This window comes from Scleropages formosus, chromosome 2 (assembly GCF_900964775.1).
Source record: "Scleropages formosus chromosome 2, fSclFor1.1, whole genome shotgun sequence".
Taxonomy (NCBI): Eukaryota; Metazoa; Chordata; class Actinopteri; order Osteoglossiformes; family Osteoglossidae; genus Scleropages; species Scleropages formosus.
In genome coordinates, this window is record NC_041807.1 from 3,541,396 (window position 1) to 3,685,574 (window position 144,179).

At 41.1% G+C, this 144,179-nt stretch overlaps 1 protein-coding gene across 1 annotated transcript; it reads right to left on the reverse strand.

The window, feature by feature from the left end:
* Nucleotides 1-11,839: 11,839 nt before the first annotated feature.
* On the reverse strand, nucleotides 11,840-99,370 carry epha8 (eph receptor A8). Its single transcript, XM_029248757.1, has 18 exons — nucleotides 99,074-99,370; nucleotides 69,735-69,799; nucleotides 50,077-50,740; nucleotides 26,189-26,344; nucleotides 25,490-25,870; nucleotides 23,728-23,852; nucleotides 22,348-22,510; nucleotides 19,728-19,852; nucleotides 19,604-19,632; nucleotides 19,173-19,240; nucleotides 18,832-18,957; nucleotides 18,488-18,673; nucleotides 17,890-17,951; nucleotides 16,890-17,099; nucleotides 15,312-15,461; nucleotides 14,271-14,461; nucleotides 13,644-13,799; nucleotides 11,840-13,223 (listed from the first exon to the last, which is right to left on the reverse strand). Exons 1-18 carry the CDS (start codon nucleotides 99,156-99,158, stop codon nucleotides 13,109-13,111), a joined length of 3,057 nt encoding a protein of 1,018 aa, XP_029104590.1. The 5' UTR covers nucleotides 99,159-99,370; the 3' UTR covers nucleotides 11,840-13,108.
* Between the last annotated feature and the right edge of the window lie 44,809 nt (nucleotides 99,371-144,179).

Consider the following 144,179-nt stretch of genomic DNA (forward strand, 5'->3'; position numbering starts at 1 on the left):
AGCGCATGTTTACCACCAGGCATCGTGACTAATGAAATTAGTAAAAATATGCTAAAAAAGCACCACGTTAAGGAGTGGAGATGCATTCAGGACTCAAAACACGTGGGAACCGGGAAGATCCAGCTTCCTGCATTGTCTGGCCATGCTGACTTGCGCTTAACGTATTTCAGATGTTTTGAGTAAATGCTACCCGTAAATAATGTCACGTGAATAATAATTTGTCTGAGTCAAATTTAGGGAAATAGAAATGTGTTTATATACTGAAATCATATATTTTTCATATGCTTTAGTAAATACCCATTCATAATGAGCTCAGCTGGGATGAAAGTCAATATATTGTACAAATCGTTTTGTTTGGGTCAGTTCAGACAAAATACTTCAGAAATACACAAAAGTGATGTGCATCATTTGGTCTGAACTGTTTTCATTCGCTGCATAAAAAATGTGGTTCTTTGTTGGTTCTGAAATAAATTTACTAAGTCAAAGAACAATGCAAAATTTTATGCAATTTAGATCACTTGCAAAATTTCAGCATTGACCTACTAAATGAACAGCAATTTCTTTTAGTTGAGAACAACTAGGTGTCCATTTAGAATGTTTTTCATCTCACAACTTAAAATGTAGTTAACTGGTTCACAAATTATTCTCTGAGTGAATACACACACACACACATTTTCAGAATTGCTTGTCCCATACGGGGTCACGGGGAACCGGAGCCTACCCGGGAACACAGGGGCGTAAGGCCAGAGGGGGGAGGGAACACACCCAGGACGGGACGCCAGTCCGTCGCAAGGCACCCCAAGCAGGACTTGAACCCCAGACCCACCGGACAGCAGGACTGCGGTCCAACCCACTGCGCCACCGCACCCCCTTCTGAGTGAATATTCCTCAGTAATATGTGATAGATTTGATTTTGTCATGGAAATTGAAAAAGAGACCGAGCAGATAGTGTTGCAACCTTACAGCTGTTGTGCTGTAGGTCTGAACAGAGTTGCAGCTCTTGACATATTTTCAGACTGTTCAGATCCGGTCATTCTAGTACCGTCCCAGCATCTGATTATAGATGATGACAACTGTACTGATTTATTGGAACAAGAGGATGCGGAGGACCTTCATCAGGGAGAAGGGATTCAAAACTGTAGGTGGAGATCCATACTCCCAACTGGTATCCTCAGACCTTTTCCTCCTGATTCCAGATGTAGAGTCTGAAAGAAGCTGTCACTGTAAGCAGATGGGGCTTCAATAGCAGAGTTATGGTAAAGCAATGTTAAACAATCATAACCAATGGTGGTCTGACAAGTTAATGTTGCTCATTTGCTGTTCATTAGATGTAACCATGATGGGTTGCCAGGTACAAATGAAGTGTCAAGTCAGAGTGTGTTGGAGTACCACATTGGCATTTCAGGTGATTTGGTGATTATGAATGAATGCATGAGTTTCCTTTATGTGGCTGACACCCATACCAGATTTTACAATACCTCATACTTATCTTTCTCTGTGTATCCTTATACTCTGGACCACAGACACCAAGTATCTACCAAACAAATTTCTTTAAGATATTAGACTGTATAAATAGAAATAAATTCTTCTCCTTTCCTTTGTCAGAAGGAAAGTTCTGGTTGTACAAATGCATACAATTTTTAAAAAAAAATTAATTAATTAATTTCCTCGAAACCTCTAGCATTTGAAATTTATTGCACAAAAATGTTTATTACTAATTTTTTAAAAAGCATATTTTTACTGAAACCCTCCTTTGCCTTTATTGTACATTCATAAACATGGAATTTTGAACACAAAGGTAAAATAAAATCCTAGTCTTGATTACTGTTTGGGTTTTTCGAAATAAGCATCATTTAATTATTCTGTTCTAATTAAAATGTCAAAAAGTGAACACAAGACTGTTTCATTTAGTATATCAAAGGAAATTGAGGAACATATCACAGTGTAATATAGTGATTAGAATAATTAAAATGTGCTAACAAAGATTTCTGGAGGTAATTACACATACAGCAAATGATGTTTGGCATTTTCTGATATTATTTCAACTCTGCCTTATTTCAGGTCTGTGATTGTTTATGGTATAATACTTTGAGAATACTGTCTTCTGATCTATAGAAAGTGACACGGTCTTCTGTAGATTTTATTTTACTTTGTTTTCGTTTCCAAATTTTGTGCTTTATTTAAGATTTCTGTGTTACTATAGACAGGGGGCTGCGGTGGTACAGTTAGTTTGGCTGAGTCATGCTCATCTGTGGGTCTGGGGTTCAAATCCTGCTTGGGGTGCCTTGCAACAGACTGGCATCCCATTCTGGTTGTGTCCCCTCCCCCTCCAGCCTTGCGCCCTCTGTTGCTGGGTTAGAAAATGTGTGTGTGGATTACTATGGCTTCCTATAGGATTCCTGCTTATGATCCTTTAGCCTAGATGACATCCAGCTCTATATGTAGGTGTTGCAGCTGATAGTATTTAAGAGGGATAAGATAATACTTTATTAATACCCACTGAATCTATCCAGCATAGTTGTGATTCCTAATGTAACATCCACAAGACTAACGGTGTTCTGAAGGGCATGTGATACAATGTCATTCGGTGTACTGAACCTATCAGTAACTTGTGGTGCTAGAAAGGACAAGTCCACACCAAGGTGCCTTCTGTATCAAAATGTTAGGCACTGTTAGTGTCTTGCTCCATACAACAAACTCGTCAGTTAAACTAGGGTGTCACAGTGGGATTCTCTGTACAACTATGCTTTGAGTCAATTACCACAACCTTCAAGCAGGAGGTTTTCATTTCTAACTTTGGCTGGAAATTATTTTCCCAGGCCTTTCAGCTTTTCAGCTTGTACACTCTCATATATTTGTCAGACACTGTGTATCTCATGCATAATATATGGTGCATCCACACAATACTATTAACCCTGAAATGTATTATACATGAGATGAAATATAAGTTTATGCATGATGGTAGATGTTAAATGTTTGGAAGCAAAGGTCAAATCAGCATTGTTTCATGTCTTTTGAATGACTTTCTGATCTTCCCATATTCGTTCCTTTGCTGGTTGTGGACATTTCTCATAAAGTGTTGTACATTCACTTCTTTCTTACAAGTGAAAAATGTTTATCATTCTCGTGTATTACAAAACAATTGAACACATGGTCTCAAATTATTAACTAGGGATTCAGAAATAATTTATTACAGTTAATTATTATGCCTTCAGACACACACCATTACTCCCAACCACACACACACACACACACACACACACACACACACACACACACACACACACACACACACAAAAGCCTGTTAGAATACATTTTCTCTTTAACATAAACTACAATTGCTCTCCTCACTCTTATGCATTCTTGCCTAAATACTCTTTTATTCATGGCTGATAGCTCCCAGGTATCAGGGTCAAGAAAATGAGGGCACTCAAATATGAGCACAATTTTCTCTTTGTCTGAGACAATAGATTCTCCTTTTTGGCTGCAAAAGGTCAATTCAAGTGCAACTTTCACAGTTCAAGTGTAGTGCATTTTATATAAGAAACAAACAGTGGAAATATGAATTTCTTTATTGCCTTCCTAACTTGAACATCTCCTGGTATGCAATAAAACCTCATTACTGCCTCATTACTGACTGAACTGAAAAGGGGAACATGACTTTCGCACAGTTAAGAATGATAATGTCAACATTACACACAGAACTGACATTGAAACACATTAAAATATGGTCAGTTTATTTACACTTAGGGGGTGCGGTGGCGCAGTGGGTTGGACTGCGGTCCTACTCTCCGGTGGGTCTGGGGTTCGAGTCCCGCTTGGGGTGCCTTGCGGCGGACTGGCGTCCCGTCCTGGGTGTGTCCTCTTACGCCCTGTGTTGCTGGGTAGGCTCCGGTTCCCTGTGACCCCGTAAGGGACAAGCGGTTCTGAAAGTGTGTGTGTGTGTTTACACTTACATTAATTCATTTTTCAGACTCTTTTCTCCAAATCCGCTTCACATCTCAGAACAACAGTGCATTTTACCAACAGATGCATCAATAACATTCACAATAGCATTTATGTCATGATTTTACATGGAGTACTGACAACGGAAGTGCAGAGATGAGTAATATTAGCATGATCAACCAAGGTGGGTAGGTGAAGAGGCACAGCGCGACTTCAGAGTGTCTGCCACAGAGAACACAGTCCAGGTGGGGTATAGTGGCGTGGGTCCGAATCGTGATCCAGGTCGCGGTCCAAATTTCAAGGGCTGAGTTCTGAAAATCCAGTCAAAGATCGGTGATTGTCATTCGAAGGGGTGTTATCGTTGCTTGGGAAGTGAGGATTGAGAGCCGTAAGGTCCTTGTCCAAAACGCAAGGGGCTTGATCCAGAAGGTTGTGGTCATGGTTCGAGGAACGAGATTCGAAATCCAAAAAGCCCTTATCCAAACAGCAAGGGGCTTGATGCAAATGTTGTGGTACGAAGAGCAAGGGTCTTAATCCGAAAAGCAAGGAGCGACAAGCGAAGTGCAAGGAAGAGTGTCTGGTATCAAAGAGATTCCGCAAGTGGTTGTGGTCGGAGCCTCTGTTTTTAAATTGCTTTTTAAATGCAGCACAGCTGTGTGTAATGAGGTTACATGTGGTCAGCGGTGCACTCCCTGTAGTCTTTCTGGCTATTGCCCCAAGGTCATGACAAGCAAGGCGAAGTTATTGCTTCATACATAGAGTGACAGAGACATATATAATTAATATAAAATACAAAGGCAATTGTGACAAATAATACTATGTAAATTTATGGATTAGACAGGAAAGCCAGAGAAGTGACTTTGAAAGAGATGTTTTGAGACCCTTCTTGAATATTGAGTGGGATTCAGCAGTTCTGAGTGAGAGAGAGGTCATTCTACCACATTGGAGCCAAAATTGAGAAACTTCAGGCTTTTCATTTTGGACTTGTTGCATGTGGGAACACCAAGCAGCCAGAAGTGGAGGAGCATAGCAGTCTGGTTTGGATGTATCAAGCCATCATGTTCTTCAACTGAGTACCATATGTGTTGGTGGTATGGCAGCTCATAACCAGAGTCTTGAACTTGATATGGGCAGCTACAGGCAAGCAATGGAGAGATAGATTAAATTAAAATTTTTCCCTACATTCATTCATTCATTCATTCATTCATTCGTTTCTTTTTGTTCGTTCTTATTACAAAATGTCTTGTTCCATGAACCTCCCCAGATCATAGCAGGATCTTTCTGGAAAAACGTTTGCTTGCTTCATGATCCAATCATGTAAGAAAGATCAACTAGCCAAAAAAATTAACAGTAATCTCAAGCTATATATACCTTCAGCCTTGTGCCCAGTTATTCCGGGTTGGACTCGGGACCTCCGAAACCCTGACCAGGACAAGTAATTACTGAAAACGGACAGATGGATGGATAATATGAACCATCATAACCAGGGGATTGTATACGAGGAATTTTTGCATATGAAACAAGTCATTAATATTTACATATGGCAGAGGAAAACCAGAACTGAAGTATTAAATTGAACTGTGAATCACACCTTTCTAGTGTACAAGTTATGCAGATACTACAGTTAAGGCCTTCTTTACTGCATTATATTGCCTATGTCTTCTTTTAGGGCTGAACAGACTATGAAAGTCTTTATACTCACATTTGTCTCTCTGGAGGATAGTGCGCCAATCTATATTAGTCCAGCCTACACAAGAAAGACTCTACAAAGGAAAAAGTTCAAGAAAAGGAAACAGTCCAGCTAGTGAAGGGAAATAAATGGACAGTGCCAGACTGTCTAATTGGGATGAAAGAATGAACCAGCCAAACACTACACTCACCTCCATTCTGTACCAGTATCATTTCATGAAAGTTTGAGAGTTAGCAACTGCCTATCAACTATGTCCCAAATTTTCTTGCAGTCGAGAAGCATTTGTCATGGCTTGTATAGAGAGACAAGCTCCATGACACAATGGATTGGGGAGTGAATGAGTGCTACTGCTCTGCTGGCATTGTTCCCACTGCTGTGTTGTGCATGGTCTCATCTTGACCAACAAAGGGCCTGATATCCCGATCTGCATCTAGAAACCCCCTCTTCACAAAATGTACAGTCAAAGAAAAGAAATATGAGTTCTTTTTTGAAGTTAACATTTCAGAGATATGTTATCTACAGCTTCAACTGCATTTTGTGGACCTCATGTTTAGCAGTGCTGCATCCTAAAAAAGAGAGTGATAACTAATACAGGTATATCTGTAATACAGAGAGGGGGAATAGCAGTCAGATTATGGCTGTACAGAGTTCTGATTTTGTCTTTATAATATGTCTATTGCTGATAGTCCTGTGGACCAGGTTCTTCACAGCGCAAGGTCACTCAGATATGTTTCCACTGATGTGATCTGATCTGAGAACCAATGATGGAAGGAACTGAGAGGCAAAAATGGGTTTTCTGGAAAATAAGGATTATTCTTTTTTTAAACTGTGTTTATGGCAGTTTTGGCAATTTTGGCAGTCAGGGAGGGGAAAATCAAAAAAGAGAAAAGAAAATCGACACCCCCTGTGGACGTAACAATAATCAAATATTGAAAATGGCTTTTTGAGTTATTTTCATAACTTCAGTCGTAAAATGTTATGTTATTGTCCCTAAAATAATTTTAGTAGAAGTTTCTGCATATTTCTGTTTCTGATTTCTTGTCTGTAATGTATGCAAAATGGTGATCAAAGAAACTTTGTTTTAGCAGCCTTCCTTGGTATTTAATTTTGTTTTACTTTGTACTTTGGTTGATCTGTACCATTGTTTTGCTGGAAAGAGCCCTTTGAGAAGACCGTGATATTATTCTTTCATGCTATTCCAGTTTGCACACAGCCTAGCTTTCCATATGCAGTAGGATGTAAAACAGAAGATAAAACACAAGATCAGTCTGTTTTATCAGCTATTTTCATCCTAACAAACATCATCCACAAGCCTACCAACTGCAAACCCCCTATCATGGGAAGTTCTTCCTCTGTTACATTTGTAAAGATTGATAAACCAGCGAAACATTAGCTTTTGCTTTTTTTGATATACCAATCCGGCATAAGTTCAAAAAACATGCAAAGAGATTATCAATATTCCTCCATAAACTGGCTGTTAGGCATTACCCACTACCTAAATCGCACAAATTGTAATGTGTGCCTCAGTTTTTCCTAAGAGCATTACCGTTATAGGGAGATTGTAGTTAAGCTCTGAAATGATTGTCTTCCAAATTTTCCATGTCTCCAGGCAGCCAGCTGTCTTCCAGAGTCTGAGGTTGGTTCCAAACATTTGGTCTTTTTTTTTTTTTTTTTTTGGTAAACGCATGGAGGCATCATCAAGAGAGAACAGCAATGATAATACTGTAAATTCTGAAAATGTGATTCTTCTACAGACCAAAACTGGACAAAGTCTGAGTACGCTCGCTGGAATCCTTTTTATTCTTCTTACTATTTTTAAAAAAGTTTGAGCAGCTGATATGACAGCTGCACCCAGACACTTATTGTAGGTCTGTTACAGATTCCTTTGTTTTGATTCTTCTGTTCATTTTGTCCCATACAAGTATTGCAAAGGCTGCTCAAGTGCACTCAAAACTTTGACTGGTACTGTATGTTACTGTAAAGTTCTACTGGATTGAGGCTAAAAACTGTTAAAATAGTTTCTTCTCTCTTTAAATGACTTCTAATTTTGCAAATATGTCCTTTCATAAGAATTTCTAATTCTAAAGAGTGGTAAGTAGGTTTGTCAGAAGTTTGAGTGCATCACCTTTATGCAGATTAATCTGCAAGTAAGTGCAAATGTATGCAACTGGTACTTACCACGATCAGCTGTTTACACCAGAAACTCAAAGAATGACAATGACCTACTTTACCAGCAATTACCTGTTGCATTTGATTAATACCATCAGTGGATATTCAAAAAGCAAGCCTGAATTATTCTGAAACACTGTCTGAAATTTAAACTTGCATCTGGTTGACCTATGCCACCCAGGGGAATCATGATCACCAAGGTTACTTGGTTACTAATGATAAATTAGGTAGAATTACAATGTCCTTGAACTGGAAATTATGAAGGTAGTGGATGATGTGTTCAGTACTGTTTATTCCCTTGCTAATTTTCAAACTGTTTAATTTGAGAAGAAGCCCAGGCTTCATACTTTGGCAATAGATACTCTTCTCAGTGGATCAAGAAGGAACTTTACCTAGAATGTGACCTCTATTTATTGAAATGATGATGCAATATCATCATATCGTGGGGAAGTGGTCTTTTTCAAAGAAAGTGCTTCAGAAAATAAACAGTGAACAGAAATGTGATATAAGATGAATTTAAAGTCATTCCTTCTGAAAGGAAGTCATGTTAAATAAAGATCTATGGTGAAAATCCAAGACTCGCACAGACCTAGATGTCTGCAAACAACTCTTGACTACTTTTCACTCTGCTGTCTCCTCAGCTAAAACAACCTTCTTCCACAACAAAATCGTCGGCAACTAAAAAATCACACAAACTCTTTGCCACCTTCTCATCCCTACTGTGTCCTCCACCGCCCCTTCCTTCTTCTCACACTGCTGATGACTTTGCTTTGTTTTTCAGAGACAAAGTCAACAGAATCACGGACAAATTCTAGGCTTATCTTGCCCTGTTAGAGCTGGAATTCCCTGTGAAGTCATGCTCTCCGAATTCAAGCAACTCTCAGAATCCGAAATCTCCAACCTCCTGATATCACACAGAAATCTCCCACCTCCTGATATCACACACCACCACCTGTTTGATTGATCCGATCCCATTGTTACTCTTACAGACCATCTCCCCAGAACTCTCCACCTTCATCTCTAAGAACATCAACTCCTCGTTCTCCTCTGGCTGTTTCCCATCTGCCTTCAAGACTGTCTTCATTTCACCTCTGGTAAAGAAACCCTTTCTGGATCCTAATTCAGTCCAAAACTACAGGCCAGTCTCCCTCCTTTCCTTTCTGTCTAAAACTCTAGATTGAGCAGCCTGTGGTCAACTATCTGAATTCCTCAAATGGAACCATCTCCTTAATGGATATCAATCTGGATTCAAAGTTGGTCATTCCATGGAGACAGTGCTTCTGGCAGTGTCTGATGCTCTCCAGCCAACTAGAGCAGCCTCCCTCTCCTTGGTCCTCATCCTCCTCGACCTGTCGACACTGTCAAGCACCAGATTCTACTCTCCTCTCTTATTCAGCTTGAGATCAAAGGAACAGCACTAAGATGATTTGAGTCCTACCTTTCAAACATATCCTACCATGTGGTCTTTCGGGGGTCCCAATCATCCCCCTCAGCCTCTCTCAACTGGCATCCTACAGGGCTTAGTACTGGACCCCCCCACTATTCTCAATCTACACCTCTCCCTCAGCCCTGTCATTGACTCCCATGGATTCACACATCACTGCATGCCTGTCGGACATGTCTGCATGGATGTCTGATCACCACCTACAGCTCAACCTCTCCAAAACAGAGAACCTACACCTCCCAGCTGGCCTGTCTTCCTGTCATGATCTCTCAATCAAACTGGACAACCCACTCATTTTGCCTGCCTCCTTGGCTAAAAGTCTAGGAGTGATGATTGACTCAAGTCTATTTTTCCCTCAGCACATTGAAGCCACAATCTGGACCTGCAGATACATCCTGCATAACATCCGTAGGATTCATCTTTACCTCACAAGGGACTCTGCCCAACTTATTTGTCCAGGCCATGGTGATACCCGTCTGGACTACTGTAACTCTCTCGTGCGGCCTTCCTGCTACTGCCATCAAACCTCTACAGGTGATACAGAATGCTGCTGCCCAAGTTGTGTCTGACTTGTCGAAGCGTTCCCATGTATCTCCTGTACTCGTTTCTCTGCACTGGCTTCCTATAGCTGCCCAGATCAAATTCAAGACCCTGGTTATGGCCTACAAATGCATCAATAGAACTAGTTTCAGCTATCTACAAGACTTGATCATCTGCTACACCCCAACCAGACTGCTACGCTCTTTCACATCTGCTCACTTGGTGGTCCCATGCATGAAAGGTAAAGCACGGAGGTTCTCGATTCTGGCTCTGTTGTGGTAGAACAACCTCCCCCTCATTCAGAACTGCTGAATCTTTGTCCACATCTAAAAAGGATCTTAAAAATCACTTTTTCCAGACTCACTTTGCCCATGATTCCTTAACTTCATATAAGGTATAAATATTCATGCGCTATAATTTTAAGACAGGGTGTGGTGGCACAGGGGGTTGGACCACAGTCCTGCTATCTGGTGGGTCTGGGGTTCGAGTCCCGCTTGGGGTGCCTTGTGACAGACTGGTGTCCTGCCCTGGGTAGGCTCTGGTTTCCCGTGACCCTGTATGGGACAAGTGGTTCTGAAAGTGTGTGTGTATGTATGTATGTATGTATGTATGTATATATATATATAACTTTAAGATGATGCTTGGCTCAATTGTTTATGCAACTACTCCTGTAATCTCATGTAAATGTTTATATATACACACACACACATTGGCTGAAGCTGCTCATTCCAAGCGGGGTCGCGGTGAGCCGGAGCCTAACCTGGCAACACAGGGCATAAGGCTAAAGGGGGAGGGGGCACACCCAGGACAGGACGCTAGTCCGTCACAAGGCACCCCAAGCAGGACTTGAACCCCAGACCCACCGGAGAGCAGGACCTGGCCAAGCCTGCTGCACCACTCTGCCCCCTTGTTTGTATGTATCTAAAAAAAAAAAAAACTAGGATGGTGATCAGGAATCATCAGTATTCTAATTTATGCACTGACTCAAGGTAAAATGAAAATGTTGTTGCACCATTCTAACACCCCTATGCATTTAGTTACAATTAACATTTGCTAGCCCCAGTTCAGGGTTGTGGTGGTCTGGAGCCTACACTAGAAGCACAGACTCAGTATTATTCACTGCAGACAGGATGTCAGACCATTCCAGGGCCATAGTACCAATACTCAAGATATGTTGTAATTGTCTGTAAGCTTTGTCTCCAATGTCATACATAGTGTAGAGTTACTGTACATTGTCTTTGGTCAGTAGTATTTTCACATTCATTGAAACTGCAGTGCTTTTACAAAACGCTGCATGAGTGTCATAAAATTTAAATATCAGAGAAAAACATGTTTGTTTTCTTTTTTTTTTTTCTTTCTGATTGCAGTAGACAGTTTCGGGGTTTAGCTAAAGCTACTTTTACAAGTTCTAGATCTGTGCCTTATGCAGTATTCTTGAACAATAATTTCATCAGGAATTGGTCTGTCGAAATATCCAGCTGTATGAAAGGGTAACATTGTAATATGCTTTTGATAAAAGCTCCATCTAAAAGAGAAAAGTTCAGTTTTGAAAGACAGTCTACTTGTTAGAACTATTACACTGGAGCAGTGCCTGTAAGAGGATTCTTTGTGTACTAACAGAGTCTGCTGAAGGCCTTGCATCCTGGGGTGCTCAGAAACTTTTCCCCAGGGGGTTCTGTGAGCAGCATGTCCTGGTTTACAGAAGGTGTGTGGGGGTTCATTTTTAACAAGGTGTTTGCTGCTGAGAGTAGAAGGTGGTGAAATACGTACTTCTATAAAGCTTGTACCCCGTCTGCATACATACTTCTTTTATGTAAAAACCGAGTAAAAACAACTTATAAAGTATCTTAGAGTGTTTAAAACATCAGAATGGCATAAACATTCAATATCTCCATTTTATTTGCTTCATCTGGAAATTGTTTTGTTTCTTCCAATGTTACACTTTTTCTTCAAAGCTTTTAATGACTTTTATGAATAAAGACCAAACACAAACAACAGCTGAAAGTCTATACAACCTTATAGCATCATTGATCAAATTAAATTTACGCTGAATCTAGTTTTTGTTTAATCGAGTTCAGTTCCCTTCTTTCATAAAACCCAACAATGGAATGCATTTGTCTTAATATGCAAAATATCTGTTTTTCAGCATTACCGCTGGCAGTGTTCATCATTTTATCATTTTAGCACTATAACATGTATGTTCACTGAGGTATTGCTGTTTCAGATGTACAACAGAAAAAAAAAGCTTTATTTTGTAACTGTTTTAACAGTTAAAGATCAGAACACAACTTGTCCAACACTTTGTTAAGCCTGTTTGTTGATATTGCCAGGAAAAATTTCACACAGATGAACCATTTAGTATCTTCATTGCCATTCTAAACTATTTCAGGATATTAGGTGGGTTGTGCCATTAGTAGGAATTATTAACATAGCTTAAGTAGTTTGGAGGAAAAAAAAAAAAAACTTCAGGAAATGTGCCATACTACCAGGGATCAATTATATTTAAAAAAGACATCAAATATTTTATCTGTGTTGTAGAACTTCATTAAAAATCCCAGGTGATTCTGTGAAGGAACATTCTCATGATTGCACAAGCTTTAGATATGATTTTTAATGGTATTCTAAGGAACACAATATGTATACAATTTAATTTTTACCCCATTATATTAACTACACAGGCATAACAGTGACAAATCACAACTGGTCACAATTCTTGGCTTGTGCGCTGAGCAGTTTCCAACCTGTTCGCATAACAGTCTCTCAGTTCACACATTGTTCAGGGTTTTTGTAATTCAAAGGGCAATAGAATACCTTTTATTCAGTACATCAGAAAATATTTTTTGCCTTTTGGCTTTGCCAGCTTTAATATTTAACATTCCATTATTTTTTTTCTGTAAGAACTTCTATAATGAAGATCTTTAAGATGCCAAGGACTCCATAGTAGCTGCTGATGCTTCAGAGAGTCATCTTGAGAAGGTGTCATTTGGCAATTGTTGCTGTCCCCAGAACTTCTAATGCCACGTGATTTGCTTCTCTGCCTTTTCATTGTCAATATCTATAGCTAATGTCTTTCATAAACTCTGTATAAGGATACAAATTAATATTTCATTCCAAGAGATGGTTAAGGCAGTTTTAGTTCTATTGACATAAACTGCATCAACTCCAGATTTAAAAAAAGAAAACCTCCATGTCGTTTTGAATCTTTTCTTCTCGTAACGAAGAATATTCAAAAAGTAGTCCAATAAACTCCATTTAATTCCACTTGATATATTTTCTTCTACATTTGAAAATATGAGGATTGCAATGGACCTGGCCTTTGATTATACATGCACCGAGGGCACACTTCTGTTGAGCACCTGGACTCGCATCAGCTGCACGCTGGTCATGATCTTCTTCTGGTGGCCCATCAGTGTCACCCCCAGCCTCTGTATGTCCCTATGGTGGCAGGAGACAAGTGGGTCAGGTCCATGCTGCGTGACACGGCAGCTTATATGGGCGTTGCATGTTAATTTTAGTTAGCATGTGTGCAAAATCTGACTACACCAGTGCCGGTTTATAAGTCACAGATGAATTTATAACAGTGAACAATCACAGCCCCAGTTGTTACAAATCTGTTGAAGATGTGTTATACATTAAAGGAGTGCATGTGAAAGTTTTCTAAAAGGCATTGAATTTTGACTCACAGTTAAGGAAATAACTGAAAGCTCATAAGATTCATGCACGACACTCTTATTCTCCTCTGCATTTCCACCACAGTTTAGATGTCTCAGGGCATAGTTCTTTCCTGAGCGATTAAACATGCTGTGAGCTTTCAAACGTCATGAATTATTGGCAGAACCCTGCGCGGCTACTCACTGTTGATTCATCCCCATTACGTGGCCCAGCGTCATGTATCCTCCTGCTGCAAAGTGGTCTTTGTAGCGGCCCATCTTAATGGTATCTAACCACTCGTCCACTGAACGGCAGCTGCTGAAGTCAGGAATGCTCCTGTTCATCAAAGGGCTGTTTAGCCTAAAACGAGAGTGAAAGGAGGCTTTAAAAATGCACTCCCGGCTTTAGGCAGAAAATCGATGGGAGTTAAAATGATAGAAAAAGGGAGGAGGGCTGATTGCAGAGGGGCCAGACAGGCGGGATTAATGCAGGGAGGGACGCCCGCTACCCCGATGCGCTCCAGCAAGCCCTGCCGGGGTCCAGGGACCGAAGCAAGCAATTTGTACAAGTCCAATTGTAAAAGCTTCAGCTTATTTTTAATTCTCAGCAGATCAATGTCGATATTGCGCCAAGGGCTTTTATTTAACAGAGAACACATCTGTGTTAAATGAGCTTATTGGAAAAGGTGCACATATGTCTTGGCTTGGCTGAGGCAGCCTCTTTTCTGTGTCAAGAGACCAGGATGAACTTTCTTGAGGGGTAATTTTTGTGCATCTGACCTTAAAAAAAAAAAAAAAAAAAGAGTTGGTTTTCCGAACCTCCTCAGCTCACCTGCACAGAGTATCCATTGACTTGAGGTTTTCCGGGTTACGGATCAGCTTGTCCAGGACAGTGACAATCTGGCAGAACTTGGGCCTTTCATTGCGGTCCTTCTGCCAGCAGTCCAGCATCAGTGTGTGCATAGCTCCTGGGCATCCCATGGGACATGGCAGCCTGTAGCCCTCCTCCACGGATTTTATCACCTGGAGAGAGGATACAGTACTTCAGACATGTGTCTGTGCAATCCAGCATCAAGGATACATCATTTTTAATTTGCTTTGCTTAGCAGTGATTACATCTGAATTGACTTGTACCTTATCAATTTTACACTATTGCCAGGCACTTCATTTAGCTGGATATGGACTAACAATAAAAACCTCACTAAATAAAATGGGTGAATACCTTTCGAGATTTGACTAGAAATGTAGTATATTCATGATTGAAGCTGCTATTCATTTTCCAGTATGCTGTCATGTGCAGGTTATTGTAAAATCTCTGTTCCAATGAATGCATATGATTTTCTATTATAAGGGTTGGGAACAGGATTTGTATTAGATTGACATTACCTTCACGGCATCCCAAATGTTACAGTGAAATGGGGATCTTCATTTAATGCTTAACCCTTTAAAGCACATATTAAAAATACAGTATGTGTGCAGCGGCCAGCTTTCTAAATTAAGTAGATGAAAAAGCCATGTAAGTAAAAACACTGTATTAAATTCTACATCTGGAATACATTTTAATACACAGCTTCAGAAATGTCACGTGTTTCTGTAAACCCTCCAGATATTTTCTGACATGGATCTCGATCATAATTTTTAATACCAAATTCGAAAAATCGACTTATATACAATAAAATAGCTTTAAGTTCTTAATACAGTTGTAAGAACTTTGTTTGTTATCAATAAAGAAAACTGGAAGCACATTTTTTTCATTTATAAGAGCTTAACTGTGCTGAAATAAGTGACCAGCTTATATCATTCCTCTGGAGCCTCTTGCTTGTACTATTGGCCCTGTTGCTTTACTGTGAAAGATGTTGGTAAATGTACATACATCTCTGTTGGTGAGGTTCCAGTATGGTCTCTCTCCATAAGACATGACCTCCCACATCACCACACCGTAGCTCCACACATCACTGGCTGAGGAGAACTTTCTATATGCAATAGCTTCCGGGGCGGTCCAGCGAATTGGGATCTTTCCACCCTGTGCAAAAATTTGAGAGAAGACTGAAATTACTAACCACAAATAATTGTTTTTTTCTTTAGCTAACTCTTCTTTTTAGCAAGCAGTGACTTGAAGAAACTGCATGCTGCAATATAAAATATGCATCATCACACACAAGTTAATATTTTCACAATTTGTTTTATATCTGTTTTTCTTTCTTACTGTTCATATATGATTTTTTTTGATGATTTAGTTTTTAATTAAGCCTTTTACAGGAAATTTAATATTCCTTTTTAATCGTTATGTCCTACATATCTTTTTTACTGTAAAAGTGCTTTGAAAAGATATTTTTTAAAGTGCTGCAGAAATGTAAGAAGAAAAATAAAATATAACAGTAATAATAACAATGTATTAATAATTTTCAATAAATCATTAAAGTATTGAATGACATTATTATTATTATTATTAAGGTACATGCAGCAGAACTGCCATGGATAAGGACAAGATCTTAGTAATATAATAAGTGCTTTAACATAACATATTAAAATGATGAAATTTTCATTATTTTTCACCATTTTTCAATTACAAAAAAAGGTGTTTTGGAATCCAAGAATGAGTTCATTGTATAATGCCAGGCAATCTGGTGCTACAGAAAGCACCGGTGTCTTGGAATACGTTTGGCAAGAACACATTGGTGTATTTTGTGTGTCCAGTCACTGGCGGGTTTCCCATACATTGTTCACCTATCTAAAAATATAATTAAATGAAGTTAATTGAGAGGGCAGAAACACATACGCTCAAATGAATATGTAGGTCACATAATTTCAAATTTAAATCCAATTGACAATAATGATGTATTTTCTGTAGTTTCTTGATAGATCCAATAGGTTTAATTGTGAAATTATGTTCTTCCTTTGGTGAGTTGGAGCTTGGGGGTAAAACGTAAATTTTATTAAAATAATTATTTGCTGAAAGTTGCTTTAGATGTAGATAACGATAGCTATAGATGCATACTGAAACATATTATTATTCATATTATTATTACTATTAATTCACATGAATATAATAAATGTTAGGATAGTACATCTATTCATTTAGGTGATGCTTTTCCCAAAACTATTTACTATTAAACCATTTATATTGCTGGGTAAGTTTACTGGAGTAAGCTTTGATAAGTACCTTGCTCAAGGGTACCACAGCAGTAAGTGACATTTGAACTAACATCCTTCAGATCCAGAAGCAGCAGCTCTACCCACTACATGATCACCTTTAAATACGTGCTCTCATGTAGAATGAGCACATGTATACTCTGTCACAGTGCACACAATTATTTTATCTGTCATATCACTAATTATTTTTTTTTGTAATTAATATTCTGCTAGATATTTTTACTTTGTAGATCATGAAGGCACACTTTCAGTTTCCTAAATGAGGGGTGATGTTCAAAGACTCAGCTGAGACACTCACAGTGGTGGTATAAGCTGCATCTGGGTCATCCTCCAGTATCCGCGACAGGCCAAAGTCTGACACTTTGCAGACCAGGTTACTGTTGACCAGGATATTACGGGCAGCCAGGTCTCTGTGGATATACCCTAGATCGGAAAGGTACGTCATACCAGCTGCGATCCCTCGTAGAATGCCGACCAGCTGGATGATGGTGAACTGGCCATCATGCCTCTGCGGGGGATATTACAAAGCTAAATGTTAATAAACATGTTGAAGTGGTTTCTGTCCTAGATGTCTGAATATCAGTGCCATGTCAGAAATATTGCAATTGGGTTAAAGGTCAGCAATAGTGGCAATAGGGTGATGTAAGTAGGGCATCAGCTGACAGAGGCTAGGCATAGGTCATGGCAGCAGCTTCTGTCCCTCTAGAGAATTTAATGGCCTCAGCACCTTTCTTCTGTATGCTGGATGCATGCTTTGAGTAGTTTATGCTCATCAGGTAAAGAAACTTGCAAAAGGAAGCAAATTACTGTCAACACTATTGGAGTCATTTCAACAGGGTTAACACAGAACCTGTACCAATGGTGTGTCATCTTTTGCAGTTCTTTCTAATTAACAAATTTGTTATGATATTATGAAAGATATCACTGATATACATGGGCTGTAGGAGTAGTGTGGCACTTCACAGACCCATATGGGAACAGGAATAAACAATAAAGTATTTTGTATTGCTATAACATGCATTTAAGCATCTTTATGTCTGCATATCTATTTATGTCTTACATTTAAATAATTGAATACTTTAGGGTTTTGTGTAAATGGAAAGGAAGTACAATAAGCAAATGGTTACATCCATTTAGATGCTCAGAAATGTTCATGAAAATTGTATTTAATGGCTTCAGTCAATTGCAGTCTAATCTACATTCTTATAATGCTGGACACATCACTGGGATGATTAATAGGTAATAGGTCTGTGTCGCTTGCTTGGAGAAGCAACAATGTCAGATATAAAAACACAAACCCTAAGGAAGGAATCCAAAGATCCGTTCTCCATGTACTCGGTGATGATCATCACAGGTTTACCTGCAAAACACCCACCAACAGTTTTCATTCAGGACACGCACACTGCTGACTCATACAATATGCCATTTATCTACACTTCTTCAATTTCCTTTCAAATATGGAGACTTCAATACGACATTAGTTTTGAACATATTCAGCTAACCGAACATAATGCTCAGCTCAAGTGAGTCACTGAGAATGTGTCTCTTTTTTGACTTCTGTGCTCTGCTGCAACATAAATTAATAAATAGGATCCTGCTTTCAATGGAGAACAGCTATACTTTACCACTGCACATCCAAGCCGCATTGATGTTTTTACAAGTATATGGCTGAAGGTTATGAATTGTCAAGCTATTACCTAGAGGGAGTTTCGTAATAAGAGTCCTATTAGTCTGAATTGGAAAAATGCCTCTAAACATATTCAGACTCTTAGTATTACAAAATAGTTCCAGACTGTGTTCCCTTGATGTAAATCACCACTCTTTTCTCTTCCTTCCTGTCAAGAAGTCTCTGGGGTAAACAGCAGAGCCTGAAACCCATTGATACTGAAGTCTTACTTCTGGTGACAACGCCCTCTAGTCGGATGACATTGGGGTGATCAAATTGGGCCATGATGCTGGCTTCACTAAGGAAATCCCGCCTTTGTTTCTCAGTGTAGCCTGCCTTGAGGGTCTTCAGGGCCACTGGAATGTCCCTCTTCCCTGGCAGCTTCATGCGGCCATAGCAAACCTCCCCAAACTCGCCTGGATGACAGCACATGGCAATGTTACATACAAACATAATCATCATTTATTTAGGTATTTACTTGCAAAAATACATTTGCCAGCTTTTCAAGCTTAGCATGTGGTCACAAAACAATGAAATATGTGGTGTAGCATGTCGGACCAGCCCATAAAATTACCTGAGCCAATGATCTTCTCTATTTTAATTCTTGAAGCCTCAATTTCTCTGGCAAACTCATGCACAGCTTGACATGGATCTTCATATGTATGTGGATCAATGTAAAACCTAGCTTCTGGGAATGTGACTACAAACAAGATCAATATTTGATTAGATGTTTAAAAAAATACACCATTCTATACATAGAAATATTGATCTTTCAAATTTCTGGTACAATATATTTTATATTTCAGCTAATAACAAAAGCTTGGCCATTCAACTAAAATTATTAAAGCATGAGTTAGACACAGCTTACAGACTCTTCTAGACATGAAGTGAGAATAAAAATATTGCAATACACACTATGTCCATTCTGGTAGTGCATCTTCTCTTCTTCTGAATCCTGGAAGGCCTTACTGTAACCACAGTGCCTGCACCACAAAACATAAGAGATCAAATCCTGACAGCTATTCAACACTTTAATTCAACTGACTCAATGCAACCCCCAATGGAGCACTCCCGTTCACTTTTTTCTCTTTGTTTTAATCTATATATAGTAGTCTCTTTGGTTTTTAGAATAGAAGTTAATTAACTCTGAAACTCAGCCCTAATCATCCAAGGATATATTTTACAGAGAAATTTTTGCCGCAGTAAATATGCAACATTCAGTTTGTGTTTTTCTGTTTCAGGTAGAATATCCTGTACACTGCAATGAGAAAATAAAATGACAGAATTTTCATTGTCTGACAGATACACTAAGAAAACATGTACTATTGAAAAAAGTTGTTAGTAACAACTTGGTGAAGTAACAAGGCACAAGGTACTATGTAAGGTACACAGCCACTGTAGAAATGCTCATATATCTGTCTGTATTTGTGTGCGTGCGAGCGTGTGTGGGTGTGTGTAACTGAGGACAACGAAAGGCGATGAAAAGTACTCCTCTTGCCGTTTTCTGCAGATGAGGAGAGTGAGGAAAGCCACCAGACCCGTTACCAGCGCCATGCTGATCCAGATGATTGTCATGGTGTCATAACGCAGAGGCACTGCAAATGTGACGGAATTGATGCAGTGGATACAGATGTTGTTAATAACAAGGAACGATAGCAAAGTGAGACAAAAAGGTTACTAGACAAAAGACATACGTCACCTAAAATTTAATACCTTCAAAGAAGACACCTTTATACATAACAGTCACAACTTTGCCAAATTTCATATTTGAAAATAATTTTTTCTACCTTGTTTTTATATTTTTAGTTTTCATTCATTCATTCATTCATTCATTCATTCATTCACTGTCAATTACCACTTATCCAGTCTATACTAGACTCACGCCATACTAACCAGCGTATGCCCTGGAGACAGAAATTTTGATAATTATCAAACTGTAATTTGAATTGTTAACGATTACAATATTAGAAACGACGTTCACAAGATCACTGTCTGTGTCTTTCACTCTACAGTTGACATTAATACTGTGGCATTATTACGATCTAGATTTCATCACAAGACCATGGCTTTATATATTATCATGTACAAGTATTCATATTATAAAAGAAGTCTGTGGAATTTAAATAACTGAGTTAATAGCCACCTTTATGTACTTAATGTCTTATTTCTAGGACTCCGTAAACCCACATTCAAATTCCACTCCTTTTATAGCACCCTTGAGCAAGGTACTTACTCAGAATTTATCCATTAAAATTACCCAGCTGTGTAAATGGGTAGATTATTGTATGAAGCTTTCTACTGGAAATATCTTCAGAGAAAGGAATCAGCTAAATGAATTAATAACAACAACAGTATGTGATCTGTTATTTCATTTGTGATATTTTGCAGACTGTGGGCTGTGACAGGCTGAGACTGTAATAGGAAGCAGGATGTATTTACAGTAGGTGGTTTTGTTAAGGAAACAGCACAGTGTCAACATCAACATAACTTTGCAGAGTAAAATCTAGTAAAATGACTGCTTAACTGGGCAAAATGCTATTGTCCCGAATAATAGACCCATTATGAAAAGGGTATATACAGTACTTTCATAAGCGATTCTGGAGGTTATTCATTGTCTGTCACTGCATTATTTGAATGCTGAGTGTATCTGCAGTATAAAAACCCCACATATATATATATATATACATATAAAAAGATATTGCTATAGTGACTAAAAATAAATATGGAAAACGTCAATACAATCCATAAAAGATATATATTGCTATGAAATCAATAAAAATACCCGCTCCAGCACTGATTGCGAGTATATTATGCATTATATCTAAGTACAAATACTAACACTACCACATTTTCCTCCATTTCGATATTACCCTTCGTAAAGTTCTGGCTGAGGTGTTAAATTGCTGATTTGAAAATGTGAAGTAACAGGCCTAAAAATAAGCATATGTGTCAGATATAATATCCATTCTACAAAAAAAAAAAAAAAAAAAAATGAGAGCCTAAGTGTCCTTTTCACAAATGACAGCAGGAGTGTTGTTTTTACCAGTGTGAGGAGTTATCTTCTCCCCTCTCCTCTCAAGGGGAAAGGAGACTAACAACTGCGTCAACCTGCAAAATCTCAGGAGGCTCCTCAGTGACCTCCAGGAGCTCCTGCTGTTCCTGTTCAGGGACTCTTCTTATTGGTCTTCCAAACACTGTGACTGATACTGCTGTGACGGTCATAGCACCGCTGAGCACTCAGCCGGACGAGGTCACCCTCACATTGAACACAAATCCAACAGCAGAAGCAGTGCCTCCAAGGCCACCAATCTGTCCTAGCCAGGATTTAATTGACCATAACACTTGAAATAGATTCAAGTTCATCAGAACAGTGTTTTTTCAAAAATGTAAAAGCTGAAAAGTGTTCAGACAAGCCTAATTAATACACAGAGTTAGCTTTAACAACATTTGGAGATACGGAGAGACATAGCCTTTCTCATGTGGGCATTGAGTGTGAGTTCTGGTGTTGCACCAGTATCCTCTGATTCATAATGCCAAACACAGAGATCAGTTTCAAATACATGGGTATTCCACTTGGTGTGGATTTTGGTGTTTGGTCTGACACTCCTCTGACCATTACTTCATCGTTAAATAAACTTTGATAACTTGATACTGATTATAAATATAGTATACATAATGCCTAATAACAGTGGCATGGTGGTGCAGCAGGTAGCACTGCTGCCTCACAGCACCTGGGATGTAGATTTGAATCTAGTTCCTCTGTGTGGAGTTTGCATTTTCTTTCTGTGTCTGTGAGGATTTCTTCTGAGTGCTCTGGTTTCCCCCCACAGTCCAAAGACCTGGATTTCTGATGAACTGATGGAGCCAAATTTACCCATAGCATGTGAATGTATGTCTGGTTATTCTGCTATTAACTGGCGTCCTGTCCAGGGTGTGCCCCTTCTAGCCTAGAATCCAGTGATTCCAGGACAGGCTCTGGACCACTGCAACCTTGACAAGGATAAGCAGTCACCAACAGTAAGTAAGTAATTTCTAATAATAGGTGTAACTACTGGCATATTTCCCCTCATTTGTGTGTTCTGTGCCTCACCTGCTTTGCCAGTCTGTATTTCAACGGTCTGGCTAAAGCGGCCGCAGCCAGCGGAGGTCCGAGCGCGAACCTGGAAGATGTACCGGGTGCCTGGCTTCAGACCTGACACCCTGGCACTGGTACCCTTGGACTTGAGTGTTGAGTAGCTCTGCTGCTCCTTGTCCTGTGGATGGCATGGAGGAGAACATTGGCGGTCACTCATCCTCTTTGCCTCAGGGCTGGAACGGTGGAACATCTCCAGCTGTCATACCGAATCAACAAAACCACCCGGTGTCGGTGCTGTTTATTTTGCTACTATTCTGAATCACAGAATTTTGAAAAGCTGAGGGTGTCAATAGGCTTTATCCAAACATTGTACCAGAATTTACAATGTCTCTGTCCATACAGCATTTTGTACAACAAAGAACAATGGATAAGCATAATAAAAACACTAAGTCTCGTATTTCCCTTTTAAAGGAGTGTGTTAGAGTCTCATTAAAGGGTCCAGGCATTTCTGACAGGGTGTCTAATCAGAACATAATAGCGGTGTCACAAACGATAGTATCGATGGTTTCTGGTTGTGCTGCGATGTTGATAGTATTTGTGATGACACTATCGCAAGGTTCATGTGTTTCGCCATCCTGCAGAAAATTTCTGCACCGAGTTCATGCTGTCCTCTGACTGGGCTGATAAGTTGACAGATGCATTAGAAATGACTTCGTCTATCGAGCTGCCAGGTCGGCTGTTCAAACTGGCGCCTGCCGAAGGGTGGACACACAGCCCCGGGCTGCACCTCGACTCACAGTTAGAGATTGAGATGTGAGTGTGATGGTGGCCGCGGACACTGAGAGGAGTGGCAAGCAAGAAGCACCCCCCCCCACCCCAGGGACTGAGGACCCCATTCTCCCTCCTCAGTCCACTGCACAGGTATTGTTAAACATCTGGGGATTTCAGCAGCCAGAAGACACTCGGCAAATGGAAATTAAATCTTATTCACGTTGCTTCCTCGTTGGACAGCCGCAGTTTGTTTAGTGTCTGGCACACACTTGTATTGCTCTCCCATTAGCCAGCAAAGTTCTGAGTATGACGGTAAGAGCCTTGCTCCAGCATTTTGCCAGGAGCAAGACCTGTCAGGAAATTCTTTTAGAATTTATCCTGCTAACGCCAATGTTTGGAAACCATTTTCCCGTGACTGGAACTCATCTCTTTCACAACATGATGTTTCTTTTTTTTTGCTAATAAAAATTTCATGACCTGAAACACTGCAATCAGCAGCATACCGTATTTTATTCCAGGGCCACGATACAGCCAATCACAGTTAAAAAAATTAACCTTATAACTAGGATACAGTTTGTGTCAGCGCTGTCACTTACAGTTACTGAGAGGCAGAATTTGACTTACCTTTTCGTAATATTTGATGTCGTACTCCAAGATAACACCGTTGGGCTGGTCTGGCTCATGCCATAATAAGGTGACACTGTTCTGACTGGTGTTTTCCTGCCGGATGGCAACCACCTGGGAGGGGGCTGCAGGACAGGTGAGAAACAAACAGCTCATTTTCAAGTGTTCACAGCGCTGACAGATAGAGCAGTGCTGTTACCTGCTTTACCTTTACCTAGATTGTTCTGGTTTTGAACAGCTGTCATGTGAAACCCATTTTAGTTCCCAGGATACAAAGTGTCCTGGTTTTCAACTCTTCGGTATAATCTAGTCAGTATGATATCGGATGTGGGAAATCTCTTTATGGACCCACTGAGGTCTTGTTTGTCAAATAAATGAGAAAATCACTGTTTCTTAAGATTTAAAAGGCTGTGAAAGTGTTGCCTTGCAGAGGCTGCATGTTACTCTGGAAACTGGGTACTCAGAGTTTTACCTCTAGTCTGTCAGCGTTCATTCTGCCTATTACTAAGGTGTCACTCAAGTAAGCCGTTTCCTCAGGTATGTTCATGATACATCATTATCATTATGAATCAATATCATTGTATTGTATTGCATACATTTTTGCAGTTTAAAATGTGTTCAAAGTGCTGCAAGATCACGCTTGTGAAATGTTAACATTTTGACCTTTTTTCCTTTTGTATCAAGTATTTGTAATTTGTCATTGTCCTGCTTCTGTCTCGATGTTGCAGTTACCCATTGCTGTTCACAAAATTTCAAAAATAGATAGCTAGATAGATAGATAGATAGAATATGAAAATATGTAATACATTTCCATAATAAATTTCATCCTAAAATATTAAACAATACATAATATTACCTAATATACAGGCTCTGTAGCCACAAAAAATTAAATCAATGCAACTTTCTAAATCTAGATAAAAACTGTGAATGAGAATATGATATTGAGTCCAATAAATTGAATATCTATATCTAGAATATCACTTCTGCTGCACAATGTGCACATTTTTAATAATGTCTTGCTTTGTGTATCATTTTGTATACTGCCCGCTCTGCTTTTATTTTAAAATTCACTTAGACAGGAGGAGGTTGCAGTGGCGCAGCGGGTTTGACCAGGGCCTGCTTTCAGGTGGGTCTGGAGTTTGAGTCCCACTTGGGGTGCCTTGCAACAAACTGGCGTCCCATCCTGGGTGTGTCCCCTCCCCCCTCAGCCTTACACCCTGTGTGTTGCTGGGTTAGGCTCCAGCTTGCCACAACCCTGCTTGTGTGTGTGCAGACTTAGGCATTAGTTATACTCACTCATAATAACATTTGATGATTGGAGTGATTATAATTAATTTTTATATCTTCTTTAGTTTAAACTGAATGGCTCTACACACTTTGAATTTAATGAATTCTCCTGTTGGAAGTTTCTCTACATGCGTACCTCAATAATGTCTGTGCACAGATTTTTATGGTTTGTAATAAAAAAAGCTAGTTACTACAACATTTCTCTTTTAAGACAATCTTTTTTCTTAAGAAGTGTGCACTTCTACTGTAAAAAAAAAAAAAAAATTCTTTTACCTTTAATGCCTAGTGCAAAACCACTCATATTGGTTTATATTATTGAAGATTAAATAGTTAAAATTATACAGTGTGTTTAAAATGTTCTCCAGTGGTTTCTAAATGGCATTGGTGGGGGATCCCAGCTCAAGGTAGACCTAAGGATCACTAATTTTACTCTTAGTGTTTGGGTTACTATTAGCACGGTTAGCTGCATCCCTACCTGCCTGGTTTGTTGTGATGTTGACGGCAATGTACTGCTGAGTCTCTGGGCTGAGGTGCGACACACCATTGAGCACATGGATGCGGAAGGTGTAGTTCATGTGCGCAACCAGGTTGACCACCGTCACCCAGGGCTCCTTCAGTCCTGCCTGCTGGGGTATGAAGCGTGGAGATGAGGTGCCGGCCCTCTCTGTCGAACCGCCGCTGTTTCCGGACCCCGCGCTGCAATCCTCGCACTGTCCCCAGTCATTAGCACACTTGAGGCACTCCACGTCATACACAAGGTCGCTCCGGCCACCCGAATCCAGCGGTGGGTCCCACTCCAGGCTTACTGAGGTGCCGTTCACGGAGGAGATCACACTGACAGGTGTGGATGGTGGTCCTGCCGTGTGGAAGCAACATGTCTCTCAGGCACATGAGCCACCTTCCATTGCCTCTTCATGGAAGCCATAACAAAACAGTGGCATCTCCAAACACTTCACAGTGAGGTTACTTAATGATTCTAAAGAAAATTTATTAACCCAGATTATTCGATGGCATTAGACATGCAAGGCTGCACATAAATGAATGGCATAAAGCTCCGTTCATTTCCTGTGCGAGTTTTAATAGAGCCGTTTTGCTGAGCCTAAATGCAGAATGGGCCCCTGACTAGATCATACATCATGACCTCTATCTTCCCCATATTCCATAGCCTACTTACTCGTGCAAGGAGCTGCCGGAGGGTCTGCGGGAGAACGGTAGTAGCTTGTGTCGCATGGGCAGAAGAGGGCGGCCCTGGTTTCCGAGTGACTGTGGAGGGGACACTTCCCACAGAGCTGGTCCCCCGCTGATGGCTTGTAGAAGCCCACCTCACAGGCTGTCAGCAAAACAGCACATCAAAGAGACAGTGAGCTTCTACGCCAACACCAGTCCTGTAGTAACAGTCAGCTGCTCTTCTGAGTCATCTTCTCGCAGACATTCCACATCCAAAACCATATGAGTTCATGCGATTAAAGGTTTCTTATACCGTTATGCGTCTTCAATTTAATCAGCTTTTCTTCAGGATCAATGACAATACACAAAATCAGTGGACACTAGGGTGGAGGGTGGAGACACACACACACACACACACAGTAAGCCGGAGCTATCATTAAATTTGCAGAATCCCTCAGAGACAGAGAAAGAAAAAGAAGAAAAAAAAAAACTACTTTCATTATTTATCCTAGATGGTTTATGATCTTATAAATCCTTCCCAAAGTCTAGATTTTTGGTTAAGAAAATCTAAAGTTGAAATACAGGTCCTGATAAGCACATCGAGCTTATCAAGGCATTTGTCTCCCTGCCTTTGAAGCTTTGACAGATTCATCGGAAGCCATGCAACAGCAATTCACAAACCTACAACTGGAGAGGAAAAATGACATGCCCAGTGACTGAACGATGAATACTTTGATGAAAATTACGCAAGATGACCTTTTTTGACGAAAGCCAGCTGAAATAGGAGGTAATGGAAAAAGGTGGAAAGTTTACTCGGGGCTCTACAATCGTGCTACACGTTAATTCCATTTTTATTTTTCCACATAAGCGTCTGGTTTCAGTTGTCAGCGACTGTCAGAGTACTGCTCCTGTTACCGGGGTATTTGCATTACAATGAATTTTAATGAATATTCACTTGTATTGTCTGTTGACCTTCATTTAATTTTTGGCATAAATGGACAAATATAAAGTTATCAAATAATGTAAAGTAAAAAAAGAGAATGGTAAAAACACAGATAATTATTCCCTTGCTATGGCCGTAGAAAAATTGAGAAAAATATGATGCATTCATAAGTGTGAACCGACAAAATAATAGAGTTGTGGTTGAAAAATGGCCACTGCTTATTATCGTTTTCCCACTTCCGACTATTTCTGGCATAAGACACTTTCATACCGTGTCCTCTCCTGCCACAAAGATAATGTACATAAACTACCCGTATAGTTCTGTTGCTTTACCTGGTGTCACATGAACAGGTTGTGTCTATCTTGTTATATATAACTACCAAGCGGTACATTAGTCATTACATTTCAGTGTCTGACTTCAATGTAGCTCAGAAGAGAACACAGCAGTAGTTATGCAACCGTGAAAAGTTATGAAATAGAACTCTGGTTTAAATGCATGAGCTACATTGTGATCGATAATTCATTGCTGAAAACAGAGACAGTGGACCCAAGATCACATTGGCACAGATTGTCCATTCTAGTGTTCTCACCAGGCTGCACCATGGCAAGTCTTTCAGGAAATGGAAAAAGGAGTTTTATAACAGAATTGTTTCTACAGCCAGTCGTTTATCTTCCTGCATTACCTAGCCATTAACTTAGACACACACACACACACACACACACACACGCACACACACACACACACACACACACTCTCTCTCTATCATAGACTCAGGACCCTCTTGTTCTGAGGCCAGGTTGAATCTGCTAATGAACCTGGAGAATTGTCCAAGTGATGAATGATTCCTTCTAAAAAATCATAAACGAAAATGGGGCACTCGATCACACCCAGTCTGCCAATGGCTCCGGTTTCCATCTCATGGTTGGATGCTCTTAGGTATGCATTTACGCTGTTTACAATTCTGTATAACTTAAAAGAGGTCAGCTCTCCGTGAGAATGTATGTCCCGTTGTCATGCCTTATTTTGCAGTGAAAGATGCCAGAGAGAGGCGCTGAGAAAGCAAGGACACCAAGTATGCTACTTCAAGACCTGATTTTGTGCCTATCCACATTTTAAAATAATCATATTGATTGAAAATAAAAGAATGGATAGACATCAGGTCAGCACACAAATCAGTCATTTGACTGGTAACACCTGATACAATATTAAGAAGTGCACATCATCAGAATCCAATTTAAAACTCCAGGCTTAGCTCTAGGGTAAGACTTTTTACTTCAAAATGTTTGCTTTATTGTTTTACCTTTTTGAAAGAACACAGACATGTGTGTAATAACACATCTTATTTATAGAAGAAAAATATATATATATATTTATTTATAGCAGATTTTTTAAAAAAAAAGATTCAGTTTTATGCCAGTTTTGCCCAGTTGTATATTTCTGTTGATCTTCATTGTTCTTAGCTCCCCTTGAACTCATTTTTTCATCTTTCGTTTTTCTTCTCTGACCATCTCATCTGTGTCACTGAATTCCTACTCAGGTTTTCAGAGTTCTAATGGTCTTACATCAGTGCAGTTGCAAGACATTCCACCCCTTTGCTAGCTGAATAATATCACAAAACCAGCAAATATTCCAGTAAATGCAGCATGCAAAAATAATGAAATATTTCAGCTGATATGGAAGTTATATTAACACAGGTACATTTGCAATAATTAACTAGCGTATTTTTGTAGAAGTATTTGTATATTTTCATAAATCTCAACATATCACTGATAGGATATTCAACAACCCTCAAGAAGCAATCATCTAAAGCAACCAGTTTTTACACAAATTAATTCTGTGGCAAGAGGTGATCATGAGGAAATAACTCAATCAATGAGACATATTGTTTACAAAGTCTCTGAAGTTTCTGAAGACAAGAGACACCAAAATTTTTGTCAAAAAAATTATTGTGTGCTGGACATCATGTCTTACAGAAACACCCGAGGGCTGTTTTTTCACATTTTTTTCTGCATGAGTTGACAGCTTGTTACACAAATTTTAGGGTACTAATTACATGCGCTTATAAGTGAAATTCTGGTAATATGAGTGTTCATTACGTGAAAAAAAAGTATGCATTTGAATTAATTTTTCACATAAACAAGAAAAACAACTACACTATTCAGAAGCACAGCATTATTTTTAAAAAATTAATTTCCATTAACATTGCACATAGTGGTATTACTCTCAAATGGGGATTCAGCAATGAGTGAAATAAATAAAAACTAGGACTTCTGGTAACAGCTGACAAAGAAATGTGAAGCTGCATGATGTGGGATTCTTATTTTCCAGAATAGTCTCTGCATTCCAGGATCAAAAATGGGAACACATGATGGGTTGAGTTTGGAGACATTGACTGAAATGACATTATTATCAGTCCCCGTGTAGGTGTGGAGCATAGAGTGGCAGCAGAGCATAAATGGAAGTGGCCAGACTGATGTACCTCAGTTCTTAAAAAAAGTGAAACAAAGCTCCATGGAAGGGGTTATCATAAACTGAATAACTATTGAACAAAAACATTTAAATGCCAAAAACATACACAGTCTCAAATTAACCCGCTGGGCTTTGTCTTATACAATGATTGTTAAAAAAAAAAAAAAAAACAAAAAAACATCTTATCACACAGTGAAATTCACAGATGCACAACCAAGATTTAGCAGACAGATCCAGTCTGCGTAAACATCCTATTACATCTGTACGACTGCTTCTAATTCAGCTGAGGTAGTGCATATCCGAAACACTGCTGAAGCATTGCACTGTACTGGGAATAATCATTGCAGGCAGAAATAAAAAATTCCACATCAGTGAATGAATGGATCTACAGAATCTGCATTACCAACACTACTCTGTACCAGAAAGTACACTACACCTACAAGTACAATTTGTGAAATTATAGTAATGTTATTGAAATTATAATCAAAATTTCACCTTTTAAAATGGATTTAAATTCCAATTTAAATGAATGTATATGGCTAATATTGAGCGATGTTTCCATTCTTATTCTGCAGGTGGAGAAAACAATTTCCAATAGTTGACTATGTCCTTCATTAAATATTCACTACTTCTTAATTGACTGCTTATAGGTTGTTGCCTCTTGATCCCATGAGATTCTGCTTGCCCCAGGTAATATGTCTTACTTTCAGAAGTGCCCTTGCACCAGTCAGGGATCTGGATATAGAAATTAGCAGATTAGTGTCTGAATAAAACTAATTATTATTCTTTTTTTTTTTTTTTTTTTTTTTTTTAAAGCAAAGCCATTTAATTTTCCTTGGGGTATCGCAAACAATATGAAAACAATGCAACAAAAGACACATGCAGATAGCTGTAAGAACATTACTATCTGCCTGGGATTCTGTCAAGCAAACACAATAGTGCAAAAACTGTCAGTCACACTTTGACATGGATGTAAAAGAATTTACAGAACTCATATACTGAGTAAGCTCTAATGCTCTCAATTCAATTTGTAATTTTATTTCAATGCAGAAAAGTTAGCACTTTCACTACGGGGACAAAGAGTAGAATCAGTAATATATGGAACACATGCTGCAAAAAAACACGTGCATAGTTTTAACAAGATTTCATATTAAATGTGATTTAGTCTTGGTCTTTTATCGATGTGTTCCTATGGATACTACTATCAATATGAAGTACAAGAGAAACACTTAGATATAGACGATGGAAATGATGGAAATGGCCTCTGGGACAAGCTTCTGAACAAACCTTTTGTAGAATTAGCTAATGAGACATAGTACTTGTTTCACTATATTCTTAATTACACTAATATAAAGCGATAATCATTTTTTACTAAAGTTACAGGTACTGAAGGTTTTTAAGCAGCCAATTGTGCCTGTTCAGGAGAAATTAATATTGTATGGTATTTAACTTCTTTCGGTGAGAGGCTTCTGAACAGAGTGGTTTGATACAGTAACGGTATGATAACAGCCTAATAACTGTCTCAGATCCAAAACTGAAAAAGCTTGATTTCTGCCTTTTGAGGTTTGAAAGCCAGGTGTACTGAGAATGGTACTGATACGCTGAGATTTCAAATCACATGTGAACTAATTTCTCAGCCTCCAGCTATTTGTGTTTCACGTCAAAGAAGTGCTTTACTAACAACTTCTGAGCATCACAAAACTACTGCAGTGCATGTGGCATTTACCTCAGACGATAACAGCATGATGCCTGCATAAAACAAATAAAAACCCAGGGTGGGACGATAGAATGTCCATGCAGTTGAAGCTGTGTCATGATAGGGGTCAAAAATGGCTGTCTTCTTCTCCAAAAACGTTTAAGTAGCTAATCAAGCCAAGCCAATCAATTCTCAGAAGTGCAAAGCACACTTCTACATCAACTTACAAGCACATTAAGGAGTGGAAGTCTATTCATAACTTGGACTTGTTTGTAAATCTACCCACTACATCACAGTCTATGAATGCTGAATAATACATCTTAATCCTTTGATTTGTGCACTGTTTAAATTCTGTCAGATAAATGAGATTATCAGATAAATTAATAATGAATTAAAAATTCAGTGTAAAACAGTGGAGGGGCATGGTGGCACAGTGGGTTTGGCTGGGGCCTGCTATGTGGTGGGTCTGGGGGTCGAGTTCTGCTTGGGGTGCCTTGTGGTAGACTGGTGTCCTGTGCGGGGTGTTTCCACTCCCCATTCGGCCTTGCACCCTGTGTTGCCGAGCTAGGCTACGGCTCGCCATGACGACCACCCTCCAGGACAAGCAGTTGTAGACATTGTGTGTGTCCACACCCATATATCGTGAGAAATCTGGAGCTATCTTGCTGTGCTACTATGCCACCTGACATCGGAATGTTAATACATAAATTAATGGATAAAAATAAAGGTTGTGGACAAAATAACTGAGACATCTAACAATGTATTATTATCAAGGACATAATAAGTATTGCCACCCTTTTCCTTCAGAACAATTTCAGTCATTCTTGGAATGCTGTCATTGAAGTCCTAAACTGTATGTAGTGGGATATTACACCATTCTTCGAGGAGAAAAGACTGCGGTCTTTTGTGGGATGAAGAACATGGAAGTAGTGTTCCAGAAGTTCCCAAAAAGGTTCAATGGTGCTTAGAGCTGGTGACTGCAGAAGCTATGGAAGGCTGATAATTTATTTTGCAGTGTGTATGGGGGGCATTATCATTCTGGAATATGGGAAAATCAGAAGGACATCGTGTCATAGTGGGACATAGGACACAGTGTCATAGGGTGCAGCTTGTCCTGTAAAATGGCCTTTTATTCTTTGAGTGTTACACTGCCATGCAGAGCAATCATTGGACCTAATGACTGCCAGGGGATGGCTGCCCATGCCATTACAAATCCCACACCATGTTTAACAACTGGAAACAGTCACTGTGGGTTAAAGGCATCCTTTGGCTTTGTACAGATGTAAACCTCTCCAAATGTAGAAATAATGTGAAAAATGCCTCGTTAGCTAATATTTCTTTTTTCCACTAGTCAGAGATCAAGGTTTTGGGGTCCTCAGACCAGGTTATGTGTCTTAGCACTGGGTTTCAATACAAGCTGTTTTGAAATAGAGGCCCTGAAATAAGTTCCATCTTTGCGAATTTTATAGTGCACGGTTTTTGTTGGCAATGGGTCATAGAGGTGTTAATTCAATTCTGAAATTTTTGAAGCTGTACTATTGTGGCATTTAGCAACTATCTGTATGGATAAGCTTCAAATTGAAACCACTGTTCCTCTTCGCCGATGCAGTTTGGTCAAACACAAAATAACTAAACTAAATAGACTAAATAAACTAAATAATTAATCTTTATGCTATCTTTATTATTAAAATTTTTCTCATTGACACGTTACAGAATTTTTGCAGCTTTTGTGATCGATTTTACTGCAATTTGGACACTGACTATTTGGCCTCTTTGCAACTTCGTTAGTTGCCTTTCGCTTTGAAAACTCACATATTGTACCAACTCACGTTACTGGGAGTTTGAGTGGGAAAATTGGTTTATTGTAAATGGTTGAATTGTGGGTGAAATGGGATTGTATTCAAATGCTGTGGGGAATATAAGGGGGTGAGTGAAAGCCAGAGGGGCACTAAGCAGGCTGGAAAGGCTGGCTTGCTTCAGGTGCAGGTCCTTGAGGGAAAGGGGTCCTCAGACCGAGACTGAGATTAATATTTCCTTGTAGTCATGCCTATACCTCTCGCTGTGTGCCGGTGTTCCAATAAATGTCTTTAACGAATGCTGTCTGTGCATCCTTCTTCGGCCCATCCGAATTCGGAGCGCAGCACATGACAGTATCAAAGTATCAACTGTCAGAACTCTTCAATAGCTGTCACATAATGCCAATAGACAATCAACATAATATGACTCAACTTAATAACTGTAATTGTGATTTTGCTCGTTCAGAGTAAAACTCCTTTTTCATGTGTTTTCATAGTCTTTATCACCCCTTACATTAATATTCTACTGGAGTGTGCATCAGATTTTCCATTCATTTTCACTGTAATAATTAAACATTAAGTAAATTAAAGAACACAGTTCCATATTCTAATAGAGGAAACTCATAGTGCAACTTTTTACATGCATAATAAATAATATTAACCATATTGATCAAACATAAAAGAGCTCTGTAATGAACTACGGACAAACACCTTCACAGCTCTTGTTGTTGCGAGTTCATGATCATAGATTCAAGGATGGGTAAAAAACAAAAGCTAAGTTTTTTTTTTTTTTTTTTTTCAGTATGTGGGCAGATACTGTAGCATGTAGTAGTGAACTCTTTGTGGAAGGACACAGCCCTAATAGTGCTAAAGAAGTTTGCACAGTAGAAAAGCTCTCTGGTAGCTGGCTGGAACAGCAACAGTCTATTAGTCAGGCCAGTACTTTTTTGTCATTTTACTGCTCTCTTGCTACTAAACTAATAAAGCAGTTTAATCTACCTGAATGCATCCTTGGGGGCCACATTTTAATTAGGCTATTAAACATCTCCTTCTATCACTAATCGGCAAAGGGGGAGTGGGCCGTCTTCCTAATTAGTCTATCAAAAGCACAGGCTTGTTGGGAGAAAAGTGACATGGCCACTTAAATTAAAGACCGCTGAGGGCATTTACTCCCAGAATATATGAGTGTCTGTCCAAATGCACACATTCCTTTTCAGGAAAAAGACTAATTGCATCCTGGAACTGGATTCTTTTTTTTCTCCCTTACAATAAGTATTTGCTTTTCAGACTGCATCTTTGAGGTCCACAATTTCATGTCGGTACCTTTTTGTGTGGCTGCATATTCACAGAAGGAAAATACATTTCTGTCTGGAACATTGATGTATTACACACATTTTATAATGCACCTGGATGCACTTCGTCTGTGATGTTACCTGGGGTCATGGGGTGTTTTCTATCGTTCAACATTATACACCCTGTCCTAGGCAACCCAGCCAGAGCTGATCACACCCCAGCCTGCATTCAGGTAGTAATACTTTGAACCCACTGCTCATCTCTCCTGATCCACTGTGGTCCAGATGCCCTCTCCACAGCCTAAGTACTTTGATGCATTTCCTTTTTTGGTCACCTGTGAAACCCTATGCACCAAAGGCCCTATGGAGTAATTTTCCTGCAAAGCCTCTGCAACCTACTACATTGGGCACACACTTTGCCCTTCAGCCATCTCAGTGGTACTACTCCACCAGTTCCATACACTCCTCATAGTACACTCTCATACACTATGGGGAACCTGAACAGCATGTCTTTGGACTGTGGGAGGAAACCAGAGCACCCAGGGGAAACCCACGCAGACATGAGGGGAATATGCAAACTCCACACACACTGAGTGGGGATCAAACCCACATCCTCTCACAGCACCCGGGTGCTGTGAGAGAACAGCGCTACTCGCTGTGCCACCTGTTCTCTGTGTTCTTCCCATTGGACCGTAACCTTCAACAAGATGACTTTGAAAAGGCAAGGCAGTCTTCAACACTTCAGAAGCTTCACTGCAGGACAATATCTGGTCTTTGAGATAACTCTGTCATGGTGACTAAAGTGAAATCTAAGTCAACCATCAACAGTGGTTTTGTGCCATCAGCCCAAGTTGGGTGACTATTTTACTCTTTCTATTTCTCTGACAAGTGCTATAGACTGCCTTGCTGACTGGCAGGTCCTACTGTGTACTATCCCCATACTGATACATTCTGTCATTATCATGGTGCCACCAACAGTGGCTCTCACTTAGCACTCTTGTACTGATGCTGAGCATAAGCTCCAATGTCCCTCTGTCTGACATGAGAGTGGTGGAGACTCAACTGCCTCAGTCAAGAACTTGATAAAACAAATGTCTGCTCCTCTAAGCTCTGCACAAGAGACCTAATGTTCCAGGGTTTGTTCCCACCTAGTCCATGCTTCCTGGGGATGCATTATTACTATCCTAGTCATCCATTCTCACCTTCTCATGAATCACCTTGTGCTTGGCTAAACCAACCCTTCCAAATGCAACTGTGTCCACCTCCATGCTGTGCTTGAATTGAGACTTTACCTGTCATACAGCAGACAGAACATTCATTCACTATCTTCCTGTCCTCAATTCGATGCCTGCTCGAGCCTTGAGGTGCACCAAGCCACCACTGGGAATAACATCTCTTCTCAGGAGCTTCAACTCTTGATACAGAGCTTTTAAATACCAAAAAGGGGCTAGATAATTTATGGTAGGATGCCATGCTGATATACCTATGATTTGAAACTACATGTCTGAAGTCTTGATTTGTCCACTGGTCATAAAAAACCTTCCAACTCCTGGTAAGTTGCATTGCTACTGTGTCCCTCAAGATGCTGCCAAAGAACTTACCGAAGCTTTTTACTGGCTTCTCCAAGATGTATGGATTCACTGTACTTCCTACCCTGAAGCAGAACCAATCATTGAGGCTTACTTTCATCTAGACTTTCATGACTTGAAACTCATCTTATCCCATGTGATTAGCTTTTCAAGCACCTGCAAAATTCACGTACATCCTTGGGTGAACACAGCAGTCACCGTCAAGTCATCCATAAAGGCTATGATAAGTGGCTGCCTTACACCAAACTTGGTCCATGGGCCTCTATATTCTATCTCTGCTAACTTCACAAGCATATTCATGGCCAAAGAAAATAATAGAGTACAGGCTGTAATTACCTCCTTCTGTAGCCTATAGCACTCCTCTTATTGTAACCCACATGTTGAAATCTATGTAGTAATCTACAATGAAAAACTTGATCTTACTTAAACCATAGCAGCACATTAATCTAGTGTCTGCCAGCTTCGGTGATATCTGCCATAAGTCCTGGTGAGATTTAACCACAGTACTGCTAAGTCTCCCTTGCTATCACATACGTCACTAATCAATTGTGTCTCCAGATCCACCGTGGTATCCTGAGTATTCCTCTTGTTTGCACTGATTACAAATGCATTTTATACTATTAGTATATGCATTCATGAGAAAGAATGCTGTTAAATTCTGAGCAACAATCATAAATCATGGTCTCTGGAATGTGACTGCAGTCTTTGAGTCAGAAGTGTGGTTTCTTTACTTGTGATCCTCACTAACAAACTCATCATACACATGCAAGATTATACAACTTTATACTCTATGTTACTGCTAATTTTTTATTATAAACAGGGACATTTAAATTGCATGCATCTAGAAAGGAAACACTTTAAAGAGTCATATTCCACAATAAGCATAGTGAAAGAAACACAGCTGTAAAATGACAATGGCTGAAACACTACCACTGTATTAGTAATGTTAAAGTTAATTTTGAATTAAAAACAAATAGTTTTGAATGTATTTGTGAAGTTTTATCCTATTTTAAAGACAATATACATTCCGGCATATCTTAGGGCTTTGGGGTCGAGGGAACACTTAATTTCCATCCTCTCTTTACCCTGAGTCCATTCAAATCATTACTATGACCATCTAACAAACAAGTAAGCAGACAAGTACTGTTAAACTGGAATGTCTTTTTTCCATTTTGAATATAAAATTAGTGTGCCAATTAAGATGGAGTGAGGACAAACAACAAAGGAGGATTAGGATTTCTGTGAGATTTAAATAGTTTTAATAAGATTATTTTTATGACAGCATCCAGTTAGGTGCCAGATTGCAGGCATTTTTTATTCTAGCAGTCAGAAAAACTGCGGTTGAAGTATCCGGACTTCTCTATATGATTTACAATGCTTTGCATTAAAAGTAACCAGTTCTGAGCTTATGCTTTTCTTACAGGAGAATACATTGTTCGCCAAATTAATTTGTCCTTTATGATTTGTTTATGTTGTGTCAAAACACCCTGTTTTTGTTTTGGTGAACTATTTAAACTAACAGGGAGCATTTGATGTAGCACATCACTCCGTTCACTTATGCCTGAAAGCACAATGCCATTTCAGCTTCATATATGCAAATTAATAATATAAATAAAACCGCGAAGCGCAACATAGATCTAAATGTGTTTTCCTTTCCAAATATCCTGTAATTATAAATCAAATAAGACAAATGCATCTCACTTAATAAGCATTAAATGGCTGTTAATTATTCAATTGAATTGCTGTCACCTATCAAAGCATGTCTAATTGATCTGTGTTGAAAGAACAAAAATAGCTCATTGAAATGCCTTTCACACCAAAGGATGAAATTGCATGGATCTAAAAAATCATTAGTTAAATAAAAAGCATCTTCTTTTGTTTTTTTTTAAGTATAGAGGATGTCTCTGTTCACTCTCCTCACAACCTGCTGAGTGCCAAGCACCCAAACATGTGTCCAGTCTGCACACATAGTGTTATTAACAATCCTTCAATCATTATTAATTCCAAATTCACAAATACATGTGCTCTGTATACTGTAATCTCAACAAAAACAGAATTATTAATAATTGAGGAATGGGACGTGGAGAAGGTCTCTGGGTTTTGTCTGCTCAGGCCTGATTAGGTGGTCCATTCTGCAGTACCTGGTGTAGAGCAATAAGAGGGAGACGGACTGATGCAGCACGGTGCCGTCTGGGTGAGATACCATTCATTTCTTTATCGTATCCCCACTTTCCCAGTCCAGTTGGCTGGCAAGAATGCTGCTTTTCTCAAATAGTTGTGTGAGGCAGCTTTAATAATGCCTAAGGGATGCTTCAGCATTTTTTTTAATCTGTAAAAAAAAAAATCCCCACAATCAGAATGGAGCTATGATACAAAGAACAATAATTACCCCTACCCCTCCCAACACAGACACACCTCACTTCTTTGCACTGGAGAAATCGGCTTTGGTTATATCCTCTGTGAATATTATTGTTTTTATTTGGCAACTCAGTTTTGTAAATAGAGGACTGTGTACTTTTTGTCTTTCAGTGAGTAGAGAAATTGTCCGAAGATGATGCAGGCTTACAACAAGACATTGAATTAAACTTCAGCTGTGGGTGATTATTCTTGCTAAAGCAAGCCCAAATTTCTTCAAATTTAAAATCCTTATAAGAGGTTTTTTTTTTTTTTTAAGCCTTATTGGAATATACCTTATAGCTGCAAAGAAAACAAAAGTCCTTCTTTTTAATAGCAAGTAAAAATAATTACTTGATGCCAGAGGCAGATTTCCACTAGAAGAAATATAATTTTAAGAATGAAATAGTGAAACATTTTCTACATGTTCTTATTTTTACATAATACTTTATAACAATGATTTTACATTAATAACTATATAACAACAAACAGCTCATTCTGCAATTGCACCTGCCCATTATTCCTCATTAGTATTACAATATGTAACACTGTTCTATTCATGTTTGAAAAGTGCAGGGAGAACATCTGAGACTACTATATTTATTTCCTGGTGTACTGAAGCCCATGCATGCATTTACTCAGTGAGGTAAACCTGTTCTCCAAAGCAACTTACAATTATTCTCCCATTTATACAGCTGGGCAATTTAGGGTAAGTGCTATGCTGCAGTACAACAGAGCTAGAAGTGGGATTCACTTCTAGCTTTCAATTTTTAAGGTAGCACTTCTAACCCCTATGCTACCGGCTGCCCTACTGGGGCTGAGGCTTATTTGGTGCACCCAACAGCACCCAAAAGAGATAATCTGTCAACAGAATTTGACATTTACCCTTCCAACAATGAACCCCTTCAAACAGAATCCCTTCTTTGGAGGTTGTGCTGAAAAATCTTAACAAATCTAACTGCTTTTCCATTACTTATCTGTATTTGAATACCTGTATTTTAAAATGCCCATTTGTATGGGAAATAAATGACAACTAAAATTTGTATTGTATCAGTGTACTGTGGCATGATGGATGAACTTTATGGATATTAATAGTTTTAGTAAACAAAACATTTATAAGTATTGCATTTTAGTTGAGGGTATGTGTTGGCACAGGAGGTTTGGCCGAGGCCTGCACTCTGGGGGGTCTGGGGATTGAGTCCTGCTTAGGGTGCCTTGCAATGGGTTGGTGCCCTGTCCTAAGTGTGTCCCCTCCATCCTTGTGTCCTGGGTTAGGCTCTGGATTGCTGCAATCCTGCTTGGGACAAATGGTTTCAGACTGAGTGTGACTTTAGTAATTATAAAACCAAGTTATGATGTTCATTGTTATATTTCAGGTTTTGTACATCCAGATTGACAGGATTTGTTACTGGTTTAAGTGGGGGGCGTGGTGGCACAGCGGGCTTGGCCTGTGCCTGCTCTTTGGTGGGTCTGGGGTTCAAGTCCTGCTTGCGGTGCCTTGCAACGGACTGGTGTCCCATCCTGGGTGTGTCTCCGGCCCCATGCTCTGTGTTGCTGGGCTAGGCTCTGGTTTGTCATGACCCTGCTGGGGATAAGTGGTTTCAGAAAGTAAGTGTGTGTGTGTGTGTTTACACACTAGTTAAGAGATGTTAAGTTTACTGATCTTTTCCCTTGTATGGATGTATTGGTGGTAAGTGTGGTGACAGCAATGGGGTACGTGTTCACCTTCACTGAAATATTGCATGTAAATTAGAAGGAATTACACATTTTTTAAAATGTTTTCTTAAAAAGTTTCAGACCGGTAAAAATGGAATTATGCTGTTTGTCAATTTTCTGCACTCATAGCTAAATTCTATCTAGGGACACAGGTATATGGTGAGTAAAACACCTGGGCATTCAATGGAATAATATTTTTTTTGCTAAAGACCAATTAATTTGCATTATGGGAGTGCGTGCCCAGAATGACCACATACCTGTACCACAGGACCACAGTCTACAAAGGGCTAAAAGGAGCACTGGCACAGACAACCACTGTGGAATCTCAGATGAGATTTCATACACATTGATAATCATTCCCAAGCCTCCAGCCTCCAGTCCTGACCCAAGTCCCTGTTCTCATGTCCATTATATTTATATATGTACATAATTTATGTACACATATATGTCCATCTACATGTCCCAATCTTCACACATCATGAACTCCATAGATCTTTTCTAAATAAGCTCTGCACTTGGATTTCCAACAATCTTTGTGTGTTCCATACAGTTTCAATTGATGATTTCTATGTTTTGTGTTCATGTCAAGATAGTTCTAAGAGCATGATTGCAATACTGTTATACAACAATACACCACACACACAAACACAAACCACTTGCCGTGAGCAGGGTCACAGCAAACCGGAGCCTAACCCAGCAACACAGGGCCAACATAGGGCACAAGGCAATAGAGCAATATAACGAGTTTAAAAATATGCAGTTCTTTTTCTCTTTGTTTTAGTAATAAGTAATAATAAAACAATGCAGATGTCATGGAAGCAAGAAATGAATACAATACTTCAGTCATTCCAGTCACGGTTGAGCCGAAGTAGTTATAGAAGATGTGCTTGAGAAAGGGCTTCCCACAGACATCCGTTAACACAACCAATGCAGATGGTGTCTCCAAACAAGTGTACACAAAAAAGGTTCAGGCATGAAAAATTCATCACTTTCCAAGGTTCGTGCTGTGAGCATTCCCTCCTCTCATTTTGTGAGTATAGTATGAAAATGATGACACTCACTTCATGTTTGGTAATTAAAGAAATCAGAAAATTAGTTTACATCCTTTTAAAATAAGGTGAAAAAAACTCGGAAGAATCCTTTATTTTACCATATACTGTATATATTATTATTTATTTTCAGTGAATATTTTTATGTTTAACTTCAGTTGCCTGGTGGATGGAAAGAAAATTGCATGAAAATGAAATTAGCAATGAAGGGGGTGCGGTGGCGCAGTGGGTTGGACCGCAGTCCTGCTCTTCGGTGGGTCTGGGGTTCAAGTCCCGCTTGGGGTGCCTTGCGACGGACTGGCGTCCCGTCCTGGGTGTGTCCCCTCCCCCTCCAGCCTTACGCTCTGAGTTGCCGGGTTAGGCTCCGGTTCCCCGTGACCCCGTATGGGACAAGTGGTTCTGAAAATGTGTGTGTGTGTGTGTGTGTGTGTGTGAAATTAGCAATAAGCTCTGAATTTCATTAAAACTCTCATTTTTACATTTTCTCATAGAAAAAGCAACAGAAGAGCTGGCATAGTGGTTAAGGCAGCACCTTGATGGTTAGGCATTGACAGTTTAAACTGCTGCTCTCCACCATGTACTACAAAACACGGAAAAAACTGAACATTTTACAAACAAAAGCTTATTTTATAGTTGCCTTATTACAGTGCATTTTGACCAAAAGTCATTCAAAAAGGAGAAAAATAAAAAACCCTTCAGGTCACCTGTGAACGTGTAACAGCAAGAAAGCACATGGCATGACATTTACTGGCTCACTGGGAAGATGACTTGTTAGTGCAGCAGTACCCTAGAACAATTACTCTATTAGAGTAGATCAGAGAATTCAATAATTCAGCATACAGCTGAATAAAAGAGTGAATTCCACAGCAAAAGGCTAACAACAACAGCGACAATAACAATAATAATCAGTTATCGATAGTAGTATAGCTATAATAAATGGAAACAGTTGTGACTCAAAAACGATCTTGGTGTTCAAGAGCAGAAGTACCAACAAGAATCAGGTGTTTCCTGGGCTCTGGATGTGATCTCTCCTTAATTCTATTATCCAGAGGTATTTAAATCTCTTCCTGACTTCAAAGCTGGCAGGACCTAATCAAAGGGCGAAATGTTTCTCTCAGCACTGTTTATATCGCCTGTGGAACGATGTCCCAGATTTACAGTGGCAAAAGCCAGAGCAATATTCCTTGCACAAAAAACCTGCCATCTTTTGTGAAATAGATTACTGGGGTAAAACAGTGGTAGACTGGTTAGTGGAGAGATACGAAATTTTTTTTATTGAGCTCAATATCTAACTACCATGTCTGCAAATTTTTGCAAAAGTTAAATAGGGAGCTTATAAAAAATGTATTTTCCCTTGTCAGATTATGGAGTAACTGTTTCTGCTTTGTCAACATATGTGCCCCTGAGACTGTATTCTGATATTCTGGAATGACTTTTGTTGTCATATTTTAAGATAAACTTGCTCCACTGAACATGGAACAATGTTTTGTAGTGACAATAACTTTTCGCTTAGAAAGCTTGCTATAATTTCATCGTCACCATTTATCACCAACAAGGAAGACATTTTTAACCCCTAATTGCTCTTACACCTCGGTAGCCCAATAGCAACTGTATGAATTTGTTTTTGAAGAAACAGAAAAAGAACTGAGAGCAAGAAATTTATTAAAATGGAAGAAGCAATACTTTGTAGGTTCTGCAACCCTATGGATTTCTGGGATTTCAAAATAAAACCAGCCTAATCAACTAAGAATGAAATGTCCCTAGATCACAACATTATATAAGAAAACAAACCCAGCTGATTTTATACTGGGTATTATTTTCACAGTACAGTGCTGCATTTTATTGTGTTTTATGACAGAACAGGTGTTCACAGAGAGCAGATTAAGATTTGAATAAAAATATGCAACGAAAGAGCTGAATATTATGTCCTTCCCTTATTTCATCATACTATTTCAAATCTCCTGTTTTCACACATTTTAGTCAAACCAACAGCTTTGCATTTAGCAAAATGAAAAATTAATGAGTGGAAAAATCAAGCTGATGGATCTCAACCCGTATCTTGACCGAACAGGTACCTATGCAATTTATCATTTATGTCTTGAATCTGTTACACGTTTATAACTTTTTAATTACTCTTGACAGCTTGTCTTTTAAATATTTCACTTTCTCTTGCAATTTCTATTAGCTGTCAGGACATGCATAATTTTTATCCTTGTTTTTATGCTTGTTAATAAATTACAATAGTAAACATGGCAAAAAAATAAAAATAAAAAAAAAAAACTACCCCAGTCATGAAATAATGTAGATTAACAGCAAGCAAAAAGGAGACAAACCACATGTGCATTATACACATAAAGCTGAACACTTTCTGGAACCTTTAGTATATTATTATTATTATTGTTATTATTATTATTATTATTATTATTATTATTATTATTATTATTATCATGGGCATGATGGGACTTTTAATAGGTACATTTACATTTCCAAAGCAACTACCAATGAACCAATGTAGTGTTATCAGCCCACACACCTTATTCACCAAGGTGACTTACATTGTCAATATACAGTAAGATACAGTAACATCAGGTTCATGTTATAAACTCTGCATGTATGAACACACACACACACACACACACACACACACACACACACACACACACACGCACACAGGAACTCACATTGTTTAAGTTTGTCCAACATGAGGGTCACTGAGGCATCCAAGTCCTTGAGCCTGTCTAAACGTTTGCCCCTCACTGTCTCACATGCTGTCAGCCCCCCTTGACTGACATTTCAGCGACACGAACAATATTGTCATACTTTGAAAGGACAGTGGAAATGAAAGGATCCCTCCAGGGCAACCCGCTTTTGTGTTAAAAAGGATGTGTCAAATAAGGGGGCTTTCCACCCGCTGGAGCACTGTCAGATGATAATCACATTATCTGCGAATGACAGAGGCAAACCTCTTGCGCATTTCCCGCAAGCATTAGCTGATCGGCAGGCTTTGAGGAATTGACAAGGCCAGGCCACAGTGTTACAGAAATGGGCGGGAAATCCAGCTGTCAAAGTCGGAGCTGTTTAGAATAACCGATAACAGTTGTCTTCTTAAGAAAGATGACAAGGTACAAGCACCACCAGACACGAGTGCACAGCAGACGACTGTTGCAACACAACACTGAGGAGACTTAATCAAACTTTAAGAACAAATCCTCCATCACTTTTATAAATTTTTCCATTACTCTTATAAATAATGGAAAAAATACAGATAATGATTTAAAATTATTTTCCTACAGCAAAGAATAAATCATTTCACAATATGTTTTATATATTTTCAGTACGTTTCATTGAGTGTTTCCACTTTCCAGACTGCAAGAGAGTTTCTTCTAAGAAAGCATAAAGCATATTCAGCAAAGAAAACATATCCCTTCTGTGGAGTGATGTTGTGAAATGGCTATATGTAACATCATTTAGTTTCATTGTTGGTATTTCCATTATGTGAAATCACTTCACTCTGGATTGTTGGCAGGGCTGCTGGCAAAGGTTAAAATTACAATGCAAGTACATACACTGGTGAACCACAACAATAAAACCACTGTCATATGAAGTGAATAACATTAATTATCTTGTTACAGTGGTACCTATCAAGGGGTGGGATATGGTAAGCAGCAAGTGAACAGTCAGTTCTTGAATTTGATGTGTTGGAAGCAGAAAAAATGGGCAAGCGTAAGGATCTGAGAAACTTTGACTTGCGCCAAATTGTGATAACTAGATGACTGAATCAGAGCATCTCTTGCATATGGGGCTGCATAGCTGCAGACTGGTCAGAGTTCCCATGCTGATCCCCATCCACTGCTGACAAGCTCCTACAATGGGCACTTGAGCAACAGAACTAGACCATGGAGCAATGGAAGAAGTTTGCCTGGTCTGATGAATCACATTTTGTTTTAGATCATGTGGGCAGCCAGGTGCGTGTGCATTGTTTACCTGTGGAAGAGATGGCAGCAGGATGCATTATGTGAAGAAGGCAAGCTGGTGGAGGCAGTGTGATGCTCTGGCTAATGTTCTGCTAGGAAACCTTGGGTCCTGGCATTCATGTGGATGTTACTTTGATACATACCACCTATCTAAAGATTGTTGCAGACCACGTTTACCTTTTCATGAGAACGGTCTTCCCTGATGGCAGTCGCCCTGCCACTCTGCAAGAAATTGTTCAGGAATGGCTTCAGGAACATGATAAAGAGTTCAAGGTGTTGACCTGGCCTCCAAATTCCCTAGATCTCAATCCAACTGAGCATCTGTGGGATGTTCTGGAAAAACAAATTCAATCCATGGAGGCCCCACCTCGCAACTTACAGGACTTAAAGGATCTGCTGCTAATGTCTTGGTGCCATATACCACAGGACACCTTCAGAGGTCTTGTGAAGTCTATGCCTCAATAGGTCAGAGCTGTTCTGGTGGCACGAGGAGGACCTACACAATATTAGGCAGGTGGTTTTAATGTTGTGGTTGATTGGTGTATAGGAAACATGCTAAGATCTGATCTGAAGCTGAAGTCAACTCACAGTGACCACTTCCATTGTTTCCAAGGCGAGGAAGATGGATGTTATTTATCGTTGTTTTGGCGCTTTGGAAGGAAACCCACACAAAGATGGAAGAACATGCAAGCACTGAACAGGTTGAGCAGTTAAGTGGGGATAAAACACCAGGCAATGTGAGGCATGCACTTTGCCAACATTAATTTTTTTGTCTAGTCGGTGTCTACATGGTAGCAGCTTCTAAAAGGGTGCAGGTATTGTGGTGGTTAAGGATAAATACTTGTGACTTTAAGTTTGCTGGAGCATATGCTACAATTAGCTCTACAAACACTAGTTACAGTTCTTACATTACAGGTCTTTACATTAGATTTATTTGTTTGACTGATTCATTTCTTCAGAGTGACTTGCCATGTTAAGCTACTTAGAATTACCAGTTTATACAGCTGGGTAAGTATAAGTACCTTGCTCAATGGTAATAGAGCTGGAGGTTGGGTTCGAACTTTGTTCTCTTGAATGCAAAATGAAATCTAAGTTCTCACAAAAAGGTTGCGATGGACTGAGTGGTCTAGTTTACCAATTAATTATTATAAATACCCATTTTGATTTTTAAAACCTCTTTGAAGTTTGCTGTGACCAGATCTAAAAGATATAAGAAAATTTTGTTCCAGTTAGATTGGATTTTAACATAACACGTAGTATGTGGTATAATACTGTTTATCCAAGTGATTCTCTTATCTTACTTTTCATGAAAAACAGCTGAGGATGAGGATTCCTGAGAAGATGATACCAAACCACATTCAACTCTTTTCTTTTAATCCCTTTAACAATCTCTACCTTTCTCTACATGAGACTACATTTAACTTAACATTTAATGACATTTTAATTTCTCACTTACAATAACAAGCAGCACCTTTACTAAAAAGGAGGTTCATTGTCTTCATTTTGCTTTTTAATCTTTTTAGTTTTTTTTTTTTTTCTAGATAGCAATTTTATTTTGCTGGGCAACTTTCTGAACTGGTTCATTTAACATGCCACTCACTGAGAAAAGAGGCAAAACTTGACTTTATTTTTAGCGCAAATATGTTTTTTCCCACTTGGAAATAATGATAGCATGTTACAGAAAAAAGGAATGTCACACAGAGGTACAGCTTGCATGATGCTGGGCAACTCAGCATACTGAGGAAGGCCAAGAATTTGATCTAATGTGGCTTGACACTAACGATATCATATTTTTCTTTTAAACACACAGCTTAATGCATGCATATAAGTCAAAGGTTATCAAGGAAAATCAGCTCATTGCAACGAGGTGTCGTTCCCTGTGTTTCCATTTATTTTATATCTTATCCTAATGTATAAATAGCAACAATGTTTTTACAGCTGTTAATGATAAGTGTAGTCAGGGTCTCCCAGCTGATCTTTGGAAAACAGGGACAACTCTTTAATAGCTTCTCATACAGAACCACCAAAAAGAGCCATTACTAACGTTCTTGATCTGCAAAGTTGTCAGAATTGGGTTTGAAATTGGGAGTATGTCCATGTAAATTGAGATATTTATGCAAAGTATTGTCTTCAACTCTTCATTTGAGCCATTTTTCAGAAACAAATCATTCTTGACTTGTCTTTTCCCATATGTTAGTTTTTTTTTATCACACGGTGGAAGTTGATGGATGTAATTTGTTACTACTAACAGAAAGAAAATCCAGAAAATCTCACAGAACCTTGAGAGAAGAAAGACCTTATGTTAAATATTTCATAGACTACACAAACTGCGGAAAACATTCAACGCATCGGCATTTTGCATTTTGTAATACAAACTCCAGAAATGCGTATTAGTCTTACATTAAGTCTAAAATTCCAGAGTTGAGAAAATGCTGATGGAATTCATTTGCCTGGCTTCATAAATCTTTTCATGGCAAATGAAGAGAAGGATGTATTATCTCCTCCCTCTTCTGGCTGTGCGAAAGGCCCTTGAGCCACACCAGAGACATACAGAGTCGAAAGCGCTGGCACACCGAATGAGGGCCACGCTTTGATCAGCACTTTAAAGTATACCGAACCCTTAGTCCTGCCCTATTGAGAAACGCTCTTGGGAGAGCCCAGAGGGGTGCTCACCGATGGGGTTTATGGCCACTTCCAGCTATAGCCTCCCTGCTTCCTCACAGACACATTTTGGAGCATAAGTCCAATGGACTTGTTGATTTTTTTTGGGAATCATTTTATTTTGGACACTCATTTTCCAGGCACAAGAGGTGTTTAAGGATTCTTTAACAAGTGATATTTCTTGGAGTTGTGTGAGTAGACAAGGAAAAGACCTTTTCAAAGATAAATTGCCACATTTCCTTCTTCCTTAATTGTACGTTTCCTTTTGAAGAGCCAAAACACAGTCCAGCCTCAGTGTTTGGGGCTATTGAAGAAGAAAAAGGTTTGAGTGACCCAATTTTACAAATTACCCGAATCTTTTTTGTGTCTTCTTTTGACTGTAACTCTCTAATGTGAACTTGTAATACCAAAATAGAGCATACAAAGCAAAACAGAATTGTCATAATAATATACCATAGTCATACAGGTTGAGAAAAATAAAAAATAAAGCTGATAAGCCTACTGCGCACTGATAGAGCAACGCGGAATAAATAAAGAATAAAGAATAAAGCTGATAAAGTATTTGTATCAAGTCTTGCTATATGAAACCTCTTAACTTCTGGAAAAGTATGACAGTTATCATTATTCACCATATTCCACTGCACACTTGATGCTCTCAAGTTCTCCATTCTAGTTTTTTCTCTAACTGATTTTTTTTTTCGTCAGTTGACAAATGAAAACCTTTTCTCAACCTTTTACCGTAAATTGTTAAAATTTTGATTTTGAAATGGAAACTGGATTCTTTTGTTCATCTTATCTTGGCTCATCTCTCATCTTATCTTAAAAGAAAAATTATACATGATATTACTCTGAGACTGACTGGTGTCTGTTTGAGCATGACATGAACACGGAGGTATTTTATTGTAACGTCCAGACACAGACAGAAGTAGTGGGAATTCAAATGCAGAGTGTAAATAAAGGTGCACAAAGCAGATTAACAAGTGCATGAGTGATACAATAAACATGGGTCCAAGACACACATAGTGTTCTTATGTGGGCAATTGAATTGAACATCTATAGCTAGAATATCACTTCTGCTGCACAATATCTACACATTTTTAATAATGTCTTGCTTTGTGTATCATTTTGTATACTGCCCACTCCACTTTTATTTTAAAATTCACTTAAACACTAAAGGGTTGCAGTGGCACAGTGGGTTGGACTGGGTCTTGCTCTCCCGTAGGTCTGGGGTTTGAGTCCCGCTTGGGGTGCTTTGTGACAGACTGGTGTCCTGTCCTGGGTGTGTCCCCCTCCCCCTGTGTTGCTGGGTTGGGCTCCGGCTCCCCGCAACCCCGAGTAGGGTAAGCGGTTTGGAAAGTGAGTGGAACAGTCATATGAGACCAGAGCAGGTACACAGAGAAGATGGAGACAGGGCTGGAATATGGGACAAGGACAGGGGCATGAAGGGCTGGTGCAGACAGGACATATACAGAAATGCATTGAGAATGAGACTCAACAAAAACAAGTACATAATCAACAATCTTTTCCTCACAAAAGGCAATGTAATTCTAATTATTAAGCCGGAACCTGATAGTACTGCTTCACCCCTTTTATAGGGCTGGTCAGTAATTTTGGATCAGGTGCACTGCTGGGGCTGGGTGGAGCTGGAGAGGTGTACCTTGTAATCATTCAAATTGTTCTCTGAGTCGCGCTATTCTGTGATAGGATCCATACCATGACAGTTCTTCCTTGGACAAGTGGATAGCGAGAGTAAGTGAGGGTGAGTATATCTGATATAAAATATGTCAAAAGATTCAAAACAGTAAGAATGGTTTGTCCTTTAAGGAGTCTGTGAAGTCTAAAGCAATCATTTGAATTTTTCAAGATATGCTGGAAATCTGTTGTCTTACATTATGTGTCCAGAATAACTTAATGTATCTTTTGAGTGCCTCCGATTTTAGTGATTGAGCTGTAATCTTTCACCTTTGCTTGGTGTTCTAAGCATAGATGTTGTGTCTACTTGAGAATTTTTAGATGCAGTTTGCAAATGATAGTGACATAATGGCGATTAACACAGGGCTCCACTTAAATATTAGATTCTACAGCAGCATTCTCCAGTTAGCTGTCAAAATAACTTTTATTCTTTGGATTGCTTTTTTTCCTCTTCTCATCTTTCTTTTCTTCTTGACAGACTGGTACACTAATAATTTGGACATATGTTGGACTTATCCTTTCATAACTCTCCCCCGGTGCTGGATGAATGACTGTTTGCACCCATTGCTGGATGTTTCATTAGCCACTTTTCATGATTAATTGCGAGAAAATCCAGGTACTTACCCACACAAGTATCCCTGTGCTCCTCAAAGCCTGCACTGCACACACACCGACCGATGGGCACAAGCCACTCTCCTTCAGCGCTGCAGTACATTTTCGGCGTGTCCCTCTCCTCAGCATGGTCCACACACTGCCCCCGCACCTCAACCAGGGAGGAGGAGTCAGCGCCTGTCACAACATCTGTGAACATGGCCAAATTACGGGCCATGGCTGAACATTTCTTGTAGTACACTCGGACTGACACAATGGCGATGCAGGCGCCAATGTCCTGGAAGGCCAGATAAAAGCCCCTCTTGCTGAGGGGGCCCACGCCCCGCACCTCAGTGTTCAGCTTAAGCCGCCGCACACCCAAGTCTACGCTGGTGAAGCTTTCGTCCGCGGCTATGGTGTCAATCTTGGAAAACTGGTTTTCCCAGATGTTGGTCCCAATGTCACGATCTATCTCATAATAGTAGAGGTTAAAAGTCTCCTTGCAAGTTCCTAACACGCCGGGCATGCTGTTGCAGTCTCGCAGAGTGAATTTGACCTCGATGTAGATGCGCCGGGCACCATCCCGCTGGATCCAATTGGTACGCAGCCAGTTGTTTTGATTGGGACTCATGACATTGCACACCTGGTATGTGTGGATTGGGCTGAAGTATTCGTCCATTTCATTGATGGCATCCCACTGGGACAGAAGAAGAGGAAAAAAGCAAAGTTGTGATATGGAAAATGAGAGAAACATTCTAATGTGTGTCTATATTGCTTGCCAAAAATGCAAAATACGCAATATAAATAATTTATAAATATAAAATAAGACATGAAGTCAAGTGAAAATAAGAGCGAAGTCAAATTCTTCACTATTGCATTACTATCACATCGATGAACTGTGTATGAAAGTATAACTATTTCGAGTTGAAGGTTATGCCTAAATCATTACTGTACAGTACTGGGTGTTTAGTGCAGGGGGTGTGGCGGCGCAGTGGCGCATTGGGTTGGACCAGGTCCTGTTCTCCGGTAGGTTTGGGCATCGAGTCCTGCTTAGGGTGCCTTGCTGGGTGTGTACCCACCCTGCAGCCTTATGCCCCATGTTGCCGGGTTAGGCTCCGGTTCCCCGTGACCCCGTATGGGACAAACAGGTCACAAAGTGTGTGTGTCTGTGTATGTGTACTGGGTGTTTATGAACAATGAAAAGTATAACTTACATTGTTTAAAGGTAAAACAATAAGAATCTAAGAGGAAGAGTTGTGTTTTCCCAATTTTTTCCCCATACTCAAGACACAGCTCTTCTTATTCTTATTTAATATTTATTACTTATTAATATTTATTACTTACTTATTACTTACTTAATCATGTCTTACTTAATTACCATGAGACATTGCAAGCATCCCAGGTTCCTCAGCTGTTTTTCTTGTTTCCAGTTAAATCAATACACAGCTTTCAGCAATGTTCTGAATGTATGTGGTATAAAGTATGCATCATACACATTTTCTAATCTACTTCATGCCTCACAGTACACCCTGTGGCAGACCTGGTGGGAACTGCTAGTATTCGTGGTAAACGCTGACCTGGATAAACCTTTACCTTACCGCCTTGCACCTTGGGAAGAGCCCCATTTGAACAGAGCAATGTGGTGCAAGATTCTTTCCAGGAGAAGATCTGATAGTGCTGCCCGCAAAACTGAGTTGGCTGCTGCCAATTAACTTGTCTGACTTGTCCTGACCATGAAATAATAAAGAGCATTGGCGGGGGGCAGGCTGCACTCTGGAAGACCCCGCAATCGAGCCCCCATAGGACAGACCCAGCCTGAGCAGTCCAGAAACCAGACTTTCATCTCGCACTGATCGCAGCTCAGAGCTTGAAGCTGAGGCTGAAAGTCTGGCACTGCTGCACAGAGCAAGAGGCATATGAAATACCCCATAATGATGTGGGGACATTTCTGAGGTAATTAAATACTGGGGGACCTGGTTATGTGACAGTAGGCTCTTGGGTAATCAGTCTCTTCACAGGAAAAATAATTCTCAGAAGAAATATGACCTGACAGCTTACTCTCTCATGACAGAAGTCTGCTGTTCTCATCACTTCAGGTTAGACTTACGCTGTTGTTTGTTGTGGTCACTAAGTAAAATCCCCAAAAGGAATTTCATGCAATATGTTTCAATGTGGTGGCACTGGGGTGTGGTCTGTGGTGCTGCGGCCTCACAGTGCCCGGATGATGCAAGAGAACAATTTTTAAGTAGCTGCTCATGACATTTGCATGTTCTCATTGTTTCTGCGTGGGATTCTTCCCAGTGCTCTGGTTTCCTCGCCAATCCAAAGACATGCCATTTAGGTGAGTCAGTGACTCTCAAAAAGCCCTTTGTGTGTGAATGAGTGAATGAGTGTATATGTGTGGTTACCCTGTAATGGAGTGGTGTACATCCCCCAGCCTTGCTCCGAATGCTTCTGGAATAGGTTCTGGCTCACTGTGACCCTCATCAGGACAATTGGTTATTGAAATTGGATGAAGGTTTCAAAATGCAGCACCATTTTCAAAAAACATGTTAAATTAGAAACAGTAATGGCAAGACTTTATTGTTCATATGCTTTGCTGCCAGTGAAACAAATAATAATAATAATAATAATAATAATAATAATACACTTATTTCTTTAACAGACGCTTTTCTCCAAAGCGACTTCCAATGAACTCTATGTAGCGCTATCACCCACACACCTTATTCACCAAGGTGACTTACATTGCTAGATACACTACTTACAATGGGTCACTCATGCATACATCAGTGAAACACACTGTCTCTGTCACTCACACACTAAGGGTGAACCTGAACAGCATGTCTTCGGACTGTTGGAGGAAACCAGAGCACCCAGAGGAAACCCATGCAGACATGGGAAAAAATGCAAACTCCACACAGACTGAGCGGGGATTGAAACCACATCCTCTCACACCACCCAGGTGCTGTGAGACAGCAGCGCTTCTTGCTGTGCCACTGTGCAATAAAAATAATAATAACAACAACAACAATAATAATAAGAAGAAGAATAGCAGCGGTCCTTACAGTTCACTGAGATTGTGCGGTCCATTTTTACTCTGAACACCTGATATTCTGTTTTCCACAAAATACTTCTCTAGAGCGACAGTACACTTGAGGGTGTTGTCACACTTGACTCATTTCAGGTGGTTTTTCCCAGCTCACTGTGCTTTGTTGGCTTTGCTCTCCAGTCAGCTATCCAAAATAGCGCAGACCTCTTCAAATTTCACAGAAAGTGAATTGAATTGAGACCCTCTTGTGACCCTCTGTGCAGTTCCTCTTTTCTGTGCAATGTTAATGTAACACTGTGTGGATTGGTCTGCCAGCATCTAACCACCTACCTTGCATTGTGTAATATTTAAGAGTGAAAGGTTACCTTCTGCTCAGCAGTGAATTGCAAATACAAGTGACTGTCTGGCTGAAAAACCAAAACAGGTTCCTTAGGTGTAGCCAAGATTGGACAAAAACTTAAGAGGTAATTTTTAGCATACAGATGCTTTTTGTGAAGCTTAGGATTTTGAGTTTCAATCTAGCCTCAGCTCTGTTTTTGTGTGTCCTGCATGTTTTCTATGTATTCAGAGTTTCTTTATTTCATAATAAATTCTTTCAGTATAAATTGGTAACTCTAAACATCCATTTGTCCCCAAAATGTTCTTAAGAAGGTGTATCTTAATTTACACCCAGGAATTCTGAGGTTACTCTTGGAGAATTGTGACACTGATAGGAAAAGTTGACACTGAAAAGAAATTAAAAGTGAACAGCTGAGAGTGGAACTGAAGTAGACATTCAGTGAATACAGCACCGAGCTACGCATTAAGGGAAACATTTCATACCTTGAAACTTACATTCTAATTGTAGAAGTAACTCAGGAAAAATGGTTCTTTGAGGGATATACATTTGTCTTACCCTGTCTTACCCTGTACTGGTCTATTTAAAAGCCTTACTGATTTCATAAATTATTGATAATATTCAGTTCTCCTAAAGAAAGTTACAGGTTATGAAGGACTGCCCTGTCTAGCAAGTATAGGTTTCCAGCATTTAGCAAGTGTAATTATTTCTGAAGATCTGCTTTTAAAGTATACTCTTGTAAAAAAGAACTCTTCAGTACCCTTAAGTCTGAAAACAGTTCACCTGCATCTGGGTTGTGCAGCTGCTTTTGTGTGTCGCAGCAAAAATGTGTGACGCAAGGAATGGGAAAGTATAGGTCATGTAGTTTATGATACTGCAATTAAAATTAATGCCCCAGTTCATACTAGAATCACCGGTACTTATGTACCAAATGATACTTGCACACACTTTCACATCAAGTATACAAAATGCTTGCCTTAGCTCTTAAACACAAAGTAAATCTGGTTTAGGCTGCTCTTGAGATTTTTAAAACCAATCCCTTCTATGTACTTGAACATCACACTTATGTTATATTACCTTATATTCAGTCTTATATTATTTTATCTTGCCTTCCCTACCTTGTCTTATGTTGTCTTAAAACCCTCATTGTCACAAACACTGAAGCAGGGACTGCAGTGGGTTCAAGCTCAGAGTTTATTTATATGAACACATTTATATTATTTTATATGAAGCATTCCCAGGTATCTTCTCTACTCGTTTCTCTGCATTGGCTTCCTATAGCTGTCCAGATCTAAGTTAAGACCCCGGTTATGGCCTACAAATGCATCAATAGAACTGCTCCCAGTTATCTACAAGACTTGATGAACCGCTCTCCGAATCTAAAATCTCCGACCTCCTGATATCACACAGAGCCACCACCTGCTCGCTTGATCCGATCCCATCGTCACTTCTGCAGAACATTTCCCCGCAACTCTCCACCTTCATCTCTAAGATCATCAACTCCTAGCTCTCCTCTGACTGTTTCTCAGCTGCCTTCAAAACTGTTCTCATTTTACCTCTGTTAAAGAAACCCTCCCTGGATCCCAGTCCAAAACTACAGATCAGTCTCCCTCATCTCTTTCCTGTCTAAAACTAGAGCGGGCGGCCTGTGATCAGCTATCTGAATTCCTCACCCAGAACCATCTCCTCGATGGATATCTGTCTGGTTTCAAAGTTGGTCGCTCCACTGAGACGGCGCTTCTGGCGCTGTCTGATGCTCTCCAGTCTGCTAGAGCCGCCTCCATCTCCTCGGTCCGCATCCTCTTCGATCCGTCTGCAGCATTCAACACCGTCAACCACCGGATTCTACTCTCTTCTCTTAGTCAGCTTGGGATCAAAGGAGCGGCACTAAGATGGTTTGAGTCCTACCTATCTGACAGATCCTATCAAGTGGTCTGGCGGAGCTCTCGTTCTTCTCCTCTGCCTCTCTCAACCGGTGTCCTGCAGGGCTCGGTACTGGGTCCTCTTCTCGATCTACACCTCCTACACCATTTGGTGGTCCCATGCAAGAAAGGTAAAGCACGAATGTTCTTGCTTCTGGCTCTGTTGTGGTGGAACGACCTTTCTCTCTAATTCAGAACTGCTGAATCTCTATCCACATTTAGAAATGGTCTTGAAACTCACTTCTTCCAGATTAACTTCGCCCTTAATTTTTTAAGTTCATGTAATATCTAAATGTTCATGCATTATAACTTTAAGATGATGCCGGGATAAACCTTTACGCAACTACTCCTCTAATGTAACGTAAATGTTTATATGTATCTTTAAAATAAATTACTAGGAAGGTGATCAGGAATCATTGATATTCAGATAAAGTTTTATGCAGCTACTCGTGTGATGAACATTGATTCACATGGTGGAAAGAAACTAATTAACTGTACTTAAGAATCACACATCTGCAACCATGTCTCTCTTTCAGCTAATGTAGTGAACACATTGTGTTTTAGTTGAGATGTATGTCGTTTTGGAGAGAAGCGTCTGCTAAATGAATAAATGTAAATGTATGAACACGAGAGGGGGGTGCGGTGGCGCAGTGGGTTGGACCGGGTCCTGCTCTCCGGTGGGTCTGGGGTTCGAGTCCCGCTTGGGGTGCCTTGTGACGGACTGGCGTCCCGTCCTGGGTGTGTCCCCTTCCCCCTCCGGCCTTACGCCCTGTGTTGCCGGGTAGGCTCCGGTTCCCCGTGACCCCGTATGGGACAAGCGGTTCTGAAAATGTGTGTGTGTGTGTGTGTGTATGAACACGAAACCGAGGGAAGAAATAGCTGAGGCTAGGAAACACAAGAGAGCCAAATCAGAGCAGTGAGGTCAGTGACATTCAGCAATAAGCATCACCATCTCCTAGCTTCTATGGCAGATGTTAAGATGGTGTGACTGGCCAATTAGTCTGTCATACACATATTCAGAATTAAGTGAGTATAACAAAATTACTTCTGCTTGTTAATTCAGTGCAGTGGGCCTTCCATAGTTTCTGGTCTGCAAGTCTGAAGTTCAGTTTCGACTGCTGCAAAGTGTTTTGAGAAGCTTCTTTTAAAAGGTAAATGAAAACTAAAAAATAATAAGAAGAAGATGATGATGATGATGATGATGATGATTATTATTATTATTATTATTATTATTATTATTATTAGAGGGGTCTGTGGTGGCACAGCAGGTTTGGCCTGTGACTGCTCTTTGGTGGGTCTGGGGTTCAAGTCCCACTTGGAGTGCCTTGCGATGGAGTGGTGTCCTGTCCTGGGTGTGTCCCCTACCCTTCCAGCCTTATGCCTGGGTTAGGCTCCAGCTTGCTGCGACCCCATATGGGACAAGCGGGTTCAGCGTGTGTGTGTGTGTGTGTGTGTGTGTGTGTGTATTATTATTATTCTTAACACTACCTCTATTATTATGTAGGAAATTTTGAAATTGCCATAGAAACTTGTAACATGCATAATCCTTCTCTCCTGAGCTATTCATTAAGGTATAATTAGTGAAAAAATTGTAAGTCAAATCACACAAAGTTAAAAGTATTGGTAATCTCTTTCAAGAGATTTCTATATGTTTTAATGCTTCAGTACTTATTTTTTTGCACTCCTTCACCAGAGAAACCTTGCATAGTAGGAGGAGCACAGAATCACCTGGTGTGACATCACCAAGGCATGTGTTTTGAATTGAAATGTCTGTTCACATAAGGTATGTCTCGTAAGTCAGAACTGAGAGGTGGTTAAGCAAATTTTTGGGGACAAATTACTTTCACTCTAAACTCAGAACTCTCATAGAAGGAGCATTTGTTGAAATATGGAAACCTGTGTAGACACTTTTTTAAAATTGTTTTATTCATTATTATTTCTAAACCAAAACATTTGGTTTTGGTTATTAGAAAAAGCCAGTATGCATTAGAGAACCAATTCTTCAACTCTACACTCACCTCCCTCTTTCCCCTGGAGGCACTAAACTCTTTAACTATAGACTGCTTTAAATTTCATTGCAATCATGCACAGCAGGTGTCCATGCTCTCCTGCCTAAAGTTTTTCTCAAAACTGCCTGCCATATGCAACAAGTTCCAAGTGTCCACACAGACTTACATCACAGAGGTCCATTTGGGTTGTAGGTGCAATAAGAGGGCTTTCATTGAGAAGACAATAACACAGAGAGCAACTCCATGAGGCATTCACCTCAATTTGAAAGTGACTGGTCATTTACTGTAAGCCTTCCTTATTGTAACCTTATGTATTTCAAATTGTCACATCCAGCAGTAACACGGACATGGACGTGTATTAATGTAACATCCAAATATGGACGACAAGGGTGATATTATGAAGTGCACAGTATATATATATATGTGTGTATATGTAGGGGGTGTGGTGGCGCAGTGGGTTGGACCTTGTCCTGCTCTCCAGTGGGGCTGGGGTTTGATTCCTGCTTGGGGTGCTTTGTGATGGACTGGCGTCCCGTCCTGGGTGTGTCCCCACCCCTCTAGCCCTACGCCCTGTGTTGCTGGGTAAGGCTCCAGCTCCCTGCGACCCTGTATGAGACAAGTGGTTCAGATGGTGTGTGTGTGTGTATGTATGTATGTATGTACACATTTGAACAGCTGGTAGTGTAGTAGTTAGTGCTGCTGCTTTTGCACCCAAAAGTCCCAGGTTTGATCCTCACCTCTGGCTGTAGTATCCTTCAGCAAGGTACTTACCCTAAATTGCTCCAGTAAAATTACCCAGCTGTATAAATGGGTAAATGATTGTAAGCATTAATTAACTGTGACCTTTACATTGTAAGTTCCTTTGGAGAAAAGCAACAGCTGAGTGCAGTGTAAAATTTTGCACACTGCAAAGTAAGGAATGAAGTGCTATGAAGAACATGGAACAAAGACACAGTGTTCTCACAAGGACTGTCAGTGCTACTGAACTAGTGCACAGAAACATGACTTATACAGGGCTGGTACATGAGACCTGGACAGGAGCATGGAGGACTGACACAAACAAGACTGGAGCTTGGTACTGGAACATATTCACACTGTGAATGGAATTTTGGAAGCTGGCAAGGGAACAAGGATAGCTATGGGACTGCAGGCGGAGAGCTGATCAAGAATCCACAACTAGATTTATCTCCTTTGCTCTTCTTATAATATTAGGAATCTGGTGTTCATTGAATTCAAGTGTGCTGAATCGTCTGAATAGATGGCACACTGTATGGTCATCTTGATTATGGTTCTCAGGGATCATAACAGTTGCAGCCAACTATGCAAAGAATTCTGAAGACAATCCTTTTATTATTCAAGAAACAGAAAAAAAAAAATGTACAGAAAACTAAGAAATCAAAGGGACACATATACTACAGCAGAAAACAGGGTCTGGACCTAAACTTGCAAACAGAGTTAGGAGACTGAGTATTGAGCTATGCTGTGCAAGCTATTTGCTGCAGAAAACCAACTGACCTCTACCAAACATCTAGTGAACTCTTGGGACCAAAAACAAATGTGACCACAGCTGGCTTTGACCAGACAGTGGATTCAATAAGTCTACAAGCCTCCTTCTTGCTGTGTTCCTGTGGCTATAAGCTGGATAATGCATGGAGAGCAGCAAAAGGTCCAGTGACAACAAAGAAAACAGTAGTCTAAGTTACAGGGATTCTTGTGATGTATATGCATGGGAAGCTTACAAATGGCATAGAGCACACTGACCAAAGTATAAAAGGGCCCTAGATTATGCTCTAATGTTCCAGGCCTAAAATAGAGGTGTCAGGGAAGATGGATTCTGGAATGAAGGTAATGACTGACATGACCGACTGTCAAGATATTTTGCTGAGACTTATTCCTTCTGATTGCTGTAACAAGGCTAAGATGACATTGTGACTCAGAACCTTGTAAAGAGGACTGCCCGGCTTGCCTAAGGAGACTTGATACATGTGGTAGTTTGGATGTAAGCCAGGTTCTTGTGATCTGTCCATGCTGAAAATGAATCAGTGGCCCTCAGCTGTTACTGATGTCGCTATACCAATGTTAGTTTCACTACCGGCAATGACCTCTGAGTCTTTGGTAAAGCTCATGAGCAGAACAGTGAAAGACATGAAGTTCTGCAAAACATGGCTAAAAAAACTTGCAAAACTCTGAAACAGGAGCACTTGTTTTAATTTAAAGAGTTTTGGCTAATCCAGGATTACCTGGACCTTAAATCAATCCATCTGCATCCTTTCAAAATGAAACTCAGATATCAAGTGAGATGTGTTTCACGTTTTAATTACAGGAATACGGTTGCTCATAAAACTTTCAAATATCAGAGGTGTTAAAAAAATCATCCGGGCAGGTATCGACAAATCTGTTGAGCTTGCATCAGAGGACACTGCTGACAAGCACTAGTGGTACAAGCAAGGGCAAAGGCCATAATGAGATATTCATAATGCCTACTTGAGGTCTTGAAGACAGTCTTACATTCATCTTCCTGCACGGTAGCTTACCTGCACAGAAGAGTACAGTAGGACCACAGACAGTGAATATTTTGTGCCTCTAAGACTCTAGTAGCCTACAAGATACTTGAAGTGTTATGACAGTTATTAATATCCATAAATAACCTCTTATAGATATCCACTTAGGCAATAGCATCACCTGCTACTCTCAAGGTGTGAGTTGAGTTGGTTTCCCTTACTGTAGGTTTAGGGCTAGAGTGAATATAGCTAAGAGGGTTACTGGCAAGAGGTTATGTAGTGGATGATTGTTGTGGATGTGAATAAATTACCATTTTCCCAATGCTTTCTCAGTTAACAGGTATAAAAATCCTGGAAAACAAGGCTACTGTACAAAGAGGCATCTACAAAAACAGCAGAGGTCTCCAAGAAATCTACGGACTATATGGAGAACAGGACTTTCTTACAAAATAATGGTAATAGATCAGTTCAAGAAAGTGTCAAAAACTTGCTGACTCCACATCACACTGTATTCACATTGCTATAGGTAAACCTCACGATACAACAGCCCCCTCTTCTTTCTTAAGTTTATAGAAGAGGTTTTTCTGTATACACATTCCTTATTTTGAGTACTCTGAATAAGTAATTTAAAGCAACTGATCTCCGAGGAGCTTGTTTCTCTGGAATTCATTATGTAAACGGCTGACTTAATTGAAAGGGAAAGATTTGACCTCAGAAGGGCCTCAGGTTCAGCTGTATTGAACTTGGCCTCTGCTAAGGGTTTCCATTGAGGCAGTAGACCCCTGAGACCCATAGAAAGTTGAATGTAGTAATTAAGATCTGCAAGTGTACTGCCAGCAACAACCGCTACCTTAAATCTTTATCTGGTAAATTAAATATGTCCTTGAACAACAGAAGACCCTTAATGAAGGCCAAGCTACGTTGCTAAAAATAGCTATTTCAGCTTTCCACCGCTTCTTCTTCGGTAGTTTAAGGCGGTATTCTTCAAAGCTAGAAGTGGACAGAACACGTCAAGATCTGTTTTTCGGCTGAAGTTTCTAAAGGGGAAAATTTACTACACCCTGTGGCTTTTAAAACATTTTTATTAGTTTTACTTATCTGTCTTGGTAAATGGTAAGTTTACTGCTCACTACTGATGCTTTATGTTCACCTTATAATACCCTGGGGTGAAATCAGGAGGACAATGCAAGAATTCAAGTATGCAACTGAAACACTGCCTCTGTAAATTCTGTTTTGACAAAACAGTTTTGCACCAGATTTATACTTTAGGGGTACAGTCATCCCTTGCATAATATCCTAGATACGTTCTGAGAAATTGGACTTCGTACGATTTGGACATTGTTCAAACAACCCTTTTGTTGTTGTTGTTGTTGTTGTTGTATGGCGGGTGGGGCAGTGCAGTGGTGCTGTGGGTTTGGCTGGGACCTGCTCTGTGAGAGGTTTGGGATTCGAGCCCTAGTTGGGGTGCCCTGTGATGGACCGGCAGCCTGTCCAAGGCGTCTCCCCCTCCCCCGCAGCCCCCTGCCCTGCGCTGCCAGGCTAGGCTCTGGCTCACTATGACCCTGCGCAAGACAAGCAGTTGTAGATATTGTTTGTGTATGTGTGTTTGTGTTCTCCTCAGAGTCTTCAACTTGCAAAACTTTACCTTGACTGATATGAACAACTCAATATGACAAAACTTTCCTGTACATCCAGATTCTTGAAGTTATTAATAGTCATAAATTCAACCATGTCAATGTAGATTACACTCACCACATTCCAAGCTTCCCTAGAATTCAGCTGCTGTCCCATTACCATTGCAGTTTCTTTCTTTGTGCTATTGTTTGTTTACTAATAAAATGCAATACATATGGAACACTAACATAGCAGGGTGAAAAAGGTGCTTTATTTCTCCAGGAAGAAATGCAGGAATAATAAAAGATGCCCAGAAGTGTTGCTTGTGCTTTCCACATAAAGGACCTGAGTGCACAAATTATTCACAGATTTTACATTAATTTTTTCTTTTCAAATAAGAACCAAATTCAACATGAAGAAACTGACTTGTGAACAAACAACATCTTAACAGGGACAGCTGGTAGCACAGTGGATGTAGTTGCTGCTTCTGACTCTGAGGGTTGAAGGTTTCATTGAACCCTTGAGCAAGGCACTTACCCTAAATTTCTTCTGTAAAATCATGCAGCTCTATCAATGGGTACATATTTATAAGCTTGTAACTTTAATAATTGTAACCTTAATATTGTAAGTTGCTTTGGAGAAAAGCATCAGCTTAATGAATAAATATAACATCATTTGTTAACTGAAGGCTTGCAGTTGTTTACTCTTGTAATACATAGCTGAAAACTGCTCATAAATCAAATTCTATTAAACTGTCAATTAATTTAAAAGAAATGGGATCTTCAAAATCTGCTAAATTTCCATGTGATTACGTTAAAATGGAAAGCTTAATTGAATTCTTTCTGCTGTTACCATACAGCCCACAAGGGTGTTCTTTTAGTTTGAGTACCTTGTAATTCTTGTACTAGTACTATTAGAAACTATCATTAGAGACTGTTCATGTAAAATTTTCATTAAAAAAACATAATGTGTTGCTAAAAATTCTATTAAACATCAGACACAGAAAGGAAATGCACTACAAAAATCCCTCAGTTAAGGGAAGGCTTATCCTAAGCTCCATGACTACTCAAAAACTGAGACTGCAGCAGGAGGTGGTGGTGTAATCTTCCAGATTTGAAGAAATGTGATTCTGAAGTTATAATTTTTGCCCATAAAGTATTTCTCGTAACTGCAGAATTAGTAGCTCTAAAGCTGAATGTGAAAATCATATTTGTACACCAGGATAAAGGTTAAAACACCAAGTTATTGGAAGCATGACCTAAGTTGATCTTCAAAGAAATGGTCATAGAACTCTCACACACACACACATTTTCAGAACCGCTTGTCCCATACAGGGTCATGGGGAACCAGAGCCTACCCGGCAACACAGGGCATAAGGCCAGGGGGGAGGGGACACACCCAGGATGGGACGCTAGTCCGTCGCAAGGCACCCCAAGCAGGACTTGAACCCCAGACCCACTGGCAAGCAGGACCTGGTCTAACCCACTGCTCCACCGCACCCCCTGTGGTTGTAGAACTCATTTTGTTTAAAGACTTCTATAAAGTGGTTCAATTTCAATATAATTTTTTGCTAATATAGTGAAGGTTAATTTTTTCAGCAACATTAAGGTTTACAAGTAAAAAAAATAGGGAGCTGATTTTATAATAGTAATTTACATAAATCAAAGCCTGTTTGATAGCAAGCAGCTATATGCTATTGTGGTACACACACACACACACACACACACACACTGGCTGAAGCTGCTTGTCCTGAACAGGGTCACAGCAATGTGATGTGCCCCCCCCAGGACAGGATGCCAGCCCATCACAAGGCACCCCAAGCAGGACTCAAACCTTAGACCTGCCCGAGAGCAGGACCTGGCCAAACCTGCAGCACCACCACATCCTCTTTGCTGTCATGGTAAATATTCAAAAATAGTTATGACTTCCATTCGTTTTCTGCTTGTCGTCCATCATCAATAAGTTTGTTTCTATTTTATAACAAACATTAAATGCTAGTGGATTATCTTTGTTTTCTTAAAACAGTGTGCAACATATTATCAGCACACTAACAGAGGATCTCTAAGATAAACATGGACACCAAAAGGGTTAAAGTAATTTAGAAAATTAATTGAGTGCTAAATTGCACATCTGTTTCCTGTCTGTTTGCTAGTAGTGCTCCATTGAAATAAATTCTACCTGGCAGGCCCAAACAACACACACACGTACGCACGCACACACACATACACACACTCTTTCCACTAACATCCTTAGGTATTTTTATGAAGATTAGTCCTATTGACATATGTAGGATAAGTAGCAGTGATCATTTTGTTTCCACAATATCAACAGTGCTTCCGCTTGATGAGTTATGATCTGCCCATCCAATGCAAGGGCTTCTATGGGATATGAAATCTACACTACATACTCCACATCCAGAAACCTTTCTGAACAAATCGCTTGGAAACAATTTTCTTTTGTAAACTGTGTTCTTAAATTAATCAACTTGTCCAAAATGATTAATGAAATGAGTATAACTATGGATACTTAATGCGTGTGCAAAATGACTTGAAAATGTTAAAATATATATTTTTTAATAGACAATAAATGACTTTTTTTAGCAAGTTTACAAGATTAAATAACAGCATTACATTTACATGTACTTGATAAAATACGTAATTTCTTATATGATTAGATTATGGAAGATGAGGTTAATATTTTTGATTCACATACTGTGAAGCCATATTTAAAATATCTTAAATGAAAATAAAATACCTCTGGATGAGATATTTAAAATAGCTAAAATGAAAATAAAATATTTCTGGAAATGGAACGTACAACATGATCACACAGCCTTGATTTGTTTGACTTTGCTTCAGCTCTGTGAAGATCCCACTTCACAGCTGTCCGGGAGACAGAATTACTACATCTGTTTTAGTCGAGATAAGTGACAGCGCATAGATTCATCTGCGGCTGGAATGGGAGGCGTCCATCTTCAGCTCGTCACCATCACAACTGCAACAGTAGTGCTGAGAGGCATGTTCACCTTCCTTGCAGAAGTACTGGGTGTGACAGTGATATAACCTTTCTGAAATCTGACAGTTAATTTTAGAGCCCTGGCTCCAGCTTGATCTATTCCCATCTTGAAAACCTCAGTAAGAGACATAACACAATATTCAGCTGTAATTACTTTCCATTCCTTCGACTGCTCTGTGCAGAGGTCTGGTCTTTCAGGCTTAAAGAACTGCTACAAAGACTGTCAAAGTACAACAACAACTGTATATCAGTCCTATTAATTAAAACGCCCCTGGTTATATATTTATGATACTTTAATCTGTCATAATGTTAATAGTCCCTGGTTATTCATTTATGATACTTCAATCTGTCATAATGTTTCCAACGATGCTCATTTATTGAAACGTCTAATGAAATCTTCCACTATCCGAGACTCACTGTACCTGAATAATCCGTTTACAGTGCAGGCCTTCTGCATTAACATCTGTTGTTGTATCATCTACTTTGACATCTGTTACTTTATCACCTTGCTCAATTTCTCAAAAAAGGAGCACATATAAAAGGCAGGTAAATTGTTCTTCAACAGAGAGCCTTGACAAGACAAGACCATTTTGCTTTTCTGATAAGGCTGAACAAAAAGAATTAGTTTGTGTACGTAATAGTTTTAGGTTTACAAAAGGGTACGCTGGTCTTTATACAACAGACTAAATCTGACATTTGTCCCAGAGGCCAGTTTTGCTCCCTTTAAGGCTATTGAATTATCAACAGCTGAACAAGCTGCAACTGTAACATGCCATTACTAATGAAATAAAAGTGGTGAAATAGAGGGCTAATTTGTTTCAGTAAATATTTGCACCGCAGTTTCTCAAGGAGTTAGCAAACAGTGAAGTGGTCTCTAAACCCTCTTGGTGGAAGGGGTTGAAAGCAAAATGAATTAATCAAGAGACAAGAGCACCACAGACTCATGGTGGGAAAGTCAGTAAAATTTATTATACCCAAAATAATTGAAGCATCTTATATTCAGTTGCATATGTTCTGATTTGATTGGATATTTTCCCCAGCTAAAAAACAAAAAAGATTACTTATCTTTAAAAATTATTATTTGGAGCTCTCTTTCAAATCCAGCAAGGGACAAAGTGACATAGTGCAGTGGGTAGGGCTGTTATTTCACAGCTCCAGCATGTGCCCTGCTTCAAGCGCTGTGTTTCCAGGATTAGCTCCAAAGCACCATGACTTAAACTGAGCAAGTGGATATTGATAATGAATGAAGGACGAATGAATGTAACAAATACACTAATTTTGGGTATACTCCTAATAATGACATAAACAATTGAGCAAAATATTACATTAAAATAATTTTGTTTCTCTGAAACCATTTGTTTTGAATCAATATTATTGTTGCTAAAGGCATCATCCTGAATTTGGTCAAAAAATACAAAAAAAACAAGTACTACACTGTAAAGCAAAGCATAAAATATAACACTAATTCAGCGTTGCCTTATTGTCACTGCTAGATTCATTTGATGAGCATTGCAAAATAATCTATGTTATTGTAACAGCAGATGCATCAGTAGCTTGCTCCCCTCTCTTCCATCCCTCTATCCATCTAATGCCCCCGGAAATCAATTCCACACAGGCATGGTTCTGCGAGCCGGAGCCAGACGATGTCACCAGTTTGTCAGCGCTGTTTTCAGCATTACCCCCCTCACCCCCCACAGTCTCCATCAGTCATAGCAAGGCGGTGGGGATGGTGACTACGACAGAGCACCTGTTCATCTCTGCAGGCTATTTTTGTGGAGGGGCACGTAAGGAATCAGTGGTGCCTTGTCTGGATTGCCACATCGTCTTTTTTCTCCTTCTTTCTTTTTTCCTGGGCTTCGTCTGTCTGCGTTCCTGCCTGTTTTGTCAGCCACATCGATCGGGCTTTCTGAATGAACCTGTCGCCACAAGCAGAAGGCAGCACGGGAAAATAATGAAGTGTTCAGAAAAGGGGGGGCTGGGGGGAACATTGGTTTGGGCCAGACATACTCGGTCTGACCAGCAGTTCATAGAAAGCTACACTCTGTGGGAGTTTTCATCAGCTGGCCAACACCACTGACAACCCTATGACACCCACAGTCTGGTTATTGTCATTAGCTGAAGCCATCACTGCAATACAAGAGACTTGGTGTCATCTGAAAGGAGAAGCATACAGTACCTCTACGTCTATGAAGTGCATGGAGTTAATGTGCTCTTACTTATATTTCCATTTATTCATTTAGCAGACGCTTTTCTCCAAAGCGACATGCATCTCAGAGAACAGTACCAAAATTACCTTACACCAAAAAAAAAAAACAAGGACAGTGATAGTTATGACTGTTTTGAAATTATCCTTCAGCTTTATTTAGTTGTGTAAACAAATTTTGCAAGGTTATGTTCAGACATGTCAGAGTTAAACGTAACAAAGGTGAAGTAAGATTGGGTAGAGCCGCACAAATTGGGCCAAAAAGGAGGAAAAACATATTTGTCTGTTTCTTGACATGTTTCAGTTTTTCCGCAACATGTCTTGCTTTTCTCCATCCATTGGATTTGTGGCCCAAGCTCAACAAATTTAAAGCAGTTTATATTTGTTAGGGTGTCCAAGATTAAGTTGCCAAAGCACAATATGGAGACAATCTCATTTCACTCCCCTCAAATCAAGCACTGCCTGAGGAAGGTGAAATGAAAGCTTTTCCCAAGCTGCCAGTCTGCAGCTAGAGCAGAAAATCCCTGAACGCTAGCCTGGTTTCTGGTTTCTGCTGGTTCTTTATCTATGGAGCCAGGTCTAACACCATATGCTAGTGATCATTTCTTTGGATGCCCCCTTGTCATTTGTGTCTGCATGAATTTACTATGAGCTGAAAATGTCATTATGTCAGTTTACATTCTCTCACAGGCTGTAGCATTCAGACATGTGCCAGACACATTTAATTTGCATAACACACTTCAGTACGTTTCACAAAAAAACATTTCAAAACTGAACAGAACTGGCACACCATTGTATTTTTTTTCTATAAGCAATATGTGCATTTTACAAGCACAAATAGAGTATTTCTCTCAGCATTGAGTACCATATTATTTTAATCAATGCCTTACATAGTTAGGCCTGCAGAACTAAGCTACATGCCATTATTACCCATCTGTCTATATTTCTTTTTACATTTATTCATTTCAGCTGATGCTTTTCTCGAAAGTAACTTAAAATTACTTACCTGTTTTTACAGCTGAGTAATTTTTACTGGAGCAATTCATGGTAAGTGCCTTACTGAAGGGTACTAGAGCAAAACATGGAATTCAGACCTGGGTTTTCTGAGTCAAACGGCAACAGCTCTAACTATTATACCAACTGCTTTTACTTGAGTATTTCAGCGTAGGTACATTGCTCAAGAATACTAAAATCCCTTAACAGAAGAGATGGCCTGACATAGATTTCATCTGCTTAGGCAGCCCTGTTACTTGTCCTGGCTTCCTGTTTAGCATGTACAGGTTTATTGCATTTACAGTTTCCTTGTGTGATTTGCTCACAGTTCAAAACTGCAGGCAGCACTCAAAGGAAACCCCAATTTGATGGGACAGCAAAACAGGAATTTCCTTATAAAAGTGTCCACACAGCAAAACTTCTAAGGTGCTTTTCCTGACGAGAGCATAAAAAGGGCTGAAGACCTTTAATCTGTTAACTCTTGTGAAGGGTGAAACAGAGTAAACAGAGTAAAATGCTTGTTAGCTGATGCTCTTTTTCCACTTATGGATAAATAATTCTGTTGCCATTGGTGACACTGATGACCATGAAATGCTTAACATCCAGTTGAATGTTGCTCGATAAACATGTACAGTACGTGTTTGTTTTGTTTAATAATGTTTAATAATTTCTCTAATAATGGAAAACCCTATATATAGCTACTCGTGTAATGTATTACTGGTTTATATTGTGGTATGAGACTGTTTGATGACTGTACTCAACAATCACGCTTTCGTATCCAAGTCTCTCTTTCTGTTGAAGTAATGCACTCCTTGCATTTCTTTCTGAGAGGTACTTCACTTTGGGAAAAAGTATCTGGTAAATGAATAAATGAAAATGTACAAGTAAATGTGAATGAAGGAAGACCACCATCATAATAAAGATTCATTTTATTCTAATAAACACATAAAATTGTTAATCAGAGCTAAATATCTTTTTACATCTGAACACTCAAAATTAAGTTTGGAAGGATTGTTACACCTTTCCTTCTCTTTTGTGCTGGTGAATAATAGTTGCCTTGCAGGAGAGTTTCTCAAGTTGAGGAAGAACACCAGTGCGTTGTGGTTTGACAGCTACTCGTTGCTAATCGCAAAAATTTAGCGTCTAGATCGCTTCACGTGCCACTAATTCAATACCCCGTGTGTCACTTTCTCTATTAGAATATGTAAATTCCTGACATCAAAACAGACATCCCGTCTCTTCCTCCTCACACAATAGAAAAAGTTGAATAATGTGCTGAAGCAACATGAGAGACAGAAAGGAAGAAAAATGATGCGACGAAACACATTCAAGGAAGCGTGACATTCTAGACATCTGAACACATTTTACGGTAAAAGCCATTTTTATCATTTTTTTAAATAAAAATTATATTTTCAGTTCAGATATGCCTACAGGTAGATGTCAGGATTCAGATTTTTTTTTTCTTAACAGTAAGACTAACACAGGACATTTATATGATGCAGAAATAATATATTCATCTTCTGAACAATGAGAAAATTTATTTTTGAAAGGCAGCTTCGTGGTCTTTGAGGATATCCATCAATTTTCAGTAACAACTTGTCCAAATCAGGGCCACGGTGATCCAAAGCCTATCCCAGAAGCACTGGGTGCAAGGCTGGGGGGGGTACGTCCTGGATGGAATGCCAGTCCATTGCAGGGTAGCCACACAGATAGCCACTAATCCATTCACACATTGTGAGCAATTGAGAATCACCACTCCATCTGAATTGCATGTCTTTGGACTGTGAGAATAAACCCAGTCAGACATTAGGAAAACAAACAAACTCCACACAGACTAAGCAGGGATCAAACCCACATTCCCTCGCACCACCCAGGTGTTCTGAAGTGACAGCTCTACTCACTGTGTCATCGTGCCACCCTGAGTATTCTGTTTGTAAACAAATATACACAGGTTAACATTTACTTCCAAATCAACATTCACAGAGTAGTGCAAGCTGCTCACTTGTTCTAGTCTTAAGCACAACGGGATGCAGACAGAGTCCACTTACCCCATGTGACGGATATGTCAGCCACCCCCAGTCACCCGATATCGAAGATGTGTCAAGGAGATTCACTGCAAAACAGAAAGGACTGTGAGATCCCATTTGTTCACAGATTCCTCTGATATATGTGTACTGCAACGCCAGCAGCAGTAATATCCACCCACCCTTGACCTGGATAGCAAATCATTTTCAAGATAAAAAGTGGATGCCTCTCCAAAACTGGTCATCAGACTGGGTATCTCCAGCAAACCCTTAGATGTATCGTGTTGTATGTCAACTTGGGTCCATCGGCTCGGCACTTACAACATGATCTACAGGGAGTACAAAGGCTCTGCCCTGCTCCTTTACCTTTAATAAAGTGCTCTTGTTGGCCAGAAGAAATTTGCACCCACACTTCTGATGTGAAAAGTTCTGATTTTAAGAAAGTAAGACTTGACGAGCCAAAGATCTGCACTTTTGAAATCAGTGATACTTTTTCCAAACGTTGGAAATGCACACTTTTTCCATGAATCTGCAGTTCAATCTGTGAATATCTCATAATTGCAACTTAGTCTCATTTACTGACTTCTTGGAGGGTATTCTATTATGAGTTAAAAGTCTACGGTTTTTAATGAAGTTATATTGGATTTTTATGTTATTAATTAAATTTAAGTGCTGCAAGCACCTCTTCAGCAAAAGAAATGTGGCATATAGCCTTTGTTTTCCTGAAGAGAAAGTTTCTTTGTTTATTTTATGAAATCATTTTGTTTTAAAAAAATCTATTTAACATACACTAAACCCTTCATGTTCACACTTTATGAAAATGAAATATCCGTGAATGGATATTGTTATCCTGCCCTGCCATCATTGTAACAAATCATTAATTTCTATATTTATTTATAATAATAAGAAAGATGTGAAACATAATTAAAAAAAAATAAAAATTCCCCACTCGCCCCCTTTTTTGCGGGCGGTCTTACTCCTTCAAGCTCGGGTCCTCTACTAGAGGCCTGGGAGCTTGAGGGTTCTGCGCAGTATCTTAGCTGTTCCTAGGACTGCGCTCTTCTGGACAGAGATCTCGGATGTTCTTCCCGGGATCTGCCGGAGCCACTCTCCCAGCTTAGGGGTCACAGCCCCAAGTGTTCCGATTACCACGGGGACCACTGTTGCCTTCACCTTTCACATCTTTTATAGCTCCTCTCTCAGTCCTTGGTATTTCTCAAGCTTCTCATGTTCTTTCTTTCTGATGTTGCCATCGCTTGGGATGGTGACATCTATCACTACGGCTTTCTTCCTCTGTTTGTCCACCACTACTATGTCCGGTTGGTTAGCCATTACCAGTTTGTCAGTCTGGATCTGGAAGTCCCACAGGATCTTGGCTTGGTCATTCTCGACCACCCTTGGGGGTGTATCCCACTTTGATCCTGGGACTTCCAGCCCATACTCGGCACAGATGTTCCTGTACACTATGCCAGCCACTTGGTTATGGCGTTCCATGTATGCCCTGCCCGCTAGCATCTTACACCCTGCTGTTATGTGCTGGATTGCCTCAGGGGTATCTTTGCACAGCCTGCACCTGGGGTCCTGCCTGGTGTGGTAGACCCCGACCTCTATTGATCTTGTACTTAGAGTTTGTTCCTGTGCTGCTATGATTAGTGCCTCTGTGCTGTTTTTCAGTCCAGCTTTGTCCAGCCACTGGTATAATTTTTCAATATCAGCCACTTCTTCAATATATGTAAATATATATATACGCACACACACACACACACACACACATACACACACACACACACATTTTCAGAACCGCTTGTCCCATACGAAGTCACGGGGAACCGGAGCCTACCCGTATATATATATATATATATATATATATTTTACCTCCATTCCAAATGTAGACTGGACAAAAATACATGTCATTATCCAGTTTTGAGATATTCAGTTTGTTTTATTATGGTGTACATTATGGTATTAAAAAAAAATCTCCCTCTCACCCCCACATGGGGTGCTGTGTGTGTCCTCCTCAAGCTTGGGTCCTCTACCAGATGTCTTGGAGTTTGAGGGTTCTGCATGGTATCTTAACTGTTCCTAGGACTGTACTCTTCTGGACAGAGACTTCAGATGTTGCTCCTAGAATCTGGTGGAGTCACTCTCCCATTTTGGGGGTCACAACCCCAGTGCTCCTATTACTACTGGGACCGCTCTGGACTTCACCTTCCACATCCGTTCAAATTCTTCCTTCAGTCCTTGGTACTTCTGGATCTTCTCACACTCTTTCTTTCTGATATTGCCATCATTTTGGATTGCCACATCTTCTCCTCCTTGTCGACCACCAACTGCTTGTTAGTCTGGCACTTGAAGTCCCACAGGACCTTAGTTCTGCTGTGTTCAACCACCTCTGGTGGTGTCACCATTTGGACTTGGGGACTTCCAGTCCATATTCTGCACAAATATTCCTGTACACTATCCCAGCCACTTGGTTATGCCTGTCAGTGTACACTGTCCCAGCTTACATCTTACACCCTGCTACTATGTGCTGGACTGTTTCAGGAGCACCTTTGCACAGCCTTGGGTCCAGTCTGCTATGGTAGACTCCAGCCTCTATGGATCTGTTACTTAGAGCATGTTCTTGTGCTGCCATGATCACAGCCTCTGAGCTGTCCTTCAGACCAGACAATTTATATATTTATATATACATATATATACACACACACACACACACACACACACACACACACACACACACACACACACACACACACAAACACACACAAACACACGGTCTGAACCGCTTATCCCATTCAGGGTTGCGGGTAACCAGAGCCTAACCCGGCAACACAGGGCATAAGGCTGGAGGAGGAGGGAACACACCCAGGATGGAACACCAGTCCATTGTAAGACACCCTAAGAGGGACTTGAACCCCAGACCCATGGGAGAGCAGGACTTGGTCCAACCCACTGTGCCACTGTACCCCCAATTTATATATAACTTTTTGTATAAACAATAGAGATAAATAAATACATACATACATATATAAGGTATAAAATTCACACACACCCACATATATATACACATATAGTATACGGCTGGTAGTATAGTGGTTAGAGCTGGTGAAAGCAAAGTTTCCAGTTTTAAATCCTACCTCCAGCTGCCATACCCTTCAATATGGGACCTAGCCTAAATCACTATAGTAAGATGTCCCTGCTCTATAAACATGTAAATAACCGTAATTACAATTATATAATTGTAACTGTAGCTTAACATTGTAAGTTGCTTTAGAGAGAAGTTTGTATGTGTGTGTGATTATGTATAGATGTATTATGGGAATATATACACACACACGCACACACATTTACTGAACCGCTTGTCCCATACGGGGTCACGGGGAACCGGAGCCTACCCGGCAACACAGGGCATAAGGTCAGAGGGGGAGGGGACACACCCAGGACGGGACGCCAGTCCGTCGCAAGGCACCCCAAGCGGGACTCGAACCCCAGACCCACTGGAGAGCAGGACCCGGTCCAACCCACTGCACCACCGCACCACCACACCACCACACCCCCTATGGGAATATATAATATGTGTATTATGGGAAACATTCATGAAGACTCACCACTCTGTAACTCATCCACTGTGCCGGTTGTTAGCTAGTTTCTGGTAACAGTAGATGTATATTTGCACGTTTGTGTCTGTATGTGCGACTCTTTCAGTGAGTCACTGTATATTTATGAATCCTTTGCTTTCACTGCCAGTCTAAGGTCTCATTCTCTGGTGAAATTGATGCTGATGGGAATCTAATTGCTTGTGATTGATCAGCTTTCAAAGCCTCTGCAGCTTTGAAGGCCTTGATTTGAAGATCAATAACTTAATTAGCTCTAAAGTACAACAGAGATACAGATCACCAGCCACTGCAAGAGGTAGTGGTTTTGCAGGTCGGCAACCTTCAGTCTGACAAGTTAAACGCGATGAAAAGCTCCGAACCTAAAAATTTCAGCTTCTTTTCTTACCCCGCCTCCTTCATTTAATTTATCAATAATGTGTGACTTATCCTGGAAAGCGCCAAGGTGACTTAGCAGTGAAGCCTGTGTAGTGGAGGGGCTAAGTGATTTATCGCCACGTTGTCACTGAGGCTCAGCCCATGTCATGCTGAGTTCCCTTAATGGATCAATTCCAGCCCGTCGTTTCCCCCACCTTTATCCAAGACAGCCGTTTCCCACTCTCCCCTCCGTCTGCGGCCGGCGCTGATGCCTGACAGGACGGGACCGGTGACAGATGAGTGTCTTCTCCACCTGGCCGGCTAAGCTAGATTCCAGCAGAACGGCATGTCACTCGCCTCAATGAGGCGCATTAACCTGACCCACTTTCCCAGACCTTGGTATGGGGGGAGCTCTTTTAAATTCATTGCAGGACATTCAACAGAAAAATGACTAACTTGGGATAACAGACACAAAAAGGCGGGACTGTGAAAAACGAAGGGCCGCTGAGACACTGCGGGACCTCTGTGGGGCGTGGACTGAACGGTACGTTTGATTACCATATAAACCCAGACGCTGCATGGCTCGCCATCCTCGAACTGAAGAAAGGCAGCTTTCGCAAACATTTTTTGCCAAACATAATGATGGATGAAGGTGTGATCTTGTAGATAAAGTGTCTTATGGTATTCCCATCCAGACAAGCACTTCAAACTCAGATCATTTATACACTTAACGTTAGTGATACACACACACCATCTGAAACCACTTGTCCCATACGGGGTCGCAGCAAGCCAGAGCCTAACCCGGCAACACAGGGCATGAGGCTGGAGGGGGAGGTGACACACCCAGGACGGGATGCCAGTCCGTCACAAGGCACCCCAAGCAGGACTCGAACCCCAGACCTACCAGAGAGCAGGACTCAGCCAAACCCACTGCACCACTGCACCACCCACACATTAGTGATAGATCATCTGAAAACATCTACCTTGTTTTTGTCACTGTATGTACATACTGTATGTACATATGTTATATTTTTGCATGTATACTGTCTATTGTATGTTGCTGGATCCATGTGGAATTTCCCTGTGGGATTAATAAAGTTTCAACCATTTGTTCAATTGCTGAAAACCTTCATCCCAGGCTTAATCACTTTAGTATGTCTGACTTAATTACTGGAGACCAAAAATTTAGAGGAAAAAAGTTTGCAACATTCACATTAGCTCTGTAGAGTAGAGTGATCTTACAATAGCCCAGTTCACAAAGTAAAAATGACTGGGGGAAGTGCTATATCAACGCTAAGGAATCATTCTGAACGTCTTGTCAGGAAGACCACTTGTCCAAAAGGGTTCTTTGTTCCTTAGCTGGGCTGTCACTTCAACCTGAGTCTGTTCGACCTCTAGGACTTGTCTTGTCATACTAATTTGGGATGGAGTGCAAGTACAGGTGAGGGCAGAGGGTCACGGAGCAGGGACAGATGACAGCACCCACTCTCCCCCGACTGTCACACTGCTCTCCCAAGCTCTTCCCTCTGGGGCGTAATTCCTCCTACTGCTTCGGAACGAGAAAGAGGGACCTTGCACTCGATCAAGGTTAAGTACAAAGATTTGGTTACAATAGATTCAAAACAACCATTTTAAAGGTATACTATGTAGTTTTGTAAATAAAACATTTTATGGCAGTTCGTGAAGTCCTAGGAAAATAATTACGTTGGGAAAAATAAGGCCTATATGAAATCCTTACTGCTCCATTTTAATTTCTTAAACCATGTCTAAATTTGTTTCACTATGTTCATGTTTGCTATTAAATAACCTATAATTTGAAATATTTAAATTAAGCATTATAGTGTATTTATCTTCCTTTCTACATACTTGTCATCCTTAACCTGTCTCCAAGGAACCTTAAAACTAAAGACAAATACAAAATCTTTTTTTTTCCTCAGGACATGGGATCCTAATTTCCTTTAATGTGATAAAATGTACTGGAATGGCCATGTCTCAAATACAATTTGCATGTCTCAGTTTCCACCGGTTTTGCCTAATGTGCTGTGAAAAGATTGATGCATTAAAGACAGTCGTACCTTCATAATTAATTGTGTCTGATTGGTGTTTCAGAGGCCCCCTGTGGAACAGACCTGGGGGCTATTTATTGGCTGTGACACTTGCACATCCTACACACACACACACACACACACACACACACACACACACACACAGAGCAATTTCTTTATTTCCTTTCAGCATAGCTAATTCTGTTTTTTTCTCCCCCTTTTTCTTTTAACTGACACTATTTTCCTTTCACTAGTCAGTCTTAGCATCCACAGACAGATCATTTGCATTTGTTTAAATAATGTGTTTAGTATAGGTTACAAAAGAAAATGTGTTTAGTGTTTGTGTAAAATGTAAGATATCTCTGAAAATGGGAATTAACATTTTCTTTAAAGAAATGAGGAAGAGTATTGAAAGAAATTTATTAAAATTACTCAGATATATTCTTATATTGTTTGTCTGTTTTTTTAACAAAATACTGTTTATGATATGAACTTAGATATGTACTATATACTGAACAAGATGTATATGTCCAATGTACAGTACAGGAACTATATAGAGACAATGAAACAGAATTTAAAATAATAATTCCTCTGGTTACAAATTAATACTTACTGAAACAACGCTAATAATTTCATTTATTTGGAGAAGAAATGACAAAAAAAAATCACAAATATTGAATATATCCATATATCTCTTTAATTTGGAATACAATAGGTGTGGTATACCAAAGGGCATCTGCCTGGTGACAGCAACAGATAATTGAATAATTTGATTTTAACAGCACAATTTTCTGGATCATATGAAAAAAGGTGTCATAGACTTTTCCTAATACAATTTATTAACTGGGCTTAAGCTTGATCTGATGCCATGTTGCCTACAGGAAGATTTTTAAAATATCTGCAGTATTCCCAGGTGGGTGACAACACGCTGCAGCAATGAATTTGTTAGTAGTTGTCTTATAAGACTGAAGAATATTTTGACTTTGAAAAAATCGTACACAATCATTCTGGATTATTTCTGGCATTATATTAAGACTTATTAGTTCAGTTTTTTTGTCTTTTTTTTGTGAAATAACAAGGCATTCATTTTTTTTCTCATTAAGCTGTGTTATGGCTGTCAATATTTGCCTGAATAGATCTATATAACAATGCATTAACAATTACAAGTTTACTTTACTCAGTAATCATTACACAAATATCCATTATTACACTGTGGAAATCATAATAACAATAAGTGGGAACAGCTAGATATGGTGAATAGCAACTCTAATTTTGGGTATGAGATATCGTACAGCACATGAAAAACAACAAAAGAAAATTCTTTATTTTTCCAAACATGTTTGTCCTTGAGAATGTCAACATGAGTCACTTAATCAAATACCCCCCCCCCCCAGTCACCCATATTTGGTCTCTATACATAAATTTATACGATAAAATGAAGTAGTCACCACACATGTGCACTATGTATGTGTCTAAAATTGTTAGCAGTGTTTAGTCCCATGGGGAGTTGTTACAGTATTTTAAACAATGCTGACAAATACTTTATGTAAAATTTGTGTTCCTATGTAATCCTTGGGGACGAGGTAACCTAGAAATTTGTCCAGGGGATCTTGAAAAGGACAGAAAATTATTCAATGTTCTGCTGTCTCTGAATTGTCCTTGCAAGCTCTAAGAAAATGGGCACAGAGTGGTTCAGATAGGATGACCTGCAAAGTCCTGAGATTTGAAAAACCATCCCAAGGTAATGACAGTGCTCACTTCTCACCTACTGTTGTTGTGGTAGACAAGGTTATGAACTCTGTAAATCTCTTTTAGTTTAATCAAGATGATCAAATAAAATATGAATTAAGAATTAGATAATAAAATGTCAGTGTCACTAATTTTGCATTAAATGAGAAGATATGAGTGATTAATATCAGTCTAGAGACACTGAAATTCTAAAGGTCAGACTTCAGATGTTGAATATACTAATTAAAAGGGTTTTACGTGTTTTCATTTCATATAACTGACTACTTGTAATTTTAAGAATAATGGAAATATAGAGCACCTTACAAGATAAGATGTAATGTATTATTTTCTATTTTTCTTGGAGATCTGTGTTGCATTGGGGAAAAGCATCTGCTGAATGAATGAATGTAAATTCAAATTGTAAGAGCAAAACTATTAGTAGCACTTTAATATGTAAAACCCCCATAACTTGAAATGATTATTTTTAAGTGTTAGCATTTATTTTTCACAAAGAGTGTTATCAAAAAAAAGAGACCATTTAAAAGAGCAGTTAAAAACAAACCAGTGAATTTATGTTCATAGGCAAAGATCCCATTTTCAGGAAATTACTTTCATTGTCCAATCCTACCAATAATTTATATCAATAACCTAGGTCACAGGCTGCGCAATGACAAACTTTCTCTGTTGCCAATGATATCGGCATTGATTCATGTGCTGCCAGAATGGATCAGGCTTTCAAAAACCTGCAATTAGCCTTTGATTCTATGCAGGTTAATCTTTGTCATTTATAACTTGTTGCTGACAATATGCAGAAAGTGATAAATTAATGTTACTTCCAAGGTCAAGTTACCAAATATAAAAAATGTGCTAGAAAGGCTTCTCAACAAAAATTAAGTTTTGTCATTTGGTAATTTGTATCCTGCTATATTTTCGTATTGTTTCATTTTGTCTTGAAAATAATGTCCATTAGCACTTCCCTTTTGTTATCTAAATTCAACTAAACTAAAGTGACTAATACACAAAAAGTACTCCAGTAAAATTTGCTTCCCATAAGCAAGTATGATACCCTCACGAAACTTTTTTTTATTATTTATTTATTTATTTATTTTTTACAATGATGAGATGTAAATCACTTCATCTTTTCTGTGATTTGGCTGCCATCCACTAGCCTTTCTGAAATGGAGTTTAGATTAAATATCTGATTATTATATCTGAAATATGTACTTCAAATGCAGGAAACTTATTAACATTATTTTTTTCATATGCATTATTGGATATTTCATTACATTTTCGCTTTTATGATATTTTGAAATCATTATTAAAAACAACAAGTTCATAAGAAAAAACATTGTTGTCTCAAACTTCCCTGATACTGATCTACCACAAAGTTCTGCCTACAATATCATTTTATTACATTTTGAAATGATCATATTCATATTTTCTTTATTCTATCTGACAATTTTTACAGGATTAATCACTATCAAAGAATCAGTGCAGCACATAAGTCATTCATAAAAATGGAAAAGAATGACATCATTCATTTCTTTCAATGGAAAATTCTGAATTTATTCAGATTTTCTATGTGATCTGCTCACTTTTAATGTCTCATTTACATGCTTTGATTCTTCCAACTTTTTTGCTTTATAATATCTTTTCCAACATAGTCATAGAAGCTTCTGTGATTTTTGTATTCTACTGGAGCAGATACCATTATTGTACTAGCAAGTGCAAGATTAAAATTATTGTATATTTTATTATTTCAAGAGTTATTGCAAATTACTAGCAAGCGAGCGGTTCTGTTACAATTTTTATATGTTGTAGCACAAATACCACCTGTTGTAAAACAGACCTCTTTTTCTACAGTATCTTCTTAGATTACAGTTTAAAGTATATAAGTGGGCATGTGTTTAATTTTTAATAGCTGTTAGTTTATACTTTATAGTTAATACTACCATGGTGTCATCATTAAATGTGACCATAACTTTTGGTAGTTTCCCACTGCTTTCATAAAGTACAAAAAGTATATTTCTGCAAGACAGTAAATACAAATAACAGTACTTTGTTGCATAAATAGTGGCCCACTGAGGATGAGGGATTTGTGAAGTGGTGGCCAGGTGGTTCACAGGGCTAATACTTCAGATGAAGTTCATGCCACAGTAACTGGCCATGATGTCAGTCATGGCTTTTCCATGGCAGAGCTTGTCAACAAATGCAGACCAATTTCAATAGCTTACCTGTGGCATTAATACTAATTATATTCAATAATAAGGTTATATTCTTTAATGTACTTTTTGTAAAACAGTACAGTTTACAGTAAAATGTACAACAAAAATGTACCAAAAAAAAAAACAACCAATAGCCTTAATATGACCATCAAAATGTGACATTTTGTACTTATTTACCCTGCTTCGCAAGGTTCCAATACAATCTCATGTGGGTGACAGAGGAAAGCTGCCATAACCAATATGGTTTTTAACAATAATTCAGTGAGTGCAAGAAAGCATAACAGCAGTCAAAACTGTTAACTGGTTGAACTTGCCCATTCTTGATCTGGTCCTTACTGTAAATGAAACAACACTGCAAGGCAAAAAGTGAAAGAGTAAGGGAGATTTATGTATGGAAAAGGGTTGTCACTGTAATCCCTCTTTTTATAGTAAAATATCACATAGCTTATTAATGAACAATTTAACAGCACTTTCACTTTGTATTATGTCTACAGAAACATTTGTTTATTCTGTTTTTTTCTCAGATGGTAATGGAGATTGGAGGAAGCACACCGTCCTATACATTCATTTATGTGGCTGAGACAAGTAAGAAACAAGGAAGAAACGTCATAGGTCACTGTTAATGAGTAATTGTAAGCAGCTTAGTGTATCTACTATTGTAAGTCAGTCCGGACAAAGGTAAATCCTGAAGTGAAATGTCCATGGCCAATGAATGCTAAATGAATAAATGCAAATTCATTTGTGATTCAGTAAAATTCAAGAATTTGTCAAGGTCTATTTTTTAAGACACTACAAATGGAGGTTGGGATAGGATATATACACCATAATGTCTCGAGCGCAGGAAGTCACCTTGGACAAAGGCTTCAGCTAAAATAGTAGTTAATAAATATGAGAAAAGTACTAGAGGAAAGGATGCAAACATTATCACATTTGCTACCACTGTTTGCTTTTCAAACTCAGTGTTTGAAATGTTTGACATATTGCTAGGATTGGCCTTTACAGTGAAGATGCATGGAAGTGTAATCAAGTCAAGTTTGTCTGATATCAACCACATAACATGGTGTCCAAGGCAAGGGAAGAAAAAAGACAGATATATAGAATAGATAGTATAGATAGAAGTAGTTTGCCAGTGCCTTTTGCCATGCATGCCCAGAGAGTGCAAAAAAGGGAGAGACATACAAAGTCTACACAACCCCAACTGGACTCAAACCCTCAGCCCCCTGTGCAGCTCAACAATTTTGAGACACCAGCCTTACCCATTGCACCACCATGTCCCCCATACAGTTAATTGCTTTTTACCAAATTTCTCAACATGCTGCTGTAGCGCATGGAACATCAACCTGAGAGGACCAATGAGGCCTACTATGTGTCACTTGTTCATCACATAGAACAATGTTGCTTTCCACCTCTCCTGACTGGTTACTAAATTATTTGAAGTCAAGTGAAAAATGATGATACAAGTTCTCCCTCTCCTTTTTTCTGTCCAGTCGAGGATTTCTTCCCCGGAGGTGCTGGAGAGTTTATGATTACTGTCCACATGACCAGATGTCCCTCTTAGGCTGTAATAAATACTGATTGTCTGACAGGCACTGCAGAGGATTGCCAGGCATAGGTGTTCAGTGTGAGGAGATACTTCCTTCTTGTTTTGCAAGGGACATACAGCTCGAACTTGATAAGAATGTTTGGCATGGTCACAAAGAACAAGTTAACCAAATGCAGTTACCTGACAATGACTTTATTTCACAATGCATGACATTCCTTTGATTTTACGATGAAGTGTAAGTATTGTATATTTAAGCTTTATTCCCATTGTATTAAGCACTATAAATTTCTGAAAACTTGATTAGGTAAAATAAAGTAATAATGTACATGTTCAAGGTCTTGAGTAGGGGTTGCTCTTCAAGGGTCAGGTTTGATTAATTTAATTAATGTCAAATGCAATCAATTTTTAAAATTCAAATCTGTTCTGACAAGTGCAAATCATTCTGCAATACATCTTAACATTATAACATGCATGATATGGTACATATGCTTAACAACAGATATGTTACATTCAATGTATTTTGTATATAGAACAGTTTATATGTACCTTATAATATACATCCTTAATACAATTTCAGAAAATGGCACAGACACAGGCTTATATAACACTAGTGTAAATCAGGTTACGTTACATGGGTGGCACAGCAACAAGCTCTGCTGTCTCACAGCGCCTGGCTGGTGTGAGAGGACATGGGTTTGATCCCCGGTCAGTCTATGTGGAGTTTGTGTGTTTTCCCCATGTCTGCATGGGTTTTCTCTGGGTACTCTGGTTTCCTCCCACAGTCCAAAGACATGGTGTTCAGGTTCACCCATAGTGTGTGAGTGACAGAGAGAGTGTGTTTCACTGATGTATGAATGAGTGAACCATTGTAAGTAGTGTATCTAGCAGTGTAAGTCACCTTGGTGAATAAGGTGTGTGGGCTGACAACACTACAAAGAGTTCAGTGGAAGTCACTTTGGAGAAAAGCGTCTGCTAAATAAGTAAATATTAGAACTTAATTTCACTAGCTAACAATTTGTACGTTTTGATGTAAGTTGTTGATTTTTCTATATTTAACGTGTTTGAGCCGGAATGTGTCACTTGCAACACACCTTCAGTGGAATATGTCATTTCGGTGAACATGTTTCAGTCTGGAGCTGCATGTTAATTGTTTTGAAAACTTTAATTTGTTTGGACTAATCTGCTCCAGCAACTGAGGGAAACTGCGAGAGAAACAGCTTGAATTAAAAGATGATTAATACAATAAACTCAATCCCAGCATTACTATGCCTGATAAATACATAGCATTCATTCAAGGAAGTTGATGTTTTAAAAATAGACCTTTCCATTTTTATAATTCTGAAGCTACAGCATATTTCAGAAAACACACAAATGAACCAAACAGGTATATAAAAATGACTCACTGAAAACGCAGAAAAGTACATACGTGAAATAGGTGACTGAAACGAGTTTAAGGTTAAAAAAATTGTGTAAAAATACACAAAATGAAGGATAGAGGTTATTAATGTAGAGAAAAGACCCAGAAAGAGATTCATCTTAGAGACCTTTTTGCAGCACAATTCCATATGTCAGAAAATAGCACAAAAAGTCCAAGAAAGCTAATAATTGAGCTTAGCTGGAAGTTTCATCCTTCTAAAATACCCATCCAAAGTTACAAATGACTACAGAAATGGTCTATGCATCATAATTGTAGGACACCACAGTATGACTTTTTCACCCAGTTCCTACCTCCACAGCATGCAGATGTTAGATGCAAGATTAAGGTTGAGCGTGACGTTGAATACAGGACAGCAATAAATTCTCCTCCTTCTAGTAACAATCTCTATCTTAATGGGTTTCCTGCACCAGTCCAGATATATATTAAAACTCGAATGACTGGCAGAATGGAGAATAAGAGGCATGACCAGCTGAAAAAAAAATAATAAAGGGAAAATAAATATCAATAATAATCATCTGGAGCTGCCAGTGTTTGTTTTTAATATTCTGTTGTTTCTTACGACCCCGCCTTCACCACAATATCAGAATCATGTGCTCTTGAAACTGCAATGAGGTCTTTCTTTTTTTTTTATTTATTTATTTTTTTTTTATTAACGATATCTGGTGCCAAACACAGTACCAGTAAGGCAATTTCCCCTGTATGCAAGAGAGCTTTACATCATAAAGCACAGGGACACATTTGCCAACAGATATTTTTCAAACTTAGATATGGTGCTCCAGGACAAAACAGTTCTGCATTAGAAAAAATGTGAAGGCACTGACGACATAGCAGAGGTGTGTGCGTGTAGTGATGACAGGACCGTGGCTGGATTGCTGTTGTCTGAGGTGGGGTGTTGCAGCCGAACTCAACCTTGGTGTATTTGACTTTCTGTGGAATTTTCTCAGGGGTTTTTGAGGGAATATGAGTGGTGCCAGAGAAAACAGAGCCTGGCTTCCCCCGAGGAGGCGGGCAGAGCCGGGCAAACTGCCCCAGAGAGGAGCCGCACAGGAGCGCTCTCACAGCTTTGCGCCGGAGGGAAGCTTCGGCACGCAAAGCTATTTATAGTGCAGGCAAAAGCAGAGGTGATGTCGAGTGGCAATCCATTGACCCAACCCAGCAGGCCAGCCACTAGCTTATTTGCATATTCTGCTTCATTTGCATATGTTGTCCTTTCAAGCACCAAACAGGAAAACATGTCTAAATAACAGCTGCCAACTGGGGAATAACCATTACTGAATGAAGCCATTACAGGTGATGGGCATCTATGAAACAAGGACTGTATTTATATAACTGCTGTGCTCCTGTATGAAATTGTGGAGATGATGGTACTTAGACAGAGTTGTTTAGTGCACATTTGAGGACTCTCGACCAGAGGGCGTGAGTCCCTCTTCTAATCACTGATGGCACTGATGGCACTGATGGCACACAGCTGCCACACCTTAAGAGTCCCTTCATAGCTACCAAGCCAGGCAGTGACTGCACAGAAATAGACCTAGGCTATAAATCACCAAATGAACAAATAATTGTCAGAGATAAAAAAGAAATATCACGGAAAGGTACTATGTAACACAATACAAGTGGGAAATCATTTTACAAATGCTTGACTTGGATGTTTTGGAATAAAAGATGCTGGATTTTTTCTCCCTGTGTTCAAGAGAAAATTCAATCAATAATAAAAGTAATGAAGGAGAATATTTTGGTAGAGTCTGTAACTTTAATTTTCCTTTAGGTTTTTGTTTATAGAGTAAATTTCACAGCAAAGGGCATGTTTTGTGATTCATTTCCATCTCTCTATGCATTTGTTGTCTCTTTACATTTTTCATTTAGCTGGTTCTTTTCTCTAAGTGACTGACAGTATTAGTGTACCTATGGTTAATTACCCATTTAAGCAGCTGGATAATGTTACAAAAACAGTTTAGGGTAGGTTCCTTATCTAGGGGTGTGCGCCACCCTAAGGAGGGAACCAAACTTGTGACCTTTGGATACAAGGGCAAAAGCACTCACCACTACCCTACCAGCCATCCCCTGCTGGCTCTGCTCAGTTAAGCACTGAGATATGAGCAGGTAAACGAACAAGTAACAGATCTCCCTTTCCTCACCAACAGATTTCACCTCCTCCTGAGAAGTTCCAAGATTTTTCCATTTTTGAAAAGTAATGTCTTTCCAGCAGATCATTGGTTGACCTCTTGGTACTTGTCTCTTTTCAAGACTGTGTTCAGGGGTGAATTATAGTGGGAACCCAATACCAGTGTGCAATCCCTCACCCTTAGATTCTTCAGAATAGTGTTGACAGCTCTACCATATGGAAAATGCAATGGTAAGATGGCAATGGCACCTTCCTCATAACACTGAAGAAATCAGAGCATCCTGACTATGTGCCACAGTTCAAACATCTGGAAAACACCATGTAGCACCTTGATTAGACATACTTAAGAAGCCATGGTGGACTACAGCACCACCTGCTGTGACATGGAAGCACATCTGCCAGTCTAAGGAGCATATGTGCTCCTGGGATCTCCTTGAGGAGTTATGAATAAACCATGTGAAAGCCTTATAAGCTCAAAACGCCTTGGAAGCTGTATAATACAAAGACCTCACTGGATTCCCTTTACTTAGTGAAATTTCAGTTTCATCCATCACACCGTTTGGTTTTCCTTGCGTTCTTCAACCAGACAGCCCCACCATAACTTCACTGCATGTTTTGGTCTCCAAGACCAAATCATCTATTATATTATCACTGGCTGAAAGGTTGGACCCTGACCTGATTTAACCTGAAGATAGTACATAAACCAACGCATCCTGTAAGTATAACTCCTGTAAGAGGACACTACTGGAGCAGGGATCAGTGCCACCATTCTTTGTAGGAAGCCCTCTGAGGGTAGACCCATCATGGTGAGGTCAGGGGATTGCACCTTTTCAAGCACCACACCACAAAAAGATTCTATCTGTTCAGCAGTTACTCACAGACAACAGTCACACGTTTTCAACTATAAATCCTTATATCTTGTCTAGTAGAAAAAAACTCCATCTTTTCAGCATCCATCAAAGACATGTGTATCTCAAATTCACCTGGGACTGCACACCATGGTTTCACAATAAAGCTGCTGAGAGGCCATTCTTTTATTTCTTTTCCCATTTTTGTCCAATGTTAGACATGAAGAAATTGCAGCATTTCTCAGATTCATTATTGCTGTCTTTTATAATTGATAAATCAGGTAGACTATTTTTGCACACTGCAGACCAATATATAAATTACATGACAATTAGAGCTTTTTGTAAGTACTTTTCAAAGCTGTATTTCTGCAGTTTGCTAGTTGTCTTCAGAAATTGTTTTAAGGATCCACTAACAGCAGCTGGAACCTTGTGGTTAATTTGAAAACATGGAGGTATTTACTGGATACAGGAAAATGAGACAAAATGAGAGGGGTCTATGCGCTGTGTCCAAATTGGTGCTTATGTTTTCTTCTTTCCTGTCTTGGCAATGGGGGAGCAGACTTTGTCACGTCTGGTTAGACAAACAGATGCATGCGATACAGAAAACCACGTAAAGTACTCTGGATCTTATGACACATTATCTCTGCCTTGCAGCATGTGGCATGATAACTCGTGTTGAGTTTTAGGGGGAAAAACAGACAAGCTTGCTTTGAATTTTTAACTTTAAAGCTTAGAGTGACTCTGCTTGGCTGAGAAAAACAAATTTTCATACTGTTATCAATCATCAGGACATTAATGTTAGAAAATTTATATACAGGATTAATAAAGGATTTCTCCACAGGTTTGGCATGTGTGGAAGACATTGCGAGAGTGTTAGGTTGATCTTCTGAAGCAGTATTCCAGCACGGAGTAGTTTCAGCAAATATTTAATATGGAATGCTCTACTGAGCAGTGAATTCCAAGCCCAGTGGTCCATTCACTTTCTGCCGATCTACACCCTATGTGATTAGCAGCAGTTTCTTGAATGACACATGCCACTGGCCAAATCACTGGGTATAAGCTGATGTAATAGCCTGTAATAATCTACATAAAAATGTTGCACTTTTATTTTTCTTTCCTCTGTGATAGTTTCCTGCCAATGCATTAAAACATAAGGACTTTTATCTTTGAACTGAATGAGAGATTGTCCCCCACACTGATATTATTGTAGTGTGTCTGAGACAGTGTAATTTGCTTGTTTCACAAGTCATTCATGATATATTCAGCACATGACAACCAAATTTGAGTTGACTGAAACGTTTCTGGTTATTTATTTTGCTTGACAGCAGAAATAAAGAGAAATAGAAACAAAGAATATTTATATCTTGGTACCTCTATTATTAAGTTATGTCATGGTATTTATTATTATTATTATTAATATTATTATTATACCCACATTGTCGGAAATCGCTTGTCCCAAACGGGATCATGGCAAACCGGAGTCTAACCCAGCAACACAGAGCGCAAAGCTGGAGGGGGAGGGGACACACCCAGGATGGGACACCAGGCCATTGCAAGGCACCCCAAGTAGGACTCGAACCCCAGACCCACCAGAGAGCAGGCCCCAGTCAAACTTACTGCGTCACCATGCCCCCCATTCTTATTATTATTATTATTATTGCTGTTGTTGTTGCATTAAAGCATTAGACACTTATATTGTTTTTAATATTGAAACCACATGCCCACAGTGCACACTCTGTAAAGTTAATGATTACTTCAGCAACACATTACCATTTGTAATGATATCAGTGTACACCATCTGAGAAATAAGAGGCATTGTAATGGCCTGAGTAAAGCTATTCCATTGTGCAGAAGTGATGATGAACTCTCCTGGCACCCAGGATGGAGAGAGGCAGTTTTTGCTACTCGTTGATGCCTATGTCATTATGATGCAGGAAACTTCCCAGTGGATATGGTGTTCGCAGTCATATTCTTTTTGTCAAAATACTGTGGGCTGTATATTTTCCACTGACCCACTCACCTCAGAAGTTTACTTTCCTCTCCATTCTGCTTTCCTCCTCAATAAGCTCTTCCCATTGACAATTGTTCATCTTCCCTACTCTTCAATCCATCCTCTTCCCCAGTCTACCATCCACCCAAATACATTTTCCTCTGTGATCTGCTCTTCTCCCACGTTAACTTTACTTCCAGATCTACTCTCTTTCCCCATCCTCTGTGACTAATTCTCTTCCCCAGACTGCTCTCCACCCCAGTCCATTCCTCTGATTGAATCTCATCCCATTTCTTCTTTTTTCCAATTCACTCTACACCTTGATCTGCTCTCCTTCTTAATTTGCTGTCTTCCTTGATCCACTTTCCTGTTGACATTTCTTGCAAGGTTTGCCCTGTAAACCACATGCAACAGGCCTCCTCTGGGGTTCAGCCCAGGGAACTGAAAATCATATGTCAATTGTGAAAAATTCTAAAGCACTTTTTTTTGTATTCTGAAGCTGATGAAGTACAAGAGGCAGCAGGTACCAGTGGTTAAAAATGCTGCCATGTACCTTAAAGGTTGGCATTTAAACTGCTACTTTTGCCAGTTCTCTAAACCCTTAAGCAAGGTATTCACCCTGAACTGCTCCTGCAAAAAACCCAGCTATATAAATGGGTACACTGTGCTGAATTTGTGCTGATGAAGGGAAGCAGCTAGTACAGTGGTCACTTATTTCTACTAGAGGTTGTCAACTCATGTCCCATTCCCAGAGACCCAGCAATCACACCCTTGAAAAAAAGTGCTTTGTGTGCCAGTTTGGCATACCGCTTTTCTAAGAAAACAAAAGAAATAGACTCACCCATCCCTCAAATAACATAGTTAATTCATTCTGTGAAACCAACCCATGAAGCAAATTACCATTGTGAAGGAGTTTATTATTTCTTAAGGAAAAATCATAGATGAAAACATTTGACCAGAAAAAAAAAAATTGGGAAAGAAATTAAGCTTCTTGATCTCGACTCTTGAAGATTCATGGTGACAATGCTGAAGGTTGTTCTCTGTGGTTTCATGGTGAGGTTGGAGGTGTATAATGAATGTATAAAAGCAAAATTAAAAAGTGTTTTAAGTTGATTACATCAACATATTTTATTATATATAAGAATACAATAATAATTTCTACTATCTGTTTTTAACTTTTTTAACTTTTGCTCTCATTCTCAATTCATTCGCATCAGTAACCAATATTCACTTGTCCAGTGAATGGTCAGAATGGTTCTGAATCTGTCCAAGAAGCATATTGTGTGAGAGAGTGCATACTCTGAACAAACAGATTTTGATGAATTGACTAATGGATGTTTATGATACAAAGAAATGAGGATCACTGTTATATCGTTGACTCTGCAAAGCACATAAACTCTGCACTATCAAATGATCTTCACTAAATCACAAAAATTAATTTCCACTAATGTAAGTGCATTCATGTCACAAAAACTGTTTATGTGATTTAAATAACAGCGTAATATTTGAAGATTCATTTTTTTATAGAAAATATATTTCTAGTATCCTTGAGGTACTTATCCTGAACCACTCCAGTAAAAATTATGTGGCTGTATAAATTAGTTAATCATTGTAAGTTACATAGTAATAATAATAATAATAATAATAATGATGATGATGAATCTGTGATTTCAGTTGTTTTATATTTACATTGTTGAAAGATGGAAGATTACACTGTTGGACAGGATGAAGAAGACTCAGGGAAGGTGATTTTGCTTTTATTGTGGAATTTCTGTGTACACTTGGACTTGCGCGGACAGGTGGCCCTGGGGACATGGCTGGCTGAGACAAAGGTGCGTGGGGTTGGCAGTACAGGCACAGGGAGTCATGTGGGGTTGGCTTTTTTCTCTCTCACTGTCTCTCCTACTAAGTCAGGAGAATATTAAATAGACAGTTACCAATGGGTTTATTGTTCATCACTGCCTTTGGAGGATCCTGCACTTCCCACAGTGCTGTGCCATACTGGTTGTGGTTGTGATTGGTTCAGATTATCAGTGTGACAGTAACTCTCCAATGTTTCCTTGTGCTAAATAAAATTAAGTTTCTGTACATAGCTGAAATCATTTATTGAGTTTTGGTTGCACTTGATAGTTTAATGGTTAGAGCAGCTCCTTTGGCCCCAAAGGTTGCAAGCTCCATTCCCACCTCCAGCTGTAGATCCTTTGAGCAAGGTACTTATCCTTACGCCGGTAAAAATTACCCTGCTGTGTAAATGGGTAAATAATTGTAAGTACCCTAACATTATATGAGCTTTGGAGGAAATCATCAGCTAAACAAGTATTCTGTAACTTTTCAAAATGCTCCAGTGAGTATTTACTATGTGTTTACTTTGTTCTTATGTTGAATGACTGTTGTGAACTGATAACCTGAGATTTGAGTTGTGCTGTTGGGGCCACCTATGTGAGCTTGAGGGCATGCATGTGTGGTTGTACTGTCTGAAGCATCTTTGTCAAGATGGTAAGGAGGGCATGTATGAAGTAGAATGGCTGCATATTGGAATGAACCCATCATATTAAACACAATTTATGTCCTCATAAGAGATTTTTCATTGCGTGGGATCGCATTACATGAGTGCTGAGTATATTTACAATTATTTAATTCAAGAGAATTGTTTTGACTGAAACATTATGAGATTTAGGAAAGAACAAGAGCCAAAAGTTTATGAATTTACTCCCATATCCAAAAATTTAAGTGTAGATCATTATATGAAAATGGAAAACAGTGCCTTTATAAACATTCGTAGAAGTACTATGGCTTATAAACTTTTAGGATTATTGGCAATGGTTAGGTAGGAATTTCAGAATCATCGCTCCACAGGGGAGTTGCACTTTTATAATAATTTGAAAATAATATTCAATCCATGGCCAGTTAGAAAATTTAATGGATTTAGTTTCATTGTAAGCATTAATTTCCAAAGTAACTAACATATCTAATACAGTGAGATGAGTCATCTTAGGCTAAAGAGCTTGTTCAGGAGAACAGAAACACTTCTGGGACCTGAACATTCAGTCTTCCCATTGGAAGTTTTATTTCTTAGCCATTGCCTACAGACTGAAACCGCTAACTGAGACTGACACAGATCACATGTGTATTGTTTTACTCAGTAATCATCTACATCTCCCAGTGGGATATCATCCCCCTCTAGTTTACAGTGTGTACTGTGTCACTTGGTCTTGTATGACCTCAAAATTCAAAATTTTCCATTTTCAAACTTTGTGGGATTAAGATGAATCCAGAGGGCTCTCCTACAGAAGTACAGTTTGCAGAGTCAAGATCTGAAATAATGTTTCCAGTCAAATGAAGGGAGTTCTGCATCTTGTTGGATCAAAAGAAGCTAATATGTAATGTGAGGTGGCGAGCAATGTGCTGTGCCGACAGGGGTAGAATTCAGTTTTATCATCAGACTGAGACACTGCTCACTGACTGTCGGCACCATGCTTGTGGCTTCTTTGATTGACCAAAAGCCAGCTGGGCTGACTCATTAAAAGATGCTCAATTATTTTTCATCTTCTCTACTTGCCTTGTGTGCTTCCCGCTCCTGTCCATTCCTGATAGGATCTAAACAAGATTATTTTTATATCAGAATAAGGAAATCATAATAAACAACCAAATAAATAAATAAAAATCTCAAATAAGGCTTATTGCTGTTCCATGCCAACAGAAAATTATATAGTTTATTTGTTTCCACCAACTGCTATAAACTTGTTCCTTTTACTGAAGCTGAGAGCATCCTGGAATTTTTTTGATATATCACTCTGGGCTCTATCTTATTCTCGCTCTCACTCACACACACACACATACACACACTGACTAAAATCGCTTGTCCCAAGCAGGGTCGCGGTGAGCCGGAGCCTAACCCAGCAGAAGAAGGCATAAGGCAGGAGGGGGAGGGGACACACCGAGGATGGGACGCCAGTCCGTCACAAGGCACCCCAAGCAGGACTCGAACCACAGACCGACCAGAGAGTGGGAGCCGGCCAAACCCGCTGCACCAGTGCACCCCGTTGTCTTATTCAGTGGTAAAAAAAAATTACTATTAAACATACAATTAGAAGTAAATTGCTTCATACTGCAGCACATCTGTCATTCAGTGCAACAGAAAAATATGACTCTTGCTCAGGTTACTTTGTGATAGTAACAGGAAGTCTTTCTAAATTCAACCCAAAACTAGCCACTGCCCACTGCTAAGGTGCCTTGTGGGTGTCCACAGCTTTAATGACAGGCTATCTTGTACCTACCTGCCACTCAACAGTGAGGTGCAAGCTGCCTATATTGATTTGGCACATCTTATTCCACCAGTCTCCCAAGTAACAAGATTGCTCTCCCAATAAGAACTGACTCAAGGGCGAAGCACTGCTGATATAGATACCGGACCACAGTGACACTAAGGTCCAGTCAGGATGCAAAAAGTGATTTATCTTGTAGAGATATTTGCCAAACACTAAAAGGCAAAGTACAACATAATGCAACATTCTAATTTTTTTAAAAACACTCTTTGCACCAATCAGCCACAATATTAAAACCACCTGCCTAATATTGTGTAAGTTCCCGTCATGCTGCCAAAACAGCTCTGACCCATCGAGGCATGGACTCCACAATACCTCCGAAGGTGCCCTGTGGTATCTGGCGCCAAGACGTTAGCAGCAGATCCTTTAAGTCCTGTGAACTGCGAGGTGGAGCCTCCATGGATCAAACTTGTTTTTCCAGCACATTCCACAGATTCTGAATCGGATTGAGATCTGGGGAATTTGGAGACCAATTCAACTCCTTGAACTTTTGTCATGTTCCTCAAACCATTCCTGAACAATTTCTGTAGTATGGCAGGGCTCATTATCCTGCTTAAAGAGGCCACTGTCATCAAGGACTACCATTGCCATGAAGGGGTGTGCGTGGTCTTCAGCAATCTTTAGGGTGGTACGTGTCAAAGTAACATCCATATGAATGCCAGGACCCAAGGTTTCCCAGCAGAACATTGCCCAGAGCATCACACTGCCTCCACCGGCTTGCCTTCTTCCCATAGTGCATCCTGCTGCCATCTCTTCCAATTACATTTACATTTATTCATTTAGCAGACACTTTTCTCCAAAGGGACGTACATCTCATAGAAAATACAATGTGTGCATTTCATTGGCAGAAAGAGAGACATAGATGCAGACAAGTGATCCTTAAGTGCAGTTAGTTTGTTTCTTTCTACCAAATGAACCAATGTTCATCACACGAGTGGTTGCATAAAACTTTATCCAAATAGCCACGATTCCAAATCACCTTTCTAGTTTGGTCTTTTTTGAGATATACTGTAAATAAACATTTCCATTACATTCTCCTTACCTTTCCCCAGGTAAATGACACACACACCTGGCCGGCCACATGATCTAAAAGAAAACGTGATTCATCAGATCAGACCTCCTTCTTCCATTGCTCCATGGTCCAGTTCTGATGCTCACGTGCCCATTATAGGTGCTTACAGCAGGGGACAGGGGTCAGCATGGGAGCTCTGACCAGTCTGCAGCTATGCATCCCTATACACAGCAAGCTGCAATGCACTGTGTGTTCTCACATATTTATATCATGGCCAGTATTAAGGTTTTCAGCAATTTGTGCTACAGTAGCTCTTCTGTGGGATCGGACCAGATGGGTTAGCCTTCGCTCCCCACGCACATCAGTGAGCCTTGGGCACCCATGACCCTGTCGCTGGTTCACCGGTTATCCTTCCTTTGATCACTTTTGGTAGGATCTTTGGGTCGACGACTGGGTCAGAGCATCTCCAAAATGGTAAGACCTGCCATTTTGGAGATGCTCTGACCCAGTCGTCTAACCATCACAATCTGGCCATTGTCAAAGTCGTTCAGATCCTTACGCTTGCCCGTTTCCTGCTTTCAACACATCAAATTCAAGAAATGACTGTTCACTTGCTGCCTAATATTCCCCACCCCTTGACAGGTGCCATTGTAACAAGATAATCAATGTTATTCACTTCACCTGTCAGTGGTTTTAATGTTTTGGCTGATCCACATATATGGTCTACCCTTTCACCTGCATCTTTCCAGGTTACATGGTTTGCACACAAACTTGGTCACGCACCTTGTTTCAGCTGCATTAGATTTATAATTTCTGTTAAGTAAATAGTTTTACATCGTATCATTTATTTGTCTCTTATATTTTAATAATATACATTATTAGCCTCCATGTCTTTAGTTTGCTTAAGCTCCATGTCTTTAGGAGCTTAAGTACTGCATGTACCAAAATGACAGTTTTAAATATCTGTGAAAGTAAATATGTCACTGTAACTAACAGGACACAGCTGATGTTATACTCACACACCATCTGAACCGCTTGTCCTATAGGGGGTCATGGCGAGCCAGAGCCTAACCCGGCAACACAGGGCATAAGGCCGGAGGGGGAGGAGACACACCCAGGATGGGACGCCAGTCTGTCACAAGGCACCCCAAGCAGGACTTGAACCCCAGACCCACCGGAGAGCAGGACCCGGTCCAACCCACCACGCCACCACGTCCCCCCGTTGCTGTTATACTGTCTCATTTTTTTTTAACTAACATATACAATGTTGCCATTTGCATATGGTCTATGCCAAAAACCAGACTGCCCCAAAACAGAGTATTTCTGCATGATAAGTGCATAGATAGTGACAGTGCAATAAAGAATTCACCAAAGTTAAACAGAAGATTGACTACTGACAATGATGTCCCATGTCTATGCAGAATTGAAAGCATAAAACACAATAATGAAAAAATGAAAACAGACATAGATTGCATGTATTACTTTTCTAATGCCATGCCCTGAATTTATATAGGATGTACACACACATACTCTGTTATAATTATTTTTTTTCTCCATTAAATTTTGCTGTCCATAATAGTATTAGTAGTAGTATATCTTTTGTCGGTGAACAGAGATTCATATGGACTTCAGTAATCCACAGCGGTAGCACACAAAATTGTTTACAAGCTTCATTTCATTTCAGTTCTTCAAAGAGATAATCACATTCTCACACATATCTCTACATGTGCATTGTGAGCAACCTTTTTTTAAATCAGATAAACAGTCAGTTCTTTGCAGATTGCCCCACAGCCAGGAGAAACAGTGAAATACCAGCAGACGTGAGGCTTGCTATGATCAAGAAGACCGAGGAAATTGCTCCTAACCCTCCTTGAACTCTGGGCGGCGGAGCCCAATTACCAGGCGATCCCAGCCTGTTCCCCTGCACTGCTGGGAAGACCTCCTCTCACACGTCAAGGATATTATACAATCATGCACTTGAATTATTTCCTCTCTCTGGGGAAAGTGACTATTTGGGCTGTGTGGCTGTGTTTTTTTTTTTTTTTCCCCCAGTGTTTCTGAGAAAACCTCAAAGGCAGGTATTTCTGGGCATATAAATATTTTGATATACAGACATCGTGTATATATAGTCTTCTCACTCTGCCAAACGATAAGATAAAAACAGAATTGCCAAGATGTTTTTGAAATTATATTTGAATTGTCCCTATGCTTGTTTTGACCTCGTACAAATACTGACTCATAGAACCAAAGAAAAAAGGTGATTTGTGCTTTCCTGTTTTTACCTTTTTATTTTCAGTAGATATAAACAGCAATAGTCCTTATAAATACATGCTAAAAAAATGAAAAACATTTGAAAATTGTACAGAATGTATAAAATATTAGAATAGAAATAATACTATTCAGATTTTTTTTTTTTTAAATAGCTCAAGTATGACAGAAGAACTTTGTGACATAATTTGTTAGAGCGAATGATACAACTACGAAGCATTTATTGAAAAAGCACTAGCGATCCTGTTCAGGAGCAATTAAATTTTATGAAATTATTATTTTTATAGGTCATATTGGTTACTTGAGGCAGTAGGTAGTGCAATGTAGCTATGGACATTGGTTTGTAACCTAAAGGTTGTTTATTCTGTTCCCTACCTCTTCACTGTCACAGCCACCCTTGAGCAAAGCACTTATCCTTAACTGCTCCAGTTAAATACCAAGCTTTGCAAAAAGGTTATTAAATTATTATTTTATTAGTTTATTTTATTAATTTAAAAACTGATAACCGTTAAAGAGTAATGACATAGACCAAATGACCCTACCTGTTGAATTCACAGCCAGAACCCTACCTTGTTTATTCTGTTTAGTGAAGGTCCGAAAAGAAATTAACTATGCGGGTGCAGCGAATCAGTACTATCTCCAGTTATCTCCCTTCATTATTTAAAATTGCAAAGTTTACATATTAAACATACAATAGAAATTCTTTAATTAGCCTGCAGGTGACCGTTTATTAATTGTCAATGTGAGTAAAAAATGAACGGAAATAACCTGGACTTGAGGACTGGACTGAATGCCCTTATTTGGTTTTGCAATTACCCTTTGAAAGCCACCATCTCCTGTGTGGCTGAATCTGTATCAGGTGCATAATTGCTCTCCTTCTCTACTGTTAAATGAAATTGTCTTAAAACCCTCATAGCCACACCATATAATCTCGAGCAGTGTCATTTGGATTTTGGAAACATCATACGACAAGTCAACCAATATATTAAACACATTTTAAAAAATATTTCATTAAGTATTTCAATAACCATTAAAATATGTTTATTTAAAACTTTTTAATTCCAACCTCTGAGCTATCTTGTAAACTGGTACATAATTTGCAGCTGAGCTACGACCTTTTTTTGATTCTGAAATTCATTTAAAGATACAAAATTCAGCTGCAGCATAGTGCACATCCCTCAATTATTCATACTTATTGATGAAAAAGTGACAGTTAATTAAAATATATCACATAAGTGATAATTTCACACAGAAACTGATTAATCTCTTCAGTTGTCATAACTTCATTTCAATGTATGTCTTTTCACTGAAATATTTGTATTTTTGTGTACTAACATTGAACATTTAAAATGCCTTATTTCAGCTAAACATACAGAGTTATCTAGCATGAATTTCAATACACAAGATAAAAGCAATTTATTATGTAAATTATATGCATTATGTCATTTTTGTTATTAATGGATTCTTGTTAGACAATAACGGTCTTTTCCGAAAAGAAAGCAAAAATGATTCTCATCGCAGATATGTTCTTAATAAAGAAACAATACAATTCTATATTCATATTTCAGAATGTCTTCAGATAACAGCATCAGCAATTGCTCAAATTGGATCCATTTAAATCAAACTAATGTTTTTAAAGAGAAATATTTCAGTTTAGTTAAAATGATGAAAACAGCAATATTTTGTTTGTAATTAAACACTGTTGCCAGTTCAAAGTTTTAATTCATATTAAATATCATGACGATAATATTTTCCTTTGATTCTTATAATCTGAACTGAGAGGTTCAAATATTTTGCAGTTCAGTTGAGAATGATCATTTTCCCATATTAACAATCATGGCACATCAGCTCAGCAAACAGCTCCTTTTCTTAAGCTGTTAACAGTAAAACCTCACTTCGTTCTGTTATTTTTAGCTCTGAAGAATGGAAATAAGCACACTCAAACACAGGTATTTTTAATATGAACACTACATTCAAAGAGGAAACTATGTTAATGGATACAATATCTTTTATATGAAATAATATAGTTTAGTTTATTTTACAATATTTTACTTTGTGCAAATTCAGCTCGGTAACGTAAATCTTTTATTATATGTTCAGTTGTGCTGTGTTTATTGTTCATGTGTGCTACAGTTTTAGTACTAGTGCTATCTTTAATACCATGAATGAGGATACTTTGCAGCAATGAGTGGTTTTTTTTTTTTTTTTTTTTTGATCCTGGTGTGCAGGATGAGCATTGCTGCTATGGTGTTACAGTCAGAATGTTCTGACACTGGTGAGTCCGGGGAAGACGGCTAAGGAGCCAGTGGTCGTTCAGTTTGGCGAATGAGTTCAAGCAGATATGCACAGTGATCCCAGTGCCCACGGTAGTGTGAAACATCCCTTGTTAGTCTGCAGTAATCAGCAAGGTGTGAAACAGAGAGTGTACCTGACTTGACAGTGAAACAACTGAATTATTATTACTTTGATGCTTAGGTTATGCTTTCTGCCCAAAACAGGTATACCATTCACACCAGAGGGATACTGAAGTGGGTCAATACAGGTTAAGTGCTTTTCTGACGTTGACAAGAGCAGGACCCCTCCTGGTGCATGAACCCCAGCCATCAGGTAACAAGCCTGTGCCTTGAACCCTCGCACTCCTGGCTCTGCCGATCTGCTGAACACTTCAGAAGAAGGTGTTTTTTGGGTAATCGCATTCACCCACCACACTTTTTCACATGCCGAAAGGCTTGACCATTTGGATGCCCCAGAATGCAAATGAAGGATGAGTCTAGTACGTGCCCATTAGTCACCCCGACCTTGTGCTGGATGTGCACGCCCCCCCCCCCCCCGCCCCCCCGCACCCCCAGTCCCCCCACCCGCAGCAGACCTCTCTCTGAACCCCGGCTGACAGCAGGCGCCGCCCTTTGACAGGCACACCGGCGGGCTGCTCCACAGCTGCAGAACACCGTTTGATGTCTTACAGCAGGAGATCTGAGAGAGAGACTCCTCTCAGTTACCCAGTAGACAGTCATCTCTGAGCTCGCAGGTTTAAAAGTTTAAAGACCGTGTGTACAAATACATCCCATCTATGAAAATAGACAGCACCTTCTTAGCTCATAGTAGCGGCTCATGAACATGCCTCCGGCTTATGCAGCACACCAAGTTCACTTTCGATACCTGCATGCTCTTCGAATTTTCCGATGTGCTCATTTCACGGAGACCTCATGGACAAATGTCCACAGCACAGTTGCTGGCAAAATAACGAGACAACAAGCAACAGTATAATGACAACATCGGCAACTTTTTACGGACTGACATCCCTGTTGTGGGTTCCACACCGATGCAAGTGACAAACTTGCAAAAAATAGGGCATGTTTGGAAAGCGTGTGAAGTGCTTCCATCTTCCTCTGTCAGGTGTGGGTCGGATGCCCGTCTACACACACAGACACGCGCACACACAGACGCACACGCACGCACACGCACAGACATACACACATTCATGTGCAAACCGATGCTGCTTGCTTAGATTGCCTCCAGTAATGACATTCCAGGTTGAATAGATGTGAGACGCTATATTTCACGTCTCAAGCTCACTGTCTTGCTTCAACAACACAAGCCTTGTGGCTTTCGGCACCCCCACGCCTGACGCTTAATCATCCCCCTGGAGTTACCGGCTGCCACCTAGGGAACTTTGGCACCCGTAGCATCCAGCAGGGCTGAAGTTTGCCTCCCTGAGGGAGCTGCAGCTCCAGCACAGCCGACACAGCCAGTTAGCGGAGGGGGCTTTGCTCCACTCCTGCATCCTTCCCGCACACACCAATCCATGCTGGAGGCACGGCAGGGGAGCGTGTGCCTGGCCTTACCTTCATTGCTGGTGCCTCTGGAGCAGCATGCCTGGAAGGAAATAGTCCACAGGAGGAGAGGTAGGAAGTCCAGAGCTCGTGCCATTGTGGCAGCGAACCCCCTGCACGCCGGGTCTCTCTCCCTCTCCCTCACCCGGGCTCCCTCCTCTCTCCCTCGCTCGCCTGCTTGCCCGCACTCTCTCTCCCTCCCTCGCTCTCCCTGTATACAAACAGAGGCAGCTCTATTAGGAACTCCGGGCACATTTGGCGGAGTTGAAACTGCCTGCACTTAGACACATGCACGCTGCCAGGCACAGCACAGGGGAGTGGACGGCCTGTCCATCACATATCGGCAACCAATCAGAACAAAGGCTTTGCACCTCTATAAAGCAAACACAGTGTGACTCTCTATATGTGCCCCCCCCGCCCTAGTGCTCTTTTTTTTTTACATATATTTTTCACCAGTAAAATAGCTCATCATTTTAACTCTGGGAGTGACAGATGAACTGAGAATATTCAATGCATATATGATGCTGGACACAGCTCAAATACAAGTATTGTTCATATTATGCTGTTTTGAAGTATATAGTATGCATGAATTTTATGTTTTATTTGTATGAAACAGTGAGCACATATTAGCACTACAGTGATAGGGTATTTATTGATTTATATTTTAGTAATTAAGAATTAATTTGTAAGTACTGGTGTAGAAAGCTTTCATATATACATATATATATATATATATATGTGTGTGTGTGTGTATGCATGTATATATAGATATTTAAATGCCTCCTGTCCATGTATTTGAACCTTTACTTGAAACTTCATATGTAATCATATGTAAGCTTACTACAAAATTGTAGCCAGAAAAAAACATATTTAAAATAATCTGATCTTTTTCATTTATTTATTTGTTTACTTTACCTGTAAAGATTTTGATAATTTTGCTTTAATAATTTCTATAATCAATGTCACTTCAATGACATTCAAAGTCATAAATATTGACACCAATGAGTGGACCTGTCTCACTACAATATTTTAGTCTTTATTGTTTGTCAAATCACTACTGGATAAGCTTTTTAAAAGATAGGCCACATTTCTGTGACATCTGTATCCGAACCTTTCCGTGTGAAGTTTTATTGGAATGATCTTGTTTACATTTTTTTCTTTTAAATTTATAATCAAGCATATTGAATGTTGATTACTGGGTTTTAAAATATACATAGATGATTAAAAGAAAGATTGTAAGAAATGCTTTTCAGAATATAAAAATATTAATTAGTCTAGACATCCATTACTTATAAATGTTTTTCCAATGGAGGACCACAGTGAGCTAGCCTTCATTGGAAGCAGAGGGCATGAAGTAGGGTATACCTTGGATGGGTCCATTTAGAGAAAATTTCATACTCTCATTCACTCACATTACATGCAACTTAAGCCATCAGTTCCTCTGAAACACATTTATAGACTATGGAAGAAAATCAGGGTGTCTGGGGGAAATTCACGTGAACATGGTGAAAACATACAAACGCTGCACTGACTGAGCCAGATTTTAACCCAATTTTCTTTCTGAATGCACAGCCTAGGTGCTGCGAGGCAACAGCACAACCTGCTGCACTACCTTGGTGCGCTAAACTAATAATTGTGAATGAACAAGTAGCTTCTAGTTCTGATGACTGGGGAAGTGATGGAGAGCCTTGCCAGCTGATAAAGCTAGGTGATTTCAGGTCCATTAAGAGGACCTAATGAGCATTAAAACTTCATGGGCAGAAAAAAATGCAAAAAAATAAGACTGTTGGTCCAGCACAATGATTAAGAAACTGGCCTGAACAATGCAACATATTTTAAGCAAACCCAAAACCGTGTGCCCTTGCAATCACATACAGCTATGAAACAGAGAAATGTGACATATTTCTGATGTAACATCTTGGTAAAAGCAATTGATGAGATGCTCTCCGTTTGCATGTGTGCCTGTGTCCCAGACTCTGCATTGCTCCATCTAGGATGCAAGGGGCAGCAAACAGCGCATAAATATAGTAGTGAAAAGGAAAGATGGGGGCATCCCAAGCCACCGCCCTCCACACATTAAAAAATACACAGGCCTCACACTGGGCTTTCTGAGTGTACATCCATGACACTTTTTTCCAATAGGGTGCAACCATGTGTTTATACACTCGGGGCTTTATAATACATCCTCTAAGTTGAATCAACCCTGGACACAGGCTACAGTTACATATCCAACATACAGAATGGTACAGATTACACCCTGCTGTGCTTCCTTTCAGTGCTGCACTTTTGCGATCCTGTTGTGAGTCAATGTTGCAGCCAGTACTGTAAGTCAGATAACGTGAAGAAATTTACTCCATCTGTATTTTTCACAGCCACAGTGAAAGCCAGAGTAAATTGATTCTCTATTGTCCTGCCACTAGGCTGCACTGCTTGTCTGTTTCGTTGGTGAAACAACGGCTTCTATATTAAAAATGTCATGCATTCACAAACTCATAATCGATGGCCCTCTTTGTTCACCTGGGGAAAAAAATAAAGCCAGAAAACTTCTGTCTGAGATCCCTCAAAGTGTAAGGGTACCACTCACTTGAGAAGTTTGTATTTTGTGCTTGTTAGCTTGAGATTAAAAATACAATATGGAAAAAACATACCTAAGGAAGATGTTCATATAAGAGGATATCAAGTGTGTCTGATTACTGTGTCTTTGTCTGATCAGAAATGTATTAGGCAGCTGTGTCTGTACTGAAAACACTAGGTGTGCTTGCTACTGGTGGGGGTGCGGTGGTGCAGTGGGTTGGACCACAGTCCTGCTCTCCGGTGGGTCTGGGGTTCAAGTCCCGCTTGGGGTGCCTTGCGACGGACTGGCGTCCCATCCCGGATGTGTCCCCTCCCCCTCCAGCCTTGCGCCCTGTGTTGCCAGGTAGGCTCCAGTTCCCCGTGCCCCCGTATGGGACAAGCGGTTCTGAAAATGTGTGTGTGTGTGTGTGTGTTTGCTACTGTTTGGAAGATGGTGGTAGAATGCTACCATAGATGTTTCAGTCACAGAAGGTGTGAGTGCTGGGAGGAGGTGGGTAAAACACAGTTTGAGATAGAAATTGTTGGGAGATCATAACTGTTGTAATTCTAATCCCAAATAATTTATAAGAATAATTTTAAAAATTCCACATTTGAAATGTAACCCAATCTCAGGACTAAGCCTTGTTCCTTTGCTGAATCGTAAAAGTTGTAATGTTAATAAGCAGAGCATAGTATCGCACTTTCAAGTTTTAGATTTATGATTTGTAGCAAATTTGAAAATAAAAGGCATTGATGGTTTTGTCCTTCTTGCTTCATTGCAGGGAAAAAATAATAGCATTTGTCAGTGAAATAAATAAGTTACTGCTTGTATAACAGTAAAAGTGTGTGAGTCTCATTTAAAATTCACGGAACAGTAATTCATGTGTGATATAAGAATTGTCAGTCAAAACTAAACTTTCCCATTAAAACCTGAATATACTGTTAGGTATGTAATTAATTCACAGTGGGCACCTGCTGTAAGACGTGTGAGGACAGTAAGGTTTCCCATTAGCTGTGAGCAAATCTGATTCCTACACCTTTATGCTTGTTTTCAGTTTCCAGAGTTTTGGTGTGGTTTTGATTTGGTTTATAATTTGTTTTATCCCTAGAACTGGCGAAGGCTGTGCTCAATATCCTCATTTTGAAAAACGTAAATGACACTGAAAGACGAGATCAGATGGGCAGTATTGAGTAGCACAGTGTGTTTCTTCCACTTCCTAGTCCTTCAGCTATGGACTTCCAGTAGCAAGTGGCCTTTCCCTACCAAAGCTCATCCTGGCAGGACAATACCTCAGGAAATGGGTACCACAACAGATCAACATTAGGCTAGAGCTGCAGCGGCAAATGGAATCCAGGGACAGTTGCACGGTCCAGCAGGCATGATGGGAACAGCAGAAAAGAACCAGTTGGTGCAGGGTAACCTTGAATTACCCACTCAGCCGCCCCTACTGCTCGCCATTTTGGGTCGCAGTGTGAGAAGCAGCTGGTAGGGTCACTACATGCAGCTTGGACATTGTGTGCCTGCTATATATAGACCTATGACAGCTCAGCACACTGTTGCATTGCTGTTCTGCCAGTGTCAAAAGTAGCAGCCAGCAAACCTGTAATCCATGATTGTGAATCAAGCCTCATCAGATGTCTTTGTTGACTGGTAGCTCATTTATCTCTCCTGTCTTTTTTCTACTAACATTGGTGCTTAAATGGTTAGAAGACATGTGCTTGTAATTGGATAGTTGCTTATTCAAGTCTGAGTGCTAAAAGTTAGTACTTTTGAGTAAAGTACCCGGATTTCTCTAGGTTTATAAATGTGCTAAAATGTGACTTTGGACAGTAGAACTTTCTAGCAAACAAAGAAAATAATAATAAATAGAACAAACATCAAATCTAATAATGACGAGAGAGTAAAGTAGCAAGAGGTGGGATAAGTAATAAGGCAATATTGACTGTAATTTCAGTATTAACTTGATAAATGTTTGAGCTTCCAGGTTGATTGTCTTGTCTCTCAGTGGGAATTCTGAATTCTGCTCCAACCTTGCCCAGATGGAGCAGTGATATTTGCAGGAGGTGGAAGAACTTACCAGGGTTCCACACCTGACCTACTGAATTTCTGACCAAAACTGCTATCTCAGACAAAGTTTATGCTGAATGGTATCCTGGAAGACTAGAAAGATACAAAGATGAAGGATAGACACCCAGCCCCATCTCTGTTTCCTGCTAGCCCTTTAAATGAATTCAATTAATCCTTTTCTAAAAAAAAAAAAAAAAAAAAGAGTGGGTTGTGGAAGTAATTAAAGCACAAATTAGTCACTTGTCTAAGGCAGAACATATGTATCCTCCCCTTATCTCTGTTGGCTGCATGGAAATATCTTACACCATGCTAATTGTGCTCTAGACTTGCCTCTTATCCATTGTGCTCAATGTGACATTCAAAGTCCTTCAGAAATCAAAGGCTTCCCCTGCTGTCGCAGCGGTCTGCTCGTAAGCAGATTATGGCACCTGGCTGCCACGGGCAGGGACTCCTGCATGCCAGGCTTGCTTGAATGTGGCACTGAGGTCCAATTACCCTGTTATCGGAGCAGGGTGCAGCTTAATGGACTGCTGGGTCAGGGGTGAGCTGTCTTACAACACCTGCTAACACACTTCTGACAACCTAGCTCAAGACACATGGGTACATATCAACACACCTGCATTACAGGAGCAGGAAGTCACCGTGTGTGTGTTTTCTGTGCTGCCTCTTACCAACTTAATTCTTCCTTATCAGGCTATGAGTTCAATTTCATATCTCAATACATCTTCCTAGCTTTCCATGGTCAGGTCAATGGGAGGACCTGTAACAGCTGTAAACATTGCCTCATTTTCTCACATTAGTCTGGAAGAGTTCTGTAAATGACAGCCACTGCTGCCGTAAGAGTTTGCAGAGGATTCTATCCTGAAAGAGAATATTTGCAACTTACAGTATCTGTAGTTGTCACGATAGCTGAAGTCATTACAAGTTGAAAGGAGATTCAGCAACAGCGTAATTGATCCCAAACACGGGCAAGATTTGATGAATAATGGATGGTTCACTTTACTGGTATATGCGGGCTGTCTAATAGCTTGATTGGATTAAACCAAGGGTGACCAAACCCCTAACACCCCCCCTCTTCCTACTCCCAATTCTTATTTTCTCCTAGACTCTCAGTCTTCTGCCATTGCTGCCGGTAAAGAATTGCTTATCTCTTTCAAAGGGAAGGTAGCAGCCTTGCATGAAAGTCTGACTCCTCAAAATTCGAAGGTGTGATTTATGTGTTCTCTTTACTGAACACTTTTAAATGAACTCCAAACTGAATGAATAGAAGATTGGGTGTGCAGTCGGAGACCATACCAACCGTCAGTATGCCATAAAATTAAGCTTGCGTTTGTGATGAAGATTCATTGAAAAATGGTCATGTACAGAATCTCCCTGTCACAAGACTAATACCAGGCTCTCTCAGCTGAATTTTTGAGCCCACTGACCAGGTCAAGAGAAAAGAAAATCAGAGCCATATCCTGTCCAAGGTTTAGGCAAGAAGTGGCAAGATTTTTTTTAAAAATGTTTAAAAAATGTCTTCATCTTAAAATGTGTAATCTCATTAAATGAAATTCTTGAGTAACAAGAGAGCACTAGTGTTCTTCTAGTGCACTTCTGTCTGGTGGTAGTCAGTCTCAACAACCCTGTATTGCACTAAAACCCTAGATTGGACTGTAACAACTAATGAGCAGGGCATTTTCTTTATTATGGATATTTGGAGGGATATCACCACTACTATTATCTAATTAACCTTAAGCCTTTCTGTAGCAGTACAAAATTATGGCACAACCATGATTTGTAGATTAAGATATAATTTTTTTTTTTTACTTTCTGTTGCTTCAAAATGGCCACATCCTTAGTGTTGCCAACCCACTTTCTTGGCTTGTCAAAAATAATAAGTTCAATTAGAAAGAAATATAATTGCAAGTAAGTGCATGTTAGCATTTATCATTTCTTACATATCTGGTACATATCATAAAGAATCTTTTGGACTTTGCAAAACTTAGTAAGATGAATATGAAGTATATTTAAGCTTCTTTAAACTTAAACTATACAATTTGGAATTCTTTCAACAAAAATGTCATGCCCTCCACCTTGGCAACGAGGAACACCTGCGTCTGATCAGGGTCCGGGTGCATAAAAGGACAGCCTGGAGTACAGGAAGATGCGGAACCACGTTCAGCCTTACTCATCACTCATCGTTTTTGTATAGTGTTGTTTGCCTTTTTCCTGACCTCCTTGTCCTTGCTCCTGTTCCCCGACCCTCCTCGTCCTGACTCTCCTCACCCTCTTAGTCTCCCGCGCCCCATTACCTGATCTTCGACTCATGGTTATTGGATTCTCCTTGTAACAAAGTCCGCTCCTTGGTGACCTTCACTAGTTTCCTGACAATGACTTTCGGATTGTCCCCTAGCCTGTGTGCCTCTGCGCTGCACTTGGGTCTGATGTCTCACTTCCCAGTCAGAAACATGACAAGAAGTGTCACTTGATTGCTTTTAAAACTGAATATAAAGTACTAGCATTTGATTGCTGTTACAGTAAATGTGCTGAAGAACAGTCCAGTGCGACAAGCCCAAGTCAAAAGAAACAAGACAATATTTGGTGATTGCTTGTGGGAAGTGTCAAAAGATTGGCCTTGCAAGCACAACTCCAATTTTTGTCATATTCCAGGCATGTTAATGTAATTTATTTGTTGAATAAACTAAAAATACCACTAAAGTTGGTACATGAAGTACTGATTAATTGATAATATTTTTAAAACTCAGCATAACAAGCACATTTTATCAAAAGTATACACTTACAAAAATAAATAAAAATCAAAATTTTGACTCTGATCATTTATGGTCACACTGAGAATCCACAATGTTATGTTTTCCTGTAATAAGAACTGAGTGTATTTTGTTTTCCACAGTCAATTTCCCCACCCTTCCCCCTTTCTGGTTTAAATTACCATGTAGTGTCTGAAGTAAAATGGATATGGCTTTTTCAAAAGACTTTAATGTTTGAATGTATTAATCAGTGATTACACAAAAATTACAACTTCCAAAAAACTGTGATATTGTTGAAGTGGTTACACATAATTACATAGGACTGTCTCTTGCTCCATTTTAGTTTCCTTCCCATATGTATAGGACAACTGATTTCCTCTCGGTAGCAAGGGCGATCATATCATCTTATGTGAGTCCTCTTTGCAGTTAAATGATTAAGATAAATGTTGCCACCTACAGCTGGAGAATACAGCCCCATCACAGCGTGCTGAGCGAAAGCCCCATCAACTAGGGTGATCCTGCCGTGATAACAGCCCATTAGTGGTAGAGGGAAGCCTGTGAGCAGCTCCTGTTGGCCACCTCCCCACCGCCAAAGGTGATTTATTTCTCCCCTCGTTAGTGTCTCCTCCTCAGCTGTGAGGCAGCACTCTTGCCTCCCCCATTCTTGTCCTTGCAGGAGGCACCCACTGACTATGGGGCAGTGACGAGTCAACGGATCGATGCCACTGTGTTCCCAGGAGTGCCTTTCACCCAGAATCTGGCCCAGAGTGCAGCTCTGAGCTGAGTGATTATGGGAAGTAATTATGGGGACCTGGGTATAGTTCTAATGAAACTAAAGGGGCAGCATGTGGTACAGCATTTAGGGAAGTTCATGTAGGACCAGAAGTTTCATGTCCATATCTGGTCATGTGGGAGGAGGATTCTGTTAAGTAAGATGCTTTATTTTATTTACAAGAGAAATAATCAACTACATAAATGTGTAAAGTTACAAGCCTTTACCATCTGATTTGGTTACCTCTTAATTAGGATAAAATTATAAAATGTGATATTTTAAACAATATTAGTAGATAAAACATCATACTTAGATACACAGTATACAACAGAAGTGAGTACACCCATGTACGGTATTACTTAAATGTCAAATGATTCAAAATGTATCATCTTACAGTAATTGCGTTACTTCTAAGTTGTGCAGACACTGCACTCCACCTACCACTGCGTAGGTTTGAAGGGCATGCCCACATCTACAATCAGCATCATCATCAAACCCTGCAGCAATGGGAAAGGGGCAAAGCGGCAGGTGGCAGATGATACTGGAAGCCGCAGTTCCAATCCTGCATACAGGTGGTCCAGGTGTAAGGGTCATCTGATGTTGAACCTGGAGACGATGACATCATTCGGCAGCACCCTGAATGACTAAGCAGCCTTCTCTAGGGGCAGCACTGCTTGCTCCACATGGAGAGGGGCCTAGAAAAGGTGGCCTAACCGAAGCTTGTTTCCATTTTCCCCAGTTGGCTAGCTGCGGTCAACAGGCATCTTCAAATGTGGTCAAACGGCAACAAAGAAGAAAAGGCACACACCTACCTTACAAGGTGTGCTAAGACTAAAGCTCGCTTGCCGGAACATCAGAACCATGCTTTATACAGCAGACAGTGGTCTCCTAGAATGACGCTCTGCTGTAGTTGCCCATGAACTTCCAAGGCTGAGTGTCAATATTGCTGCTCTCAGTGAACTCCACTTCCCAGATGAAGGCAGCTTTCAAGAACATGGAGCAGGCTATACCTTCACCTGGTCAGGCAAGCCAGAGACTAAGAGACGTCGTTCTGGTGTTCGCTTTATGGTCAGGAACTCCATTGCCGCCAAACTTGAAAACCTGCCAACGGGTCACTCAGACCGCATCATCTCCATGTGCCTCCCACTTTATAACAAGCATCATGGCACACTCTTCAACATGTATGCCCCAACTCTTCAAGCAAATCATGCTGTAATGGACAAGTTTTACACTGATCTGCACAACCTCATACAGAACACCCCTGCAGACAACAAGGTCATCATCCTTGGCGACTTCAATGCAAGAGTAGGCAAAGATTCAGAAGTCTGGAAAGGAGTACTTGGCAAACATGATGTTGGAAACTGCAATGACAACAGGCAACTCCTGTTAGAGTTCTGCGCAGAGCAGCAACTTGCCATAACCGAGATCATTTTCCAGCACAGAGACAGTCTAAAGACAACCTGGATGCATCCTTGGTCTAAGCATTAGCACCTCATAGGCCACACCAGATAGACCTTTGAGATGTTTTACTCACCCGAGTAATGCCCAGCGCAGTATGTCAGACAGACCATCCTCTTGTGCTCTGTAAACTTTATTTCCACTTCAAACCCAAGCCAAAGAGGGGAGGCATTACAAGGAAGAAGTTTCAGGTTGGCAACCTACAGTCAACTGAAGTGAAGGCTGACTTCCAGGCAAACCTTCAATCGAGGCTTGAGGATCCCAGTTGCCTCACAGACCCCTCTTCAGAAACACTTTGGAACACCTAAATACCACCATTCTGCAGACCTCTGAAGAAGTCCTAGGGTTTTCCACAAAAAAGAACAAAGATTGTTTTCATCGAAACAATCAGGAGGTCCAAGAATTGCTGGCGAAGAAGAAATCACCATGCGCACCTTGCTCAGCCACCCTGTCCTGATAAGAAAGTAGCCTTCCACCTTGTATGCAGCAACCTCCAGCTCAATTTTCGAGAGCTTCAGAATGAGTGGTGGAACAGCCTCACAGACAGAACTCAGCTTTACGCAGACATCAGTGACTACAGAGGCTTTTATGAAGCCCTGAAGGCAGTGTGCAGCCCTTCACATCAAGTCCAAAGTTCCTTGCGCAGTGCAGATTGTCAAATACTCTTCAGAGACAAGGCATCCATCCTGAACATTTCCAGACTCTCTTCAATTCCAACCACATGGTCCAAGACTCAGCAATCCATTGCATCCCACAAGAACCAGAAAAAACAGAACTAGGTGAAATCCCTAGCCTAGAACAGACACCTCGAACAGACTGTCAAGGCCTTTAAGCGACTGAAAAGTTACAAGGCAGCAGGAGTTGATGGAATCTCACCTGAGATTTGAAAGCATGGGAGCCCAGCACTACACACCATACTCTATGAGTTCTTTGTCTGCTGCTGGGAACAAGGCAAACTATCTCAGGACCTCCTTGACACAGTCATTGTCACCCTGTACAAGAACAAGGGAGAAAGTCAGACTACTCCAATTATCCTGGGATAACTCTGCTCTCTGTCGCAGGGAAAATCCTTGCAAGAGTATTCCTGAACAGACTGATACCCACCATTGCACAAGAACACCTTCCAGAGAGCCAGTGTGACTTCAGAGCTAACAGGAGCACCACTGACATGGTATTTGTTCTCAGACAGCTCCAAGAGAAATGTAGGGAACAGAACAAGGGACTGCACGTGACGTTTGTTGACCTTAGAAAAGCATTCCACACTGAGCAGAAAAGGTCTGTGGCAAATCACGGAATGGCTAGGATGTCGTCGTCCCCACACACACACACACAGAGTCTGAAAACACTTGTCCCAAGCAGGGTTGCAGCAATCTGGAGCAAAACCCGCAACACAGGGCGCAAGGCTAGAGGGCGAGGGTCACACCCAGGACAGGACGCCAGTCCAACGCAAGGCACCCCAAGCAGGGCTCGAACCCTAGACCCACCAGAGAGCAGGACCAGGTCAAATCCACTGCGCCGCTGCGTTGCCACATCCCCCGGATATCCCCCAGAGTTCCTCAATATGATCATCCAGCTACATGAAGACCAGCGTGGTCAAGTCAGACACAGCAATAACCTTTCAGAACCCTTCACAATAAGCAATGGTGTAAAGCAAGGCTGCATCTTCGCTCCGACTCTCTTCATGATCTTCTTCAGCATGATGCTCCAAAGGTCCACAGTAGACCTTGATGATGAGGATGGTGTCTACATCCGATACCACATTGATGGCAGCCTGTTCAGTCTGAGGCGACTACAGGCCCACACCAAGACAGTGGAGAATCTCATCTGAGAGCTACTCTTTGCTGACGATGCTGACCTTGTTGCCCACACAGTTACAGCTCTGTAGCATTTAACATCCCACTTTGCAGAGGCTGCCAAGCTCTTTGGACTAGAAGTCAGCTTGAAGAAGAAGTTCTCCACCAGTCCGCACCTCAGGAGTATTACCACCATCTCCACATCACCATTGGCAAGCCAGAGCTGAAGACAGTCCACCAGTTCAGCTATCTAGGGTGTATCATCTCCTCGGATGCCAAGGTCGACAAAAAGATTGATAACAGACTGGAAAAGGCAAACAGTGCATTCGGCAGACTGTACAAAAGAGTCGGGAACAACAAGTATCTGAAGCAAGGCACAAAGATCAGCGTGCAAAGAGCTGCTGTACTGACTACCCTCCTGTATGGCTCTGAGTCGTGGATCACCTACTGTCACCACCTACGACCCCTTGAGAGCTTCCACCAGTGCTGTCTCAGCACCATCCTCAACATCTACCGGAATGACTTCATCACCAACACTGAAGTCCTCGAACAGGTGGAGGTCACCAGCATCGAGGCCATGCTGTTGAAGGCGTAGCTGCACTGGGCAGGGCATATCTCCAGATGGAGGATCATTGCCTGCCCAAAATTGTGCTGTATAGCGAACTCACCACTGGCCACCACAACAGAGGGGCACCGAAGAAGAGGTACAAGGACTCCCTGATGAAATCCCTTGGTGTCTGTTACATTGACAACTGCCAGCTCTAGCCTCCAACCACGAGGCCTGTAGACACATCATTCGCCAAGCTTTCTCCTCCTTCAAGAACACACGCAGGTCTGGTCTTGAGGACAAAAGGAGATGGCGGAAGAAACATGACACTGCAGCACCAAACTCAGAACAGACTTTCCCTTGCAACCACTGCGGCCAGATGTGCCTGTCCCACATTGGTCTCACCAGCCACCAGCGAGCTTGCAGCTGATGTGGGCACCCCCTTCCTAAATTTGAGTTCGCGAAGCCAAGCCATGAATTAAAAACTTCTAAGTTGAAAGTTGTCCAGGTCATAGTGACATCCCATCTGGACTACTGCAACTCTCTCTTGTCTGGCCTTCCTGCTACTGCCATCAGACCTCTACAGCTGATACAGAATGCTGCTGCCCGAGTTGTGTATGACTTGCTGAAGAGTTCACATGTATCTCCTCTACTTGTTTCTCTGCACTGGCTTCCCATAGCTGCCCAGATCAAATTTCAGATCCTGGTTATGGCCTATAAATGCATCAGTAGAACTGCTCCCAGCTTTCTACAAGACTTGACCATTCACTACACCCCAACCAGACTGCTATGCTCTTGCACATCTGCCCGCTTGATGGTCCCACACACAAAAGGTAAAGCACGGACGTTCTGTTTCTGTTGTGGTGGAACAACCTCCCCCTCTCATTCAGAACTGCTGAATCTTTGTCCAAAATTTAAAAAGGTCTTAAAACTCATCTCTTACAGACCGACTTTGCCCATGATCTCTTAAGCTCATTTAAGGTATAAAAGCTCATACCTGTAAGGTATTGTGGCGCACGGCGCTGTGGGTTTGGATGGGGCGAAGAAGGACGGAGAAGTAGCGTTCAATCAACATTTTTTTGAACACCGGCACACAGGGAAATAACGCTCTCGGTCTGAGGACCCCGTTTCCTCCAGGACCTGTGCGTCTCAAACCAGCTTTCCCAGCCTGCTTAGCGCCCCCAGGCTCTCTTCTCTTTCTCCCCCTGGCAGACACAATCACCCCGTTATATTCCCCATATGTCATCAAATGCTAACCAATTACAATAAACACATTTCCCGCTCAAAACAGTAATGCGGGTCGTTACAGTATAAATGTTCATGATCATGCTCGGATCAATCCTTTACACAGCTACTCCTGCAATGTAACGTAAATGTTTATATGTATCTCCAAAAAAAAAAAAATAAACTACTAGGAAGGTAATTAGGACTCATCAATATTCTGGTAAAGTTTTATGTAGCTATTTGTGTGATGAATATCGGTGCATATAATGAAAGAAAGATTAACTGTACTTAAGAATCACACATCTGCAGCTATGTCTCTTTCTCCTAATGTAATGCACAAATTGTATTTTCTATGAGATGTACATCGCTTTGGAGAAAAGCATCTGCTAAATGAATGAATGTAAATGTAAGTTGAACAGTAGGGTATTTGCTCTTATGTAAAAGTAAAAGCTAACAGTTTAGATTTACTACATTAAAAATAAAGGCCCCACAGCAGGAAGTCAATGCAACTAAAGTCAGTACACCTTTCATTACTGAGTGTTACGTCCACACCCGTACCTCAACCAGCAGCAACCTGCTCTGATTAAGCACCTGATGATAATCAGAGCATTTGGCTTTAAAAGACACTCCTCAGCCCCTTCTCAGTTGTGGAATTTCATTGAGACAACTGTACCCTCTGTGCCTATGTTACTCACTGTATTTCATGTCCTGTTCCCCTTAATCCTCATCTCCTGTACCTCATACCTTGGCTTCTGACCATTTGCCTTACCTCTTGACTTCGACAACAGATTTTCGCTCTCATCTCGACCGCCTATTGACCGACTCTTCGCCCGTCCCCAACAATGAGAACACATCTGATATCTTAGTATGAAATAAATGATCCCGCACTTGGGTCCAGCCTTCCCTGTGTCCTTTGTTCACCATGACACTGAGACTCAAATCTTTTCATGTTTTCAATACTTTGTATGTCCAACTTTATTTCTAATTAGACTCAATTTTCCTCGGCATGGAGAATATCAGTGTTGCACACATTTCTGGAGAGATGTTCCAAAATCCTTCAAAGACAATTTTTTTCAGTTGCTCTTTGTTGAAGGGTTGTGTTGCTCTACCTTTCTCTTTAAAATACCCCAATGGTGTTCTATTGGATTCAAGTGAGGTGACATACTTGGCCAGGTCATAGTTCTTACTTTTTTCTTCTCTAGAAGCTCTTGCTTGATTTTGGCAGTGTGCCTTGGATCATTATCGTTCTTGAATATTCCTCTTCTGCTAAGCTGCTGGAGACTAGGAGTAATCTTGTTAGCCAGTATTTTGGTATATCCACAGGCAATCATGGTGCCATCTATAAATGTCATCTTCCCAACACCTTTTGTACTCATGCAGCCCCATATCATCACACTCCCACCTCTGTGCTTTACTGTCAGGACTATGCATTTACTGTGATAGTCCTGGCCAGGTTCACGTCAAACATGCTGGACCACATCTGAGTCGAACAAATTTATCATTGTCTCATCTGCCCAAAGAATGTGCTCCCAATATTTATCAGGCATCTTCTCATGTTCTTTAGCAAAATTTAATGTTGCAGTTGCCGAAGAGCAAGCAAGGGTTTTTTTTCTTGGACGCTGTCCATAGAGGTTGATGTTAAGCAATGTCCTTTGCACTGTCTGAGCTGTCACAGAAACTCAGATTTCCATTGACAGCCGCTGTGCCAAGTCTGAAGCATCTGCCCATCTGTTTTTCAGACCTAGATTATGCAAGTAGCACACTGTCCGCAGCGTCATTTTAGGAGGACGGCCACTACAGCTTTGATTAGTGGTACTATGGCTCGTTCTATACCTTACTGGTTACTGCTGCAACTGTGTCCAAACTGATTTTTAGTTGGTCACCAATCTTCCTGTACACTTTTCCATCTTTGTGAAGTCTCACAACCAGATTTTTCAATTTCTCTGGCAAAAGGAGCCATGATGCAGACATGCAGATAGATACAGCCCATAGATCCAAAATTAAAAAACGTTCTGGTGTTTTACAGGAGACGAGTACTGAATCTGTCATCAAGGAATAAAGGTGAACAAACGAAGTACTGAAAAACTGAAAAATTTGATTTTCAGTAATGAAAGGTGGACTGACTTCTGTTGCATTGAGGTCCTACTGTGGGGCCTGTATTTTTAATATAGTAAATATAAACTGTTAAGCTTTCATTTTACATAAGAGCAAATACTCTACTTGTCAACTTCTAAATAATGCAATTATTGAGAGGTGATACAATTTTGAATCATTTGACATTTAAGTGATATTGCACAAGGGTGTACTCACTTATGTTGTATAATGTATTAAAATCACAATAGTTTACAAAAATTCTGCAGATGTGCTCCTGAAAAACCCTTTTTAAGGTAAATTCTTGATTTCTCATAACTATTACAGTATGATTGCCATTAGTTTCAATAGCACATTTACTTTATGCTTTTCTCCAAAGCAATTTACAATGTTAAGCTACTTAACAATTATTAACCTATTTGTAAAATTATACTGCAAGGTAATATTTACTGGAGCAATTTTAGGGTAAATACCTCATGAGTACTACAGTCGGAGATGAGAGTCGAACCTGTGACTTTAGGACCAAAAGCAGCAGCTCTAGCATCTAGACTCCTACCTATCCAATAATAAAACTGCTATGTGTTTATGAACCCCAACACTGACAGTCATGCAAAATTATCACCAAACCTATTAAAATGGACACAGTTACCTCAGTAGTTGTCATACACTTTATCATAACACAAAATAACAAGAGAGTTTCCCTTCATGAATTACTTTACAATATCATATGGCAATCTACCTGCATTCGTTCAGCTCTTTTGTACCTTTCAAATACTGTACCCTTAAAAAACGCATGGGTTTTCTCTGAGTCCTCTGGTTTCCTCCCTTGGTCCATTTCCATTTACATTTATTCATGTAGCAGACGCTTTTGTCCAAAGCGACGTACATCTCAGCAAAAGTACAATTTGTGCATTACATTATGAGAAAGAGACATGGATGCAGACATATGACTTTCAAGTAAACCTAGTTTGTTACCTTCCATTTGCTGTACCTATGTTCATCATTCAAGTAGGTGCTTAAAATACAAGACAGACAAATCCTGATACCCTCCTACCAAATTTTTTTTTTTTAATATTATAAGATACACAAACAATCGCATACAATGCTGGAGTAGCGGCTGAATGAAGGCTTATCTGGGGATGCTCATGAAGTTACGGTACATGAACATTTACACTGTACATGAGCTGGAGAGATCTTGGGCAAAATGGGTCTGGAAAAGGTGAGTTTTCAGACCCTTCTTGAATGTAGACAGAGTTTCCGCAGTTCTGAGTGAGAGGGGAAGGTCATTCCAACACAATAGAGCCAGAACCTGGAACCTCTGTGCTTTACCATTCGTGCGAGGAACCACCAAGCAAGCAGAAGTAGACAAGCGAAGGGGTCTGGCTGGGGTGTAGTGGTTGATCAAGTCCTGTAAATAGCTGGGAGCAGTTCTATTGATGCATTTGTAGACAACCAGGGTCTTGAATTTGATTCAGGCAGCTATAGGAAGCCAGTGCAGAGAAATGAGTAGAGGAGATATGTGGGAACGCTTTGGCAAATCAAACACAACTCGTGCAGCAGCATTCTGTAAAAGCTGCAGAGGTTTGATGACAGTAGCAGGAAGGCCACACAGGAAAGAGTTGCAGTAGTCCAGACGGGAAGTCACCATGGCCTGGACAAGTAGTCAGGTGGAGTCAGTAGTGAGGTAGGGACGGATGCTACAAATATTATGCACGATGTATCTGCAGGACCTGTTGTGGCTTCTATGTGCTGAGAGAAAGACAGACTCGTGTCAATCGTTACTCCCAGACCCTTAGCCAAGGAGGTAGGCGAAATGAGTGAGTTGTCCAGTTTGATCGATAGATCATGACAGGAGGACAGGCTAGCTGGAAGGTGAAGAATCTCTGTTTTGGAGAGGTTGAGTTGGAGGTGGTGATCAGACACCCATGAAGAAATGTTCGACAGGCAGGCAGCAATGTGTGCGGAGATGTCTGATGCAGCAGGTGGAAAGAAAAGGAAGAGCTGGGTATCATCACCATAGCAGTGGTATTTGAATCCATGGGAGGCTATGACCAGACTGTGGGAGGAGGTGTAGATCGAGAAAAGAAGAGGACCCAGTATCGAGCCCTGCAGGACACCGGTTGAGAGAGGCAAAGGAGAGGATCAAGAGCTCCACCAGACCACTTGATAGGATCTGTCAGATAGGTAGGACTCAAACCATCTTAGTGTCGCTCCTTTGATCCCAAGCTGACTGAGAGAGAAGAGTAGAATCCAGTGGCTGACTATGTCGAATGCTGCAGAGAGATCGAGGAGGATGAGGCCCGAGGAGAGGGAGGCAGCTCTAGCGGCTTAGAAAGCATCGGATACTACCAGAAGGGCCGTCTCAGTAGAGTGACCAACTTTGAAACCAGACTGATAACCATCAAGGAGATGGTCCCGGGTGAGGAAATCAGACAGTTGACCACAGGCCGCTGGCTCTAGGGTTTTAGATAGGAAGGAGAGGAGAGAGACCGATCTGTAGTTTTCAACCAGATTGGGAATCAGGGAGGGTTTCTTTAACAGAGGTGAAATCAGAGCGGTTTTGAAGGCAGCTGGGAAACAGCCAGAGGAGAACGAGAAGTTGATGATCTTAGAGATGAAGGTAGAGAGTTGAAGGGAAATGTTTCGTAGGAGTAACGATGGGATCGGATCAAGTGAGCAGGTGGTGGTTCTGTGCAATATCAGGAGGTCAGAGATTTCAGATTCGGAGAGCAGCTTGAATTTAGAGAGGATAGCTTCGTAGGGAGGTCCAGCCAAACCAGGCAGGTTGATGCTGAGAACTTGTTAGTCATTGCTTTGACTTTGTCTCTGAAAAACAAAGTCAAGTCGTCAGCAATGAGAAAATAGGGAGGAGGAGGTGGCAGGGGACACAGAAGGGATGAGAAGGTGGCAAAGATTCTGTGTTGTTTTTTGGATGGACTGTATTTTGTTGTGGAAGAAGGAAGTTTTAGCTGAAGAGACAGCAGAGTGAAAAGCAGCTTAAAGTGACTGGTAGGCATCCAGGTCCGATGGAGTTTTGAATTTACGCCATCTTCGCTCTGCAGCCCACAGTTTGTTCCTGTTAGCTCGTAACATATCAGACAGCCACGGGGTAATAAGGGGGCATGCTGGTCTAGAAGACAGTGAACAGAGAGAGTCAAGGGAGAAAGATAAGGCAGAGAGGAAAATGTTAGTGGCATCATCTGTTGATACATCCGAGAATTGTGCAGTAGAAGGGAGAGCAGACAACGTAGCAGAGGCAAAGCAGGAAGGTGAGAGAGATTTTAAGTTGCGGCAAAAGGTGACAACCGATGCAGAAAGAGATGAGGAATTAGTGGTGAGGCAGGGTTGAAAGGAAATGAAGAAGTGGTCAGAGACATGCAGTGGAGTGACAGAGAGGACAGGACAGACACAGTTGCCAGAAAATACAAGATCAAGACAGTTGCCCACTTTGTGAGTAGCAGAGGATTGGGACAGGGAGAGATCAAAGGACTGTAGGAGCAACAGAAGGCCCCTTGCATGAATGTCATCGACATGCAGGTTGAAGTCACCCAGGAGAATCAACAGAGTGTTGTCCCCTGGCAGAGAGCTCAACAAGATGTCAAGGTCATCCAAGAAGCAGCCGAGAGGGCCAGGAGAGCAATAAAGAACAACCACAATAGGAGTGATTGCGGCAGTGATAGAGACAGCATGCCATTCAAATGAGGACAGATGATGCAGGTGAAAAGGAAAAATAGACTATTCCCACATGGGACAGATGAGCAGGCCTGTGCCTCCACCTCTGCCGGAGAAACGAGAGGTGTGAGAGAAGGAGTAGTTAGTGGAGAGTGCTGCACGTGTAGCTGAGTTATCTGGGGTGATCTAGGTTTCAGTTACAACCAGGAGGTCCAGTGAGAGATGGGAGGCGTAGGCTGGTAGGAAGTCAGCCTTTCTCAGAGCAGACTGGCAGTTCCAGAGTCCCATGGAGAAATTAAAGCAAGATGGAGGGTTTTACAGGTGAGGATAGACCAGGTTACTGTAGCAGTGAGAGCGCCCAGGTCTCTGGTGGTGGCGAAGTCGCACAACTCGCTTACCGTAGAGGACTTTGATAGTCAACATGTTGGATGTATGATCCTTTGCGGACAACTGTACCGGTGGCCTTCCTCAGTGAACTCCCACAGGTAGACTCTCTTATCTTTGCACCCCGAGTCTTCGCAACAAGGGGCTGCCGCAACCGCTGCTGCTAAGGATCGCCAGCCGCTATTTAAACCGGGCTAAATGCCTACCAGCTGAGATTCCTAATCAAAATCGAAACTACTTCAACAAGGCAACCAGAACAAACAACCAAACAGACGCAATTAATCAATCTACAGAGTCACGCCTACTCCACGCTAGGGGACACAGAAATGTTCCGGAGAACGTGCGTCCTAACAAATCACTGAATACTATTTAACAAACAAATTAAACTGCCACACACCACTACACCAGCACACAACCGATTGTATCTGTCAATCCGCACAGCTACACGACAGGAATGCACATCGGGAAAAAGCGGTAGCAAAACAGCTACACTTATTTGAAACACCACGAACAGCAGCGACGGACCTCCAACACAAAATATAGTGCACAATGAACAGGGTTGACGGCTTCTATGCAAGTTAAGGAATCGGAGAGTCCTAATCGAAACTACTCCAACAATGGCAACCAAAACAAACAACCAAACAGAAGTAGTTAATCGATCCATGGAGTCACGCCAACTCCACACTACAGGACACAGAAATGTTCCGTTTACATTCACACTTACATTTATTCATCTTGCAGATGCTTTTCTCCAAAGTGACACATATCTTAGGAAATAGTACAAAAAGTGCCTTACATCAACAGAAGGAAGGAAGGTACAAAGATGTGATTTTCAGTTGAATCAAAAACCCTAATTTGCTCATAGTATGTGTTACATTACCACCCGTGAAGCCAGAAATCATGTCTTACCCATCACCACATAAACGTTACAGGAACTGCCACAATGAGCTTGTAATTGTTTTGATTATAATTATGTGTAAAAAATACACCTTAAAAACACTAATATATACTCGAAAAATTTACAGATGAATACCCCCCATGTCTTTCTGTCATTATATGACTATCCTCTGACTATTCTGGTTTGCACTCACAGTCCAATGACTTTTGTTTCAGGTGAACTGGTGACTCCAAATTGTCCTTTTGTGTGTTTGTAGATATGTACTACATAAATGCTCTGTGCAAACAGACACAAAATGGAAAGCCAACCTGAGATACTGGACCAGTCTCATCTGTCCCCAAAAGACGCATGTCCAAAAGGCAGCAGCTCAGCCTGACATCTCACATGCCTACAGGGACGATTATTTAGTGATTACCTTCAATTTCCTTTGAAATGTTTGCTGTTGCAGTTCCACAGCAAACCAATTATTCACTGCTGGGCCTTGTACAACTTCTATCAGTAGGGATGGTAATTTGCAGAATATGTGAATATGCTTTTAATCTTTGATTATTTTTCCCACTCTCTACAGACCTGAATTAGTGGCTCCAACAGATGTTCCCATACAACTCTGTGGATGAAAATTATGTGTGAAATCCACAGTCGAGATAACTGCCTGCCAAAAGCAGATTCAAATGGCATCTTTTTTTCTAAGGGTGCACTCAAAGTTCACTCGAGTATATCAGCAAAGCATCTACTTGATCCTGGCACTCCTAAAGATCGTGAGAGGATCTTAACCGAAGGACTCATCAATAGTAAGGTCTTGGTAATTAAAACCTGTTACAGAAAAGCGTGGCTGTTTTTCTAAAGTAGCATGTCAGGGAATTGACTGCTGCAGGTACTCAGTCTGCTACTCTCAGTAAATGCTCTGTATTGTGTGATCAGCTGGTGCCAAAAACATGGTAAGAATTTTTGAATAGCTTTTATTAAAATCATTGTCCAAGGTACTTTTGAATTTTTGACTGACGGATGCTTGTTTATTTATTTCCTCAAATTTTAGTAGGTGAGGCCAGTGCTGGAGGAAGCATTACAGCAGAGATGTACTGTAGAATGTAGCATTACAGCCTTACAGTTCAGTTTGATTCCAGGCTGTTGTGTTTTCTGAGGTGCCTTTTCTTTCCCTGTTTGGACATATTGCTTCCTAAAGATACACAAATTATGTATGTGTCCTTGCCATGGTACATTTTTCATGGTCTGCGTTGTACCATACACTTGATGATACCACCATAGACTCCAAGAACTCTGTGCTGCAGAATTGCATAACACTGGGAAATAAATTAATCTCCTATTATTCTGCATCGCAATTTTTTTTTTTCAAAGTAGCTTCACCCTTCCCGAGGTAAAACAGGGACAAAATATACTGTGAGATTTCACCAGGATGAAAACCCTGTGTCATCTAAATGTAGGAAGTATGATATCCAATGGAATCAATATCAGCAGAAGTGAGACAGTGAGGTATGCCAATGGGGTAATGTGGTCAACTTTCAGCACTCACATCAGCCCAGCGGTAAATGACATCAGCCAAGACATCATGACTAGGTTGATGTCCTTCTGAAGCCTGCCCACACATGAAGCAGAGACGGACAAGAGGATGAGCTAAAATGGAAATCTTGTGTCCTTGGCTACTGTCATTATTGGTCCAACATCTATCTATGATTACACCACGGCTACAACCAACACAAGCTATTTTTCCAGGTGAACCCAAGGATTGCTCAGAGATTTATCCCTTATTTGCTTTTTCTCAGCTGTCGGAAGAAATCTTCTGAGAACATTGTTTGCCAGTTGGATGATTTATAATGGTCTGAAAGAGCTGCTGGACAAAGCCTGAATATTAGATATAAACAACTGCTGAGCGGCTGATGACAGTGACACTCTCGCGAATATCCCCCTTGGGCAGTGCTCATTGTGGAATGTCATCCTGAGTGCAATGAATTTTGCAAAAACAGAAAAAAGGGCAAAGTTCCTTACCTTAAAGCGTAATATCAGGAAGGACGAAAATGACACTCATAAACTGCTGACTTCCTTTTTTGTCTTACAATTCCATCAAGGTAGAGAGACAAAGCGTACATATTTTTATTTGTGCCCCGAAGGGGAAATAATTGCATGCGTTTCTTTGACAGCAGACAAAGAGGATTTTCACTCAAGAGACGTTTTTGCCCGGCTGACTGAAGAGCCGCCTGTCTCAGTGCACTGAGAAACTTTTTACTCCATTTTTTCCCTGTTTTCACGGCAGCCACAGCTTGAGGGGCGATAGGGAGGGGAGGCGGGGGTTGAGGGGGAGCGGCTGTCATATCAGAGCCCTTTGTCATCTTCAAATCTGCTGCAAGTGCGCGCGCTGTGAGAGAGCGGCAGACAGGGTGACAGAGAGTTCATTGCAGAGCTAGTCGCATAGAAGCTGCTCTAATGCCATGGATGCAGTCGGGGGTGGGGGTGCATTGCAACCCGGCAACGAACCACTCTGGTGCAGTAGTCACCCCTCGAATCCTAATCTATATCAGCACACCCGTCTGCTTTTTATTTATTTCTCTATTTATTTGGGGCTGCCAAGAGTGCAGAGCAAATCACTTTAGTGGCAAAGAACAGTGAAAAACATGCTGCCAGCTGGGCCATTCAATACCAGCCATATTAATGCAGCCAGAAGTCTCTAAACCTAAAGGATGAATAATTTGTCAGAATATTTGATAAAATCCCCAATATCTCAGTAGTATTTCATACTTTGTTTTAAAAAACCTCTTAACTCTGAAGAAAACATTTCAGATCATTTATATTTAATATACCATTCGGTTCATTTGCATCATAATTTCGGATGTTCAGGAATGTATAGGAATGCATAGGAATGGTAACACAGTGTTAATTTTTCAGCCATTTAAAAATTAAAAGTGATAAAAAAACAGTTAATTTCTAATTAAAACTGCTGTAGAACAACAACTTTGGTTTAATGAAGGATCTAAAAGATTGTCTAAGGTATGCTGATATCACAAACTAATGACAATTTCCCCTATCTGTCATTCATTATTGATGCATTCCACCAGTCTACAACTGATAAAATAAAACCAAAGCCCATTTCAAATGTATTAATATTTCCCACTGTGAGATATGTTCCTTTTATCTTTCCATTTTTTTGACTGCAAACAGTTTTGTGATGCATCTTTAATAGCTTGTTTTGATTTCTCTTGAGTTCATTGAAGGGGCAATTTCTCTAGAGCAGAATCCAAAGTTAGTAGCTGATAAGAGAGCCAGCTCAGAGCTGGACCGTTTTGAGTTCCAGCCGGACTCTGTGAAAGGGGACTAGGCCGCGCTCAGCGAGCCAGATAGAGGAGTAATGTTCCTCTGTGCACAGCTGCTAACTGACAACAAAAGCCTTGTCAAGATGATAAATGGCAGAGAAGCTTTCCTTTGTTTCCGATACAGTACACTACCGTGTTAAAGGCTATTAAAGTAAAAGGGGTGGGGGTACAGGTGGTGAGATGGGCAGGGAAACTTCTGAAAATCAATACGAAACGAAAGTGTGTGCAACATAGTGTGGTAAAATTCATAGCAGTAAAAAGACATGGTTGTGTGACAAGGATAGGGAATTCATTTATAATGCTTCTCATTGTAATAAATTACTGTCAGGTATTCCATTTTGACATTTCACAAAAAAATGGAAATACAGTCCACACTCCTATGAAGAAGTTAATAAGAAGTGAGCCTTGGGGGTTTTTTAAATTCATTTTTTATTCATTTTTATTCAAATATTCAAAAAAACAAAGTTTCATCATTTTCAGAAGTGTTCACAACACGGAGATCTGAATTTTTGTTCTATAGCTCTGGAATAAGACGTAAAACCCTTTATATATTTTATGAAGCACAGAGCACAGCTTCCACCATTCATTTCCACACTGACAAAAATGTGGTAGCCTGGGGACACCTCATTGCCAGGACACACAACAACTGCACTGGGCTTATTCCAGTGTTTCTAATGGCTCTAAAGAACACTGAGAGGGACATACTGAGGCAGTAATGTCTATGTGTACAGATTAACTCATCGGGACAACCAAAGACACTTGATGGAAAATTAAATTCAGTATGTGTACATGGTCAAATGTCAGCCAATCAGTAAACAAAGCATTCAGTTAAATGATGAAATTTTGTTTGTTGATCCAAACCCTTCAATTGCTGAAATTAAGGTCATCTCAGGAATCACTGCCTGGAAAAAGATGTACAAACTCTGGTCAGTGGAAAAAGTTGTGGACAGTAATCCTCCCACGCAGAGCACGTCCACTTGAACTGCAGCATCAAGGAGCACCAGGGCTCCACGTATTGCCCTGAGGGCTGTCTTTTTGACGGGGTGATAACAAGAAGCTGAAAGGTACTTAATCTGGCTCCAAATGCAAACAGTCAGGGACCTGCAGACGACTGAGCTGAGCAGCAGGGCAAGGGCAATGAGTCAGAGCTTTTTGTTAGAACTTCACATAAAGACTATACTAAACAGTTAAATTTATGCATATGTATGTATAGACTGATTTGATGCTGATATTGATGTTATAAGATTGCAAATTCCCAGAAAATGTTCTTTCTTTTAAGGGGGGGTGCGGTGGTGCAGTGGCGCAGTGGGTTGGACCAGGTCCTGCTCTCCAGTGGGTCTGGGGTTCAAGTCCTGCTTGGGGTGCCTTGTGACGGATTGGCGTCCCATCCTGGGTGTGTTCCCTCCCCCTCCAGCCTTACGCCCTGAGTTACTGGGTGGGCTCCGGTTCCCCGCAACCCCATATAGGACAAGCAGTTCAGAAAGTGTGTGTGTGTGTGTGTGTGTGTGTGTCTTTTCTTTAAAAGAGCAGAAGGTCTTTGTTTGTCTGTCTTTGTATTTGTTTGTGTTGTACTGCCACAGCATCATTTTCATTTGAATCTATTTACTGTGGTGTTGTACCCTCAGATTGTAAATAATTTCTGTTTGTGATCAAATGGCAGCTTTAGAATTCTGACTCTTTAACACAAATGCCAAAAAATGGTGAGTGATTTAATAGCATCTATTAAGACTCATTGGTGACATGCAAATTCTTCATAAAAAAATATCATGAAGGCAACTGATGTGCTCTTAAAAAACACAAAAGTGCCTTGAATTCCACATTCACTATTTTAGTAAATGCTTCTTAGAGGGGACTTTTCAAATGTGGCAGAACACCTGCAGGTTTATGCTCAGGACTGAATATCATACCGATCTGATTCCTGTGAAGATGGTCTACATTACTGCAGCTGACCCAAAAGGACATGATGGAATGTCCACCGGGGTGTTTGCCTGATAGTAGCTCATCTCACTAGCCCTTCATCCCCTTCCCTGTCTATACACAAAGACACACTTAATAATCTGTGTGCAGATTCCTTCTGTGTCATCGCTCAGTATCCCCCGATTGCCTTTTTCTGTCCGTCCATATTCACAATGATTTTATATTTGGTTTTGTACAATGTCTTTCAGAAAAGCAAAAATACAAAGAGCACCAAGAAGTGCATTGCACTCTGCCTTTATACATGGTCTTGACACATAAACCCACCCTCAAGGGCTACATACCACCAGTCTGAGCCTACCGTGTACAGAAGGATGACACACATCTAAAATACTCTAGTTTACCACAGAGGTAGCACAAAGTGTCATTATGTTGTGCCAAAAATGGCAATATGTCTTTCATGAAATTAACACCATGTGTATTCTACTCTTAACAAATTATTTGTTTCAATTACATGCAAATGAATGGAAAATGACATGCAATCATTAATCTGATTTTTTAAACCATCTGCTACTGTTTCTTTATATTTTAACAAAATAAAATGCATAACTGAAGATGTGTAGTTATAATTATGAGTGCATTAGTATGCAATAACTTGCTAGTTTAGCCTTTTTCCCCAGATATAAAGCATCATCTAAATAAAATTTCATGTTTACTGGCAAACAAACAAAAATAAAAATACCTGACAACTTTTTAAAGTGATTTCATTAGATAACTATTGAATAAACTGCTTTTACATTTAACAGATGACGTGCCACTTACAAATGCTTCATGCACATAATAAATTTTACTTTATTGCATCATTCATCACATCTTATACATCATTTCTATGATTTTTGTTGTTCAAAACAAATTCTTTTATTGTCTCCTCTGTAGACACTGATAGCTTTCTTAGGAGAATGTGCCTGGCAGCTGAAGTGCTCACAATAAATTATATAAAGTCGAAGTATATATGAAAATATTTCGTTCCGAAAAAACATTCTGTTCAAGCCATGTAAATGAAATTGCACCTCTCCAGGCTGCCCTGTACCTATCTCCACTCAGACATAATGTGAAATGCTGTTTGACAGGTATTGAAAATCACAGTTAGACATAAATGTCCTTTGCCACACCAGTTCTCGGTCTTTTTGCAGTTGAGGAACATACTGTTCTACTTTAGAGGGATACACAGTAGGTGTGACTATATATGGTGGCATGCTGATGTGTTGGACATATTGTAGCACAACTCAAGGGGACGTGACTTCGGTCTTTTCCTCTGTGAAAGTGGGAATGCTATCCCACAAGGAACCAAAAAATGTGTGGCTGAGTAATTTCAAATACCAGAAAGTTGAATAACAACTCATAAAATTTAAAAAGTGTTCATCTGCAAGCTTTCAGTTTGTATTAGCATTGTCTCACATCTCAGATTTCTAGTAGGATATTTATTCAGTTAGATGGTGCTTTTGTCCAAAGTAACTTAAAATGTTAAGATCACAATTATTATCCTGTAGTTACAAGCTTACAATTATTCACACGATTATACAGCTGGGTAAGTTTCACTGAGTAAATTTTTAGAGTAAGTATCTTGCTCAAGGGTACTACAGCCAGCGGTGGAGATCAAACCTGCAACCTTCAGATCCAAAGGCAGCAACTCTTCAAATTCAAATTCAAATTCAAATTTATTTGTCACATACACAACCATACTTAGAACGACGTGCAGTGAAATGCTTTTCCGACTGTGTGTAATACAGACTAAAAGTGGAGATAATAAAAATGAGGCAATACAAATAAAGTAGAAATTAGAAACATAATACAGAAGTATGAAGTATATAATGATAAAAATAGGATAAAGTAAATAAAGTAACATAAAAATATAGTGGTAAAATAAAAATACAGTGAGCTAAAAATGTGGAATAACACACACACACACACACACTGTTTGAACCGCTGATCCCATAAGGGGTCGCAGGGAACCGGAGCCTACCTGGCAACACGGCGTAAGGCCGGAGGGGGAGGGGACACACCCTGGACGGGACGCCAGTCCATCACAAGGCACCTCAAGCAGGACTCGAACCCCAAACCCCCCGGACAGCAGGACCTGGTCCAACCCACTTCGCCACCGCGCCCCCTGCTATGTAGAATAACATAAATATAATAAAAATGTATTAGAAATTGGGGGTGCGGTGGCGCAGTGGGTTGGACCGCAGTCCTGCTCTCCGGTGGGTCTGGGGTTCAAGTCCCGCTTGGGGTGCCTTGCGGCGGACTGGCGTCCCGTCCATGGGTGTGTCCCCTCCCCCTCCGGCCTTACGCCCTGTGTTGCCGGGTAGGCTCCGGTTCCCCGTGACCCCCTATGGGACAAGCGGTTCAGAAAGTGTGTGTGTGTGTGTGTGTGTGTATTAGAAATTGTCACGCCTGCTGCCGCACCTGCAAGCATGCAAGGCACGCGAGTATAAAGGGCGCAACCAGACCAGGGCTGATTGCGGAACCCCATACGAGCCACTGCTGTCATTGCCTTGCGCTCTGTGCTTACCTTGCTGTGCTTCCCCCGCTTCCTTATTCTGGTCTAGCCTTGGATCCGAGGCTGATGACCAGCGCAAAAACTAGCCTGGAACTCCACCTCACTCCTGGCTAGTTTTTGTGCTGGTCATCAGCCTCGGATCCAAGTCGAATTCGCTTATTGAGGGGAGGACTGGGGCTTGGATCGCTTCATTGAGAACATGATTGTGGTCGACAACCTGGGCCGAGAACACTCTCCGCATCTTGGGCCAATTCCTCCTTTTCCGAAGCCAACCACAGACCACCCAGAAACGATGCAGTTGGGCAGGGGCCGACACACACTGGAGGAGAGAAGACACAGTCTGCGGGAGGGCCTGTGCATGTACTGTGGAACCAGTGGACATTACAGACAGGACTGTCCACAATGGTCCACTCCTGAACCATGCCCGTAGTCCCAGGTGAGTGTTGCCTGTCGCTCTCGATCTCAGTTAAACCTAGGGTGACACTCACCTGGGAGGGAAGTCTGGTACAGGTAATTTCAATGGTGGATTCCAGAGTTGAGGGTTGCTTCATGGATGAGGGGTTTGCACATTGCTTAGGCATCCCCATGAAGGCCTGTGACATATCATTAAGGATCAGCACCCTAGATCGCCGGCCATTGGGTTCCGGAGTAGTGGACTATATCACTGAGGTGTTAAAGTTAACTGTCGGGGTGTGCCATCAAGAGGGAATGTCCTTTTACATTATCCAGTCCCCTGACACCCCAGTGCTTTTGGGTTTCTCATGACTCATCCGGCACGACCCCATTTTTTGATGGAGTTCCGTGGAGCTGGTCTCCTGGGGACGCTAGTGTGACCAAACCTAACTCTCCCCTGTTGTGCTACCTTTGTGGAAGATTTGGACAAGGCAATCCCAGGAGTCATTCCCAGGAATACCGTGACTTCATTGAGGGCTTCAGTACAGCCGGGGCAGCAGCACTTCCCCTACACCCTAGCTGAGACTGCTCAATCGCCCTCCTTCCAGGCACAACTCCCCCTCAGGGTCAGGTTTACTCCCTGTCCTTACCTGAACAGAAAGCCATGGAAACTTACATCACGGAAGCCCTGGAGGGGGCGCGTCATCCAACCATCTATGTTGCCAGTCTCTGCAGGATTGTTCTTTGTTGGAAAGGACAGGGGGCTGCAGCCGTGTATCGATTATAAGGGTTTGAATGCAATCACCGTGAGTTGCCCGAGCCCCCAGCCCTTGATCTCAACAGCACTTAAGCAGGTTCATGGCTCCTCCTAGTTTACCAAACTTGACCTTAGACACGCTTACAACCTCATCAGGATACAGGAGGGGGATGAGCGGAAGACCGCCTTCAGCACCACCCTAGGGCATTACGAGGACCTTGTCATGCCTTGTGGTATGTCACTTTTCTGGACACAGCCGGCCCCTCTGGTACCGGTAGATGGTGGCCCCGCATACGCGGTGAGAGCCCTCATCGACTCCCATCGTCGGCAAGGGGGCTTGCAGTACCTTGTGGACATACAGGCCGAAGGAACAATGCTGGGTTCCTCTGTGTTTACTTCGCTGTGATTCCCCCGCTCCCTTATCCTGGTTTCCCTCGTTGACATCTCCCTCAGCTTCCTGACCTGTGTTTCTGTCCTCGACCTTGCTTCTTGAACACTCCTCCTGTACGACGATTATGGATTGAACGAACCCCGACTGTTATTGACTATTCTTGTGGATCTCCCTACAATAAAGCACCTGCAACTGAGTCCGCTGCGTATGTCTCCTGTGTTCACATGGCAGAAATATACAGCAAAATAGAATGTATCTGAGGAGAAAAATGCAATACGGTACAGATTCAAGTGTATGAATGGAATACATGTAAAGTACAATATTAAAGCTTAAAACAGAAAAAAGTGCAATGTGTACATTGTTGTGCAAAAAAAAAAAAAAAACTCTAACCACTACTTTACAACAAGCTGTACCTATGGAGGGTGGTTACCTATGGAGGTTGTACTTTTGTTGAGATGTATGTCGCTTTGGGCAAAAGCATCTGTTAAATGAATAAATGTAAATGTAAATGTTAAATGCATGTTTTCTAGGTTCAGAGCACTGTTGTAATGTTTACTGCAGTGACAAAAGTCATTATGTTTTACTTATTCCCTTACTCTATATTGCTCTGATACTTCCAGACCTTACTATATAGCTTTGCCTGTGAAGACATTTGATGCTTTAAATATCTACCATTCATTGACAAGGCTTCATCCGCTCTGAAAATGGTTTACACCTTCTGGCTCAGTAACTGAACAATTGATACGGCAGTCAAGGCTGAGTTGTGGTGATGTGCCTTGGCTGAGCATGTTAAAGCTGCCACTTTACTTGAAAAGCAAAAAGGAACATTGCTATGAATGTGTTACCTATAAGTAACATGAAGCCTGGGTGCTGCTGTTTGCACCCCTACAAAATGCATTCCCCTTTTTTCTTCACTCACTTCTTCACTCTCATTTTGACGCTTCTATCACATTCCCCCAACAGTTAATGCTCAATGGGGCATTTTGATAGATACATCTAAACAAGATGTATGGGACTTATAGGAAAAGAAGAAGGAGCTTGCATGAATATACAGTACTGGCCAGTTCATTTTTCCAAATAAATTTAAATAACACCTCTTGATCATTTTAAATAATGGAAGTTATGTTAAATTTATTTTCAATTTCTGTTATCTAATTTTGGTTGGAGTTGGTTGGCATAATATTTCGTTTGTGAAATATCTAAGTGCCTGCAAAAAGACAGAACGACACACAGAAACTGCTTTTCCCGAGTGGGGTCCTGGTGAGCTGGAGCCTAAACTGGCCATGCAGGGCGCAAGGCTGGAGGGGACACACCCAGGACAGGACCCCAGTCCATCACAAGGCACCCCAAGCAGGACTCGAACCCCAGACCCACCAGAGAGCAGGCCCAGGCCAAGCCTGCTGTGCCGCTGTGCCACTGCATCCCCCCACATGCTGTCTGAAGCCACTTGTCCCAAGCAGGGTCACGGTGAGCTGGAGCCTAACCTGGCGACACAGGGTACAACCACAAAAAGATCCTGAAGAAATTAATTATACACAATCAGCCACAAACATTTCTATTTGTACTGGCTTATCAGATATGCTGTCAGATCAAGTCACATACTGTACACCTTAGTATTACAGTCATTTCCATCCCAATGGATGGACAAACAGCTTTTGTAGAACAAATATTTAGTCCATTTCTGCTATTCAGACCATGTTGTTTCATACCATAACATCAGTGTCATTTGAACATGTATGTCAATGTATGTATGGCTAGAAGTCAGTTGTACCCTTGAAAGATGTGTTCATTGTTGTGCTGAAGTTAGTGCATCTAACTGTGATTCCACTCAGGCTCATTTCACTGCAAACCAGTATCTTATTAGCATTCATCATGGAGACATTTGCTGGCTAACAGTTGGAGAGATGACCAAAGGCCATCTGTCACTCCATTCTGGTGACAAACTTAGGTTTTGTTGCCTTTGTTGAATCACCCCATAAAACTGCCTGAAATGTTATGTTTGCTGTGCTGTCATAATGTCTATTTTGAAATATAAGAATAATGTTTTGTTATAGCATAATAGTCCTTCAAACAAAACTCCCTGTAACTTATTAATTTTTTCACCTTCTCATCTGCTTTTAAAACTCCCCTTATCTCATCAATGTTAAAGAAGCCCTCTCTGGATCATTGTTATGTCCCTCTACAGGTTTCCGGTGTGTTTTGTTATTCTTTTCTGTGTTTGGGTATATTTGGCTTCCTGTAGAGGTCTGTTGGGTACCGTTGTCATCCCTGTCCATTATCCTTATTCCTGTTTTCAGTTCCTCCAGTTTGGACCAATCACCTCCAGGCTCTGCCATCTTCAAAAGTCCACCATGTAATAAGAAATGTGTCTGGATTATTTACTCTAGTATTGTTTTGTATGTTTAGTCATTCTTTCTTTGGCTTATTGTTATTATTAGTTGTCTATTGACTTTGTGTTTTTGTTTTGTGGAAAAAGCAGATAGGTAAGCACATCACGTAACCTACATCTCCAACATGTAGGTTTCAGCAGCCCGTCTGGATACATTAGGAAGGAGGTGGGTGCCACCCCGTAATTTCTGTTTTTGGTGAGTAGAGTAGGTTTGTTACAGTAATGTAGATACTGAAGACCCTTTTGTTTAGGTTTGTTTTGTTTTTGTTTTGTTTCATTTTGTTTCATAGCTAATGCACTCTACCAACTTCAGACGCCTTAGTTCAGTTTTCTTAAGTTGTTTTCTTTGGCACCGTCTTAGTTCTTTTTTCCCCTGGAAAGTGTCTATATGTTATGTAAATATTGTAAGTAGTCACTGGAATATTTACACCAATTAGCACAGTAAAAAGAACTTGCACTTAAGCACTTCCTTATTGTATGTGTGATTTTGTTGGCCTTTTGTTACCACTCGTCACCACTCACCTGATTTTATGCCCTAGTCACCCCTGGATACCTGGGGTCATAACAATCAAGACTCAGTTCAGAACTATAGGATTACCTTTATTTTCCCTTTTCTGTCAAAAACTCAGCCTTCTGCACTCCTCACACAAATTGACCTACTTGATGGTTATCAATACGGATTTAAAGTCCGCCACACCACTGAAGCTGCCCTCCTTGCAGTAACAGATGCTTTCCAGTCAGCTAGCGCAGCCTCCCTTTCCTTGGTCCTCATCCTTCTCGACATGCCTGTAGCATGTCAATCACCACATTCTAGTCTCTTCTCTTGGATAGCTTGGCATCAAAGGAACATTGAAATGGTTTAAGTCCTACTTATCAGGTAAATCTTACCAAGTGGTCTCACATGGCTCCAGTTCATCCTTTCGGCCTGTGCCAACTGGTGTTCCACAAGGCTTGTTGCTGGGCCCCTACCCTTCTCTGTCTACATTACTTCTTTTGGTTTTGTCATTGGCATCATTTTGCTATCACTGTTATGCCATCAGGGGGTGTGGTGGCGCAGTGGGTTGGACCGCAGTCCTGCTCTTCGGTGGGTCTGGGGTTCAAGTCCCGCTTGGGGTGCCTTGCGGCGGACTGGCGTCCCGTCCTGGGTGTGTCCCCTTCCCCCTCCGGCCTTACGCCCTGTGTTGCCGGGTAGGCTCCGGTTCCCCGTGACCCCGTAAGGGACAAGCGGTTCTGAAAATGTGTGTGTGTGTGTTATGCCATCAGTACCCAAGTCTTCCACTCTTTCCCTTGGGGCAATAGACATTTCCTCAAGTATCACAACTTCTGTCTCGAACATCTCTACCTGGATGTCTGATCACCACCTGCAACTCAACCTCTCCAAAACAGAGATATTTATTCATTTAGCAGACGCTTTTCTCCAAAGCGACACACTCATAGAGAATACAATTTGTGCATTACCTTAGGAGAGACCGACATTGCTGCAGATGTGTGATTCTTAAGTACAGTTAGTTTGTTTCCTTCACCACATGCATCGACGTTTTCTCCTCTCAGCTGGTCTGTGATACTGTGTAGAACTTGCTATAAAACTGGACAATTCACTCATTTCTTGTATTTCTTTGGCTAAGAGCCAGAGAAGTAATGATACACTCAAATAAGTCCTTCTTTCAACATATCGAAACCACAACCAATCCTGCAGATATATCCGCAGGACCTACCCTTATTTCACAGCAAACTCTATTCAACTTCTGATCCAGCCCATGGTCTTGTCTACACTACTCCAGTTCTCTCCAGTCTGGTCTACTAGCCTCTGCCTTCAAACATCTACAACTGATACAAAATGCTGCTGAGTAAATTGTGTTTGATCTGTCAAAGCGTTCCCATCTATCTCCCCTCCTCATCTCTCACGTCTGGATTCCTATATCTGCCCACATGTAGTTCAAGACTCTGGTGATGGCCTACAAGACCATCAGCATTGCTCCCTGATACCAAGAAGACCTGATTGCTCACTACTCTCCAGCCAGACTGCTACACTCCTCTATCTCAACACTTTTTGGAGTCTCCTATGTGTACTACATAATGTGTTTAAACAAAAAAATAAATATATAAACTACATACAGCTACTTGTGTAATGTGTATTACAAATTGACTGTATTCAAAAATTACATGTGCATATAGGTCTTTCTGCTGGTGTAATGCAATTTTGAATTGTTTTCTTTTATGTATGTTGCTTTGGAGAAAAGTGTCTGTTAAATGAGTAAAGGTAGATATAAACTCAAACAGGATTTTCTTGATGCCATTCTGAATGACAGTATAATGATGGTCTCATATTTAATTTTACCAGGATATAAGGATATCTTTGAGTGTCATAGTTACTGATAAATTTGTTTGTAGTATTTCGGTTTTCAACGAAATGTGAAAGAATGTGTAGAAAAATTTTCAGAACGTTTTAACGCATAAGCTTGATTTTCTAATTCTTATGTATATATGTATTAAACTGCCATTGTCTAGAGATATTTGGTGAGAAAAGGCATTTGTATTACAGAGACAAGTGACTTGTTAACCTGTCAAATATAGAGAGATGCTTTGTTTAACTTCCCAGCATTCCTATATTACGAATTCTAGCTGTAAACCCCAGACTTTGAGTGCTCTGCTATGACAGTATTAAGTTTCAATCTGAAAAAAGGGAGAAAAGTACTGAAAAGTGCATGTTCAAATTATTCATATGACTAATAAAGTCAGCAAATTAGTATGGATATGCATGAGAAATCAAGGAATTATTTCATTTTCCATTTCAATTACTTATTTAAGGAGTCTGAGCAATATGTTTTTTTTTTCTTTTTCAAAATTCAGATTATCATTATCAACACACACACACACACATTTTCTGAACCGCTTGTCCCATACGGGGTCACGGGGAACCGGAGCCTAACCCAGCAACTCAGGGCGTAAGGCTGGAGGGGGAGGGGACACACCCAGGATGGGACGCCGGTCCGCCGCAAGGCATCCCAAGTGGGACTCGAACCCCAGACCCACCGGAGAGCAGGACCCGGACCAACCCACTGCGCCACTACGCCCCCCTCATTATCAACAATTTCATACAAAAAAAATAATGAACAGATCCTTAAACAATGAAAAGGAACTGAATAAATTTCACACAAACTATTTTTAAAATAGCCATTTGAAGTTATATTTCAGTGTAGTGAATCTGGTGCCAATAACACAGAATGTTTGTCACACAAGTATTTCTGGAAATTACTTAATCGTATTCTAGAAAAACTGCAATTTACCAAAGCCTTAAATGCCCAGTTGTCTGGCAGTTTTCCAAATTGTACGAACTTTTAAAAATAGTTGTAATCTACAAGCACTGCATATACAGTATGGTTAACCTTGAGGTGTTGCAGGTGGCATAGAAATTAAGAAAGAAAATGTTGCATTTAAAAGTTTAGGGGCAGCGAGGAAGGATTACCTTTGGACAGAAAAGATACAAGTTCAGATTCAGCTTTTTGTTGTAGTAAATGGAGAGTACTTAACATTTACTGTCAATATACTAATTAAACATAGCACAACTTGAATATGTACATGGGGGCATGGTGGTGCAGTGGGTTTGGTTGGTGTCCGCTGTGTGGCAGGTCTCGGCTTCGAGCCCTGCTTGAAGTGCCTGGCGATGGACTGGCGTGTGTCCCGTCCTGGGTGTGTCCCCTTGACCTTGTGCCCTGTGTTGCTGGGTAGGCTCTGGCTCGCCGCAACCCCGCTTGGGACGAGCAATTGTTGACATTGGTTTGTTTGGTTGGAATGTATACATTATAATGGGCAACATGTAAAGCAATACATTGCAGCAGACAGTAACATAACAAGGTGTTATTTGGTCTGGCTATTTGACTGCTGACACCTAAGTGTTTACAAAACCCAGACAAAACTTGAAACGTAAACTCTTCTGAGAAACAATGTCCTCTTCTAAAAATGCTCTGGAAAATACCTCTGCCATAGCAGAGAGAAATCCTTTGACAGGAATTAACATCCCAGAACTTGGAAAATTAAGACAGTGATGACCATGCTATTTGGGTAAGCATTTCACAAGGGTAAAACTGTAAGGAAATTAATAAAGATGTGCAAAAGGGGTTGAAAAAAATATGGTAAGGGATTCAATCAATCTACTTAGTTATTGAAAACAGATTTTGAGCACCAACAGGGAAATAATATATATCCAATATATACACACATACACATTTTCTGAACCACTTGCCCCATACGGGGTCGCGGGGAACCGGAGCCTAACCCGGCAACTCAGGGCATAAGGCCGGAGGGGGAGGGGACACACCCAGGACAGGACGCCAGTCCATCGCAAGGCACCCCAAGCAGGACTCGAACCCCAGACCCACCAGAGAGCAGGACCCGGTCCAACCTACTGCACCACCACGCCCCCCTCCAATATATACACACACACACACACACACACACACACACACACACACATTTTCAGAACCGCTTATCCCATACAGGGTCACGGGGAACCGGAGCCTAACCCGGCAACTCAGGGCGTAAGGCTGGAGGGGGAGGGGACACACCCAGGACGGGACGCCAGTCCGTCGCAAGGCACCCCAAGCGGGACTCGAACCCCAGACCCACCGGAGAGCAGGACTGTGGTCCAACCCACTGCGCCACTACACCCCCCTTCCAATATATACATGTGCATCCAAATTTTCAGCAGTTTAATGGTCCATGTCACACATGGATATAAAATACTGAGACATTTACAGACCACTCTTAATTGGTCTATTGCTGGATCCAGTGTCAGTTTCCTGAGCAGCAAGTAAAGTGTCCACGGTATTCCACCAAATTAGTGCAACAAATCTATGCCAGTACTTTCTCAGAAAGGAACACAATTTGAGGTGATCACATTAGAACCTCTATTATGAATAGCTGAAAACGATTCAGATGTCGAAGAACGAGAGGAACGGTGAATCTATTCTTGACTTCCTCAAAATCCTGGATTACTGCTTGTGTCCAAGTGAGTCTTTTGGGTGCTCCCTTGATAATTACTGACAATGGTGTTGCCACTGAACTAAAGTCACAAAAAAAACTTTGAAAAAAGTTTGCAAAACGATACAAGAGTTGCATTTGTATTTACTGATACCAATACAATAGAAAACATTCTGTATCTTTTTTGTCATCCATTTTTACCTTTTTTAGTCTTAGGATATAAGCCTGGAAGGAAACATGATTTATGGAAAAGGCACTGTAACATGCCGAGGCAGCCCGGGAAGGGGGCAGAGACGGGGGCAAAGCAGCCACAGGTGGGGCTAATTACCTTCTCTATTTCTTCCCCTGCATTCAGCAGTAGGGGGAGAGACACGACTGAGCGGCAGCAGAGCATACAAGAGCAAGCGCGACTCTGAGCACAACCCCGATCCCGAGCCTATGGACGACGCCATCAGGACCGAGTCAAAACTCCTGCCTACCCCTTTCCGGTTCCCCCTTTCCCCTCCCTTGCCTTCTCTCCAATGGGGGAGTTAAATAAATCCATCGTCACAGACGAGCACTGCACCTGTGTTGTCCCGCCTCGTCTGTTGCAGGCACTTTGAACTTAAAAATAAAGATCTTTGTGCTGTACAAGCTGTATAACCTCTTCAGTACATAACACATGAGGTGGACTTACATCTGGAATATTCCATTGAAAACCAAATGTCAATTATACAGAGGGTGAAGAAAGTATCTGCATCACCCAGACTACTACCACATTTTGTTGTGTTACAACACATTGGAATTGTTTTGTGTTGTATATATTTATTTATTTGTATTTTAAAACATTTTGGTTATAGCCTCTATCCAATTTAATCCAGTTCAATTGTTTTGTAACTGAGGCAGGCTTGCTCTGCTGGAGGGAGGAGGAAGGACTGACACAAAGCTGCTCCTAATCACTTACCCTATTTAACTTATTTTCCTGACAGCAAGGGGGGTGGACAACCCAACCCCAGAGCGAGAGCAAGAGAAAGAAACAAGCTCCAGCTCAAACAGTCCATAGTCATTCCTTTCCCTGAGCACAAGAATGTACATTCCATCACCGGTCCTTTCCTTCAACACCAAGCACTTGTAAAATAAAATAAAGCAGCACACGTTTGCACTCCCTCTAGGTCTCCAGAGAGATTCGTGCCACAGTAACTTTTGGTTGTAGCACAGTAAAATACAGTACGGCAGCAGTTGTCAGGCCCACGTCCTCAACACAAGAACCTGGTCACAATCAACGCAGCTAGGTATAAAGGACACCCGTCCACCGATCCCCAGCTGTGGAATCTCATCGAAACAACCATCCCCCTGCGTTCATACCTTGCCTGTCCTGTTCTTTACATTTCCCTTCCTTGTTCTTTCTTGCTTGCCTTCCTGTCTCCGACAGCCACGATCGTCGTTAGTCTGCCTGACCATGTCTCTGGATTATCCTTGGAATAACGTTCCCTCCTCGGTTCAGACCATTTGCCTGTCCTAATGACAATCTTCATTTCGCCCCAAGAACTGCCACCAGAACGATCCCACATCTGGGTCCACTCTCCCGCTCCCCGATGCACTGGCATCACAGAAGATTCCGCCATCACAAATCGACCCAGCAGAGATTGAGTTGCTTTGAGAAGCCGTCTCCATGCAGGAAATGCTGCTTGGCTCCCCTGAACAGTCCCTGCCACAGCTCTCCGAATCCTTGCAAGATCTCCTGCGGAATCTCTAGCGAAGGAGGACCACTCAAACATTACGGATCAGTGTGCTCAACGGACAATTGCTGGGTACAGGGGTGGTGGAGTACTGCCTTGAGCCACTTGGGCTCCAAATAGGGGTCTGCCATGAGGAAGATATATCTTTCTTCCTCATTAGGTCCCAAGATAACCCCATCATTTTGGGATATACATGGTTGGCTAGTCACGATCCAGTTTTTTCCTGGAGCACTGGGAAACTAGTGTCTTGGGGGTCGCTATGTGCCACATCCTGCCTGTCACTCCCATGTAGGGCTACCTCCATAGAGAGCCCAGAGACAGCTCAGCCTGTCGAGGTGCCTGAGGTCTATTGGGACTCATGGAGGTATTCAGTAAGACCTGAGCATCGGCTCTACCCCAACACAGGCTCTGGGACTGTTCAACAGATCTCCTCCCATGGACCTCTCCCCTTGGGGTACGGTGTATCCCTTGTCCCTCCTGGAATAAAAGGCTATGGAGGAATATATAACCGAGATGCTGGCTTCCAGCATAATCGGGCCCTCTACCTCTCCAGCATTAGCTGGGTTCTTTTTTGTCTGGAAAAAGCATGGGGGGTTGCAGCCATGCATGGATTACTGTGGGCTCAATGAGATCAAAAGGTCAAAAACCCTTATCCCTTGCCACTCATTGCTGCACTGTTGGAGCAGGTCCATGGGGCCAACGTATTCACAAAATTGGATATGCAAAACGCATACAACCTGGTCTGGATCATGGAGAGGGATGAATGGAAGACTGTGTTTAGCACCGCCCTGGGAACTACAGATATCTGCTCATGCCGTTCAGGCATGCCCTTTCTGTTCCAGGCACTCGTCAACCACATATTGGGGCATCTAGGTAACAAATACGTGCTAGTCTACCTGGACAACATTTTGATTTTGTCCAACTCGATGGAGGAAGGTGCAACATATGCTTCAGGTGCTGCAGAGGTTGCTTTACAACAGCTTCCTTTTAAAGCAGGAGAGGTGTTTTTTATTATTATTATTTACTAGGAATGCATCACCTTCCTGGGGTTTATCTTGAGTCCGGACAGGGTAGTCATGGACCTGAGGAAGGTTTAGGCTGTGCTGGAATTGACTAGGTCAACATTGGTGAAGCCACTACAGAGGTTTCTGGGGTGTCTGAACTTCTACCGCCGTTTCATTAGGGGATATAGTTCCATTGCGGCTCTGCTCACCTCACTGCTTTGAAGCAAGGGGGCATGGATAACCTGGACCTCAGTGGTTGTACACACATTCCGAGAGATAACAACACAGTTCACAATGGTCCTGGTGCTCCAGCGGTATAAGCAGCAGGCGGACAAGCCCCATCGCACCTAGTTTTTCCATCCCAGACAACGGGTATGGCTGTCAACCCAAGACATTAAGCTGAAACTGCTGTCCAAGAAACTCAGTCCCTGGTTCATTGGTCCCTTTAAGGTAAGCCAACGTGTCACTCCGGTCTCATACAGGTTCCAACTACCCCTTCATCTTCACATATGCCCCACACTCCATGTGTCCTTGCTCAAGCCTTACAAGACCTCGCTTCTCCAGGCCACTCAAGGAACTCCAGCTTCTCCTCCTATGGACACCGTTTGCTCCCTCCTGGACTCTAAGTGCCAACATGAGGGGTTTTAATACCTGGTGGACTGGGAAGAGTATGGGCCTGAGGAATGTAGCTGGGTGCCTGCAAAGGACATCCTCAATCTATTGCTCATATCCAACTTCCACAGGACCCATCCGAATTGGCCGGTACTGTGTCCCAGGGGTTGTTACCCTTCCAGGGGGCTGCCCATAGGGAGGGGGTTACTCTCACGCCCATGTCCTCATCACACGTGCAAGCACCTGGTCACAATCAATGCAGCTGGGAATAAAGAGCACCAGTCCACCACTCCCTGGTTGTGGAATCTCATCGAGACAACCATCCCTACTGTGTTCATACCTTGACTGTCCTGTTCTCTACATTTCCCTTCCTTGTTCTTCTTTGCCCCCCTCCCTGTCTTTGTATCCTGTCTCCCATAGCCACAGTCATTGCTAGTCCGCCTGACCATGTCTCTGGATCATCATTGGAACAATGTTCGCCCTTTGGTTCTCACCTTTTGCCTGTCCCAACTATGATCTTCACTTCGCCCCAAAAACTGCCACCTGAACAATCCTGTATCTGGGTCCACTCTCCCGCTCCTGTAGGGTTAACCGAGAGTACCACAGAACTAAGACATTACAGGGAGTCCACGAGACAGAACACAAGAGTTTCAACATGAAAAAACCCACCCAGCATTTTGTTGAACTCAAGACACCCAAAGCTAAGTGTTCATCCATCCAGTGCAGAAACTTTGCAAAGCATACCTATGGCTTATTCTAAGCTTTTCAGTTGTGTCAATTGTGTCAGTCCTTTTGTTGATGTAATGCAGTCTTTGTATTTCTTGTTCTGCTTTGAACAAAAAGTGTGTGCTAAATGAAGTAATAGAAATGTAAATGTAAATTGCCAGATCAACTGGAATCTATAAATTTGTCACATCCAGGCCCACATCACCATCAACAGCACCTGACACAAATCAAGCACTGGACACCAATCAGTACATGCGCCCTTAAAGGACTCTCCTCTGCTTCCATTCCCTTGTGGAATCTCACTGAGACAACCGTCCTTCTGCACCATCTCCTGCTCTTTCTCACCCCTTACTTCCTGTATCCGTTCTCCGACTTTTGACCCTTCGCATCGTCCCCTGACCACATCCATGGATCCACGCTCTCACTCTGACCACCGATCGACCGACTCTTTGCCCGTCCCCAACTACGAGAACTCGCTTGACCCCTTGGTTCCTGACGAACGATTCTGCACTTGGGTCCAGCCTCCCCCGCATCCTCGGTTCCGCGTGACAGAAGATTCCACCTTACACATGGACCCAGCAGCAATCAAACATCTGAGAAATGCTCTGAACACGCTCCAGCGTACATCGCACCTGGAAGCAAAACCAACACCCGAAAAGATGCAAACCTTCCTGCTATACCCTGGATTGCCACCAGAGGTGGTCCACGCTCCACCAACGGATTCTCCGGCCGCCTCACAAGCCAAAGCCCAGTGGTTGGATCAATACATACAGCAAGCGATCGCCCTGGACAATCTGGCCCACGGACATTTGCTATAGCCCCAGCTGGCCACCAGAGAGGCCCCAACACCCTTGCAGGTTGGACGAGGACATCTGACTCCCATAGAAAGACAAAGACACTTCCTAGAGGGCCTTTGTCTCTACTGTGGTGGTGCCAGCCATTACATAACAGCCTGCCCGGAGAAGCCTGTCACAGGAGGACCCCAAGCTAGACAGTCCAAGGTGAGTAACCCCCTCCAGGCAGTCCCTCAGCTCACCGTTCCCATAGTCCTAAAGTGAGGTAGGGAGGCCCGCTGGTTGGTTACACACACATTTATAGATTCAGGAACGGCTAGCAGCTTCATGGATACCACTTTTCCAGAGGCACACAGCATTTCCACGCACCGCTGTAAGGTCATGTTACAGGTGAAAGCGCTCAATGTGCAATCACTAGGGACAGGGGTGGTGGAGTCCCAAATGGTGGAGATCGGCCTGTAGAGCCACATCAGTCAAAGGTCCTGACTCCACACAGCCTGTGACGGTGCCAGAGGACTATGCAGACCTTGCCGAGGTCTTTAGTAAATCACGTGCATCTGCCCTAACTCCGCACTGCCCATGGGACTGTACCATTGACCTCCTGCCCAGAACCACGCCTCCAAGGGGCTGAGTTTACCTGCTGTCTCTACTCGAACAGAAGGCCATGGAGGCATACATGACAGAGGCCCTATCCCTGGGTATTATTAGGCCATGCACCTCACCAGCCTCCACAGGCTTTTTTTTGTGGAGAAAAAGCACGATGGCCTCCGCCCTGCATTGATTAGAGAGGTCTCAACGAGATCACCATTAAATACCCACATCCCCTGCCATGATAGCTGCACTTGAACAGGTCCATAGTGCATGGGCCTTTACCAAATTGGACCTCCACAGTGCATATAACATCATCCAGATAAGAAAAGGGAATGAGTGGAAAACTGCATTCAGCACCACCCTAGGTCACTACGAGTACCTGGATATGCTGTTCGGGTTAGCCAGCACCCGCTCTGTGTTCCCTGCTTTCATTAATCAAGTGCTGGGTGATTTGGTGAATAAATGCGTACTTGTGTACTTAGATGATATCCTGGTGTTCTCACTTTCGATGGCTGAGTATGTAACCCACGTGAGGCAAGTGCTCGGTCGCCTCCTACATAATGGCTTCTTCGTCAAGAGGGAAAAATGTCTGTTTCACCAGGAGCGGGTTTCTTTCCTGCATTTCATCTTTGGTCCAGATGGGGTGGTAATGGACCCGGCTAAGGTCCAGGTAGTGCTGGATTAGCCCCATCCAACCTCGGTGAAGGCCCTACAATGCTTTTTGGGGTTTGCAAACTTTAACTGGCGGTTTGTTTGCAGATTCAGTAGCCTCGCTGCACCCTCACCTCTCTCCTCAAGAGCAAACAGTCCCAGCTCTCCTTGCTGACAGAGACCTGGGAGGCTTTCCAGGATCTCAAATGACAGGTTACAACCTCCCCGATCCTTAAGCACCCTGATCCATTGCTACCTCTTGTTGTCGAGGAAGACACCTCAACTGTGGGGATCGGGGCAGTTTTGTCACAGAGACAGGGAACTTCAGCCAAGCTCCCCCCGTGCGCATATTTGTCCTGTAAGTTGTGGCCCGCCAAAAGTAATGATGACATTGGTAACAGGGAACTGTTAGCAGTCAAACTGGCACAGGAGGAGTGGAAACAGTGGTTGGAGGGGGCTGCTCACCAATTTTTAGTCCTTACAGACCACCAAAACTTGGAGTTCCTTAAAACTGGCTGTCAGCTAAACCCTCAAGAAGTCCGTTGGGCCCTTTTTTTTATTACCAGGTTCAGGTTCACAGTCTCTTACCTCCCTGGTTCCAAGAATACTAAGGCGGACGCCCTGTCCCAGCTGTATGACAAGGTCCCAAATCCAGACGTACCCAGGCCCATCCTGCCCAGCACCTGTTTTGTGGCCCCCATTCTTCGGCAGTTTGCGCAGGACCTCCAGAGGGCCCAAACAGAGGAACCCAGTCCAGCTGACACTCCCAAAGGCAAGGAGTATGTTCCTCCCAGGATGAGGCCCCAACTACTCCACTGGGCACACGACACCCTGGCCGCAGGTCACCCAGGGTGTCGATGAACTCTGGCCCTGCTCGACAAAAAGAACTGGTTGCCCTCCCTTTGGGGAGATGTCCAGGAGTTTGTGGAGGTTTGTGAGGTATGTGTTCATGCCAGGACCTCGAACCAAAACCTGCAGAGCATTTGGAGCCCCTACCGGTTCCAGCCAGACCTTGGTCTGACGTAGCGGTAGGCTTTCTACCCACTTACCGCTCTCCGAGGGGAATACAGCGATCCTAGTGGTGTTAGACCGGTTTTCTAAGTCCGGTCGTCTGCTTCCCTTACCTCAACTCCCCACTGCCCTGGCCACAGCCAAGCTTCTCTTTCAGCATGTGTTCCAGATCTTCGGGTTACCCGAGGACATTGTCTCAGACAGAGGTCCTCAATTCGTGTCCCCAATATGGAGAGTGTTCTGGCAGAGACTTGGAGTGTCTGTTAGCCTTACTTCCGGGTACCATCCTCAGGCTAACGGACAAGTGGAGTGACTGAATCAAGACCCCAGTTGGTTTCTGAGAAGTTATTGCAGACAAGACCATACCCAGTGGGCACAGTTCCTCTCCTGGGCCAAATACACCGATAACTCCTTGTCCCATTCCTCCACAGGCTTGTCCCCTTTCCAGTGTGCCCTTGGTTACCAGCCTCCCTTGTTCCCCTGGCACCCCGGTTCCTCTGAGGTCCCCACTTTTGGATAACTGATTCCTGAACAGCAAGGCAGCTTGGCAAGCAGTACGGGACCATCTACAACAAAGCGTACACCGGTACAAGCAACAGGCCGACCGACACCGCCGCACCTTGCTTTTCCAGTCTGGGCAATGGGTATGGCTTTCCGCAAGGGACATTCACCTGAAATTGCCCTCCAAAAAGCTCAGCCCCTGGTTTATAGGTCCATACAAGATCCTCTGCTGAATCGCCCCAGTCACGTACTGGCTGCAGTTACCTCCTCACTTGCGTATCTGTCCCATGTTACACGTCTCCCTTCTTAAGCCCTACAGTACTTCCCTACTCCAAGCCATCCCAGTGGGAGTGGATGGGGAAGCGGCCTACATCGTCCACGCCCTCCTCGACTCCAAATGCAGGTGCGGGGGCCTGTATTACCACGTGGACTGGGAGGGGTATGGCCATAAGGAACACAGCTGGGTGCCGGGATATCCTTGATCCATCCCTCATCTCCGATTTCCATCGGGACAATCCGCATAAGCCAGCTCCGCGTCCCAGAGGCCGCCCCCCTTCCAGGCATCACAGGTTGGCTGGAGTCACCCATAGGGAGCA

What these genes read in the sequence shown, in the direction of transcription:
- epha8 (XM_029248757.1), bottom strand. Translation starts at nt 99,158, where the DNA reads ATGGCACGAGCTCTGGACTTCCTACCTCTCCTCCTGTGGACTATTTCC. An exon ending in TCCGGCAGCTCCTTGCACGA is followed by an intron (nt 25,871 to 26,188) that starts GTAAGTAGGCTA and finishes TCCACACGGCAG; the next exon opens with GACCACCATCCACACCTGTC. An exon ending in ACATCAAATATTACGAAAAG is followed by an intron (nt 22,511 to 23,727) that starts GTAAGTCAAATT and finishes TGCCATCCACAG; the next exon opens with GACAAGGAGCAGCAGAGCTA.